We start from the raw sequence: 108,202 nt of genomic DNA on the forward strand, positions 1-108,202 counted from the left end.
TGAGCCACTAAGCAGCTCAATAGATTCCTCTTCAGACAGTACAATGTTCTGCCGCATTTCCACCAAGGATAAAAGATGACGCGCCCATAACAGAGACCTGGCATATAATTTCCTAAAGGACGACTATGATATCCTGTAATGATCCCTCCCCGGACCCAGTGTGCAGGCTCCCCGCCCGCTCACACATGCTCCAACCTGCCATTTTAGTTAGACGTTAAAACACACAGGCTCGCACATAATGAGCAGGTTCCGAGTAGCGTTCACATGAGCGTGGTCAGCACGCAGTGTCCAGTGATGTGAACGAGGCCATTTTAGTGAAGCACACGGTGTTTGGTTGTGCTGTACTGCTGTTACCACAATAAATGACAGATTCCAGTCAAATGTGAAAAAAAACAAAGCTATGAATATCCCAAGACAATCATAGAAGTTAAGGATGTATGCACAGACACACACACAGACATAAACACAGACACACAGACGCTAAACACCTTAGCCTCCAGCCGGAGGCGGTCGATAGTGTTCTCAGCTTCTGCGTATTTGGTGAGCAGCCTGTTGTAATCCTCCTGTGGGAGACAGAAGGGAACAGGCAGAAATATAAGGCTGGCGTGACCTGATTGAAAGCTTGGTGTCAGTTGTGTCAGCAGTAAGCAGTTTCTATGAAATATTACAGGCTGCATTAGTCAGAGCAGACAGCATGTCATCCTTTGTGCGAAGCATGTTATTGTCTTAGAGTGAAGTATGACTGTTAGTCAGTCATTCAGTCAGTCAACATCAAAAATGCTGTCAGTCAGTCAATCTCAGCCAAAGCATGCAAGTGTCAGTCGATCAATCTGTCTTAGTATGAAGAATGCTCACTTCAATGTTATGTCAGTCCTGGTGTTCCAGAGTGGAATATGTTGAAATATGGCTTTCCAGTCTGTGATGCGATACTATGTCGCTGTTCCAAAGTCTCTGCGTGTCAGAATTTAAAAGCAGCGTCTCAGTGTGCAGTGTGTCAGTGTTTAAAATCACAGGGTCAGTGTCTCAGTGTTTAAAATCACAGGGTCAGTGTCTCAGTGTGTCAGTGTTTAATATCACAGGGTCAGTGTCTCAGTGTGACATGTGTCAGTGTTTAAAATCACAGGGTCAGTGTCTCAGTGTGCAATGTGTCAGTGTATAAAATCACACGGTCAGCGTCTCAGTGTGAAATGTGTCAGTGTTTAAAATCACAGGTTCAGTGTCTGTGTGCAGTGTGTCAGTGTTTAAAATCACAGGGTCAGTGTCTCAGCGTGCAATGTGTCAGTGTTTAAAATCACAGTGTCAGTGTCTCAGTGTGACATGTGTCAGTGTTTAAAATCAGTGTCAGTGTCTCAGTGCGCAATGTGCAGTGTTCCAGAATCTCAGTAAGTCAGACGCAGTGAGTGCTGCAGCAGCGAGCCGCCCACCTGCAGCTGATGCACGAGTGCGCTGGCCTGCCGCGGGGAGCGGAACTCCTGCGGCATGGTTGTGTCGAGGGGCCTCCGGGGCCCGCATGGGGTCAGGGGGGCCCGAGAGAGCGGAGGGGCGCCGGGGCTGCTCAGAACCTCTCTCACGATGTCAGCAGGGGACTTAAAGACCAGGGGTTTCTCACTGGCCAGACTCTGCTTTCGGAGGCCCCCCTTGCTTTTGGGTGGCGTGTAGCCCGCTTTGGGGAAGTGGACCCTGGGCTGCACTTTGGACAAATCTGGCAGAGGGTGATTCAGCTGTCCTTGACCATAGCTATCCAGAAAAACACAGGTAACTTTTAAAGCTTAAAGCATAATTTATCATCATTATGAAATAATTTTGTTGTCTAGCTCAGACAGAGAAATAACACTCCAAATGCATAAGAGTTTTAGCCAGTTCAGGTCACCGAGGGGAAACTCTTAATGATAATGCTAGCCAGCTCACAGTAGGACCTGGACAGATTCAAGCTGCTATGCATTAGGAGAGGCATTTACATGTATGTAGGTAGAGACAACATAACCTCATCCACAGCATGCTTATGTAAAATAGCAACTGTGTATTTTACATATAAAACATGGGATGTGTAGCCAAGCCTTCAGGTACCGGAAATCAAACTCACCGACTGCTGTCCTGGCTGCACCTTCGTCTTGGAGACTCCCCAGCTGATGTCCTGAGCGCCTTGGGGACCCTCAAACAGGGGGCGTGGTCTGAGGGTGACTGCCAAACCTTGCGGGTACGCTGCGACCCAGAAGGTGACGGGACCTGTGGTATACCATGCATCGGCTTAGGCGACCGTGGTAACGGGGAAGCGGGAAGAGGGCAGTCGGGTCCCTCTGGTCTCCCATCCGCCTCCTCGTCTTCCGCCTCCAACTCCGCCAGTCCGGTTCCCTGCGCGAGCACCCGTCTGGACTGCAAGGAGCAGGATGCAGGAGAGAAGTCCCTCCTATCCTGGGACTCCACCCGCTCAAAATCGGGGGAGTTCCCTCCTCTTGGGCCATGGATCCATTGACCATGATGTGACTCCGCCTGGGTCTCTAAGACACACTCGGTAACGGCATCGCTCTCGAACCCAGGGCTGTCGATAAAACGCGGATGGACAGGGGTGCTACTGAAACTTTCCGGGAAATGCCAGGGTCCTCCAGCAGGGGGCAATGTGGATAGAGGCGGATATGAGCTCTGTAGAGGAAGGGTGTTCCTGAGCAGACCCCCCTCATGGCTCTCCTCCAGGGAGTCCCTGCTGACCTGCACTGCTGCCACTTCCTCTTCGCTGTGATCGCCGTGACAACGACCCACCGGACTGAGGTCCCTTTCCTCTGCCCGTCCGGGTTCAGGGGCCTCCATCCGGTGCTGTCTGTCCCTGGGACCAACTGCGCCCCAAAAAAGGGAGGAGTCGGAGAATCCCTTGTGGTCGTTGGTGTCCTCCTCCTCCTCTTCTTCATTGTCAGTCATGCGGAGCTCTCTGTCTCTCTCTGGCAGCCTGCGGATCAGCCAGCTACCCTCGTCTTCCTCACTTGCTTGGCTTTCTGAACCCAGCTCGTCCAGGTCACCTGAGAGAGAGAGAAAGTGAGAGAGGCGGAGGGAACGAGAGAGAGAATGATCGAGAGAAATATGAAACACAAGTAAAGAACAAACCATCGTGTTTTCGACATCAGTTTGACTTGAGCTCCAGATAATTTGTCTCGTCATATCGTCAGATTCTCCCTGCTACGGCATTACCTGCTTGCTAAGCGACGTTCTCCCTGTAATACCACCGTATGTGAGTGACAAACTCCAGCTCGGAACCGGGCCTGAGGAGACCTGCTCTGAGCGCTAAGCTAACCCGTGTAAAGCTGCAGTGAGAGGAAGTCAGAAGAAACTGTCAACTTCCCCTTTGAAAGCGAAACGTAAGGAACAAGCAGCTCTTCACTGCTTCACGGCTGGGGACTGGGAGATCTGCTCAGCTGAGCATTTCATCACACGTCTAATAAACACCGCATCACGGCAGAATCTGCAGAGAAAACTCCCAGCAACTCAAAACAATAGTGCCTGGTGAGTGGTGTAGTGGCAAATGAAAGACTAGGCTACAGCCTCAGACAGAGGCTTATACAAAAGCACACAAATGCTAAGTGCTACACAGCATATAGAAAAGCACACTGCCAGTTGCAGACTTAATCATAACAATTTGACAGCATAGAGCTGTTTGGGACCTGGATTTATGGCCCGAAGGCTTTAGGTTAAAATACAAGGTTGCCAGCCTATTGTATTCTTGACAGAGTCATTAAAATGAACAGCTATGTTACACATCCAGCTGTACTCGCTGAGTAATGTGTCAAATGTGCACTATGCAGGGTATGCACCCTTGGATAAATGTGCAAGGTAGCCAAACAGTGCAGACTATTACTGTACAAAAAAAATGAATTATGAAATCTAATAGAATCTTGAAGCACTTCCATTTTCGGCTTCATCCAAACAGAACCCTGGAGAAGCTGGAAGATAAACCTGAATCTTCAGCAAGACACAATATTAGGAGCAGTCAGGGTGTTGTATCAGAGTAGCAAGGCAGAGATTTGAACCCTGGCCTGAACGGCAGTGCGTTCGATCCCCATGGGGAGGGGCGATGTAGCAGAGTTCCTGACTGAAGGCCCAGCGAAGGTCAGGAATGCTGCTACAGTATCCTGAGGTCCTGAAGGGCATGCCCGGCCTGTTCCCCAGTATAGTCCCAAACTTTTAAGCCAAACCATGACTGTGACAGCGGTGACAGTGGGTGGGACCTCCTCAGCGAGGTGCGCGATTGGCTGGTCGCCCCGGGAAAGGGCGCTTATTGGCAAAAGGAGCTGCAGGGGGGACTGCAAACGCTTCAGAAGACAACAGCGGACGCTGCAATGGTGGGGGTGGGCCAACGAATGCAACAGGCAGGGAAAAAACGGAATGAAACGGGTCAAAATAAACAAGTAAAAAATGTTGGGGCCGTTAGCAGCAGTATGACCGACGTCACACAAATTCGCTCCCCGAGCGCGCGGACGCTTTCGTTCCTCCTGCGGATAAACACAGCAGGGCCGCGCTTCTTCACCGCTCGTAATTAGCTCACCCGGGACTCCGTTTCAGCTACAATAGGAGCCGGGATATGACAGGCCTGCCGTTAAAAAGGAGGGCTACCACAGAGACGGAAAGAGCCTGAATTCTGCCACGCGTTTAGAACGCACACAGGAGAAAACTCCCAGTTTGCCTTCAGAATTCAATTTTGATCTTTTTCGAAGTCTGTACAATTCTGGCAGATAAGGGTTCATGTTCCTTGCGTTATCATCTTGACCAAAATGCACTCGCCTAAAAAAGCCTTTTTGCGTAGAATGAGATGGTAATGAGTGAATGGTAGCAAGTGAAGTGTCCTATGCGAGTGGTAAGATGTTAAAAGTCTGTTCAAAATCATGGTAGACATTTAGCAGAAGGCCAATGTTAACATCACATACAGTGCGAATACAGACGCGATCACCAGGCACACAGGCACGCAAGTGCAAACACACAAACGTTCCATTTTTTTGTTATCAGATGTGCGTTTCTCAGCTGTGATGGATCTGGCCTGACAAAAGCTCAGGTGACAACCGTGCTCCAAACTGAGGCAATGTATGCACAAAAGCTGACCAATCACAAGCAGCAGGTGATTTACCAGCCCAAACAGCATGCAGTAGGCCATTCTCATTATGGGATAAGTGGGCAACAAGCAGTGCTCCTCCTTCTCATAAGGCCCGGTCTGTGAATACTTACCTCAGCTAAGCGCACGGCAGTCACCTGACATATGTGTGATTGGCTGAACGAGGCCGCTGAGGCTGGACCAATAAGCAGGCCAGGGTGGATGAAGGGTGTGGTTTTTGCGACGCACTCACAGAGCGACAGGGCATGGCTGTCCCCTCCAGGTGACTTGGAGTCCTGCAGGTCACTCAGGTGAAAGCTCTGAACCTGCAGGGGGTCCTGGTAAAAGACAGCGTCGCCCTCCCCCTCCTCGGCCCCGCCCACCTCCAGACCCGCCTCCTCCGCCGCCTGGCTCAGACCGATGATTCCATTTTCGTCCATCTGGCTGCAGAAGTCTTCGTCCCACCCCCTCTGCCAGCTGGCGCCGGACCCCCCCGAGCTGGCTGAGGAGGACTCCCCCGAGTCCCCGGCCCGGCCGCGGTCCCCCGCCATGCCGCCGCCTGCTCTCAGAGCCGCCGTTGCCGTGGCGACTCAATCCCGCCGTCCAGGGTCAGATACATTCCTTTGAAGATGAGGTTCCACACTTCCATGGCCCCGTCCTTCGCCCAGTTAAAAACGATACTTCTCACCATTTCAGTTCGTTATTCCTCTGTTTCATTTCTCGCACTGCTGCTTGAGTGCACTCATTCTGGGCTCAGACCCCGCTGCACCCAGACTGTTGGCCCTCTCTCCACCTGCCCTGGGCCCGAAGCCACAGCACAGCGCCCCCTAGCTTTCGGGCGGGGGCCGGGAATGAGGAGGTCGACCGCGGCGAAAGATGGGCTGATGTCTCCGCGGATTCACTGCAGGACTTGGAGGGGCCACACCAGACCCTGTAAACACAAGGGGGGTGCAAAATGAGTTACACAGTGACTAAGGGGAACAGAATTCAGAACGGTTTCAGAATTCACAGGAACACACACAGTCTGAGATGCATGTGCACAGCACTGCAGGAATACCGCAAGGAGAACAGGCGAAATGTTACAGACGTAACAGAGCTACAGATAAACGGGATGGACAGCAGTGGCTGCCGGTACGGAGTAGTCAGAGGTCAGGGAGGACTGCGTTGGGCCACAGTTGACCGGGACGCCCAGTCAATGGCCCACGACCTGCTCACATACGTTTCTATGCATACGCGTTTCTGTCAGCGCGTCTTCTACTGACACACTCTCAGGCTGGGACGCGCTTACTGATACGCTCTCCTACCGATGCTAGCCTGCCGCGCGCCGCGGACGCGCGTTCGACCGGAAGCCGCGTGCGCAAAACGAAGTTGCTTTAGCCCTGCCGTCAGTCGTTACTGATGAGGCGTCACTCGCGCGGACGGTAATCAAAAAAACCTTTAATTACACGACTGGTGTTGTGCTGACTGCAGTGGTTGCCCTTGTGGCTAGTGAAGAAAGAGCAGGAGCTCCGATGTTGCCGTGGGTGACGGAGCAGCTGGTCGTAATCCTGGAGTTCCACAGAGTCAGCCACGGGAGCAGGGGAGAGGGTGGAGCACCGAGGCACTAAAAAAGCAATAAACCTCCAGCTTCCGCTGAGATACTACACTACTCCCACTACAGCTGAGAGGAGGGAGGAGCGGAGTGAGTGAGAAAAGGGAAAAGAGAGAACAAGGGAAAAGAGGGAAAGTGGCAAATAGAACTTCAGTTCCATTTATTTCCTCTCTTCGTGTGTTCTGTGATTGCAGGAAACACCACAATGACTGCTTAGTGGCCCAGGGATCACAGCATGCATACAGCACGCACACACACACACACAGTTAAACAAACCCCTTCTATCAGCTATAGGAAGGGTTACCAAAGGACCTCTCTGTCTATTCATTCAACTCAGACTTGTTGTCTAACACTGTGTACTTGTTAAAAGCCACGTTGTGACAAAGCGTGCTGCAAAGAGGCTTCTAAATCTGTCCTGTTGCTTTAGAAACCCACACGTGAACACTAACATTATTTAGGCTAACTGCTTCCGCATTCATTACAAAATGGCATGCTACGTACATCTGCTGAGAAGTCTGGAACGTATACTTTAAGATTAGTCATAAATGCACCAGTGACACTGACGTTCCTTACACCACACTTACTGCAGAAGGCCGTCTTCAAGAGGGACACGGAGCACTTTGTATCTGATTAAGAGAATTGAGGGCGCGTTTGTCTATCTGATAGCTGGTTCTCCAAAGCGCCCATGCCCTGGCAAAGGGACTCCCTTCAAGACTGAGCTGTGGCCGAACGTAACCATGACAACTCCCCCCACCACAACAAGGCCGCCCCAGCCAGGAAAGGGCGCAAGTAGAATTTCAAGAATGGCTCTTCTCACAAAAGACAAATATATGCAACAGTCAGTCTTTGTGTGGGAAAGGATTAGGCCTACATCAAAACTGTTCAGATTCAAACACATTGGTTCTTCTATAGTGCAGTCAATGGGCGAGCACTGTGATTTACTAGAAAATAGGCCTAACTGACAGTAAAATTACATGTTATCCTTGTTTTTTTTCAATGATTTTTATACACACGGCTCAGTGTAAAGATAACACCTCAAATACGATTTCAATAGCTTACGTAACTCTTTAATATTTCCATTCGGCATTCAGAGGTTTTGCATATTTGGGCTGGTAGGCTATAGCTAAAACCTACATAAATTCTAGGACCACACAATCTTTAGTGGTCAGAAACACCAGTCAAGGGTCTCATTTGGGCTCCCTGTGATCTATGGGACAAGCTGTACTCAGCCCTTTGAACAGCATGTTTTTTGGAACGTTCTTTTTTAAATTTAAGTCAGTGTTCTAGAACCCCATTGCTTTCAAATACAAGTTACTTAGCCTACTTCTGATCTCATAACATAGAGGGTTAGGAAGCTTGATCTTCCTCAAAAATAACCCCACAGGACAATGTGACGAAATCACCCATTTATTCTGAATAAGGAAAGTCAAAAACAACATATGAACCTCCCCAAGGCTTCAACCAATGAACTGCTTTAAACTGTGGCTGTACTGAGGATGAGGAAGAGTTCAACATAATGCATCTCCATTGTACTCTTATAGGGTTTAGTCTTGGCTCCACAGACACCGGTTGCTCTCATTATGGTCACATGACCCCTGCATCCTGCACCAAGGGCAAAGTGGTGTCTGAGATATCCCTCTGAATACTGGCCCTTCTCATAGACCTCCATTCAGAAACACAAGGCAAACAGGCATGCACACACAGAGACACGTGGCAGTTGGTACGGCTAAAATTCTTCCAAACTAAAACCAGAGACCGCATTATACCCATATTGCATTAGTTTGCTTAAACGTGGTATTCTATATATAGTGTGGGCTATAAATAGAGCTGGTTTGTGTTTTATAGCCTTAATGTTCCACTTCAAAGCAGGGGTAGGCGATATAAAATTTACAGTCACAATTTCTGCTATGATAGGCCTTTTCACAAAAATCGTAGATATGTTCCACATGTACAGCTTCTCTGAAAAACTACCCAAATATGACTGAAAACCAGCTACAGTACCAAGCAAACCAGTGTTGCATTCTCTTAAAATCCTTGAGCAGGAGTAATGATATGACAACCAACGATGATGGATTTCATCACTATACTGAAGCAGAACTATTAATACTGTACTTCACTCCATTCATCGGCATTCACATTAACCAAGCTAAATGCTGCATTGGTTAGCGTACGTGCTGGTGTACATGTTCCATATCTGGATGGATGTTAGGTCACATTTTACTTGTAACTGGGTCACAGAGAATGTCATTCACCCCTAAAGTGGGCTGTGGGAAGGTAAAACTTCAGAATCTCTGTTAAGATTATCAGACTCTCAAACTTTTTAATATATTTATTTATGAAAGACAGGACCAGGTGTCATCTGACACAGAAGCTGGCCCCAGTCCATCCTCACCCAAAACATCCCAGATTACACAAATCATCTTATTGGGAGATACATGACCAAGGAAACCTGTATACGGCAACAGGGTCATGTGACCTCAGATCCATGCTAAGGGTGACAGCGAATGGAAAGAGAAAACTTATTAACAGTATTATTATTGTTATTATTATTACAGGCAGACAGGTTAGAGGGCTGACCATACATCCAGAAGGTTGCAGGTTCAAATCTCTCAGCACAGTACCTCAGCTCCCTCCGCCATTTGTACCTTCTTATTCTTAGAAATCCTGATTATTAGCAAGAGGTGCTGGTGCTCTCTGAATCACTGCACTGTATGTCTTCGAGCATGCCCTCCTTCATGGCTCTTCAAAAAAAAAAAGGTAGGTTTGTGAAAAAGCTGGTGGCTGATAAGCTGGCAGCTGGTACACCAGCACAGCCCAGCCCAGCTCGACCAGGCTGGTTACCGGACTCGTCAAGGTGGGCGGATCTGGCGAATCGACAGGCGAAACGCGTCGTTTTTATCTTTATGATGTAGTGGATTATTAATAGAGCATCTGCCTATATCCAGCTCGAGTGCGCCGGATTTCCACATTTTTAATTACGTTATAGCTATTTGTACATTCGCATTCTCATATACTATTGTGCCAACTACCAAATAATACATTTGTAAAGTTAACTGCAGTGCCAAGGTTTGTTACTTGGAGCTCAGGAAGATACATCGACTTAATATTGGTTTAATCCACGTGTATAATACTCTCTCGAAATAGTTACTTTCATCATTTGGTAGCGAAGTGAGATAACGTTACTCGTCTTACCCCACCTCCATGACCCCACACACTGGCATAACCAAAACAGAGCTAGGGATTCAACTGTCAGCCAACGTCCAATAGCTCCCACCCGACTAAATAGGTCTGCAGTTGTCTTTAAGGAACCCGGATAACACAAATATCTTTTGAAATATTGTTCATACGCGTAAAGTTTGGTCTTTCCAAATTGCTTGCTAGCCAAGCTGTTGCTGAGTGAAAGTTTGAACTAGCTAACAACCTGCATTTTTGGTAACTGCAAGCAGCCGATTAGTTAGCTAGCTCAAGTCCTGACAACTCCCAGGTAGATAACTAGCAAACAACTGATATTTTACCATACCATGACCAACAATCTGTGTAAACATAACGTTAAATATGATACTTGTTCATTTTACTTTTAGTTAGCTGGTGCTCCACCTACCTTTTAACGGTCACGGCGATGATCACGCAGTTTTCTTACAGCTGTCTTCAAACATGTAAGTTAACTTATTTTTAAAGTAAGTTTGTAAAGACAAAACAGATTTGTCACACTAGTTAGCTAACTTATACACACACACAACAAATCATTGGTCTGCTCACTTTTAACTTCCGAAATCGCAATTATTCTTTGTCTATAATGTGATAAATAGCTTTATTAGCTAAACTGCCAAACAATACATTTACAACTCGAAAGAGCATGGACTAGTTATCAAGGCGGGGGAATATTAAAAAAAATTCATACGGACGCCCAGTGCAACACGTTGATTGGTCGCACGTAACTGCGTTGTGGGTGAAGCGAACAACGCTTGTGTCTACCACGGAGCCGACCATAACAGGAAACCAGACTAGCAAATTTTCGCTATTCATTCCACTGTACCTATACAGCTATAATGTGAAAATGAATTACTTTAATCGTCATATATATGATGTGATGGTACAGTCAAGGTTAACTGGCCAGCTAACATTCTAGTTGCAATTGCAAAGCGTCAGGAAAAAAGTAGCGAAAAGCATTGCTTCTTTGTAACATCACCGACGTCCACAGGAGGGAGACTTGTCACTACTACCAAAGATATTACTACGGTATTGCGCAAAACATTTAAATGTCTGAGTTACTGACGCTAGGGGGAGCCAATACATTATCAATACATTATTTATCGGCACATTATTTATGATCCAGCAAAGTTGAATTCATAAAAGAAACATATGGATGTGGCATGACAAGAAAGACATGTGAATTCTAAGAAGTTTGGGAGTTTACCATTTATAGTGGAAGGTGTTTTAAAGCTATTGGTGAAAAGAATATTATTAACCTCAATATGAAACAATGTCATTCACCCCCTGCTCCCCCAGCTCCCCCCGCTCCCCCCCCCCCCCCCCCCCCCCACGCCCCACCTTGTTAGTTTTTCTAAAATTATTTTATCTCTGCCCTAGCAGATTGGAGCATTTTTTATTAGTATTGCCATTAATGCCTGTATAATTCCTGACTCAACCAAATGCTCAGCATTGATTTTCATGTCATTGTTAGAGGCAGAGATTGTCACACCGCATATGGACCAAAACTGAGTCAGCACTGCCAGCATCTAAATCACTCAACCTACTTAGCCCTTAACAGACTGGATTTCTGACCAAGAGGTTGCAGGTCTGCTTTCTCTGCCGGCTATACTCTTGTGCCATTGAAAAAAAATTCATCAGAAAACCTTCAGAGTAATTTGTTTTAAAAGCATCTGCTATGTTTCCACGGTTAAAAGAATTGGCTTAGAAAATGCATATGAATGAATAATGTAATACTGAATGAGATTTAAAAAGCCTTTATGCATTATGTTGTGGCACCATAGACTGAACTCCACCCACCCCACCACAGCCCCTCATAAAAGGTAAATCCATTATGTATTAAAAAAAATATATATATAGACATGGCCAGTTTAGCTGGATTTAATAGATGCCAATTTCATTCATGAAGCTCTGTTATACCAGAAAGTACACCTTTCCCAGACAGCGTTAATCAAGCTTTAGAATCACAAACAAAAGAAGAGATTCTACTCGGCACACCAAGTCTCTCAGAAGTGGTCATTAGTGTGTATGTCTGGGTCTCAAATGAGTCAATCAGTAAAGGTGTTCACCTGTAGCTTAGACCTTGCTGTTTGGAGTCTGAGCAATGTATTCAGCTCACTGTGAACAGGTGACTCCAGTAGTGGGACACTCCAGTAGTCGGTTTCTTTTTACTGGGGTAGGGTGTTCTAACAGGAAGTCAGTCAGGGTGGTAATCGCTGTGGTGAATGGCTCCCGGTGGCTGAGAGAGAACAAATAAGCTGCCGTATGTCTGCTGAGAGCAGGTCCTGCTACTTGGCAGGTAACTCCTGAAATGCTGCTGTTGATTGGACAAAGTTCTTTGGCTTCATGCTGTTAATCGGATGGAGAAATTGTGTTTTTTCATTTGGTGAAAAGCTCTGGAGATCTGCAAACTGTTTAGCTGATTGTGTCAGGAACAGATGTGTGGGACCAGGGTAAACTGACATCAAATTTTAATGTCTTTTCTGAAAAATTGGCAGTATTCTGAAAAACAGGGGACGGTATTTAATAATATAAAAATGCCTTGTTTGATGGAATTGCCTTTGCCTTTGAACTGCCTAAATGCATTTCATTGAATTTTCATTGATGGCAGTGTCTCTCTCAACACTCTTGATGCTCATCAGTGTAAATGGGGCTGTGCGGAAAAGACAGGATTGTCTCTCCCCAGAGCCGCAATGTCTATGGCAGTGAACCAAACTCCACAGGGGAAGAAAAGCATGCCGGTTTCTGACTGGAAGAACTTACCAGACTCAACTTTGGAGCACAGGCCGGTGCTTGGGAAGTTACAGCGTATGTTACTTCCTGTTTTATGATCATCCTCGCATCACCGTCCGAGAAATAATCCCTCAAGGCTAGCTCAAGGATGAATTAAATATCATACCAGTGTATGAGTACGTCTTTCCAGTGCAATCAAACGCCAGCCAAAGGTTGTGGCACAGTGATGTGTTACACTCTAATCTGAGGAGTTGCAGGTTTACATCCCAAATGGAGTTCTGATGTTTTACCTCAGGATTTTACCATAAAAATTTTTTTACACAAGTCTGCAGTATTTACAAGGTGTGTCATTATAAGTCACCCTATGTGTCAACTCTCGCAATAAATGATATTATTATCCTTGTTTTGATTAACTGAATTATTTTGTCTGCTTCCCATACCAGAAAGGATTTCATTTATGTGATTGATTTCCAGGATAATTTAGCTCTGGAGAAGACCATTAATTGAAGGCCTTTTTATGCACAAGGTTGTCTTACCCTGTCCTTGCCAAAGCACTTGGTGCGTGTCCCATAAGCGACCTCCGCCTTCACAAAAAGGCTGTTAATGTCTGGCGTGTAAAATTCATGGCTGATCCTTTTACAAGTGAACCTTTGTGAGACACAAGTGCATGTGGGTTTAAAAGACTTAAAAAGAATACAAAGTGCTGCATTGACCATAATATAAAAGTTTTTTTCAAATAAAAAGAAGAGAGAGTTCACCCTCCTTTCTTAGTTTTTGCTTTATTCAGACAGGTAGAAGTTGGAGGGTAGCAGACTGTGAAAGGATCACAGCTCAAAAGCTGCCATGGCAGGGGCCTGTATACAGGCTGTCACCCTACTGACTGCTATACAGCTTGACAATAAACCAATTTTTCAGTGTGATGTTTTATCACTTGAATTGTTTCTACTTTTTCTAGATCTTGTAGACCTCAAACTGAAAAAACAAGGTGGAATTGCACAGATTCCTTTTTAGGAATTTTAACAACTTTGTCTTTTTTATAATAAGTGAGATGAGAGGGGAAGAGAATGTCAATTCAATATTTTTCTTGGCAGTGTTAAAGAAACTCCCAGGACCAAGCGCTGGAAATGTAGTTTCTGTACAGGAGTTTGTTGTGCAGTTATCTTTACTGGAAAATCAAAGACATTGATTGTGTATAAACAGCATGGTAGCAGGGAGTTTGTGCAATGTATCTTATAGCTTCTTATTAAACAGTATAGTCAGTTTATTTATGAGGCGAAAAATAAAACAACATTGAGTCAAGAAGCAGTTACAGACATACGTCGAGAGGTTCATTAGATTAAGTCCTGGAAAATTTGTTGACTAATGGAGATGACATCCCTAGATGATTATGTGTTATATTGTTTCCAGTAGATAGTGCTGAGTCACTCACTACACAATACAGATGGTCCATGTTATCTTATCTTGGGTCATGGATTTAAAGGGAGCAGGAGTGACACAATACCTCAGCATACCACACAAACAAAATCTGTTCTTCTGATCACAGTGTAGGAAATACATTTCACTGTCCCTTCTGTTTACTGGCATCTGAGATTGGGGCTGCAAAGGAACTGTTTCCAGTCTGCCTGCTGCATGTTTTACAATGCCACCTGCTGTCCCAGACCTGATTTGTTAGCCAGGATAGCAGAAATCTCGCTGGAAATCACATGCTGTGCTCTCGAGCCCATATACCAGGCCAGATTTCAAGTGAGAGAAAATTACACTTTCCTAAATTTAAATCAAGGCTCCACAAGGGCTCGAAAATGTCACCGAGCTTTATGCGGGAGCGTGACGCTAACATGCTTGGGTAAGCGAACGCTGAAGTGAATTTGTGACCTTCAAGATTCACCTCTGCTTACCTGGCATGGCAGCAAGGCCCCTTGAATTACTGTTGACGTGAGGGAGAATGTTTGATTAGGTATGCGAGCACGAGAAAGGGAGAAACGCGGGGTTTTAAGTGCTCGCTAGAGAGACCTTCTGTGCAACTGTGACAGTCACCTCTCACAAGCTGTTATCTGTATTCACTTGTTAAATTACATGAGAGACATCAAAGGCAGCGTTTTGCACACGCTCGTGTAGTCTCTGAGACAAAACAAAACTCCACCACTATTTGCCATAAAACATGGTAAGGTCCCTTGTGGGATTAAAAAAACCCATACACACACACACACACACCGCACAGAATACTGCAATAAACACACTCATTATGGAACACCTAGGCTCAGGTGCGTTCAAAGTTCAGGAAACGATCCAGCTTCAAGGTTTACAGACAGTCCCATATTAAAATTGCACTGTGGAATACGCCATCCGGTGGGCATTGTTTTACACAGCTGCGACGTGACTAAAGGGACAAAACAAAAACACAACAAAGCCATTCGAGGATTTTTTATTTATTTATTGTTTTCTCATTAGCAGGAATGTTCTGCTGTGTATTAAGTCTCCTGTTATTCCCCAGGTAATTCACATGGTGTGGGCTTTTTTGTTACAGATTCATCCTTAGAACACATTCAGCCTCAGGCCAGAAAATTGCACAAATGAAAAAAAAAACGCAGGAAGAGCCAAACCTAAAAGCAAAACTGAATGAGGGGTGGATCATTTACTGTGAAACTGCTGAAGTAGAAAGTTACATTTTTGTCTCTTTATAATGTTATCAAGTTACACTGATATCTCTTTACACATTGGAATCGCTGCTGCAATTGCATTATTATATACAGTATAACACTCCTTTTGGGGCCCAATACGTGCACATCTGCAAAAAACAAACCATGTATATCATATCTTTTCTTAGAAAAATAATGCAAAACCCTTTCTAAACTCATTTTTCATTCAAATCATAAATGCATATTCAAAATATTATTTGTTCAATATTTTATTAGGTCCAAGTTCCTGTTTTGAGAAGGTCACACAGACAAATGAAAACTCTGAGCACACTTCTCTGGCTGGAACTTCTGTCACCATAGTGACAGCTCCATATACCTGTAACAAGCTTACCACTACGGACCCTCTAATCCAAAACTCTTGCCTCTTCATTTTTTCTTACTGAGGAAAACACACACACACACACACACACACACTTGCACATACACATACACACAGACATGCAGTAACGCAAGAAAAAACACATAAATATACATATTATTTAAATTCACATCCAAAAATACACACACAAACACGCACAACAAAAACACAGCATACACACACATGCATACACATACATTTACATACAAAAAACAGTAACTCCAACACACATACACAGTCACACTCCTTTGTTCCCTCAGTAAACAAGTCACCTTTCCGTTGTCCCTCTATTCATCCGCCTCTCCGAAAATAGCCGCCTCCCCCTCCCAGCACACCCTACAATCAACATACACTTTTGGTAATTTCCTCATTTTCTCAATCGCGCCATCTCTCTACCTCTTCATTACAGTCTCATTAAGTCTCCCGCTTTGGATAAAGTGCTCATTTGTTACCGCAGTTCCCTCTGCTGTCCCTCCTGAATCGTAGCGCGTTTCCGAGCTTCTCCGGCGAAAAGGAAAATCGACCCTGTAACACGCGCTCAGGCCCCCGGGCCCGCTTCGGCGGAGCGACCGGTCACGCCACGCTCCGGAAACGTCCGCCGCCGCCGCCGCCGCCGCCAGACTTTTAATTACCGCGGCTCAGCGTAACTATGGAAGCAGGCCGGGGCGCAGAACTCCGCAAGCGAAAGTGAACTCAGCCAATGAGGGAAAGGCAATTAAAGCGGATTGGTTTAAGCGACCCTTATTACTGTAAGAAATAACTGCAATTGGCTAAAGTGATCCTGTTAGCAAAAATAACACCCTCACAGACCTGATTAAGAATCACATCTCTGACCTTCGCATTTTCACATATATATTACTATTTATTTGTACATATATTTTACATATACATATAAGTATATTACAGAGATGTCAGTGCAAATGTGTGTGTGAGGGGCGTACTTATAGAAAATGGCACCCGTAAACACATGTAGAAAACAGTCGATTCTTTGGAGCTGATGAGGTGATGTTATGCGGTGGGGATTCTGGGACGGCGCAAGCTGTTTCTCTGTGGCAGTCCCAGACTGATCCAAAGAAACGCTAAACCCCCATTTAGAGGGAGAGAACGAGAGAGAGGGGCTGTTGCTGAAGCTCTCTCGGCCCATCTGTTGTTGTGATAGTTTTCAGAGTCTCTGTTTCGCTGCTACCTCAGTCCCATGATACTTGGTGTGCTGCGGTAGCTGGGGTTCCGTCAAGATGGGGGGGGCTCACAGTGACAGGAAGTAAGAGGGCACTGCAGTTTGCTCTCCATGATGTCATTGAGTCTTGTGTCCTTTCCCCAGAGCACCCCCCTTCCCTGTTCTTGAATTGGCTGGACATTCATTAATTTGGTCAGCCCAACCTCACAGCCCCTGCTCCCCTCACCTGTGGAGACGAGGACTGAGAGACCTTGGGACACGCCCTGGTGGGCGGGGCCTCTCTGCTGCCCCTCCCCCAGGCCACCCATATTCCTACTTATGGGGAGAAGGATGGGAAGTGTGGTGAAACATCTGCACGAGCCTTGGTCTGTCTTTACCTCGCCTTTCACTGACCCCTCCTTCTCCACACTCCACATCCCCGCCGTCACCGCACCGCACGCAGCGTCTCTCTGGCGCCTCCTACAGGGCCACGTTGAGGTCGGAGACCAGGAAGTCGACGTGGTCCTTCTCTTTGGTCTTGAAGGCCTCGGCGATGAGGCGCGCGGCGTCCCGGTGCTCCCGCCCCCTCAGCGAGATCCCGTTCACCTCCAGGATCACCTGACCCACCTTCAGCTCGCCGCAGTTGTGGGCGGAGCCGCCCCTCTGTACGGAGGAAATGAGGGAGTAAGACACAACGGGCCAGAAAAAAAGCAATAAGAGACGTTCTGGATTTTAGGGATTCTTAATTGTGATGTCTTCTTATTGTTATCATAGGTACCATGTGTCAAGGAAGGTCCAGTGTGGTAACAGTAGCCCATGGTGTGAGTGTCCTCACAAAGCCACTGTAATATAAAATTGTACACACCTCCAGCGGTCTGTGTTCCCTGAAATTTATGGCCACCGCAGTATTGATATGGAAATCTCCTGTCGGCTGAAATGGACATTTGGCATGAAAATCAGGAAGCGCAAAACAAACAAGACGAGCAAAGACAAAGGCTTCATCGCCTCGGCTTCGTCCCCTCTGCATATCTGCGAAAGTGCTGATGAACGATCTCTCTGGTGGAGGGGAAATTAAAGTCCACTAGTCCCAGGGTGTTCGCCACCTCTCCGCCTCTCCTTCTCGCCCCCCCTCCCCCCCGCTCCTTCCCTTAATTATAGAGCGCCTTGTTCCGACAATCCCTCTTTGCTCCTCTCTTTCATTTTGCCGCCCTTGTTTTTCTTTTCCGCCCACCGCACCGCTCAGTCCATCTTTTTCCTTTTGCCCAAAGCAGACGCAGAGCTGGAGCCACCGCCTTTCGCCTTTACAAAGGAGAACAGCCCAGGCACTTGTGTGTTTCGTTGTTACGGAAACAAAATCCAAAAACAAAACAAAAAACTAGCCGAGAGAAAATGAATCACGCGAGCCGCCTGTGAACTCGAACTCGGAAATCAGTCGAGCATGGCCTTGTTCACATAAGCGTTTCCAGAGAATCAGATGAGTCTGTGACATGTACGTGTCACTTTGCGAGCTAACAGGCTGAACAGCAGACACTTCACCAGTGTGATTTGCTTCCAAACCATAGACATTATTTACCATAGATATTTCTCTTCCCCAAGCGATGCTGCAGACAATTGCGTGCTGCCCCGTGAGGTCATTGGTATAGGTCTTTGGGAAGTAAATGGGTGACGTCACAGTCACTTTGTCCATATTTATTAATAGTCCATTGTCTGAACACTGAAACTGTATCTCAAAAGGATGAGCCACCCAGCAGGCCCTTTTCATTGACATACCATCCTGAGACCCCACAGAAAAAAGTAAAAAAAAAAATGTTTTTGGCATAGTACAAATACATGTCTTGGATGATTATTTATTAGTATTAAAATGTAATTGTTTAAATTAATAACATTATTTACACAGAACAATGGGTTTCAGCATAGTAGAATAATGGAATGGGTGAGATTAAGATCTAAACCCATTTGAAACTCATGTCCACTACAGGGGACAAAAATGATATGCTGGGTTTTTGGAGGATATTGCTTGTTAGGTTACGTGGTGCAGGATGCAGCAGAAATGACCCTTGACCCCCATGTGACAGACCTGTATGGTGACGATGCGGGGGAGGGGCTGGCGGGTGTTGGCACCCCCCTCAATGGCGATGCCCAAGGTGCTGGCGCTCTTCACCACGCGGACCAGGGTGGAGGTGGGCTCCAGTAACCCCGGCTACAGTGAGAGAGCAGGGAGGGCACAGTTTGAGACAGAGGGGGGAAAGGAAACACAGTAAGAGAACCCAGGGCTAATAACCCTTTGAAGGGTAGGTTTTTTTTGGAATGTTTTTTTCTAAATTCCAAGTCAGTGTTCTAGTCTAGAACTCCAAAGCATCTAAATTCTAAATCAGTGTTCTAGAACTCCAGGTACCAGTAGTGCTTGTTACATTAGCATTAGAATCTTCAGTAAAGGACATTCTAATCATATATTTGTCATCTCTCACCTTAAAGGGTTAAAGAGCTTCGCCCTTCTAAGCAAACCTCTATGACAGCCTGATAACAGGCTAATCCTTGAGTGTCCATAACTCAATCTCTCAGAGCACCTCTCTCACTCAACATTCCCCTCCACCGTACTGTCCGTCATTTCTGCTTCCTGCTCAGCTTTTGCAATGTTTGCTTTCAAACTTAGTGAGGAAACATCAACCACATTTCTGTTCTTCACAACCTTATATACAACCCTTATATCTCTCCTTTCAGCTATCACTAAATGTTGCACAAACAATGGGGAGTATTCTGTCTGTTTGGCGGTGAGACAATGTTACGCTGAGAATGTTCCCCAGATAGACTTAGGACATATTTATTTTTCCAAAGAACTTTTCTGTCAAAGTCATGAAAAAGTATAGAGGATATGTGTAAACATCAGAGATGATATGTCTCAAATATACTGTAATGCTGCATTTGGAGGCACTGAAACAGCACACTTAAATTAAATTGCTAACATTCATGATGAAATCAATGCAAATGACAATGCACAACTCTAAAAAGAAAAAAACTGAAAAATCTTGACAAAAGTGAATGACATTCAAAGGCCTTCCTGCAATGTTCCTTCAAGCTTCAAGGGGCATCTGGCACACTAGACTAATGTGCACGCTGGGAACGTGTACCAAAACTAAACGTCCTCAAACGAAGCGTTAGATGATTCTCCACTTTGTCCTCCTCTCCTTTCTGTCTCCTCCCTTCTCCTCTCTCACCGGTTTGGTGGAGGGCTCGGCCGATGCGGCTCCCTGTGGCTCCCGCTGTGGGTGCGTCCTGGCAGGACGGGGGCTGCTGTCCTTACTGAGCCCCCCCGACTCGGCGATGTCCACCCCGCTGTCCTCGCTCAGCGTCTGCCCGCTGTCTGACAGCTGCGACAGGGTGGTGCCTGCACGTGTGCAGATGCGCAGTTACACACGGACGCGCAAAAAGCACTAACGCACACACGTGCATAAAGGAACCCACTCACTCATGCACATACACACACACACACACACAAAGGCACGAATACACATACAGTTCAAACAAACATGTGTGTATTTGCACAGAAACAAACACATATGCATGCATGTATGTGTATGTGCATTAATTTAGACACACATAAACACACACACACACACACACACACACACGTGCGTGTGTGTGTGTACACAAACACACAGTACACTTAAACACAAGCACACGCAAACAAGCCTGGCAGTACACTGTAAATACACATGAAATATCTGGAGTATTGCAATTAGAGCTTCTGCGGGTGTCAATCTGCTCATGTTGCCATAGCAGCGTCCACAGGCTTCAGAAATAAATATCACACGCGTTTAACGAGCACCCGATCGATCCTGCTGCGATCAAAGGCTGCCGCGGGATGACAGCGCAGCCTCTGTGGACTGACTGTGTGCATCTGATCCCTCCCCCCTCCCCCCTCACCTCTGGCCTGGGGCAGCGGTCGAACCTCGGTGACATCAGCCTCCGCGCCGGGCCTGTGAATCTCCACCCTGATAAACTGCTGGGCCGAGCCGGGCGAAGAGGGCGGGGCCTTCTCCGGGCTGGGAGGGGCTGGGGTGGGTTCGGGGAGGGAGGGGGCGGGTGAGGGAGGGAGTGAGGGGGCAGGGGGCGGAGGCTGAGGGGCAGGGTGGGCGGGGGTTTTGGGAGATACAGGAGCGGGATTGGCCGTGCTCGGGGACTGCACCCGGGGGGAGGGGCTGACCGGGGGCTGGGGCGAGACGTGGGACGGCTGGGCCACCGCTGATTTGTGTGTGGGAGGGGCAGTGGGAGGGGCGAAGGCTGGGGAGGCGTGGCCACCATTCTGGGGGAGGTTGGAGGCGGAGGGGGTGGTGAAAAGCAGCCCTGACTGGGGCGACCCCGGCGAGGCCTGCTTGGACCGGTCCCTCCTGCTGGGCTGCCTCGAGACCCCCGGGGGAGGAGGGGGTTTGAAGGGGGGCGGGGAGTCGGACGCACACCGCACTTCATCCTGGAAGGAGAAATGCACACACAGCACGCTCTGGTTGTCCTTACCATCAAACTGCACGCCCCCCCCCCCCCCCCATCTCAATTCACCGCTCTCACCTCTGCTCCGGGTCCAGCTGGGCCTTTGGTGTGCTGAGATTAAATGGACTGCATTTATACAGCGCACTTTCAAGCAACTACTGCACAGGGCGCTTTACAATGAATGCCTCTCATTCACCCATTTACGCACACACTCGCACACCAACCGCCAGATTAACTCAGCAAACCAACGTGCTGTTTAAAAACAAAATCAATTTCACTCGCAAAAGGCAGGAGAATGTTGACAGAAGGCTTAGCACCCTGCTGAATACTTTTATGAAGCAAGCCGGATTTAATTTCGTTCAAGTTCAAAACGCAGAGCAAACACTGAAAGCAGTTCAGTTCTCACGCTCCCTCAATTGTCTCTCTCCCTTGCTTTCCTTCTCGCTTGCTTCTCTCAAATCAGTTTTCATGTTTTGGAAAGCTAAACTGAAAACAATTTGTTTCTCTGAAAATACCTAAGTGTGAGCGCTTTTAAGTAGCGTGAGATAAAACACGCAGGTTGTAATGCATCACGTGGCCGGCAGCGCTGCAGCGATTGGCTGAGGCGTGCCGTCGCCCGTGGAAGAAGCAGATTGGTCGGCAGGGTTCTTCCTGCCTCATCACTGAAACGTGACCGTTCCGGCCAACGAGAAACCTGCAGCCTGCCGGCCAAAGCGTAGTCCCTCAGTGCAATGCCGATGACTGCGCAGCTGCTGGACTGCAGAGAGAATATGAGAGGTGGCTGAGAGAACGTGCGGCCTGTGACAAAAAGGAGGGGCCTATGACAAAAACGAGGCATTCCTCGTTCCTAAACTGTAAACAAAACAGGAGAATAAAAGTAGGAATTACTACTCTCCCCTTGAGTTTACGATACCGGTATATGGCTCTCCTTGGAGGAGTTTGAGATTTGACACAGGGTGACCTGGAAATCCGGGGGCGACCCCTGCGCACCTCAGGCAGAAGAACGCGTTTGCTTTTATTGATCTTTTTTATTCCACGAATGGTAAGAAAGTGGCAGGCTGTCTCTAAATCTTTCAGCTGGCAGAGGCAGCACTGCCTGTCCTCTCTCTGCAGCCAGGCTGACTAAGCTGCTCTCTGTGGTCAGCGTTTGGGCTCTCCGTAGGGCGCGCACATTCACTTTGTGCCTTTGTTCCAGTGCCCCCCCCCCCCCCCCCCCCCCACCCACCGACCGCTGGTTTTGTTGCTGTTGCGCTGGCCTGCTGTGAGCTGGGGGGGGCTCTTATTGGCAAAGATTACAGTATTTTAGGGCCTTCTAATGTCCCCCTCCCATTTGCTGGCTCGTCTAGACAAACACACACCCACTATGCCTTTGAGTTTGCAATGAACAGAGAAAAAAACATCATACATATGGTTGATGAAAAAGGACACTTTGTTAAATTTCGTGATGGGGGAGTGGGAGGGGGGGGGGGCTGTGACATCCCCTTTGCTAAAAGCACTATATCAAATAAGATCAATGGATTGATTTAGTAATTGATTCTAAGTTATTCCTATTCTTTGAAAATGTAACTCAGTATTAGCTATAAGTACACTGTAGCATGCAGCCTGCTGTGTAGCTGGTTGGTTGCGTATCATTTATTTAGATGTACGTGCTCTGTTTACTTTCTTATTTTATCCAGCAGAAATGAAAGTGTAGCTGGATGGATGTGAAACGTGCTGAGATTTGCGTGCCCGAACTGCAAATGTTATTTATAACTTTGTTCTATCTAATGTCATAACAGAACATTTCTGTTAATGTTACTATGTACTGAGCAGGCAAATTACCACAGCAGCTTTTCCATAATGCGGACTCTGGCTCTCATTCAAACGCGACCTCTAAATATCAAAGTTCTGCAACTTTTCAGAGTTAGGTTGTCTGTGCAAAAGAGTAACTGGAGTGAAATTAGGTTTGTCTCGTTCCACAGTAACCCATGCAGTTTTCGTTTGACTTTTTAATGGCCTTCGAGGAATATGTCATGGACTCTTTCAAATGAATGGCCTTCTGATGAAGCTGCCAAGTTGTATTTTTGATTGAAAATCTCTGCATGGTTAACCAGTTTATCACATGGATTGTGTTTTCAGGAAAACGAAACAATGGTGACATTGAATTTTGATTCTCACAACGCTGGTTTTCATTTTACAGGATATGTACGGTTCTGAAAAAGGAAAACCAAGCACTTTCAGAACCTTAGATCTTTCACATTTATAATCAAGCTCTTACAGCGTTTACAAGAAAGGGAGCGGAGTCTGTTGATACAAAAAGCTCTGCTCTGAGTTCAGAGCTTCTGAGACTACAGGACTCACCAGAGAGATGTCGGGCAGGGCATTGAAAGCATCTTGTGGCACGTCGATGCTGCCCTCCAACGCGCTGTCATTCTGAAAAAGACGAGAAAGTCAAATAAAAGGAGACAAAAGATGAGTGAAACAATCCAAATCAGTGGTTCTCAAAACATTTACAGAATGCTTTGCAGCAATAAGAAACTAGGAAAACCAAGAAAAGGTGTTATAAACTACTTTCATTTTCATTCATTACTTTAATCGAATGAATCTGTTTATTGGAATGTTGTTTTTTTGTAGCGTAATTGGTGTTCATTTATTTTAATTGTTTAAAGTCTAAACGGTGTGGTGTTAAAAACAGAAGTAAAACGATTTCATTGTCCATAATGCGGTACTGAAATAGAAAACTGTGAGAAAAGGAGCAATATTTTCATGACAATGCAAGAGCAACCACACCTGGACGTGGAATTGCTAGTTTTGTTTCCCACAAATGGAATATTTGTCAGCTGCGTCAGGTTTTGTCTGCAGTAAATCCGTTTGTGTCAACATTGTTTGAATGCCACAATAGGGGGTGTGTCATTAGAAACATTTTGCACTGTGCAAGTTTGGTGGTCAAGAATGTGTTTGTTTTTTTAAAACTGATCCAGACCAGGTTTAAACCTAAACTGCATTTTGCTACAGTATTTTGGTGGCATTATGAATGTACAACAGTGTGTGAACACATACTGTAACACAGATGCCAGAAGCATTTTGTTCATTTCACTCTGACAATTTGATATGCAAGCTATGTTCAGTTATGCAGTCCAAAGTTGGCTATGTGGGCATTGCACCTGTATGGAGTTAATCAATGCAAGTTACTTGAACGAGAGATACAAGGAATTTGGGAGACTGGCTCTACACTTGTCAAATAATGTAAGATACTCATTTGTTACATGCACGTAGGTGCAGTAAATTCTTGTTGTGTCCATTTTTTAGCTGTCACTATGGTAAAATGGAGTACATAATGGGATGCCGTATCAGGCAGTGCAATAGGGAACACTATTTACAGGCAGCAAATTTACAGTGGCTGTTAGGTGACAGTGAATATCCAATAAAATTGACAGTCGCTGTCCAATAAAATTGGCTACTTTCTCCGTACATTCAGCTCAGAACACACCGCCAGGTTTCTTTTATTGGTGAGTTTGACAGGGCTAAGCCAATGACCGAGCTTCGGCATGTGAAAATGCGTTTCAGATGTTTGGACCAGTCAGTGCATCACAATACAGCTCTCAGAAAGTCAGTGCATTCTTGGTTGCATGCTTTATTCTATGCAGCATAGCGGCGGCACTGCAGCACAATGGTTAGGAAACTGGGCTTATAACCTAGGATCGGTTTCTAAGTAGGACACTCTCATTATACCCTTGAGCAAGCTACTTAACCTGACCTGCTTCAACATCTGTATAAACTGTATAAACGGTGCAAATGAGTAAGCAGGGACTGGTTGGCTAAAGAGTTGTTTCTCTAGAGAGAGTACATTCCTCTAATCGAGGTCATGTCTGAAGATATTGAAACTTAGTTGAAGCGATTTTTTTTTGGTTATTTTAAAAAGTGGTATTAAACAAAAACGAACCACAAAGAAACAGGCACTGGCATGTAAATGGAGATAAAATTTGGTAAGGCGGAAATAAATCTATTAAAACTAGTCAACCTTTGTTTTGACATCACAAGTAATGGCTCGTAGAGACGCTGTTAAAAGAGCCTCTCATAACACGTTTGTTCTTTGGCCATGACGAAATTAGCAGTTGGCTGTGGCGCTAATGCACTGTTTTTCAAGGGAAAGAAATGAGCCGATTTGATTGGCAATAATGACACCAAACGTCCATCACACCCACCGTTAATAACTGTTCCTATTGAACCAGCCTCTTTTACAACTACTCCATAGTTGTGCTAAAGCCCAGTGTCACAGAATTACAGAAATTGAGCCGGACACACCCAAATTCGCCAGCGCCTTGTGTTAAGGCTAGCGTATGACAATTGCGCATTGACTCTTAAAATAGGGCTTTTTTCACTCACCCTGCTAGCATCAAAGGGCGGATGTTTATCGTGTAGTTGAGAGCTCAAACTTCTCCAGGCTGCTGCCCTTACATGAAAAGCTATATTTACAATGCCAGCTGTAGAATATTTTTTCCATCACACTGCCTTCTGTTTTAAAACAAAATAAATGTGTAAATTTCCCTTAAGGGTTCTGTACTCAGTTCTGCTGTTGTTCAACTAGGGATGGTGATGAACTTTTGATGACCCAAGACATTTATGATATTAACATTTTAAATTTATTTTTTAAAAATACAAATATCGCCATCCAATGTGGGGCTGTACATGTCCAATTTCCACCCTAATTAGGAAGGTCCAATTGCAAACTTAACCTACTGCCCAATCAGGAGAGGGAACACTGCTGTTCTCTTCCAAAACATGAAACGCGGTGCGGTAACCAAAGTGGCATTACAAAGTAAGCAAGTGAATGAGTGAGTCTTTTCATCAGTAAGGACAGTACCCAAGCAGAACGCAGGATCTGATTAAATTAACCTTAGCCTATCCTTTACTTAGAGAAATAAATGCAAGTGCTGCTTTGGTTCTGATGAGAAAACTTTTAAATTATAGTGATTGCTGAACTTGCCAAAATGTGTTCAAAAAGAGCAAAAGGCTTGCATTTAATTGTAGGTCAAAGTTAAGGGCAAACGCTGAAAAAAAAATGATTGCAGCGATGTTAGTGCGGAAAAACAGGACCTTTAGCCTTTAATACAGCGGTGATTTTAGCCTAGCAGAAGCGAGTTTTGATTACAGCAGTAAAAAGTTAGTGTTAACATTTAAAATAGTTTATACGAGCCCAGAGGGGACGGGATGTGCTCTGCCAGTGTAAATCGCAGAGCTCTGATTCTTGCTGGGAGGGAGGACAGGTCTCCGCTGAGCTGCAGAGAAGCATCAGTGCCCAGCGATCCCTTCATAATCACCGCTCAGTTAATCGCACAGCTCCCGCACACGGGGAGAGAGAACGAGACCGCCGCTCATACGGATTAGCACACAGTACACACAAACACACGCAAACACAAACACACCTGTGTGTGAGGAGGGGTACATACAAAATCAAACACACATACTGTACACACACACTGAAAACACAGACAGATGTGAATGTGCACATAGAGCAGCATTGCAGGGCAATGTTATGTGATAGAAACAGTACATGCAAAGGCCTGTAGAAATAATACCTTCAACAGGGCACACACACACACACACACACACAGACAGACACACACAGACACACACACACACACAATGCAGCATCCCCAGGAGAAGCTCAGAAATCAGGTCCACAGCAAGCTAAATTATAAGGCGGCCTACCTCCATCAAGTCTATCAAGCACAGCAGTCGTTCCTGGAGGGCCGGAGAGGGGATGGTAGCATAAAACAGTACATTTACTCTGATGAATGCAGGATAGTAAAGTCCATCACACTATAGCGCTGATGACATTCAATGCACTTAGATGACCGAGCTCAGACTAGAATGCTTCTGCCCACACTCAAGTTCATCTGAGACACATCTAAAAGTGACTTCTGTGAGAACCCATGGTGTGTCAAAACTGGTACATCTGGTCCCTTCAGACCTTCACTCAGCTAACAAGAACATACATGTCCATATCTGCCCAACCACTACACATACATCCAGAGCTCCACCCAGGGTTATAGACAGAAAGACAGACAGGCAGACAGACAGGATGGCAGGCAGGCAGGCAGGCAGGCAGACAGACAGACAGACAGACAGAAACATAGACAGACAAATAGACAGACAGACAGACAGGCAGGGAGAAACAGACAGACTCATACAAACAGACAGGCAGGCAGACAGACAGACAGACTTGCAGGCAGGCAGAAACAGAGACAGACACAGATAGACAAGCAGAGACAGACAGACAGACAGGCAGGCAGGCAGGCAGGCAGACAGACAGACAGGCAGGCAAACAGACAGACTGGAAGGCAGGCAGACAGACATAGAGAGACTGACAGACAGACAGACAGACAGACTGGAAGGAAGGAGACAGACAGGGAGACGCAGACAGGCAGGCAGGCAAGCAGGCATACAGACTGAAAGGGAGGCAGACAGACAGACAGAGGCAGGCAGACAGACAGACAGACAGGCAGGCAGGCAGGCAGACAGACAGACAGACCGAACGGCAGACAGGCAGGCAGACAGACAGACAGACAGACAGACAGGCAGGCAGACAGACAGACAGACAGACAGACTGAACGGCAGACAGACAGACAGACTGAACGGCAGACAGGCAGACAGACAGACAGACAGGCAGGCAGGCAGGCAGACAGACAGACAGACAGACAGACTGAACGGCAGACAGGCAGACAGACAGACAGACAGGCAGGCAGCCAGACTGGCAGGCCCCTCACCCTCCACCCCAGGTTTGCCACACACCCGTGCCGAGCCCGGCGTGGCGGAGCTCAGGTAGCTGGCGCAGGAGGACGACAGCGTTTCGGGGAAGGAGACGGCGGAGCAGGGGTCGGGGTTCAGCCCTCCGGCCCTCTCCTGCCGGGCCCTCACAGCCTCGACCTCCCGACGCAGGACCAGCCCGTCGTAGCGCTCCAGGTCCTGGGGGGCCACCAGGGCTCGGATTTCAGACAGCAGGGAGAACTGTGGGGAGGGAGGGGAGGGCAGAGATCACTCTGAGCACGTGCCACTCTCAGGGCCCCACGTGGCCCCATTGGCTGGGGAAGTGCGGCCCGCCTCTGCCCCCTGGTAGCTGGGATACCTCCGTCTCCAGGGAGGCAGGGAGAATCGGGCAACACCAGCTGATAGCAATGGGCTCTCAAAGAACATTACACACATGCCCTGAATAAGAAGTGCCTGAACTGCTTAAGTATATACCCAGCTGTATAAATAGACACTATATGTGTAAATGTGCAAAAAAAAAAGGTTGTGTAAGTCAGATAAGATCATCTACTAAATGGCAGTAATGTAATACACACATGGACATTTAAATTTAAATGTCTTAAGCTGAGAGGCGCACATACTCCCTATGACATTTTAAAATAAAGAAAAGAGCAGTGGGCGGGGCTTGTGTACACGCGTCGGCCCTGATTGGGTCCTCACCTTGGCGTGCGTGTTGAGCAGCTCGAACAGCGCCATGACGAGCGCCTCCACGGTGATGTGGGCGTCGCCGTACTCCTTCAGGTAGTAGCCCATGGTCTGCCGCTCCGCCTCCGTCAGCAAGTGGCGCGCCTGCTCCTCCAGCAGGGCCCGGGGCGGGGTCACCAGACTGGACAGGGTCACCTGAGACCCGGCCACGCCCTTATAGAACACTGACTGGAGGTGACACGGACGGGGATGGGGGCGGAGAGGGGTGGACAGAGAGAGAGAGAGAAAGAGAGAGAGAATTTTTTAACATATTTCCTTCACTGACAAATGTGGAAAAGCTGCAAATCCTTCTGGCAGAACAGTCAACAGACACACTCACAGAACAGTATGTTTCAGCCTGTCAAAGCCTCAGGAACAGTGAGTAACCACTGTACAATGTGCTACCTATTCCTATTCAACTTGCAAATATTATAAAACAGTTAATAACTAAATGCGTTCAATAGATTTTTCCCTACTATTTGAAATAGTTTCTTCTCATATGATGCTTTGGCAGTATTTACTGTATGTATTTCATGCCAATGTTGAAATTAATTGACTTGAGAGATGGAGAGAGCGAGAGACAGAACAGTAACAAATAGGCAAATATGTAGATAGAGGGAATGAGAGGGTGATGGGAAAAGTGAAAAGGTGTGAAAGGGAGGAGGAGGCAGACAGTGAGAGACAGATAGATGAAGGAGCAAAATGGATAGTGATGACCGACAGAAAGCAACAATAGTGCAGAGAGAGATGGAATGACAGAATGGATAAGAGGAGAAAAAGATGAAAATTAAGGGGTTGGGGCAGAGGTGGACATAAAGAGAGAGAGAGTAACGATGAGAGAAAACCGATAGAGAAACAGAGATATCGAGGGATTTGCTGGGAGGTTGAGGGGACAGCAATAAAGAAGAGGAGGAACAGGGAAACAGAGCAGAGAGAGGTTGGTGAGAGAGAGAGAGAGAGAGAGAGAGAGAGGGATTGAGGGACATATTTAAAAGTGGAGGAGACAGCAAAGAGAAAAGAAAAAAGAAAGGAAAGAGAAGAAAGGAACAGGAGAGCATGTTTCTTTATTACAGTAAGTGAATCTCTTCACCCTGCCCTAGACTCCTCATTTATTAGTGTGTCGCTGGCCCCTCTAAATCACAGTCCCCTCCACTGTCCTCTGATTAACAGGCCCAGTGAAGGCCAGAGACAGGCTTGTAGCAATAAGCCCTGTTCTGCCATAATCAGATCTGAGTTGAGACCCAGGCTGGAGCGTTCAGTCTTTATGGCCTGCCCTGCTGACCGGGTCCCCACAAGTTACACACGTGTGCACACAGACACACACACACACACGCACGCACCAACAGAATGTACACACACACACTCTCTCTCTCAGTGTGTCTGTGTGTGTGTGCATATGATTGTGTGTGTGTGTGTGTGTGTGTGTGCGTGCATGTGTGTGCAGTGCAAGAGCGTGGGTCCTTGTGCAGGCTGTGCGATGGAATCGATTTGAAGTGCTTTTGCCTGCATGTGCAGTGCCCCATCAGAGAATCAAAACAGAGGTGCATAACTTTCTAGGAAGTAGAAGCAGAGCCATTGTGGTATTCAGGGTCAGGCCTAACACCGCTGGGTACGCTCTAGAGTGGGCAAACGATAAGCCTGGATGGGCTGAGTGCCCCGCAATGAGAGTTCATCAGGCTGCCTGTCCAAGCTGGAGCACTGCAACACAAAGGCTCCAACCCCAACCGGTGTTAGCTTCCAAACCCACACGTTTACAGGCACTGAGAAAACAATGAAACAAGGAAAACAACTGAGATGGGGAGAGCGAATGGTAAGGAACCAACAAGGGATTTACCAGAACAAGGAAAGAGAGAGAGAGAGAGAGAGAGACAGAGAGAGAGAGAGCTCAGCTGCAGGGTGCCGGATTGAAAATCGATTGTTCATAAATGTGGGCAGATTGGAATCCACCTTGGGGGGCTACATCGTGACTTAAGAGTCTGCTGACCGAGCGGAGCCGAAATGGCGACGGGAAAAATCCGTACGGGTTCAGGAACAGTTCAGTTCCCTCTTCCGTTCATAACGTTCCCCAATTTACATAGTGCATCAGAACTGCTGTATCGGTATTACGCAACTTCCCGCGCGTTCTGCTGAAATGTCTGTCGAAGCTAAACTCAACCTTCACTGTGCCAGATGACAGGAGAACTCTCTGAGAAAGAGAAGCATTTGAAGTGAGATTCACTGACAGTTGCAAAAGAGCTCACAATCCATTTTCTTCATGTTAAATGTCTTGTACCTGCCACTGTTGAACCCAGAGTTCATCCTCCAGAACTCCTACCCTATAGGAACTCCATAGCCAACTCAGGAACTCTGTGCTCGTCTCTTCTCTTTTGATTACGATTCATCTTTATGACATTGCAAAAAGCAGCAAGGTTCCACTTGGTGTTTTAACACTGCTTTGAGTTTTGGGGGAAACGACAGTAATGAAACAGGTTTGCCATTGTGTCACACGGGTACTGCCGTACGTGCAACCGTTCTCCAGAGCTCGCTGTCGAAGTGCTGTGCACTGAAGCGGAGAGAGACTCTGCCTCAGAGGTAAAACTTTGCTGGCATGGGATTTTAAAGTAGGCTTGTTTAACTGCTGTCACGGGCTCTCTGGGGTGGAAATCCAATCTAGGCCAGATCAATCGATAAAATACCATAATCACCCTCCATGCGCTGCAACAACAAGCGAGCGCAGTAAATTGGGAGCTCCAAGCTTTCTGTCAATACTCGTGCATTCTGGAGCCAGCGTGACGTCTCTCTAAAGACACCCTGAGTGCTCTCCCAAAGGCCATCAAAGAGACACTCGTACTCACGAGGCTTTGGAGTGAACGTGTGATCACGATCCCAGAGAGCCCTATATTAACCAGATTTGAGAAACCATAAAGGGAGAAACCACACATACCATGAATCTCCTGAAAGTTTGTGTGAGTAAGTTTGTGTATGTAGGGGGTTGCATGTGTCTGTTTGTGCGTGTGCTTGCAGGTGTGCCTCTGCATGTTTGTGTGAGTGCGTGTGTGTGTGCGGGTGTTTGTGTGTAGTTAAAGGTGTGCCTCTGCTTTTTTGTGTGAGTGTGTGTGTGTGTGTGTGTGTGTGTGTTTGTGTGTAGTTAAAGGTGTGCCTCTGCGTGTTTGTGTGAGTGTGTGTGTGTGTGTGTCTTTGTGTGTAGTTAAAGGTGTGCCTCTGCCTGTTTTTGTGAGTGTGTGTGTGTGTCTTTGTGTGTAGTTAAAGGTGTGCTTCTGTGTGTTTGTGTGAGTCTGTGTGTGTGTATGCCATTGCACATACTATATGTAGGTATGCATGTGAAGCTGCAAGAGTGCAAATGTACATGCGCAAGTGCGTATTTGTGTGCAAGCGTGTATGCACGTGAGTGTGTATGTGCAAGTGTGTGTATTTGTGCGTAAGTGTGTGGGCTTGTTTTGCACTGTGTTTGTATTTGTGTGCAAGCGCATGTGCAAGTGGGTGTATATCCGCAGGCGTGTGTATTTGTATATAAGTGCGTGTGCATGTGCATGTGAGCGTGTGGGTGTGTTTGTGCAAGTGTGTGTATTTGTGTGCTAACGCATAAGGTTTTGGTTTGTATGTGCAAGAGCATGTATTTGTGTGCAAGCACATGTGCATGTGCATGTGAGCGTGTGGGTGTGTATGTGCAAGTGTGTGTATCTGCATGCAAGCACACGTGCATTTGCATGCGAGCATGTGGGTGCACATGTGCAAGAGTGCATGTAGGTGTACACTGTGCATGCATTGGAATCAGTGCACACCAGAGCTGAGCCAGATGCTTAATAGCATCGTTAGTGTGGCGGGAACAGAGCGGTTGACTGTAATGATCTATGGGATATGGGAAGTGCCCCCGGCTGCTTTCCCTTGGCCTGTCAGATGTCTGTCCTGTTCATCCATGTGTGCTGACCCTTCAGCCTCTTGCTGACTGCCCCCGGTTGACTCACAGTGTCTTCATACGGCCTATTAAAGACACCAAAACTGATCTCCGACTCTCTGCCTCCTCCGACCACATTTCAGACCAAATCAGACTGCCCTTTCGCTGTCGGCTGAGTGGTGTCTGCAACACCACTTCTGACCAACTGCAGTCCAATGTGCTGCATATATATGCGGTCTGTTGCTGGTACTGCAAACCACAAGTGAAGGAAAAACAAATCAATTAATTCATGCAAGAGATAAAGAGAGAGAGAGAAATAGACTTTGATGGCCCTTTATTAGAACATCACTGTCAATTCATTACACTAGAATAAAGATAAGAATACAATTAAAAACAACCCAAAACATGAATACTCACAGTATGAAACCCAAAATGAACGAAAATAAATAAACCTTAGTCACAAATCATCAACAAAATTTTTTTTTTTTGACTGACCTAGCCCCCTGCCCCCCCCTCCCCCATCATGGCATTGTGATTTCACAACCCTCCTCATCAGCCAGACAAAGAGTGGGAGAGGGAGACAGAGAAAGAGAGAGGCAGAGAGAAAAATAAGAAAACCAGAAACAACAAACCCCCTACTCTTTTCACTGAAAACCCTTAAATGATCCATTCAAAATCAAGGACAGCCCCCTAAGCTCACAACACAAACACCTCATTATATCAAGCCATCTGAGGACAGCACAACTACAGCAACAAGACTGGTGCAAGCAAAGTAACATCACCTGTTGAAAAACTGAAAGTAAAGCCCTAAGCAAATCTGCATGCTGTAATGCCAAGAAAGGGAATTTACCCTGGATTACTGCCTGACTAAAGTGTACAACATTAGAATGAAGAACAGTCAGCGAACGAAGCCTGGGATTGGCTGCCCAGAAGAACACAGTCAGTGAATGCAGCCTGTGATTGGCTGCCCAGAAGAACACAGTCAGCGGACACAGCCTGGGATTGGCTGCCCAGAAGAACACAGATAGTGAACACAGCCTGCGATTGGCTGCCCAGAAGAACACAGATAGTGAACACAGCCTGTGATTGGCTGCCCAGAAGAACACAGTCAGCAAACATAGCCTGGGATTGGCTGCCCAGAAGAACACAGTCAGCAAACACAGCCTGGGATTGGCTGTCCAGAAGAACACAATCAACGAACACAGCCTGGGATTGGCTGCCCAGAAGAGCACAGGTAGTGAACGCTGCCTGGGATTGGCTGCCCAGAAGGACACAGTCAGCGAACACAGCCTGGGACTGGCTGCCCAGAAGAACACAGATAGTGAACGTAGCCTGTGATTGGCTGCCCAGAAGAACACAGATAGTGAACGCAGCCTGTGATTGGCTGCCCAGAAGAACACAGATAGTAAACGTAGCCTGGGATTTGCTGCCCAGAGAGTAGCTAGAGAAGGTAGAGAACTTGTAATTTTGTAAAACACAAATTTGCAGATCTTCTGAGAAGAGGGAAGGAAAGCCAATAAGATGGGCTGAATACTGATCTCACAAAATCAGAAGGAGCAAAATGCATTTATCCTTTATCTGTCATTTTTTATCTTCTTCCAAATTTGGAATGCCCAACAATAATCTGAGGCCCATCTCATCTCCTCCAGAGCACATACTGCCAGTCACAGGTTCTTTTCACTCAGCAGTTATTGCATTGAAGGGGAAGTCATCTTTTTCCCTTTTCATACATCCATCTTTGATTCTGGTGAGCGCTTCTGAGCACCATCAATCTCTAATGTGCTTGCGTAAGGGAAACTGGGAGGCGAATTAGCCTGCGGATATCATTAGCCAATCCGGTCCACTCCCTGCCCTGAGAATCGGTGACTGACGCGCGGGGTCGTTCTCCGATGTGGTCCAAAATCCCCGAGAGCTCAGAAGAGCAGCGGGATAGAGACGGAGCAGCCTCAGCCAAATCAGACTGTCTGCCAGATCTGGACAGCTATAATTAAAATGACAATGACCGATTTGCTGGGGGGGGGGCAAAAAAGGAAAAGAATCCAACCACCGATGTTAGGCTGCAGTTACTGAAATATTTAAATGCAATAATGCTTAAACTATATATATATATATATATATGTGTGTGTGTGTGTGTGTGTGTGCGTATATACACCATGGCAAGGGTGCAGAGTACAAAAAAATAATAAATCAAAGCTCTGCAATGCAATATGGCCGCAGTAACTACACGTGTAATATGACAGAAATAGTTATATAATGGTCCTGACCTTGGAGCTCATTCGCAATTTGCGCTGCACCCAACCTTCCTAAAGACTAATGAAATGCAAATATGGCATTGCCTATCTAAGCAAATACAACCCGGGGGGAAGAGCGCATGACTGGCCGTCGTAAGCGTTTATAAATCTTCCGAGCAGAGGCCGTTTACTTAATGGCAAACCATTCGTTTGCATTACTTGGTGCAGTCGATTAAAGAGACCGGACTCCCGACCTCCCAAAGACCCCATTCGTTTTGTGCGGAGAAGGAGAAAGTTTCAGGGGAACATCTGTTTGGGAAAGTGTACACCTGTGCTCTTCTGGCAGAGTGGTTCGGTCTCTTAATTTCTGCAGGCCTCCTCAATCAAACAGTAATCATGCAGGAATGCGGGTCACTATGCTAAGTCAGCGCAGCGCGGCGGTGCTGTAGACCGACAGTCCCCAAACTATCAGTACGGACTCCAGGCACATGCAAATGACTGACTGTATATATACGATTAAATTTTTATTCAAATAACTAACTGCAAAATGCGCTCAGGCAGCTTGAAAAACGTTTGAACAGCCTCTTTGCAGTTAGGGTTTACCCCCCGTGGAGCGGGAATTAAGCGCTTCGAGTTATTTTTTTTCCCACATACTATTTTGAGACGCAGCGCACGTGCCGCGCAATCGAACGACCTTCCCTCAGTCCGACGCTCTCGCGCTCAGCATCTCGCGCTCAGAAGCCGAGTCGCGACGCTCCGCGACCTCTCTGTTCCGCGAGGCGACGCCCTTCCATCGCTGCAGCGGCTCATTTATCGTGCCACGCAGCTGCTCCGATTAAAATACAGCGCTCTGACACTCGTTTAGTCAGAACGCCCTGCCCGCCAATCACAAATTTAAAAAGCTCATTACTTGAGGCTTTGCCAGATTGCCAGAGGCCGACAAAGGAGAAGTTTGTTTATGAGTTGGTGAGGAGCTTGGATGTGGAGCAGGTTGTGCTGTGCTGTGTGTGTGTGTGGCTGCGGTCCTGCGTGCTTGTAAGCTGTGGTCCTGTCTGGTATACATTAGACATGGGAAGGGCTGGTAGCTGCAGTAGGAAGTTAGGGATTTTTGGAGATCAGTTTATATGTATGTGTGCATTTGGATGCATGCCCATGTGTATATGTCTACATTTACATCAGTGTGTGCGTGTGTCTGTGTGTAGAGCATAGTAAATTTCTAAATGAAATTGTAAAAGCACATAAGGATCACATACGTTTTGCACTGGCCCACAGGCCAGAGGCAGCACTGGCCATGTTTCCACTGCCAGCCACATGCAGGCTTTGACCCAGAGAAAACCACTCAATGGAACTCACAGGAATTAATAGCACAGTTAATATTGATTGGGACAGAGCCTTCTGTTTCTCATGGTCTCCCAGCCCTCTCCACAATGCTAACACTACCATGCCAGAGCTCAGTGTCCCAGTTATCCCACAATGCTAACACTGCCCTGCCAGAACTCAGTGTCCCAGTTATCCCACAATGCTAACACTGCCCTGCCAGAGCTCAGTGTCCCAGTTATCCCACAATGCTAACACTACCCTGCCGGAACTCAGTGTCCCAGTTATCCCACAATGCTAACACTGCCCTGCTAGAGCTGTGTCCCAGTTATCCCACAATGCTAACACTACCCTACCAGAGCTGTGTCCCAGTTATCCCACAATGCTAACACTACCCTACCAGAGCTCAGTGTCCCAGTTATCCCACAATGCTAACACTACCCTACCAGAACTCACTGTCCCAGTTATCCCACAATGCTAACACTGCCCTGCCAGAGCTCAGTGTCCCAGTTATCCCACAATGCTAACACTACCCTGCCGGAACTCAGTGTCCCAGTTATCCCACAATGCTAACACTGCCCTGCTAGAGCTGTGTCCCAGTTATCCCACAATGCTAACACTACCCTACCAGAGCTGTGTCCCAGTTATCCCATAATGCTAACACTACCCTGCCAGAGCTCAGTATGCCAGTTAGCCTGCACTAGTTAACACTAACACCACCCCAACACAGAGAGCAGAGTGGTAGTTATCCCACAAAACTAGCACTGCCTAACCACAGAGATCAGTGTGTCATTTACCTGCTAGATTTTCAGATTTCGTCACAGCATGCAAAAGCAGTCATGAATAAAACTGCCTACTGCATCACAGCCATGAGCAATGCAGTTTGCATAGGGTCAAACATGGCAGACTGCACTGTAGCGGTAGGCATGTGTCTCATGTTTTTATGTTTAGTTTTTCATACTTTATGGTTCCTATTGGATCCTACGGTATTTTAGACTACATTGTGGTGTGGGGTGTGGGCGGGGGGTGGGGGTGGTCAGGATATTTAAGGGGAACTAATAGCACAAAATGAAGGACCAACTAGATATTGGAGGAATATTGAAGAGCATTACAGATGGATCAGTGCAGGTAATAGCAGAAGAGGATTACGGTGTTTTCGCACGGATATTGCATCTCAGGCTGAGAGGCAGATCCTCCACGCCATCCCCTCTTGTGAGGAAAAGAAGTGGATTCTTGCTCTGAGGGCTCTTCTACAGGGCTCTGAGGGCTCTTCTACATCGTCTAAAAGGGTCTGATTGGCCCTTGACCACTTTTTCCTTCCTGGAGTCAGGAGATAATATCCCAGTGCCCCACTTACAATTACACCAGTGTTTTTTTTTTTGTACATCAATACTTTGTGTCTAAAGTTTAATTGTAAACTTAAATGGTAAAAGTGTGCTTTAGAGAAAAAATACGGTTCTCTTTTTTAAAGGAGGATGGGGGGGGGGGGGGTATAGTGGTATAGTACATGATGTTCTCTGGGACTTCTTTCTATAATATCTCCCATCATCACTCTCCCAAACTTGGGTATTCCAGCTGCTCAACTTACTCCCACTGCTTTCCCACCTACTCCCACTGCTGCTCTGCCTACTCCCACCTTTGCCCCGCCCACTCCCACTGCTGCCCTGCCCACTTCCACTGCTGCTCCGTCTACTCCCACTGCCACCCCACCTACTCCCACTGCTGTTATTAGCAATTCAAAATAATTAAAGAAGTCATTTTGTTGGCCGGGGAATCCTTCTAGAAGTAATGGGTGAGTCAAAATACTGATCGTTTTTACCGGCTTACTGTAGTAATGTCTTTCGGCAGATTTGCACCATTGTAGTAGATAATGCAGGCCTGGTTGGTAGCATACTACACTGAACAAAAATATAAACGCAACACTTATCAATTTTGAAGATTTTATTGAGTTCAAAGGTAATAAACGTGAATCAGTCAACTGAAATAAATTCATTAAGCACTTATCTATTGATTTCATGTGATTGGGGATGCAGATATGCATTTGCTACTCACAGATTCCCCATAAAAGAACATACCATGAAATGAGCAGAATACCGATCAGTGTCTTGTGAGGCCACAATTTTCCTCCTTTGCACTGAATTGATCAAATTATTGATTGTAGCCTGTAGAATATTGTCCCACTCCTCTTCAATAGCTGTACGAATTTGCTGGATATTGCTGGGAACTGGAACATGCTGTCGTATGCGCTGGTCCAGAGCATCCCAAACATGCTCAATGGGTGACATGTCTGGTGAGTATGCAGGCCATGGAAGAACTGGGACATTTTCAGCTTCGAGGAATTGTGTACAGATCCTTGCAACAAGGGGCCGTGCATTGTCATGCTGAAACATGATTTGATGGTGGTGGATGAATGGCACAGCAATGGGATCTCATCACGATATCTCTGTGCATTCAAATTGCCATTGATAAAATGCACTTGGGTTTTCTGCCCATAGGATATGCCTGCCCATACCAACACCCCACCACCACCATGGGCCACTCTGTTTACAACGTTGACATCAGCAAATTTCTCACCAACCTGATGCCAAACACGCTGCCTGCCATCTGCCCTGTATAGCTGAAACCGTGATTCATCAGTGAAGAGGACCGTTCTCCAGTGTGCCAGTGGCCATAGAAGGTGAGCTCTCGCCCATTTACATCGATTGTGACTCCAAACTGCAGACAAATCAAGACCCCGGTGAGGACGTCGAGCACACAGATGAGCTTCCCTGAGGCTATTTCTGACAGTTTGTGCAGAAATTCTACAGTTGTGTAAACCAACTGTTTCATCAGCTGTCCGTGTGGCTGGCCTCAGACAATCCCGCAGGTTAAGTCGGATGTGGCGGTCCTGGGCTGGCATGGTTACATGTGGTCTGCGGTTGTGAGGACTGTTGGACGAACTTCCAAAATCTCTGAAACGACGCTGGAAGTGGCTTATGGTGGAGAAATTAACACCCATTACTCTGGCAACAGTTCTACAGGATATTCCTACAGTCAGCATGCCAATTGCATGATCTCTTAACTCTTGAGGCATCTGTGATATGGTGTTGAACAGCAAAAAACTCAACATTTTAGGGTGGCCTTTTATTGACCCCATCATAAGGAACACCTGTGTAGTGATCATGGCTTTTAATCAGAATCTTGATATGCCACATCTGTGCAGGAGATGGATTATCTTGACAAAGGAGAAATGCTAGCTAACAGTGATATAAACAAATTGGTGAGCAAAATTTGAGAGAAATAAAATCTTTGTGCACACAGAACCAATCTTTGAGGTATCATTTAAACACATAAAAAATTGCTGCAAAAATGAAAGTGTTGCATTTATATTTTTGTTCAGTGTACATTTCAGGGTAACCTTTTGGGTGGCAGCAGTAGCCTAGCACAATGAACAATCACCTCTGGCTACGAGGCTACCCCTAGTGTCTGGTGTGTGTTAGGTGGCATTTGGCCAGCTGACTCTGCTTGGTGTCAAGCAGTGAATGTGTGGCAGCAGAATCGGAGAAAATGAGCTCTTAACTCAAGATTATTTATTTCATGTCATGTTATTTATTATTTATTTTATTTTGGATTTCAGAGTGTGCGGCAACTTTGGTTGTTCAAAATTCCATACAAAATTGTTCTCGAGTACAATTTTGGGGTCTATATACCTTAGGATAGCAGAAAAACCGGGAAGCACTAGTACCGCCTTGGTTATGCACATACCAAGGCAGAAACGCTGCTAAAAACAGAAAGAAAAATAGCCAGCCTCTTCATTTCCAGGGTTCACAAGCCACTACTGATATACTGTATATATATATATATATATATAACAACACATATACAATCATATAAATATGGTCACTTACACCAATACACATGAATACACCTCTGCTACACATACACACATTCAGTAACACAAACGCATGTGTTAAATGCTTCTATGTTATTTCTGGAAGAATGACTTGGCACCTAATGAGGATCCTCATAAAATCAAATCAAGCATATAGGCAAGTATGCACATGCCACATGCATTAATTCCAGCTAAACACATACATTCTACATTGTTTTGCAGTTGTCATACATTGAAGTAGCTGACCATTCAAGCAGAGAGCACGCAGACCAGCTGGTCTCCCAGATTGCTTGAGCTTGATCCGATCTTTCACAGGGGACATGCATATGGAAGTCAGAAAGCACTAACAGGAGGTGATGTTTTGACCTGTGATATCTGACTGGACTGCTGGCTGCTATAAATGCCTCAGTTTTGATTCCAGTGATCAAAGTGTATCTGAGTGCTTCTGTAGGGTAGCTCCTTCGGTTCAGTGAAACAGAGTGAAGGGACTGAAGCAGAAGGACAGGAGACAAATCTTTAATGCTACCTTACAAGGCCTGATTGTACTGCACAACCCCCCTCCACACACACACACAAACACAAACACACGCCACACACACACGCACACGCACACACACACACACACACACACAAACACAAACACACGCCACACATACAGGCACACACGCACACGCCACACACACACGCACACACACACCTAAGCAAGGTGACCATGAACTGAATTTTCCTTATATACAGAAATTATTAACAGTAAACATCTACTTTGTTTTTTTTTTTTCAATTTTACATGTACCAGATGTTCATATACTGTAGTATCTCTATAACACCCCAATTCTACAGACCAAATTGCTAGATAAAGCATGTGCTCAAACCAACTTGTGTAAATGCACTTAAAATATAAATGCTACAAAGATAGTGTATTGCAGTTTAAAATGACAGTCTCTGCATCTCTTGCCAATTTAAATGGAGGGAGATGGGTCCTCTTACCTTCCCTGATGCTGTGGCACCACGGTCCATTGGCAGCCTGCAGGACATAGAGGAGAGATACAAAGGGAAATTTAATGAGAGGAATTATCGTGAAGATAATGGTTTCTGAAATGCCCCCGATTACATCACGAGCCAAACAAAACAGAACCAAACACAGTTTCAGTGCCGACTGTGGCTGGCAGTCTTGCAGATCAATGTGTAACTGGCCTCTCCTATTGGCCACGGCTGGCAGGCTATCCCCTATCTTATCACATAATAACAGCTCAGTGAATGAGTATGCACGTTCTTTCAGTCACAGCTAAAAAGAACACTTATGACGGGCACAGAAATCAGCTAAAAAAACTGCTAAAGGCAAACCCATACACGCACAGGCATACACACATGCACACATAACAGTGTGCTGTAGTTCATTCTACTTGAGCTGGGTGTGAGTTTGATAAACTGTGGGACTAAATGCCACCTTGAATGTTTAGAGAACGTGTGCCCAGGGATTTTATATCTCCCAGGGCTCTCCATCAACCCAACCCACCTACAGGAGTTCTACCGACAGAGAGCTGGAGGTGAAGAGAGGAGAGAGAGGAAGAGAGCATGAGGAAGAACTTGCTATACTGGTAGAAAAAAAAGGCCAAAGACCATGTAGACACTCAACGTGCTAACACGCGCTAGTCAAATAAAGCAAACTTGACATGATGGACCTGCATATGCCTGACTAAAAGCGCTGCTGATTGCAGTGAATAATAAATGCAGAAGGTCACTTTGATGACTTCACTCCGCGGTTTAATCTACAGCATAACCGTGGCCTTGCTGGAAGTGTTCCACAGAGTATGCTTTCTCTTTCATGAACAAATCCCTTTTATTTTCATATTACGGATGTGGTTAACCTTAGAGTACCCCCAGAACCATGAACGAGGCTGAACCAAAACTAATTAAGAGCAGCTTGACAGTTTGGCCTTCTCCATTAGGAGGCTAGGGTGGCTAAAGGTAATCCTTGTGTTGTCTTAATATTATGTATGCAGTGCACCCTATATCCAGAAGGTCAAAAATGGCTCACCCTCACTGGAACATAAGTGAGATAGCCTCTTCATTGAATTTTGAACCCTAAATCAATATTTTTCATGTAGGAACAACCTGTCACTCATCAGTAAATTAGCGAATAACTTACTTTCTTACTTCACAGTCCAGATGGACTGTATTTCTTCAGCATATACCATTCATTTTTACAAAAAAACATTTGATTTTATAATTGATTTTTTTTGCTGTAATGAATGTGCACTTCATTTTGATTATGACATCTGATTTAATAACTGCAGGGTGAAAAAAGACTCATAAGATAATCTCTGCACCCTGATGGTGAACCACTTTTATTCAAGTACAACGTTGAACGTTTTCTAATGATACCATCACCCCAGGAAAAGTCATCAAACTTCATGCTGAAAAATGATTATTTTCACTGCTGCTAATTTAGGATTGGGTCATTTTTGACCGTAATGGACAACAAGATGGGTAAGTATAAGATGATTATTGCTCATACTCATGTGTAAATTCAGAATAAAGTGCCAGAGAAGACCTTGTTGGTTATAAACATGTTTCCCCCTTAAACATTCCCCCCATGTTTCCCCCTAACCCATGTTAGTTTTCGGTGCCTAAGCAGTTCTGAATGGGACTCCTTAATTCACAGTGGAGAGAAGTGGAAAGGGCAGCCCAGCTGAACCTGGAGTTGATGAGTGGGGGGGTGGGGGGTGTTTTAAGGTGGACGCTCACCCCGCGACGCTGCCTCCCGCCGAGCTCTCGGCGATCTGGGCGCTGCTGATCCACTTGGTCTCGTCCACCACGGTGCGCGCGTGGGGGAGCCGCCCCACGTCCTTCACCGTCATCATCAGGTGGCGCGAGGACCTCAGCACCTGCACCGCCTCGTCGTGCGGGATGCTGAGGAAGCTCCGCCCGTTCACCTCCAGGATCTGATCGCCCACCTGCGGGGAGGGGCGCGGGGCGGGCACAGAGAGGAGAGGGCGTGTGGGCCGGAGCGCGGGAGCGGCAAAGAGATGCAGCGTGGGTAGAGGGTGGCACAGTGCGGGTAGAGTTGACACAGGGACAGTTTCTGCAGCACAGAGCTGAACACAGGCTGGAAACCGCAGTGCATGGACACACAGGGTGGTTGTTACGAAACAGATTTGTTAGAGTGAAAGTGAAAGAAAAGGCTTGGTACAGGACGAAGGGTGAAAAGGGTGGTGCAGGAACACAGGGAGTTCAGGCTGACACAGGAAGCACAAGCTGGTTAGAACGTGCTAGAATGCATTAACATCCCCACCCAGGGTTGTTGTCCAGATAAAATCTGCAATATTTATACTGCAAAACTGATGATGCTTTGAACATGGGACCACAGCTAATGTTATGGAAGTTATGGAATAAATATGTAAGTCAAAACCAAAAGAAAACCAGCCAAGATTTACCTTCTCTAAATTTTTCAATGACCAAAATTGTTCAACCCATTGCTGTTTTGCAACTCTATACATACACTTGAGTTCCTTGTGTCTCTAGTTGTTACTAAATTCTGCTCTCTGTAATGGACTTCCTTATAACCCCCTTTCCACCAACCTATATCTAAAGCGTCGACATGCATGCACAGTTATTGTAGCTTGATTGAACAAGCCTGCCTTGAACCAGTCTGGTATATTTAGCTTCAATCCTCATTGCTAGCCAGAATGAAACCAGCTTGTCTTATTGTGTTAATTTAAGCCAGACACCTTAACGTAAGGCAAAATTTGTCCATCAAACTTCATTAAAGAACTGCCCCGGGTGTGTCTAGGTGACATCGTAAATCAAGCTGGCTAGCTGCTGAGGCTCTGCACCATTGGTTCTTCATCCTTTTATGAGTCATTACGGTGAGTCCTGCAGCCTTCACCCAAGAAGATTGCTGTAGGCGATTATGTGGCCCGAACAACAACAAAAAAAAAAACCCTGGGATCAATATCTTTAAAATGTAATCGCCGTGTGACAGCAGCCGGTGATGTAATTAAGCGGAAAGCACAACAATGGTCACATTGCCGATGTGAACCGAATCAATATTTAACAAATCTTAAAAGATTTGTTCTCCGGGCGAATGGCGTGGTTAAGAGCAAAGATGATTTCGGGCAGAAGTGCAGGATAGCAGACCTTCCTGTTTTTCCAACCAGCTGGAAAGCTTTGCTGTATTTTAATGTTACAGGCAAGGTCATGTGAGAGTTCAGTTCTATTTAGCAGTGGCGACCTGGGAAAACATGGGAAGTAGTAACTGTTATGGATTGATCAATCAACTGCAGGGTGGATGGTTATGTGGCCAGGTATTGACTCGCTAGTTCGTGAATATGACCAGGGCACCAGTGTTAACAGCCCGATGGGATCTTCAATAAACATAGGGAGTCAGGGCCTTGGCTTAACCCTCCTATTATGTTGAAATTTTATGATGCCTTTTATGTTTGGGGTCAAACTGACCTCAATAATTTAAACTGACACAAAATTATTGTGATAGAAAAAAACACTGTGTGTGACATTAATGTCTCTCAGATGAGTAGACTTTTATCCATAAATATTAAAAAAACCCCACACAACACCTTTTTATATAATTTCGGTGCATTACTTTTGAAAACATGCAATTATTTTTATTGCGCATTTACTATTCACTCCCACTAAATTAGGAAAATTCAAACAGCATCAAGATGAAAAAATAAGCTTAACTGTTTTTTAAAAGATGGCAAACACTGAAGGTCAGGTTGACCCCAAACATAAATATGAGAGTTGACTTCACCTGAATAGGGCAACAACTTCTACAGAACAATCCCATGTGACTGGGATGGGCCATTGGTTTTACCCAGGTCAGAGAGAGAAGAATCCCTACTGATCAAACAATACAACTTTTTATTTCTAATGCTATTCCACCCTTGTTTTTCAAAGCTTGTTTGTCCAATTTGGAATGTCCAGTCATGCCCATGCTGCAATGCTCATCGTGCCCTCCACTGTCAAATCAAGAGAGCGGAAAACATGCCTTAGCATGCCTTTTCCTCTAAAGAACATGGCCTTGTTTCCACTTCTATTCACACCGTGGTCAACAAGATGGGCTTGCACAGACATGAGTCTTGGGAAGACACTGAATTCATCGCTGAAAAGATGAACTGTGAGAGCCCAATTGGCCAGTGAAGGTTGCCGGTGCATGATGAGACATCGTCATCCTGGCTCCCTGATCCCCTCACTCCCTCCATAGTCACTGCTGTGAAAATGAGATTCTGAATAGAATAGAAATGCTTCTATAAGCAATTAAATGTATACTTACTGTTTAAGCCTTAATGTTTAAGCAGAAGCACCTTCCCTTTAACTTCTAGTGCCTAACAGGATGAGTCATCATGGTTCAACCTACGCTGTCAGCTGAAATTGACAAGGCTGCCCTGACATATGCTAGTGTCAAGTAGCCATCAAGCTACTTGACACTAGCATCGAATGAGCTGGGAGGACAGGCTACAGACAGCAGATACATACCAATGTACTTTTGCATAAACTTGTACTCGTATTTGTTGAAACGTCCTGTTTTTTACTGGTTTCAGTTCTGAGCAAGTATGGCAGTAGTAATGCACTGTGTATTCATGTGTATATATACCAACATTGACTGTTCTTTTATAATCTAAATCCATTTATTAACATTCATAACCCTATTATCTACTTTGTATGGGCAATAGCAGTCAAAATACATGATTCAACTGTTCACCTATGGCCATTAACTGTTTTTAATGTGCAGATAAATACTGTAACAAGGCTCAATAAAGAAAAATGTAATTAGAAGCTGTGCAATGAGAAAGGTCTTTAACAATGGAAATTGCTATATATGCAAGTTTGCTACATAAGTCTGCCAGAAGCAGAAATATCCAAAGGCCATTTTCAAAGCACATAAACTGAGATATGGGTTCACCAATTGGCCCCCAAATCAGGTAGCTTGTGGGAGACAAATGAGTTAGATTTTTCTGTCATATTGAACCCAGCTTGCTAAAACTGTTACAGAGACATCAATGAACAAAGTCAGGAATTACCTCTCACAATTCCCCACAAACAGTGGCAATTACATTACATATTGTCAACAGAAGCAAGCACAAGCCATCCCATAACTGTTATTTGGCAGTATGGTAACACTGTTGCCAGAATGCACCAGGCTTATTTCTATAGTTAGTTTGTTTTTTAGTATTTTGATGAAATCAAACTAACAGATATACTTGAGATGATAGCTTTGTTGTTGTTGTTTTTTTCAACTGGATTGGATCAGTGTATACATTAAAAGATCAGAACTGTGTAATTCTCATCACAGAAAAGGCCATATTGCAGTGACCCAGGCCCAGTCATAGCCACCATCGTAAAAAAAAGTTTGAATGTCACTGCTGCACGTAGGGTCTTTCCCAGCTGTCAGGATAATATGACATCTGGCCCAGATCTGCTTAGCCGTTAGACAGAAGGACATCAAATAGTGGTACACCTCCATGCAAACAAAATGCCATTGACATATTCTTCCCTGTGGATATTTTTGCTCAATTATGAATAATACCAGCATTCCACATACTGAATCAATGATGAAACTTAAGCATATGTCAACAACAGCATCTTTGAGTGACAGTCATAAATTATACCACGATATGGACAAACAGGAAAGAAGAAGTAACATTTCACCACTGGAAGACACACCTGAGCTGTCGCTCAAAGGAGAAAAAAAAAAGACAGGTGGATTATATATCGACCTCTGCACATCTTTCTTCCTCGTGTGCTACAGTGTTTTTTTTCTCGGTGAATCAGCAGGGGAAATGTCCCATAATTCACTGTGCACAGCCGAAAGGAGAGCGGATGCCGATTTACGCTGACCTGGGGCAGGGAACAACACTTTGCGAACTCAAGAGTCACGCTCACCGGAGCCTGTTACTGTTAGAGCATTATTGCCCTGACAGTGAATCTGGACCATGCCTAATATTAGGGTATTTCACATTTTCAGAATGATAGCCGGGAAATAGGTCCCACTGTATTCACCTGAGGGTAATTCATTAAATAATAATAAAGTGATAATACCTACCTGGCCTAAATTTTATAACACTGACCTTCTTGCTGTCCTACAATGAAACACGTTCCTGAAGATAGTTTGGAAATCTGTGTCTTCCTATAAAACCCTATAAAATGTTGCTAGAGAGTGTTGAAACATGGACCCCTAGCTGACTGCCCTCAGTGATGAAATCACTAATTACGCGTCACCCTACAGTGTTACTGGCCACAGTCGCCATTTGGTATGGTCTGGATTTGTTGAGAGACCGGGGTTCATCCATGCACCACAGCAAGGTGCCTTAACCAAACTAGCCACCCGGCAGCCCATAAACTCTATAACTCAAACCTTTTACTCCAACTGTTCCTTTATTTCTGGTTACCTGTCCTTCATTATTATTTGTTTTTAAGGTTACTTCCTTTGTTTGTTTTGTTAATATTGAATTAATTTAAATATTATATTAATGGTTGGTTTTGTTAATTGTTTCTGTATTTGTGCCTTTCCCCATACACTTGCCTTTTTAATCATATTTATTCACAGATTCTGGAAGGTGCTTTGCAAACCTGCAATAAAAGTGCCATACAAAGAGTCCACTACATAATGTATGGCCCAAGGCTGACAATTTTAATAAAACTCCACTATTCAGGTTTAGAAAAAAAGAAACATACTAGCAGCAAAAATCAAACAAAAAGATCGGTATTTGTTTATCAGCAAAATTAAATTGCGCGATAAATCAAAAATGATATCTGGGCCAAGTTCAATCTAGCAGGATATTTAGCCAGGACCCAAGGACCCATCAACACAGAGAAACCCCAGCCAGATACAGACTGATTATGCTCAATGCCACTTGAAAGGCACAGAGTGTGGTAGTTGGATGAGATAACAAAACAAAAGTCCAGTCTCACAGAGTACACTGTGGGAGGACAGAGCAAGACTAGGCAGCTAAGTGTTTAAGCAGCAAACAAAACAAGGGCTTTGAGGGAGCAGAGAGCAAATAAGCTAATAAAAAATGCAAATATTCTTCTAAATCTCAGAGAATCAGTTATTGTACTGACTTCCAACAAAACAGACTTAAAAGCTGTTCCATACTGTACTCGTGTTAAATGGTAACACCATATGCTTGTTAGTGCTTTATGTGAGACATCTGATGTGAATACTTCACGAGCGAGCTGAACTGTGAAATGCAGCGTGTATGCATCAGACGGAGAGCCCTAAATGAGCTGGTGTAACTGAGCCGTGTTCTGAGTGATCCCAAGGGAGGGAGGAAAGGCTATTTTCAGCCTCAGAAACACTCAAACGCTTCCAGTTTATTTGAAACACGGGCACAGTTAATGGTGCCGATTTAGAGGATAGAGGAACGAGACGAGGAAGAAGTCACAGAGAATCTGATACATGAGTGCAACGTAAGTGAGAAAATAAAAAAAATTACTCGTGCGCAGACACGCCAAACTGTGAAGCACTAACGATCCGCGCTTTCAATTTTTTTCAGAGGCCCGTCTCCCTCCGAACGCTCGGATCGTTTCAGACAGTATTGCTGTCTGCGGATTAATAGTGACAGGCAAATCTGTCTGCCGAACTTTCGGGTTCCGCAAGCCAGCGAAGGCTGTCTGCCCCGGGGGGAGAGATGCGATAATTAAAACCCCTGTCTGGAGAAGCTGATGGAATCACTGTGAGGCCATCCTTCACCGATGGCGACAGCTGGATTTTCATTGGTTGAGGAGACCGTTTAAAACCTTATCTACGCCCAGACACAATGCGAAGCTACTCTGGAAAAAAGTTTGCGGCCTTTAAAAAAACTTTATTGAAAGATATGTCTTACTAGCTTGACAGTATCCAATGCTGGAAATGGATTTGCTTCCACTTGATGATTTCAGTTTCCTAGAAAGGAATGTTGCCCCTAAATGAAATGCATTAAAAGAAAATTTATTTAAGTTTACTGACAGGCTTATCTAATGGAAGTGATTTCTCAAAGGCTTGTAAGTTATTTGTGGCTGAACATTATCTGCTGAAAAAGCTTTTCACCATTACTGAAAAACTGAAAGGCAACACTGTTGATACCTGATAAAGAATTTATAACATAATTATTTTTCTTCTTGCGCAAAAAGGTTACAGAATGGTTGCTATGTTATACGTGTGATCATACAGCTATACTGTATACGATGTCCACAGGCATGTTGTCACCTTGCAAGGAGCTTTTGATCTAATCATCCCTGGCTTTTTTAAATAACCAATTTATTAACATTTATTCATCCCGAATAACCATCAGCAATTGCATTTATAACTGCATCATATCTGAAAAGTTACCTTCAGTTTTTTTGCAGTGAAAACTGAAGAGGTTTCCTGGTTGATTAAAAAATCTTGGATGAGCAAGCAGTAAAATACAGAGCCCCTCTAGGCAACCTAGGTGAACGAAAATATTTCAATGTGGAAATCCGTACTCTCGATTTTTGCAATTCATGAGTTTGGTTGGCTAAATTTGTAGGCTCAGTTTTGCAATCTTTGCACACAATTTTGTAATAGGACCTGGCCAGTATTCAACTGAACAGCTTAACATAGTTTGTATGTAGTCAGTTAAAGTTAGGCCAAACAAGAAACCATTGCTTATAACTTAATGAATTCAGCAGAATGACACACCAAGCAATTTATTAAAACATTATTTTTGTTGTTGTGTTGTTTTTCTTTGGTGAATTATTGAATAGGTGTATAGACATTTTATAAAAGTGATACGCCACTCAAACCCCTAATGCACCATGAACATAACCACGGCTAGGTTGTTTGCCGGGGATCTCTGCTTCGAGTTGTCCCTGACATCAGCCCCTAGCCGTGCCAATATCCATTATACAGGATACCACGGGTACCTGTACAATATTGCTTTAATAATATTCCTGTTTTCTCATGTGTGAATTGTAGCCATGATGCTTTCTTGCAAGGAACTCTTTATTTACAAGTGGAATTAACATTGCAAACCTGAGTGATCTCACTCAAACCGTATGCACGGACTGCAAAACAGAGGCTATGGATTTTTAATTTGAGTGTACAAACTGCAGAACTGAGGGCACTGATTTTTAAACTGAGCACACAGATTGCAGAACTGAGGGTACTGATTTTCAAAACCGAGAGTACAGAAAAAAATATTTTTCACTGAGAGTACTAGGGGGCTCCGTAGTAAAAGGATTAATGATTGGCATTAATTGACATTAATGATTGAACAAGATGGTGACTGAAAGGCATGTCTACATTTGTGAAAGAACAATGACAGAATGAATGCATGAATGAACAAACAAACCTCACCTTGGCTTTTTGTCCTTACACTCAGAACACAGTTGTAATACAATAAACTCCCCACCTAGCTGTGCAAAAACCGTACAATATGCTTTTCAATCATTTTAAGTAAATGAATTAAATTATAAAACAATTCTTGAAAAAAAAAAAAAACGTGAAAGGCGTAAAAAGTTTTAGGTTCGGGATGTCCTTGGCTGGACAATCCACTTCATTTTCATTTTCATATCGCACATTATGCTTTTATCATCATGCATATCCTTCCTGACTGTGATATTTTTTCAGAAATCCAATAAATGTTCTGCTATTTATTTGCCATGGACCAGGAAGTTCAACTCCTCCTCAAAAACAATAAAGCATGAGGAAGAAGGACTTTCATTAAAAAGTCTTCCAGATTTCACTCTGGCAAACAGCCGTCCTCCCAGACTCTCAGATAAACTGTCTGACATTTCAGTGCCGCCCGTAGTTAAAGGAATAGTTCACTTTCTCGAGTTTGTGATATTATTTCAGTTTCAGTGCTTTCAGTTTCAGTTTCACTGATTTTGATTGGCCCAGACAGTTTTTGTTTCACAAAGGACACTTTAAGATGGCAGAAGTTTCTCACAGCTTGCTAGCTTCACAATGGCTGTGGTGGCATTAACGGGCTTGTGGTTTATATAGCACAAAGAAAATAAACTTCAAGGAACTTCAAAGCAGTCACACAGCGATGCTATACCTCCAGAGGTTGTACCTTTTATATATTTCATTTTAGATAACATATCTTTTAAAAAGCCCAGAGAATGTTTAAGCAGAGCGTTTTATGAATGACGTCCAAATGAATTGAAGAATTTCCAGCGGACGGACCATTGGATAAGGGGTGAGGCTGCATGTATTTTCCAGCCATGAAAGGGCCATCCCTGCCAGATAACAGCAAATTAAGTGTTTAAGCTCTTCCTGCATTGTGGCGTTATCTGCCTCAGAAGCACTCCAGTGGAAATATGATGCTGAATTCTCAGCCCCAGCCACCATCTGAAACCAGTTATCTATAAAAATGTTCACACTGTTTCGTCAGCTCGACAACCAATGGCGAAAACAAGTTACCAATGACAGTTCAGATGGGCTTTTATCAAAGATTTATGATGGCTTTTGGTAAGGACAGCCAAGATTCTTTTTTGTTGGCAAGTTCTGGGACGGTGCCTGTAATTAATGGGGTAATTAATGTTATTGGGCAATTAAGCCAAAGTACACATACAGTCACTTCAATAGATTCTAACACCAGGATGGTGCAGCGGGGTATTTGTGAATGCATGCATGTGTGCTACTTCATGGGTCTGCACATGTACAGTAGGCCTATGTATGTATGTTTGAGTACATGCAAGCGCATGCAAATGTTCTCTGTTAGTGCGTTAGTAATTTAGTGCGTGTGTGTACAGTATGTTCAAGTGAGCATGGATCAGTGTGTATGGATGCGTGTGTTAATGTATGCTTATGTTTGTATGAATCAGTCTACATATGAGTATTTGTGTGTATGCATGAATGTATTCACGTGTGTATCTGTGTGTGTGTGTATGTGTGTTTGTGTGTGGGCATGTATTACTATCTTTGTGAGAACCAAATGTTCCCACAAGGATAGAAAGATGAGGAAAATTACGCAAGGTGGGGACCTTTTGCTGGTCCCCACAAGTTCAAGAGGCTGTTTTAGGGTTAGGACTTAGGGTTAGGGTTAGGTTACAATTAGGTTAAGGTTAGGGTTAAGGTTAGGCTGCATTCACACATTCACTACATGGCCCATTTGTGTGACGTCGTGTTGTGAACTTTAACCTCCCCCCTCCATTTCCTGTCCGCTAACTCAAAAAAAAAAAAAAAAAGGACAAAAACGCAAACCGAAGGAAGCTATTTTGCAGCGTAGACTGCCAGCCAGAGGCAGACGTCGAAGCTGGGTACACAAAATAAACCAAGCCAGGACACAACTGGGAGAGTATCATCGTTTGGTCCATGAACTCCATAGTACTAGGTACAATAAACTAACATGCAAGAACGGCTAAATAGCGAATCTTTTATACAGCTTAATTCCGACGTTCGGAATTGATATTTAGCTAGTAATTATTGTTTCGGTACTCGTCCCATTACCCGGTACTGTTAAATCACGATGACGTGATAATAAAATCAAATCTTAGGAAATGAATCGCATCAGTAATTCATCTGACAGCTGCTCGTTAAACAGCGGACTGCTACATGGTAATTTAAACAACTTACGTGATTGGCCACTGCAGCGTGACATCGGGTTGCGTTCTGGCAAAAGTTGAATCTGGTTTTTTTTCGGCACCCCATGCGGTCCCCCACTGCCGCAGCCTAAACGCACTACCCCCATTCAAATGAATGGGAAGACTGCCATTTTTGCTGCACAACCCTGCGGCAAGCTGATCTGGTGTGAATGCAGCCTTAGGCATGTAGTGGTTGGGGTTAGGGTTAGGGTTAGAGGTTACGGAATGAATGTAAGTCAATGGGAAGTCCTCACAAGTATAGCAATACAAACGTGTGTGTGTGTGTGTGTGTGTGTGTGCATGTGTGTGTGCGTGTATGCGTGTGTGTATGTGTCTGTTAAACAGATGAGGTCACAGCACATGTGGGCATATGCACAGTGCCACAGCCCTGAGCTGACAGTGTTTAGGCTAGTGTATCAGGTCAGATACCACCCAGGCTATGTATGCTACCAAGAGTGAAACACATCCCATCGCAGCCACAGAGGTATCCAGACCTGAATAACAAGGTGCTGAAGAATGACATGGAATACTAAACAAGGGAGGACATTACTGCGGCTGGCAGCTAACAAGAGTGTTGAGTAGGTCTGATTCAAACTGGCCCGTTCTGCCCCCGAGGAGAGGAGTATCTGTTCTACTTCACAAAGCTGTGTCCTTTTTTATTTCCCTTGATGACAGATCTTAACACTTACTGTACCATTAAAAAAAAGCCTACTTCAGTAAGGCTAACAGCCTACTTTCCAAAGCCCAACTTCAAGAGGAAGAAAAACCGCCTGCAAGTACAATCCATCGACCTATCTGCTGAACTCAAAGCAATGGAGAGTGGGAGGATTTAATTACCTTTCCTGTCAATGTATTTGTCACTGACAATCCCATTTTAAATGCATTTTTAAGCAATCCACTTTAATAGATCTGAATTCCGAAATGCCATACTTTGGGTCGTTTTCCTTATGTGCAAGCTGCCTAAACCCTTGCCTTTGTTTTTGGGGTATGAGGAAAGCAACTGTGTCTCTGAAAAGACAACAGGGTTGTTGCTTACTGGGAGTTCTGCATGTCCTCCTGGGTGAAACTGATGAGCTTTTCACCTTTCGCAAGCTCTCTAATGATGCCATTACTCATGTCCACCTATTGCCCAAATCCGGCACCTGCTTCATACCGCTTTTAAGAAAGGGAGTAATATATATCGGCACACTGTAGGCAGGAGAGCGGCCGTTTTCTGAGTGCTATTGTAACCTGAATATTGAAAAAAGAGTACATCTGAACCCCCCTCCTTAAGAAAATCACTCGTTTTGTGTATTTTTAACCCTTCTATTGCCTGTGTCGGTCTGTTCGGCGCTGGTGCTGGGTCTTGCAGCTGGCACAAAGCACTCGGAGAACGTCGATATCACGTTTGGCCTTCTGCCACGCCAGGAAGCGTAAACATCCTTCTTCTTTCCATTCGAGGAAATGTCAGCAGGGCTCAATCTTTCCTCTGACTGTATTTTGATTATGTTTGCACTTGCTTTTTTCCCTTTGGCTCTTGGCTCTGACAGAAAAAAAAATTATGCACTGTGTCAATATAGATGCTTTAGTTCAGCCATGCATATCCTATCCAATACGGGTGTTTTAATCCGTAGGTTACAAAAGAAAAATGCAATTAGTTAATTATATTGTGCACAACTCCATCTGAAATGATGAGTGGACCCCATAAGATATTATGAACAAAATAAATTCTAGAAAACTCGTAGTTTTCACGCATATAAATCCGACAAGCTATTAATTGTGGAACAGGCCTGGTGAAAATATAACTACCAATCAATCATGCTAATTACTGAAGTCAAACAAGCAGCTCTGGTCTCGTAAAATTTAGGAGGTTGTAAAATGCAATACACGCCACTTAATCCATAATGGGAAAACGGCTGGATAGCAAATCCACATGCTTGTAATGAGGATAGCGATTTTAACAAGTGTTTTTAGCTAAGGAATAAGAGCTTAAATGCTATGGTTAGTGCATCAGGGACACGCATGTAGCATGCAGTCAGACAGACAGGTGTCACAGGTCACTAACAGAATCAAATGAACAAATGCCAAACTCGAATCTGTCCGCATCTGTAAGAGTGGCCCAGAAATCCCACAATTAAACAATTAAACTCCCATTTAAACATAGACACACGTTCACAGAATAAATGCTCAACTATACACCAACTAAGGTGTGAAGAGCATTCTGGAGGTAAAACCCCATGATTGATAACTTCTGGACTGCAAGCTTTAGATTTTTGACTAGTCCTTCTGGTCATGGCCACACATCTCAAAGGCTTATCTTCCAATACGTGATCATACCATATCCTAGGTAAATTTTGACAGAGTATTAACTTGCTCTTGCTGTTAACCACTATGAGGATACCAGTCAGTGTGATCATAAAGTAGTTCTGTATTGATTATTGCTGGACGCTGGGGCTGGTCAAGAACAGTGAACATCTCTTACTGAGGGGCTGGCTGACTCGCTGACTCCTCATTGGTGAAACTAGTTTATATATTATAGTTCAATGGCTAGTTACAAGTAGCTAACATTAATAAATTTGCTGAAAGCTTACTGATGCTAGCTACTTAGCCAATGCCCATTTAATAGTGAAGCTAGCTTAGTTCACTATCGATAGCCCGAGATATGATAAGGTGCTCACTATAGCTTGAATTCATATACTATTTTGTTGTTGATTGAAAAATGAATAAAAAGTCATATAATTTTGACTTTAAATAAACAAGAAGTATCTTCTGGAGCCTGTGTGAAAACAGGGTCCAGTAGCATTAAAAAGTTATGGGTCAAAGGTTCCTGTTTCTAAGAGAAAATGTTCCCCACAGGCTGTATCCAGGGTCTGGCTGAACTAGGCTTCCCTAGTCTTCCCTAATTTTTAGGTGCTATGTTTATGCTGTTAGGAAAATGCTGTAAATGCTGTATGCCTAAAGCTCAGCACAGTTTTTTCAGTGATTGCTGATGGATTACTTGCTATATTGCACATATGCCGTTCTTCTTCTGACAAGAAATTCATGTATCTCGCCATGATGACCTTTTAAACTCTACTGGATAAGCGAGCGCATCTGCCAAATGAAAAACTAAATAAATAAGTAAAAGAGGCAAACTCATTTGTATGAGTGCTCCAGTCTCCTGTGTGTCCCATAAGCCAGTGTAATAGCTATGCTACCATGCCTAAACTTATGAAAGAGCAACCCTGACAGACACCTCACAGAATGACAAAACTTTCAGACTCATGGATAAGAGAAAATGAGAAACTGAAAGGACATGAAAGCATAAAGAGCATGCAGAAAGTGCTAATATTCTGGATGCATCTAAAACCCAGCAGAAAAGACCCTGTAAATCAAACAAACCAAAGAACTGACCCCTGGAGGATCCCAACAGTCCTCTATGACAGCTAGTGCTCAGGCTTACCAAGTCTAGTCTGAACCACTCAGTCATTGTCCATCTTCCGCCATGGTCTGAAGACTCATCTCTTCAGACTATACCTGGACTATCTAACTATCACAACTCTGCAGGGCACTCCCAATCTGGGATCATTTTTGCCACTTAAATCCCCCACTGCCATGCTACACTTGTACCTCCTGTGCCACTTTAATGTTGCGTGTACCTCCATCCAGCACTTATTGTACTTTGTACCATTATCTTGATGTTGTAGCTTGACATGCCTCCTCGTTTGACTTAACATAGGTTAGGACAGAGTAATGTTTACTGTGTGAATTGTTCATGGCTATGAATAACTGTTATAAAATGAGTATTGCACCTTCGGTATGCACTTGTTGCACGCTGCTTTGAATAATAGTGTCTGCCAAATGAATGTAATGTAATGTTTATAAATGAAACTAATTTAGACTCTGCTAATGCCAACACTGTTGACCAGTCACTTACTGTAATCATTGTCATTGTGATTACTTGGTGTTTACCAATCCAGCATGGCAACATTTGTATTCATGATTACATTTATTCCTGTATGAAGCAGAACGGAAATGCAGGGTGAGAAATCAACCATGGACAAATCCCTCATATTATCTACAGTTTTAATCTGGTGCACTTCACCTGCTGAATCTCCGAAAGCAACAGCGTCGATCTATTCTTTTGTCAGTACACTCTAACGATCACGTCAATAAATCAATTGCAGAACTGAGTGCTCTTGACAGATTTAAGTTTGCTTCAGATGTTGAAGAATTACAAAGACATTCCCTGAAAGATAATACAGAGACACTGGCCAGTAATTCAATAAACCAATACAAACCTTCTCAGATGAATATAAATGAGGTCAGGCTTTCTTGCTATAGCGAGATGTGGCACGGCCGCAGACAACTTTTCACTCGCTGGTTCGCACCGTGGGTTGTCTGATTGGTCAGGCTGGTGTAAACAAGCCTGCTTCTTTGTGATAAAAGCAGATTTTTGGGCTACCATTTTATACTTTATCATAACTATAGCATACAAATATCATAGGTGTTCATTATACGTAATATTTGTATAGTACTGTAAATAGATTTTTTCTTGTAAAAATAATACACTCTGAGAATATGTTCTCCTTTTGCTACTTGCAGTGTTATTGCTCATGGGATTTAGAAAGGAACAAGTATAATCAGGCCAGTGAAACTGTTTGGTACAAAGAACATTTTGTTTTGCCAGAACCCAGTCAACCCTATTGTCCGTGTTGGTTGTAACTGTAATTTTTAAATCTACTATGGTTAAAAAATGATTTATTCACCTTGTTTAATGCATCTGTTTTTCATTGCTACTTGTTCATTTTTATTTATTTAACGTACTATCCCCCATAAATTAATGCAATACGTCTCATAATGCAATAACTGAAATAATATGAAATATAACAAATAGTAAAAACAATAGTAAAACAGTAATTGCATCTTTGTTAGTATCAGAGCAAGTGATGAGCGTTGTAAGGGGAAAAGTGAATGAAACATGATTTCAGTTCAATATGTCAGTTTCTATGGGGAGTACTTAGATTATTGCGTCAGAGTGGGTTAGAGTGGCAGTTTTGGAGGGTGTGTGTGTGCGTTTGTGTATGTGTGTGTGTGTGTGTGTGTTTGCATGTGTGTCTGTGTGTGTGTGTGTGTATGTGCGTTGGTGTATGTGTGTGTGTGGACCAAATTCCATTGAATTTTGGCTTCTCAGAGAGGTTGTCGTAGTTTTTCTAATGAGATGTAGATTTAACCTTTGTCCAGTGGAGAGTTTATCTGTGCCTCTACTCTTCCAATTAAGGAATATTGTTTTCTTGGCAATCGTCAGAGTAAAAATGAGATTTCAGTTTGGCTGGAGGGGCAAGTATTGAGAGATTTCCAAGTGAGCACAATGATGGAGTTCTGTTTATTTGACTTCAGGTTATCTTGGCAGCAGCAATGGCATTTTTCAAAAGTGTCCCATTGCTGCAGTATTATCAGGAAACAATAAAATATATATGAAGTCCTAGCGTACTTTTATGGCCAGCTTTACTGTACTGCTATACCGAAATGGAAAAAGGCCAACCAGTTCTTTGTCACAGGAGTGTCAGGAGTCTTCACCACAACATTTGAGAATCTATTTAAGGTTCTTTTTAAGGTGAAAAACCGAATGTGTGTGTGTATGTGTGTGTGTGTGTGGGGAGGATGGGGGGGGGGGTGGTTGTTTGTCAGAGATTGAGAAGGCAGGCAGCTAATGAGGGACAGAGAGACAGTGCAAGACAGAGACTGGTGTTAGCCTTACCTTCAGGCCCCCACTCTCAGCAGCGGAGTCCGGGTCGACCCCGGTGATATAGATGCCCAGATTGTACTCCGCCCCTCCCCGCACCATCAGCCCCAGGGAGCGGCTTCCGTCCAAGACCAGATTCACCTGAGGAAAGCACACGGAGGTCACGGCACTGCTGCCTGGGAGGGAAATCATCAACATTGCCAACCCCCACCCCCACTCCCCAACCCCAACAACTTAAGGACTGATCCCCCTTGGTCATGGGCAGTTAGCGCAGGTGTTGTGCAGACCCACTCATTACCCGGCCATCTGGACAGGCTGGACACAGGCACAGGTGATTAGATTAACATATCCTCATTTAATAGGGGGCTCTGAGTGTCTAAGGAAGGTTTCACTGATTTCAATTATTTTTCAGGGTCTTTGCTTAACCCTTGCTTAAGGCAGCCGGTAGCCACATCTCTCTCTCTCTCCTGGATGTCCAAGTATAAAAGTATTAAGAAAATAATAGGATTACTGAATGACTAATTCGCTGAGTGTGTTCTGACGTACCACATGGTCAGGATTAGAACTCTGATTGGGCGGCCCTTAAGGCCACAAGATGGGAATACCTGGCCATAGCACTGCCCAGGGAGGGAGGTTTTCAGTCTGTGTGGCAGCATCTCATCACACGACAGCAACTGCTCATATGAGTTGGCCATCCAGTCTCCCCATTCCTAATTGTGACCTGCTCCTCTGTCACCACAAATCTCTCAGCTCAGTGTGCATTCAGCTCTAAACATTAGGAGTTAAAAACTGATAAAACGTACTCTATCAAGAGTAAAAGAAACTCCACAGAGTTCATTTATCACTGACAATCTGTCTGTGTGGAAACTGCGCTTCAAAGCAGATGCTTGTTTAGATGCTTCCGGAATGTGGTACAAATACATCTGGAATAAAAACTGCTTAAAATATCGGAGGCGCAAAGCACCTAGTCTAAACAAAATAGAGCCACAGAATAATCGTGAATAATTGACAATGTACCTTGGACTGTGACAATTATTCTTTTTTAAAAGAAGCGAATGACTTTATTATTTCAGCCTACGGATTAAAAATAGGAGTGTGAAGCAGAGAGGAAGTAATTACATCCATTAAAAATATTCACTTTGATTAAGGCTAAAGATTAAAACCTTTTCTGGCATGCTGCTTCATCAGCCAAACAGTTTTATTCAGTAGGAAGCCTTATATACAAAATCATAAAACATGCCCACAGGCGTGAGGGTAATTACAGAGAAAAATCCAAAAAAGGAATTAGGCTGAGTTAGAGTTAGAGTTGTTTTATTATTCATGTTAAAAACAAAATTTGCTTTCCTAGTGCAACAAACAATGAATTAACGGCGAAATAACCCCATTGCATTTCCAACACAAAATCAAGGACAAATCATATCACAAAGATCAATTGTTAAATGGCAATCACATACATCAAATAGAGGCTGAAATTGTGCACTTGGAATGAGTTGTGTTTGGGGCAGGATTTCTAAATGAAGTGTTTTATCTTTTGTGGCTTTCATTAAAAAGACAAATTGCACTGTCATTTTAATAGATGGAGATTGTGCTCTTTAAATATAGAGGTGCTCATATGAAGAAAAAAAAAAGCTTCCTTCTTGTCTGGTAGATGCAGGAAAAATGACAAGTGGGAATTGAGTGAAAGGTCTGTTCTCATCAGTGAAAGGTTCCCCTGACCGTACACTCTTGATACTGTGAGCTGCTGGAGATTACACAGGCTTACCTCCATTTGACGCAGAAAAGAGGATGACTATGCATGTGTGTGTGTGCTTGCACACTGGAGAGTGAGTGGCTGGGTATATTGGTACCTATACCTCCCTGCATCTCACCCACACACTCCTGACAGATCAACAGCATTGCATCTTAGTGCTACTGTACTTCCAGTATTCTATACTCTTGTCACCAAATAAGTAACATGCAAAACTCAAGAGTTAAGGGCCAACTCTCAGTAAGAAATTAAGCTGTACTCACTTATAAAGTGAACTAGCCAATATTTGCCTGGCCATATTGGCTAATGCCAATACCTCCTTGTTTTATATTATAGTAATAATGTAAACTGCTATCACATTTCATAGAAGTGTTAAAGTACAGCTGTGAACTTACAAAGGAAAAATGTAACAAATCATTTTTTGTATAACAATATTTCAGCTTTCTCAGTTTATTACTGAGCAGGAAGCATGAGTCTAGGGAGCTACTAAGTGTATAGCTTTGCTTCTGAGTTGTAAAAATGAGAAATGATAAATAAAAAATAACAGCAGCTCAGATTACTATGATTAGACTTTACATTAGATTGGAACAGTTTGACTTAATTTGCAGCATCAGAAGGGCACCAAACACATTGCCTCTGGAGCAAGACTGGTGCTTCATCATATCAGCCATAAACTGATGATACTGATATTGGTATTATCCAATATTATTACCCAGACATTATCAAGCATCCCTAATTATACCTAATATGGGAGTTCACTGCTGTTGAATATAGCTATCAAAACATGCAGAGTAAAACGATAATGCGCTTTTCACCCCTCTTGACTTCCTGGTCTAGTTTAGCACTTCCTGTCTGGCAGACTAATCTTCCTGCCTGCCTCAGGCAGTGGGAGGAGCCAGCGGAGAGGGACCCACCTTCTTCTCGTCGCCCTCCTGCAGCAGCTGCAGGTGGCTCCGCCTCTGGCCGTCGGAGCGCCTGGCGGTGGCGCTGCGGTGCTCGGGCAGGTCCGGGGGCGGGGACACGCTCCGGCCCAGCGGGTCCACCCAGGTGTAGACGTGATTGGTGATGTAGCCCCCCGGGATTCGGCCGACGGAGCGAACGGACATGGAGAGCTTTTTACTGCCCTTCAGCACCTGGTGAGGGAGGGGAGGGGAGGGGGGACACGGGCCGGAGAAGAGGGGTCAGGGGCAGGGAAGAGATGGATGGGGGGAGAAATGAATAATTGACGGACGGGTGGACGGGATAGCATAGATAGCAGCAATTACCTTGAGAACAAAATTATACACAACACCTTCGGCAATAGAAATGTGGTCATTTCTATGGAGCATTTTTCACTGCTTCACACAAACACAAACACACGCAACGCACACCCATACACACATAGCAGTCAGGGTAAAATGCGCTGCCAGGTGTACCCGAGGCAATGGCGTGCAGTGTAGTGACTCAGAAATCACCAGAAGGTGATAGGTTTGAACCCCAGGAGAGGCTATTGTTCTCTTGAAGAACGCAATTTTACTTGAATTCCTGCAGTGAGCATTCAGCACTGAACAAAAAGCACACAGAATAAATAAGTCCACGTGCTACTCTGGATGAGCCAAACTCATCTGGCCATAAACAGTAACAGCAGCAAATGTCAATAATTATTCGTACTATCCCCAATAACAATATCTGGAGTGGTTGAGAGGGGTTATGCAAGAGCATGGATTCAACGCGTGTCTTGGCATTCAGCTCCGCAAATGAGCCCGTTGGCCGAAGCGATGCCTACGTTGAGTGCTTCAGACGCTTGGTTCCAAGCACCATCTCGGAGTTTGCAGAGCAACAGCCTTGATGAACGGCCTCTGCCTGTTTCTGTTACGGACCCGTTTGGCAGAAACATCGAAACAATACACTCGCGCGACACGCGGGTAGACGAGGACCAGCGGAGGCCCGGGGACTGCTCGTACGCAGAATCACGTCTGCCGATCTAATGGAAACGCCACTGTCTCTGCGCCGGTGATGAGAAATAACGCCGTGCGCGGAACACTGAGGCGAAGAACCAGGAAAACCACTCACGAACACGAGAGGATTTCGGCGGCAGTGAGGACGTCGAAGGTGTAGCCCCCCCCCCCCCCCGCCCAGGAGGTGGCGCAACTGTGGATGACCGCGACCCGAACAGAAACCCTCACTGTCAGGGTCACAACCAGGGTGTGGCAGTGGGGAGGACAGGTGTATGCCATTACACTCTATAAGGACCTTGTAACATTTTAAATAGAATTAGAATGACTTTTCTTCAGGCTTTAGGATAAAAAACAGAAGCGATTAGATAAAACAAACTAATAGAAAGGAGGAGAGGACACAGGGAACAGCCAGGGGCAGTCCTCTGACCCCTCTTAATGTCTTTGCAGCAAATGCACTTTACAACATAGTTCCATTCTGCTCACACCACAGAAAACAAATTCACAACAGTTGGTGGGACAGTTTTTCAATTGTGCATGCTTGTTCAGAGGGCCTTAGAGCGCTTTGGGGATAGAGTCCCTCTCCCAGCTAGGTTTGTGCTAATGGTTCCAGCGAATTAGGAGCGACTAACTGTTTTAGCGCCATCGGGGGACACAAGTACAGGATGGGGGGAGAGGCCCCCTGAAACTCATCCGGGCACGGGGGCGAGAGCACAGAGCGAGAGAGAGAGAGAGAGCGAGAGCACAGAGAGAGAGAAAGAGAGACAGAGAGAGCGAAAGGAGAGAGAGAAGCAGGGGGGGAGGGCGCGGAGCCGGGAACGTCAGCAGGGGACGAATAAAAGCAAAGGCTGGCGCACGCAAACAGGCATCAGCATTTATTTGTTCACATTACCGTAATGAAGAAGGGCCCATTACACGACCCGTAGCGGGTTCCATCTGGCAGGCTCTCGCCTGGGTCTCTAATCACAGCCTGATTGAGCTCTGCAGAGGAAAGCTCGGGGACTGCGCAGGGCACACGGCAGAGGTTACCTCCCTGCTCTCATTTCTCGGGCTCAGCGAAGCGTGGGTTCTAACCGGCCTTCTCTCCCCAAGCACGTTTGGCGAGGACTGCGGCTTTACAAATATCACCCACGACTAAGCAGTTTATGTTCAAAAGGAACACAAGCACATTATTTCTTCGCATTTGTCATATCCTCTGTGCCACAGGCATGGGGATAGCTACTGGTCTGATCTCAGGTAGAACATCAATGCTGTCCGGTCGGGTAAGATACTAAACCTGGACTGTCCCAGGCTTTAAATGTTGTAAAATATATGAGGGATACTGCCCAGAGAGGGCCTTGTAAATCCAACTTCCTCTTAAGCTCTCCAGAAAGAACATCTGCTACGCAAGCGAGAGCCATGTAACGTGTCTGCATCAGGATTATTAGAGTCAGAGGATCTGCGAGCGCCACACAGCAGAGACCTTCACAGCAACTGCATTTCCATTAGGGTGAAACTCGAAAGCTTTACAAAAGAAGATTCACAATTCGGACTAAAAGAAACAGAAAATGAAAATCAGTAGAAAATGATAGACCTTAGCATTTTTAAAAGTTTGGGAACACTTTGGGAAAGGCTAAGTAACTGGGCTACATGGGCATTACGGCAAATGGCTAATTCGCAAATTAATTAGCAACAAAAAAAAAAAAACTGACCACTTTTCCTGAGAAAAACTACGTAGAAACATAAATAAATGTGATTGTTTGTAGCACCACTAGGTTCATTCACTGTGACAAGCTAATGGGCACGTAGCTAGTGATGGCACAGCAATTAGACACGACCTACATGACCCTACAAAACACATTAACCTGAGTGCTACCAGACACATTAGCCTGTGTCTACACGCTTTATTTTTCAGTGGGGTAATTTAAGAGTAAAGATTGCTAATTTCACACACACACACACACACACACACACAACAAATACTATTTTTAAGTAGAGATGTACATATTAAAATGCAAATCGTACCTTCGTGATGTGTCCATGTGTGTGTGATACATGGGGGATGGGCAGAAATTCTAATACATGTAATTGTGTATTTTGCCATTTGTAACACACAAACTTGGAAACATTTTCATGCAACTTTCATCATGCGATACTTCAAAAAGAGGTATTTCAGTATTTTCAAAATATTCAAAATATATCCTGGTGTCCCTGCTATCTATTAAAGAAGTGAAGTAAAGCCTTTGCATTCCCTTCCCTCTGTTCCATCTACAATCACCTCCCGTACTTGCATTTTGTAATCTGGCTATTGGATTATTTTATCTGCTTCTCATATGCCATATTATGAATCATTCAGAAATGAGGCAGACTCACAAAGTTTTTACTTTTCGGATGTGAAAACACGGATCTTATCAGAAGATTAGGATGTTATTTCAAAATCTGACGTTCAACTTTTTGCTTGCTCAGCTGTTTTACTGTGTGTCGACCCTTTTCGATGCTGACAGAAAAATGACCAAGTCCTGCCTGCAGTGCAAACTGAACATCTGACACGAAAACTGGGTACCATGAATCTAGCTAGCAAGTGTTGACCTGCTCGCTAGATACTGTTACAAAGTGGCTAACTAGCTACCTAGCTAAGTAGCTGACAATGTCTACCTGACTGGCCAAATTCAAGAGTGGGTGAATACACACAGCTCTTTTCAAATGATTTCTTATAATTTCATTACATTTTTGTGTAGTAAAAATAAATGTTTCAAAAAATGAAACAAGAATGATGTTTGTCACTTGAGTCATTGCTAATCATAGCCTAGTTTCTCCAAACCGTAGTAACAAATATTATCTTGCACAATTTATTTTCTATGGTTCTAAGATTATCTAGAGCTAAAAAGGTTATGGGAAATTAGGCCATTATAAATATTATTTCTCTTCCAAGACAATGAACTATTGTATGCTTCATTGCAGTCAAGAGATTTGTGCTGGTAGGCAATTGTATGTCTAAGCTTTACAAAATATGGTATGCCATTAATGGAGATAATGAGGTACTGCATACCTTTGTCATGCTTTTAGCAAAGCCTCTCCCATTTGACCAGGATGGGAAATATATATGCAGAAAAGTAATGGGAAGTTATCGATCAAAAATTTACATGAAAAATTATGTGGTTCCTAGGTATTTTACAACTACACATAATGCTTTCAAGAAATGCATTTTTATATGTTCAAGATAGAAAATACTGTAGTTTATTGTTATATTTATTAGAACAAGTATTTTTTGGATGCATTTACTTCTGGGGTATTTTGTGTTTTATATACATTAAGACTTTTGCCCATTGTGTTTGTGCTCATGTTTGTGTCTGCGTATGTGTGTAGGTTTGTACTATATATGTGTGTTCACTGTTTGTGTGTGTGTGTGTGTGTGTGTGTGCGTATGCATGCATTATTTGCGAGAATGTCACACCAGCTGATGCTGCATCTTGGTGAGCCGTACAGATCAATGCCTCTCTGACTAATGGACCAGGACCCTGAGTCTTAATGGATTTTTATCATTTATTACCAGATTAATCTGCATACTCTCCAACCGAAAGCTGAGAGCCAGAGCAGGGGGAGTTTACAGAAAGGAAGCATCACAACAGCCCCCCACCCCAATCCAGCCCCTCCGCCCACCGAGCAAGCACACTAAGATTTTGGTTGGGAAAGAGATGCCAATAGCCCTCTGATCTCCCCTCCCGCCCCCTGCGACGGTGCAGGTATCTCTCCGGCCCGGGCGTTTGAATGGTCCGAGGCGCAACGCCTGCGCCTTTCATTTCCCTGCGGAAGGGACGAAAGAGAGGCAGAGCCGAAATGGCTGCTCCCTGGCTCCTCCGGAGTCTGTGGATCTGTAAGATAATACATAGCCATAGTTGCACAGGGAACAATGTTGAGGGTGACCATTTATGGCCTAATGGGTCCTCCTCTCATTTCCTGGTGGCCCGCTGGGTTTCAGCAGGAGCACTGCACGCTGGCGTTGCTTTGTCTCCTATCAACGGAACGGCTCATCAACTGAAACGCTCGCACTCCTGGGACGGGGCGATGTGTAAACACTGGCAAAATAATAGCGCGGCAGACCAAAATGTCCAATTTAATGTGCATCGCATTGCTTACTGTTCAATGTATGCTTATTTTTTACAGATCAACGCAAGCTATGAAAATGAGGAGCAGTTGGAGGCACCAGACCATCCAGAACACTCCCATCTCCCATTGAGCACATGAGCATCTCCACACGAACTGAAATAAACACAAAGCCGAGCAGGCGTTCACACAGAGGCTACAATGGCCCTGCAATAAACTTCATAGCCCATATCATGCCATAGAGTCCCGTCGTCAGTCTATCCCTGAGCTCATAAAATGAAGGGGAATAGATGGCATCCATCAATTCCACACACACACACCTCTCTGCCCTTCTGTATGCATCCCTTATACTCTTGTATACCACACACACACACAGAAATGTCCTCCCACACACACACACATACACAAACGCAAACTCATATGCACTCACACAAACACACGCAAACATACACATCCAAATATATATGCACACACACAAACAGACATGTGTAGCTCGGCTAGTTCGCTAGTGAAGCACAGTAGGGTGCGGTGAAGTAAAGGTGTGGTTACCGTGACAACACTCTCTGGTGACGCAACCCTCAAATTCCAAAATAACGGTGTTGCCCATGCCTAGGGGCAATTTTGCCTTTAGCCAATGGAATCCTGGGATAAGTGAGAGGCCCAGGCTAAAATTCCACTTTAGACACAGGCAACTCTTACACTACTGCCGTGACCCCAATCAGAATCGTAAAGGAAAAGCGGTTGCTGCAGGGTTTCAAAGGGAGGAGAAGGCAGAGGAGGGCCAATGTAGTGGGTGTAGCTGGGCTAGTTTGCTAATGAAGCACAGTAACGTGCGGTAAAGCGAAGGTCTCAGGCAAATCTCTAACTTATTACACATGCATAATGTGCACACGCACTTATGCACGCTCACACATACACAAACACAGACGCACACATGCACAGCTGGTAGGAGAAATATCCTTCAGGTACGCAAGTCTTCTGGAAAAAGGTTATCTGCTCCACCCACACACAACAGACACTGAGTCTGAAGACTGAATAATGATGGATGTTTTTTTTTGTTTCCATCTCTTATTATTATCTGTGCGGTGTACATTTAGTGGCAGTGACACAAAAGCCCACAGTGAAAAGAGCTTTTAGGCTGTTCCTACAGGCCCTGTGATCCGGGCTGATATGGATAAATACGCTGGGGAGGGGGAGGACGCAACTCCGGCAGGACCACCCGTCTCCCCAAGACATTCCACGAATAAGGCTTTTCGGATTACAGCGCGCACCGTACCAACCCCTCCACCGCACATCCCATTTCTGAAGGTGGGTGTGCGTCAGCAGCCACAGCCCTGATAGGAGCGCCCCTTTCCTCCAGCCCCAAACCATTTTCCACGTCACCTCTTTCCTCTTTCTGTCGATTTGCAATTTAGCGTTCGGGCAGACGCTTTTATCCAAAGCGACTTACGACAAGTGCATTTAAAATGGTAACCGAATGCCACTAGAGATTGGCTGTTACAATCAAATCAGTGCCACCGTCGCGATGCACGCATTAACACTTGACACATAAGCTGTGCTTCTGCTGCTGCTATCTGGCTGCGACGTGTCCAAGGCATTCAAACTACAGTACGTGTGGTGTCTGTTATAGATTCCTCCTGTTTTTACCCTAATAGTTCCTCAGTGACTCTCAATCTGAGTGGTGCTGTATGATAAGTGCTGATGGCCGTCAGTTAAAGACTACATGGGTTGAATGTGCCAAAACAATACCGACTTGGAATTCACCTTAAAAGCACACTATTGTAATCTGCATGTGGACTGTAACCCTGGGTAAACACTGCACCACTTTGGACTTCACCAGAAGCACCCGCAAGGCCTTATTATGACATCACACAGACTCATGCGGTAATTTGATTGGACGCACCGCTGGGGCATATGAATGTGGAGGAGGCTGATAACAGCAGAAGCAAGACTGCATAAATATGATGGAGCTGAGACTAGCAGTACACATTGCATGCTATAAACAAGTTATTAAAAGTTTTTAAAAATAATTTGTTAAATGAAAATCTGGTAAATGTCATTTGACCACAAAATGAGTCTGGGGTGCTACTGCAGCACAAAATGGTACAGAACAGTACATGTCTGCACTGATATACTTACTTAAAATTATGCAGTGGCCTTTTTAATCCATGATGGCTGCTTCTGGCTTTAGAATGGGGTGCAATGGGTGAGCTGCACCTCCCTTTTTTCCCCAGTTAAGCCAATTAAAAAGCTTTTTGATCCAGACAGACTGCCCTTTCTCAGCTTCAGTATTGATCCACAGATCTTGGGGCGCCCATAGCCAATACGCTTAACTATTTGTCTGGAAGCCACACAGCTCATCTAACTCTCGTGGACACACCCCACTCTGAAAAAACAGCACACACACACACGCACACACACACACACATGCACACACACACACACACACACACACATGCACATGCACACACACACACACACACACTCACAGGTAAAATGGACACACGTGTACATACAAACACACAAGACTATAGATAAGTACACAGGCACACACAAAAACTCACCACACACATTCAAAACTTAGTTCCACATAATGATTTTGCTAAAAAAAAAACAAACAAAAAAAAGCAAAACCAAAACAGCCATCTCATTGTCCTGAATATCTCTTTCAGATTCTCCTTCCTCTTCAAGTCAACGATGACTGATGAACGGGGTGCCGTGGTTATTTACGATCGCGTCCCCCCCCCTAACACTGATGGATGTGTCCCTGTAAGCACTATGTGGAGCGTGGGGGGAGTGATGGGGGGGTCCTCGCCGTCAGCAGCTGAATAATTCAAAGTGATTTTCGGCTCACAGCCCTACGCGCGGCTGTAAAAAAGCTCCGGGCGTTTAGATGGCGACGGCTTGGCCCTCGCGGCTTCGCTGAGGGCGTGCCGGCCCGTCGCTGAGAGGCGCGGACGGCGGCGCATCTCCAGCCGAGCCCGCCGCCGTCGGACGCCCTGCCGAGCGCTGGAACGCGAGGGGTTACGGATCGTCAGAGGGGGGACGGTTCGGCAAAACGAAGTCACAGCCCCAGGCCTCCGCCTGGTCTCCTATCTTTCTTAGTTTCAGAGCTCGCCTGTCTGGAAAACGAACTGAATCCGAGACGCCTCCCGGGTGCAGGGGTTATCAGCGACCCGAAAAATGTTTTCGTGGGGATCGCTCACATCCAGTGGTGTCTTTCACACACTTCTGGGGTTCTTCTGTAGGCTTTGGGCCCTCCTGTGGCTCTGTTAGTGTGTGGCTATTCATTAATTACATGCTTAGCAGACAGTCTTATCCACAGGAACTTACTCACAAGGCAAGCCTTTTTAACATACTAACAATTTATATTTATCATTTATTTAACTAGAGTAATCTCAGTGAGATTTAAAACACTTTAACAAACACAGTCCTAGCCCAGGGGATAGCTTGCAAAAACTGAAACAAAAGGACATAAGACAATTTCACATAAATTGAAAACATTGACAAAAATACAGTAAATGTCATTAAGCACAAAAGCAATAGAATTTATCTAGCGTGATAAAAGGTTTAATTTATTCCATGAAGATATTTTAGCCGAAAGCAATACTTCATTTTAAAGCATTCTTCCCAAAATCTTTGTGAACTTGGAATACTAAAAAGAATGCCAACTATTTTAGTACTGTACTGAAGAAAGTCAAAGTACATTTCTCTAGGGTATAACTAGCAGTCAATCTAAGATTTGAAAATGCAGCATACAAGTAACAAGACCAAGTCCTTCACAACTACACTGAACATGCCAGACTACAAGGACAACTGCAAATGTAATAACAATGTATTAATTATTATAATTATTTAATAACAAAAATGCAAAAAAACATTTTTATTCAGAATGTATATGCATGACTGACTGTTCCCAAACTACCTGTATGTCCTGTATGCATACAACTGGATCCTCTTGTCATCCAAAACTGAAATATGTCACCGTGTCCCTCAATGGTAGCTCTCTCAATTATGATGATGATGATGATTATGAGGAAATTGTTTTGATACAGAGAAACCATGCTCTTTTAGCACAACACCCTGCTATGAAAGGATCTCAGAGTCATTTTAGCGTTTGATGCAGTCATAAACAAAGTAATCACCACTATGCAAGACCACACACTAGTAAACTTAGCTTATCTTTGAAGGCATACTATGCAGGATTTTTTAGTCTGTGTTTAGTATCAAAGAAGTCTTCTCCTCCATCTTCAATCCCACCCACTCCCCTCCAAGTACTCAACCGAGTGACACAGGAATTCATTGGACACTGCCAGTAAATTTCTTCCATCAACTCAGACATTACCTACATTTTTTATCCAGATGGGACAACAAACCAGAACAGTACAAATAATTTGAACACCTGATATTCTGTTAAAAAAAATGAACATCTGGCAACCCTAGCTGGATAGCTAGAGGTATCCTAACGTTACTTACAGGTCCAACAGTAAACAAGCCAACTCCTCATTGCTTTTCATTCCCTTGATGAACTGCCACAGAGCAAAATCAATTCCAATGTTAACTCGATATTGAACGAGCCCTGCTGGCTTGTTTGTTTGCTTCGCTGTATCTGGGCCATTGCAGTGGCTAGACAACTAGCAACAAACCACAAATATGATCCCAAACCATGGGTTCTATAGCCAAACCCACCCCTCCCCACACAGAGAAACATCCCAAACACATTTCAGAAAAACAAATACAGGTAAAGGTGCACAAATTTTGCGGAAGTGCTTAAAGACAGAAATTGTCAGTGAATCATAGATATGCCTTAGCATGGTTATTTTCTAATATTTGCATAGTATGCCTTTAATGTTTTATTAAGTGATCAAAAGAGATATAAAAAAGATTATTTTTATTTATCTGATCCCTCTAATCAAATGGCTTAATGTCTTTGGAGGACTTTCCTGTAGCATTCACCAAATCACTACAGTTGGTGACTGACAAATTTTACATATAAGTGGCTAATAAGTAACGTATTGACCACCGCAGAGTTTTTTTTGTACCTCAATTGCTCGCTTTTTGAGGATTCAGACCTGGTTTTAAGCCTAGTTTTCTTTTGTGATTCCACTATAAAGCACATTTGTGACAGTGTCTCTGTAAAAAGCGCTATACAAATGAAATTGAACTGAATGCCTCCGCTTGATTGAGCAATGACTGAGTTATGAAGGACAGCCAGATTGGCCAAGCTGCAGTCCACCCCACCCCCTACCGATTTTTACATTCTGTTCTACTTTCTGTCTTGCTTCTCATCCCAGAAAAAAAATAACTTGTTTTCACTTTGAGTAGACAATTCCAGAACACTCTATACCCTGATGGCTATCTCCCTGCAGATTACCCATAAGATACCAGGCCCAGAAACACACTTTAACAATGGAGAAAGTAGGTCTGGTGCCTGTCTTTCTACAAAAAAAGAAGATCACGGTTCATCCCTCTTTAATGTAGAATTTTTTTCCCCTCAAATGTAAAAACTAGTAGCAACAAAAAAAAACTATTTTATTCTAAAAATGTGACTCATTACTCCAGGGCAGAGATATTGGAGTGTGCGCTCACCATACACTAATTGAAATATGCATTGTTCCCTGCATTTAAGTTCACTTTGTGATTGGACCATTCTCATGACAAAGAAGACAGGTCTCGCTTTAATAAAGAAACACTCAGGAAGTGCTTTTAATGCAATTGAAAAGCACAATTAAAGTCATGACTATTTCTTTTGGTTTCTGAGTGCTGTGAAATAAGGAGCTGGTGAAAGGGAGATCGGCCATTGTTCGCCAAACTATAAGCATGAAAGAGAATTTGATTCGCACAGAATAAATTGCATGCTCTCATTTAAAGGCTTCTCGGATACAAAAACTTGTCACGTTCAAAGGTCAGATCTGAGTATGATTTACGTTTCGGTATGCATTCCCCCTTGATCCACAAGTGTGGTTTGACCCACTGTAAGATGAGTGCCCTGAATAGGGGAGTTAGCCTGAGAGATGTGTTGGCAATTCACCCTCTACTTTACTGCACTGCCATTTAGCAGATGCACATATTCAGGGTTACAAAGGAAATACAGGCACAAAGGGCAGTGATCAAAGTGCAATAATTCTCTAGTTGGGGAAAATATACTCCCGGAAGAGACAGCAATAGAAACCGGCTTAGCAGGAACGTGCTCATCCGTGTGGCCTGGATCTAGATATGAGCAATCAAAGGGTTAATCTCTGCTCAGGGTTTGGTGAAGAATGCCCCAGGCTTTCTGAGTACAAAGTAATGATGTATTTGGCTATGGAGTAAATATACAGATTAACCCAGAGTATGGCGATTCCCATCACAGGGCATGTCGGCCATTTCCCCATTGCTCTGTGCTGCAGGAACATATCAAATTGATGTTTTGGTCCAAATGACCCCTTTCAAACCCCAATCTTCACTTGGTGCATCAATCATGCTTTCTGGTGCCACCTGACCCACAGCACCTGCCTGTCAGACGAGTCCACTGGATACTGCATCATTTGGTACGTCCCATGTCACAACTGAAGTATGTAATAACAGAGGAGGCTGTGATTTATTTTCCTTTCTTTCCTTCCTACTTTTTTCCTTTCTTTCTTTACAGGGTACATCCAAGTGTAGTTTGCAAACATTCTCAGCTGCCTCATTACTATATTTATTAAACAGCGGTACGCTACCTCACATTACTGCAACTACCAAACATAAATGATTCCATAACATAATGTCCATGCTGTAATTAGTAGCCATTACTAACTAGCAAATATTAGTGATAAAATAATGTACTGTAACTTGCAAGCATTGAGATGATTTCTTGACAATAATCTCACTCAATGTAAGCAAAACCAAAGAAATTATTGTTGACTTTAGGAAACACAAACACAACCATAGTCCCATTACCATTGATGCCATTAAAATAGTCAAAGACCCCAGTCTCCTCAGTTGCAAATCGTCTTCAGTCATTCTGTATAACATATGACATTAGCCTTAAAACTCAAGGCAAGACAAGCAGGTTCAGGAATGGTTTTTGAACAAACATTACTGTCACATTACTGTAGCTAACCAACCTTACAAATTACCTTCAATCACTGTAACAAGGTCATATTTATATAACAAGCAAATGCCACTGTGAATATCTAACAATCAAATAACTATTGAATATTACTATATCTACCTAATATCATTGAAACAAGATGATCTTGCTTGTTGCTAAATTAAAAAACTTTCAATCAAAAAGTACAACAGAAGCCAACTTTATGCTTATTATTTGCCAAGTTTTCAGAAGCCTCTTAACATCTTCTCTGGGAATGAGCCTGAACCAAAGATAGATTAAATTAATTTTATTCAAAGCAGCCCTCGGGTCTGTATTCTGTATGTTCTCGCAAGATGGAAGCAAGGCTGAAGCTGAAATGTGTCTGAAGCAAAGCAACCCAGATCTCAAGTGGGAATGTATTCTGGCCATGGGTCAGATTCTTACCAACATAACTGTGCTGCTTTGATGTAGGCAGGCAGGCATCAGCATGAAAAGCACACTTCTGGTAAAAAAAATAATATGCTGCATACTTCTACATGTAATGTACATCTGTTCTTACAGTTAAATACTTGTAGCAAATTGTAACATAAATGTAACATAAATAGATATAGCATAAATACTGGATCATAACTGACATGTTACATATTACTATTCAACATATCTTGGGATAAATTTCACCAACCATAGGTTTTATCAGAATGAATGAAAGTTACCCTACCCTCACTGAAAATAATACAATATTTGTGTGGTTTTTGTATTATTAGTATTCCTAGGTAAGTTTTTTTCAATTGACATTTAAACTCTACATTCCTCATAACTGGCCTTCCTGTCCAGAAAATCCAATCAAAGTTTTGTCTGATGAATACATTCAAGGAATTTCTTCATAATGGCCTGTCTGTAAGCCAGCAACCTAGCAGCACTGGATTTAAATCAAACAGCAAGCCATCCAAGGTAATAGCAAGCAAAATACTAATGGCCAAGCCAAGAGGGTGCAGACACATTGAGTGGTGTGTCGAGTGTAACACAGCCTTCCTTCATGCTCTATTTGTTCTGACGTGACCTCAGGTTGGCAAACTCTTCCACTAGTCCCCATTCCAGCTTCAAAGTGTGTTTGAAGTGCATGCCTCCAAGCAGATTTACAGAACATCAAGGCCTTTGTCAAGTAGGAGTGAATGCAATCCTCCCTGGCACAGTGAATTCCTTCTGTCTCTCTCCCTCTCTCCCCCTCAATTTCAATTGCACTTTCAATTTGCATAATTGGCAGGACAACTACAGTCATATTGCCAAAGCAACACGTGTAAGACACTGAAACACGGAAACCACATAAACAACATGTAACAAGTATGACCCACAACAGTATAATAATAATAATAATAATAATAATAATAATAATAAACTCATTCACATAGTGTAAAAAAGAAACTAATATCATCAATTAAGGTGTGAAGAACATAGCAAAAATTATATTACTTTTATTCTAATATAAACATGTATGTATGGTAAAGGTTTTTAAAAAAGACTAATTATGGCAAATTACCTTTTTTAAAATGTATTAGCTGAATATATATATATATATATATATATATATGATGCAGAAAGTGTTCTCTTTATGTCCCCCATCTTATGGCATGTGGCTACATATCTGGCTGCTTGTGGGGCTGTAGGCCCTTCTCCTAATATTGCTGATAATTTTTCATAGTCACTCATATTTTGGATGTTGGGGAAAATAACGTTTACAGTTTTATAGAATTCCTCCCTTTGTGGATAATGTGTACAATACAAAAAGAAATGATTATCTGTTTCTACCTGATTGCTTGTACATTGATCGCACAGCCTGTCCTCCCTGGCTAGTCAGGTTTTCCAGTGGTGGCCCTTTTCAATGACCAGGCTGCGGTCTCTGACACAATATTTGGTCAGGATCTCCCTCTGGTTTGAATTTCTAATTGTGATTCGATATTCTGGCAATTTCTATCTTTCTCTCATTCTCAGCACCACTCCCTCCATTGTTGTGCCCCCAAAACATGAAATGTTCAGGTTTTAGCGATGAGTCAACAAGGTCAGTACGAAAAGCACAGCTGGTCTGGAAAAAGGCGCGGAGTCAATTAAAATGAATAGACTGGACTCGCATGGATTGGACTGGAACAGACGGACATGACGGTGGAGACGATGAGAGGGACCAATCAGTCCTGGTGCAGTTGTGAAAGTAGTCACATGACAGGAAGTGAAGTCAGAACCAGTCCAAATCCCTGAAGTCAGACTGAGTTCTCATAGAGACGTATCTCTAGGAAACTGATCGTTGCTATAACTACCAAACCTGAAATAGCATCTGTAAGTGCTTTTGGCGTACTGTCGAGTGAATCATATATCGAGGCTCTTGTGGTTGCACTTGTGTTAGCTGTGTCATTCTCCTTTTCACTTGTTTTGCGAAACCTCACTCCAGATGAAGGTAACATAAAAAGAGCAGAAACTTACTGGGTGTGCCTGTGGCTCATGCAGGAACTACAGGCTCATAACATTCACAGTTCTCAATCTACTCCATCTTTACATGAGTTCATCTAGACCAGTGGCTCTCAACACTGGTCCTGAAGTAGCTGTGTATGCTGGTTTTTGTTCAAGCCTTTATCGCAATTCCTGAAGCATCAAGAGTTTTAATCGTTTTTAATTAAAAACTTCTAATTAGAGTCTTTTTGAGGGATGATTGCTCTCCCAATGGCACATATCAGAAAGACATTCATGTTGAAAAGAATTAATATCCCATAATCATTTAAAGACATTCAGCCAGTCAGGTCAGTTTTTAGACAGCTAATGATTTCACTTTCTGCTACGTGCCACAGTCAATGATAGAATTTGAAAGAGGTCACATTTTGTATTGATTAACTGATAGACCTACAGCTGAAATCAAATAAGTCTTAAATGCTGGATGTGTTCACCTGGTCATTGACACTAAACCACATCTGGAAAATGAAGAGTTCAAGAACAAAGCAAATGGTAGTGAGCCAAACCAGCATTGTGTTAAAGTCTGTTTAATATGAAATCATTACTAAAGTGCAGGGTATAGCTACTTCCATTTGTCCTATATGAACTCTCCTTGATTTAATTATTGAGGTTAATTAGTCCAAATGACTGCATTTCCAAGTGTGGCTATGATTAACGATTTAAATTTAAATGAAGTCTGATGGATTATGGCTTTTGAAGAGTTCAATTGGTCCTTGCAGCTATTAAACATTATTAAATGTTTCATTTAAAAAAATTTGAGAGGACATGATGATAAGGATAAAGACATTGAAAATGACAGTCGTGGCCATGATATTACTAGTAATAGTTGTGAAAAAGATGATTGTGATGATAACAATGATGATATCATTAGTGATATTTGTGATATTCATGATTATCCTGATGATGGTGATATCTTTGATTATGGTGATATGATACGATGATGATGATGATAATATCAATAGTCAAGATTCCCTCTGCCAACACAGTCTCTGCTATCCATTACATTACATTACATTACAGGCATTTAGCAGACGCTCTTATCCAGAGCGACTTACACAGCTTTTACATAGCATTTTACATTGTATCCATTTATACAGTTGGATATATACTGAAGCAATTTCGGTTAAGTACCTTGCTCAAGGGTACAACGGCAGTGTCCTTTCCCGGGAATCGAACCTACGACCTTTCGGTTACAAGCCCAGTTCCTTACCCACTGTGCTATCACTGCCGCCTATCCTGCATGTCGGGGGGAAAGACATTACCGTCTGCGGAATTTGTGGCCTGAAATGTTGTCCTCCTTTTGTCAATCAAATATTTACCACCATAATGCCAGCAACAGCTCACCGCAGTAAAAACAGCACTTAGCATTAAATGTCATCCCTGGGAACGACAAGCTTGTTTATCGCTGCATTCCTCCCAGCACATCAGCCACAGCTCGCTCTGAAAGAACAAGCGCAGAGACGGCCTCCCACGGCTTCTGGTGTAGATGAACCCTAAAGGCTTTTTCCCCTCTCCAAACGCATTTTGTTTGCTGCCTGTTTGCAGAGACTCGGCAATCGATCGCGAGCGTAGCACAGAGAGCGAGCGAGGTTACAGAGACAAAGAGAAGCTAGTTTCATTGACTGTTCAAAAACTACAAAGCATACGGTACTATCACGGAGCAATATATTACAGCTGACAAATGAAGCTTTTCATCTTGTGTTCTGCTGCAGGTATGAACTGCTGAGTATCTTTACCCCCCCCCCCCCCCCCCTCCTCCCTCTGCCCTTCACGGTGCATCAACACCAAAAAAAAAAAAAAACATGGCCAGAGAGAAACGACAAAATGAAGTTCAAGTGGCACTCTGCTATGAATGCAACATAAAAGTGCACTATTGATGTCAGCGTGAATGAAGGGCGCTCACAAATCGAGCCCTTGACGTTTGGAGAGGAAGAGGGAGGAGGAGGGGGGAGGAGCGGGGTCAGTCGGAGGACTGGAAGGGGCGGGCAAGAGGGAGTATTTTTAGGCTGCGTGAGAGGGGGACGGAGAAGGCAGGGGCGCTGCAGACGTCAGCACAGGTCGGCTCGACTCTCCAAAGGCTCTCCAGCGCGGTCATCTCCCTGCTCTGACAGAGCAGATGCGCTCCACTGAAAAGCATCTCGGGTTGTTATGTGTCCAAATGCAGGGCTCTGCGCTAGAATATTTTAAAAGGCGCACATCCGCTTCTAAGCTGAATACGGAGCACACTAATGCATCCCAATTAGTAGATGCACTTCTAAATTATTTTTCCAGTAATCGCACATCAATTTTCAAGAGCAAATTCTCCTAGAACAGGAGCACTGTAGAGCTCTGAAATGAGTGTATACAGTATGTGGTAAGCAAATTAATAAAAAGCTAGCATTGCTTTGAAACTAAATCACCCGGCGAAGTACAGTGTAGTACGGCCCAGGGAGGGAGGGTTTCAGCTGGCAGGCCAGGCCCTGCCTCATCACGCTCTGGCGACTCGACCGAGCCTCCCGGCAGCACCGCAGGCCGCCCACGGCCGTTTTCGTTCGCGGCCCAGAGATACTTTCCCCCGCGCTTCGTTTTCTAACGCCGTCACAGTCTTCCTTTGTTCCGCAAAGCGTGCGATTCAAAAAGCACGGCGCAAAGTTCAAACTCCACTTGCACGGGTGAACTACAGTCAAAAGGCAAAATGCAGAGAGCTCCGGGACCACCCCTGAGCGCCCTTTAAGCTCTCTCTCTCCCATTCTCGCCGCCGCTCTTGTGCTGGCGCCGTTAGCGGCAACATTTTTGATGGAGCGTTGCTTTTTTCTCCCACAATGCCATAGAAACGGAGTTCTTTTCAAAGGGATTTGAATAACTCTTTGAAAAGCGTATTTGATCAATTGGGGTACTCTTTCATCAAACCGTGGAGGGCCTGAATATTGAAATGGCTTGCGCTGTACAGTAGCTGTGCCTCACAGTGAGGTACTGACTGTGGGGCTCTACTCATTATAATGCTGCCCTTTGTAAAGGGAGATCTCCATTACATGGTGAGATGACAGCTCCAGTTTTCTCATTTAAAACCTTTATAAGAGCCTTCCTTTTGCAGATGAATGACAGAAAGCACTGGATCCTATTTATTAGTTCTGCTAATCTCGTAAGGAGAGAGGTGAAGCATCGTGAGATGGATCTACACAGAACCAGTGCATTACAGATGAAGAGTGAGATGTTTCACACTGGCAGAATGCCATTTGGTCATATTGTCCTTCTTTTGAAGTATGATTCTGAAGTGTTAACAGGTCTGAAAATAACAGGCATGAGTTTTCACCCCCCCCCCCCCCCCCCCACACACACACACACACACACAGTACCTTAAAACAGCAGTGAGTCAGAAAGCAATAAGCCAGCCAACAGAGCTAATACATAACCTTGTAACATTATTTCTAAAAATGCCTCCCATCATGAAATGCCCAAAGAAAAAGATGACAGATTGTGTGGGATGCTGTTTCAAGAAGCCCTTCAACCCCATGGGCCATTCTGCAGCAGTGACACAGAGCACCTGGCCATGCTATAGAGGACCTATATTCTGAAGCAGAGCTTCAGAGCACCTGCCCTTGCAGTAGATGATCCCTATTCTGAAGCAGGGCTTCAGAGCACCTTGCCTTGCTGTAAAGGAACCATATTCTGAAGCATCATTTGAAAGCACCTTGCCTTGCTGTAGAGGAGCCATATTCTGAAGCATCAATTCAAAGCACCAGACTTTGCTGCAGAAGAGGTCCCATATTTCTAAGCAGGGATTCAGAGCACCTGGCCTTGTTGTAGATAGCCCATATTCAGAGCACCTGGCTTTCCCTTCCTCCCCGCACTCAATTCAAAGAGCTAGCCAACTTTATTAGCATGCAGCTGTATTGTATAACAGATGGCAACTCAATCTGACAATGCATAGAGCGGTTTCACAATGCATTGCTCCTACCATGCCAAACTGGCTGCTTGATTTGTGTGCCGCTCGATGCAATGCCATGGGCCTGTTGTCAGTTCCTCCTAGTCCACACTCACCCAGTCAGCAGCGCCCCAGCCAATGACCGAAAGTAAGATTTACACTCCAGAAAAGTCCAGCAAGGTAGTGATTGGACAGTGTGGCTTCATGTCGAGAGCTTAGAACCAGAGGGGAGTAAGTGACATTTTGGGCGAAAATGAGTTATATGAAAGCTCTCGATGAGATCTTTCTAGTGCCAAAAGGGCACATGAATTCTAAACCAATCCAGAGTAATTCATCAAAAACTGAAAGACCTAACACTGAACACACTGAAATATTTGGAGCGAAAAAGGCGTATGTGCACTTACGCCCTTTTGGCCTTGAGAAATGTACCGTGGGTAAAGCTTGTGGACAGCACATGAGTCAAAATGGCTGATACGACATGTAAGTCAGCCAGGTCAACCGTGAGGAGAAGACAGCGTTTTACTGTTGAAGGCGTTTTATTGGGCTTATTTCAAGATGGTGGAGACAATGTATCAATCCAGGATTCAAAGTCAGCCTTGAGTAACAAAGGCAAACTAAACTAAATTGGTCTTAGCATGGTTAAAGCTAGCATTCTAGCTAGCAACTAGCTGGACAGCTGCATGTGTGAAAGGTAGCCAGATGGAATGCAACAGTGTCCATGCTGCAATTGAGACAGCCAGGAGAAACATGCCTGTATTACAGCCCAGAGGGTTATTATACTCTATGGACTTGTTCATTGTTTTTACACATACGCCCGTTTTTTATATTTTATATGAGATAAAATGTTGGTTCCAAAAAGGCGTATGTGACTTTTTTCCACATTTTTAAAAATATATTTTAAAAAATCTTCAATAAATTTCATACTATTGTTCATTAAGTATATTTTCATCCAAATATGTATGCAGTTTTAATGTGGAAGATGAATCTTAATAAACACAGTCAGGACAAAGTATGATGTCTTCTGTGATGGGTGGAGTTACCTTGTGCTGTCAGTCATTGACTGGGAGAAAAAAAACCACTACTTACAGGGACTCTCACGACAAAACACCTCGATAGGGTCAAATCAGTGAGCCATCAATCATGTGATAGCTCCACCTGTTGCTCAGTAGTCCAGAAGACTCTCTTAACTGTGCGTGTGTGTGTGTGTGCATGCACATGTACGTGTGTTTGCGTGCATGGATATGGATCTGATGTACCTGTGTGTGGGAGGTCGATACAGGTGAATGAGGAATTATTAATGCTGTTTTCAGTAGCAGATAACGCAGGGATGTTTCTACAACTGTCAGGGCCACTCAGTGCCGCCATTGCACAGATGTTTCCTCTCACCGCCATTTCACCGTTTAGATGGAGATTAATATGAGTGCTTCATTCAGAAATAAACATTTGTCATTATAAACTGAAAGGAAAAGCTCTGCTGAACCAATGAAGATAGTGCTTATCTCTGCGTATCCTTCAAAAACAAAGCAATAAAGGCACAAAGACATAGTCCACATTAACGAGGAACATAAATCTATTTTTTATGGAGGTAAATGCATGTTATTCTGATTTAAATATGCCAGAAAGCACCAACAGCAGAGTGGGCCTATGTATGTGGTGCTAACATGGTTCACTGATTCAACAATCATAGCATTTTGCTGTAAAGAGGAAATCATTTTGATCGGTTCAAATAACTTGGCAATTATTATTGAAAGGTTTGCTCCGTCCAGTCTGGGGTTAAGACCTCCTTCCATCAGTCCTGCTACAACAGAAAAACAGGCCACTGCCCGCTCCTGCTTTGTATTAAATGCTGTACCAGGGACTCCTGCTGCCATCCCCTGCCATGTGGAGAGAGGGTTCTCAGCTTGTGTTCTGTTCCATGTACACTGTTCCCTCAAGGCGTCAACATATTCCACAGTCCAAACGGAGCCCCGGCGCAGCCAAACGGGATCAAACTTAATTCAACAGAACACAATGGAATCTGACGGAAACGCACAGAACCCAACAGAAGCTCCTGAGAGCCCAGCGGGAGCAGACAGAGCACGTCTCGGAAAGCTCCGCCCCAGGCTAGGACCGCAGCGCATGCATAAAACATGGAGGATTCGGGGCACAAATGCAGGTTTCACGCAGCCAATCACATCTTACGGCGCGACAGAGAAACAAATGAACAAAGTAACGGGGCAACGTTTTAAATTACGGCGGGTGTAATTTCACAGGAAGCTGTTTACAGCCCTGCTGGTTGACCACGGAGCGGTGGCGGGGAGAGAGCCGTGTTTAACAGGCTCCTGTGGTGTTATCGGAGAAAATGAGAGCCCCGGGGGCTGCACTCGGCACGTATACGCCACGGAATTACAAACGAGCCGAGGCGCAGTCGCTCGGAGCGAGCGTGTGCATGCCTGGCGCGTAGACAACCGATGGCTATCCTCGGCAGTTCATTTTTAAATGCTTATTGACCCCTTAAGAGAAAACTCTGAGGTAAACCTCTAATCATTAATCAAAGAGCAGCACCGCTGGAGGTCAGACAGAGGTCACCCTGCATTCAGTAAATGAGTCAACAGGACTCCATCCAGACACACGGACACTTGCCCCGACAAACTCGCCCTGACTACGCCAAGGGGGGATTTTTTTTTTGTGTGAGTTCTACGTCGCCGAAATGGCACGGGAAAGAATTTGGTGGCGCTCCAGCATAACGGCAAGTGACAGCCCGCTGGCGGCGTCCCTTGTCAAACAGCTCGAAGATAACCAGATGAGATCCAGCGAAAAAAAGGAAGCAGGCCGGGACTCCGAGAGCAACGAAGCCTGAAAATCTGACTGCGAAGAATACAAAATGGCCCCAGAGACCGCGGGGCCTCACCAGGCAGAAAAAAAAAAACAGGGAAAAACGAAAAGAGGAAGCCGCGGACGACGCCGCGGCAATGAGCGTAAATTAAAAGAAGACAAAAACTCAGTTAGCTAGATTAATTACGACTAAGGTCGATCGGAAAACGCTCTGTGAAACGTAAACGCGCGACGCTCTAATCGGGGCTCGAGGCTGATTGGCTGACGTAAGGTGCTGACGCAAGACCCGGGACACGGAGGGAATGAAGATCCGCAAAATGAGGGAAACGCCACCGCGGCTCAAAGGGGGCGCAGCGGCTCCCTGCGCTACTTTGAAATTAAGGCGGGAACGACCGCTCATGCTTACGCAGTAAAATGTCCAATGTGTTAATTCAACTCAGACAGTGTTAATTCAACTCTAACAGACAACATTTTGTCCCACCGAATAACCCACCCAATGAGTGGGCCGAAATGCTATCTGTTATTAACAACGGACATTTTACTGTGTGTTTGTGTGCCATTATGTGCCATTATGTGAGGAATTATTATTTATAATGTTTTCATCAACCTGCCTAGGGACTACAGATGAAAATTAGCCCTAATGGCTAAGTCTGGCACATTTTAACATTATGTTTTTTAATGTGCATGCTCCCTTTTTAAAACAAATTGTTCAATAAACTTGATGGCTACCAGGCCCACTTTACCCACAGTTCCCCTGGGCCTGGTCGAACACAGCGAAACCCCTGGCGCCGCTGTCCCCCATATCTACACAATTATCTTTCTGTGCTCATCGCTGAAGCACCCCCCCAGGGTTTGTTCTGAATTGAATTGTCACCACACGCTGACCGGCAGCCCCGGAACCAGAGCCAGAATATGGAAACATTAATAAGCATCTTCGTCACGCTAAATAAATCAGATGAGATTCGCTGCCCCTACCGACCCCCCCCCCCCACCCCCAGCCCTCCACCCCACCTCAATCAATGGAGACCTTCTAAATATATAAAGCGAATATTGCTGCCGGCGGTCTCTGTACCCTGAGCCCTGTTCCGATACCGGAGCGGAATTTCAGATACGTCTCTCCGGTTGGGGAGGGAGCGGCTTAGCATTCTGAACGAGCGCGGGGGCAAAACAAACTCTGGTCTTCCCCGAATTCAGACGGGGAGGAGGAGGAAGAAGAAGGGACGGGAGCAGGCGGGGAGCGAGCAGGGGAGAGAGAGGAGCGGAGGGAGAGACGGTGAGACTGAGCGAGAGAGACGTGAAGTTAATTGAAGGACGCGAGAGTGAAGATCTAGCGGCGCGCTACCGCGCACGGACAGCTTTCCCAGCGAGGTGAACCTGTCTGTTCAATAATTCCGTCGCAGACCAAATCCCCGGTTAGGCTCGGGGGCCGACCGGAAGGTAGGAGTCGCTGGGGCTGTTCGCTTGGCGAGGTCACAGTTTGTCATTGTCAAGAAAACACGGGCAGAAATCAATACCTCATAGTTGTTTCTAATACTATGCTGAAAGGAACAATTATTTTTGCGCACCTATTAATATGGGTCATCACCATACGGCAAGGGGAGGCGGCACAGGAAAACAAACAGTGTTCTCTTTCATGCACTGTCTGTACCGACGTGTCGAACATTTCGCAGCAGGGAACTGCCGCATTGTCCTCCTTTTTCCCAGACCTGCACCTGGATTGTGATGTCACAGTTTGCCATTTGTGATGTCACCCCCCCCCCCCACCACTGTGTTTTGTGGAGTCATATCCTCTCTGTTAGTATAATATTATGGGTCTCCTGGCATCCGCGGGCCCCTGAAGCAACATAAAGGAAAATATGCCTTGATATGATATTTATAGAAATGAATTAAACAGCAAAGCACTTAAATTCCATATTTTGGATGGCAAACTTGCCAATGAAGACTTCAGGTATAATCAGATTCATTAGTCAGTACTGAAACTGAATGGGAGACTTTATGAATGTCATTAAATAATAAGAAGTGTGAACTACAGCAGATGCTCCGAACTCTGTACGTTATTACTGTGGGGACCTGGACTCTCAGAGGCACTGTATGTGCTGAACTCCTGCCCTCTGCACATACTGAGCTGGGATGCAGTGATCCACAGCTGTGGATCTGGACCATATGTAGTAAGGCCTGTGGGCACTGTGTGATTTTGTGAGCACTGTGCATTTGTGTGTGCTTGTGCAAGCGCATGTACATGGCAAACAGATGCCACGTACAGCTAAATGCAGTTGGATCTACTTTTTCATAAATGATTGCCCAGCTCTTCGTTCCAGTGGCTACCAACTGCATGGATTACTGCAGTGGATCACAAAAATTCCATTCTAAAAAGCCTTCGCTCCAAGTCATCTCGCCCCAACCTACACTATCCAGCGAGAAACGCCTCTCTGACGAATCAGGCCCTTTTGCTTTCCTGCAAATGGCATCTAAAGCTTCCTGCAGTTCAGTCAGATGATACTAAAAGCACTAAAGGAAAGGGATCCAATCTATAATGGTTGTCTCATCATTCAAACTCTTACGCAACCTTTCATCGTCCTGGAAATCATTTTCCCCGCTATTTTGCTCCTTGTATGGATTCTCATTTATATGAATCATGCATCATCTGGAAAAAAATTGTGGGGGGGTGGGGGGTGGGAGGTGGGGGGGGGTCTGTTTGTTCCCAGAATGAGGATTTGGCCACGGTGTGACACGCTCCAGTGCGCCAGTCACGTGACCCTAGCCTGAAGGGAGATTGTTATTTTCATGGCAAGAATGGCTCTTCTCCTTCTGGAAAGCGCTCTGGAGGACACGGTGGGTGTGAGGGGGACAGGAAGTGACGGGGTGAATGCGAACTCGCTCAGGGAGGTGATCGGGGGGGTCAGGTGGTCACTCGAACCCGGAGCGTGGCGCTTTGAGGAAGGCGCTCCCACGATCGGCACGGTTTCTTTTTAACAATGTGCTTGTTTTTCTGTTTGTCTATAGGTGCTTTTAGGAACCTCGCTGTATGTTTTCATTCACTAACATCTTTGTATGTTTTTTTTTGTATGTGGAATGTTTGTCTTTTACGGCTGTAGCACGGGTGAAAGCCCAAGCCAAATTTTCCACTTTGTGGGACAATAAAGTTAATCTTGAATCTTGAATTGGCGATCCCCTGTCCGTGTTCGCCACACAGCCCCCCACACGAACCCAGAGAGCAACCATCTCCATGCATAACGCATGGGCCAGCCATGCAGATATTAAGCAGCCCATGCTAATCACCAATCGGGGCCTAATTACTCGCCAGAAGGTACCCCGCGTGACACACACCTCAGTTAAGCAAAGAGAACAGACTGTGGAGGAACACATTAAAACTACTGTGCTATAAAAGGGGTAGTTGCAAAGGGGTGGCCGCAAAGGGTTCGGGATGCACTGGTCTCAAAAAACCACTGACGATGCAAACAGGGAGGTGGCTTGTGATTGTCTGTTTATGGACAGATGGGATGGTGAAAATACACATTGGTGCAACGGACTGTGGATGCGGGGAGACTCCAATAAACATCCAATGTTTGCTCACAATAACTGTAAATTCTGTTCATTTATGTTTTTTATCACAAACGCAGTTAGGCGAGTCCAGTTAATGTGTTTGTGAATACACTGTTTTATTAGCATTTTCTTGTTACTCAAAGACTGTTCAGAATAAACATTATGAGTATGAAAGGAATATTTATTAAGCATCCTTTTTTACAGAATGGCCAAATAAATTTGAGCCCTGTTCAAAATGTTCAATTTATAAATTACAAATGGAAAACATTTCTACGCTGCTCTGTTCATTACATCTTGCCCTTTTGTTCGCACAACAGAAACAAATGAATCTGTTTCCCTCTCTCTGTCTTTGAATAATTCACAAACCCATCGCCCCCCCCCTTTCCACTGCCCCCCCCCCCCCACCCCGCAAAAAAATCACCGAATTTATGAGAAAATGTCTCCGTTTCCTTGCAGCAGGGGTGACGGACAGCGGAGCTCTACACATTTCATAGTGTGACAGTCCCGACAGTTCGGCGCGCGGGCGGAGTTACTCACGGAGCACGCAGCCCCGCTGTAAAACAACGGGGCAATTAAAGTGGAATGTAAATTTGGCCTGGAGCTGGCGCGGGAAGCCGGCGGAGATATTTAATTAATGTAAGCTGTCCCTTTTATGTGGGCGGTGAGTGAGGGCCATTGACACGGAGCCCAGAGAGAGAGAGAGAGCGCCGCGCCGAGACGAACGCGAAACAATAACCCTCCGAGAAAACAGAACCCCGGCGCTTTTAAACCTCCGACCGCCAGCCACGCTCGTAAAAAAAAAGGGAAGCTGGGAAGGGGCTGCCTGGCGGCTCGTCCCGTTAAAGCGCCGGTCCGGCGCGGCGATGGCGTCCGGGCGGGGGTCGGCGTCGGCCGAGGCCAGCGGCCAGTGGCCATGCGGAGCAGGGCGGGGCGCGAATGGCCCGAGAACCTCGCAGCGAAAGGACGGGGTTACGTTCCGCGGGATTTTCCCCGTCTCGTAACGAGCAGGCGGCTCCTCCGGGCGAAGCGGCAAGTCGCGCGCGGAGCGTGCTGCCCTGACGCGAAAACCCGCCGGGCTTGTCCGACAGGACCGTGGCGGTAAAAGAAGCAGCGGCTGGGAGTGTGCGGCGAACTAGCCTGCGCTCTGCCCGTAATGAAAGACACTGCAGCAACTACACTGACCCACTAATAAGACCGGATGCTCCAAATTACGAGAAAAAAAAATTGAGGATAAGAAATGGTTTTAAAAAAGCACACAGGGAGGAGGAGAGGAGGGGAGGATGACAGAGGGAGGGGCTGCAGGTGCAGAGAGAGGAGGGCGGGTTTATCACACAGCAGAAACGGGGCTCCGCGTACTCTACTTTCTCTACTTATAGCCCTCCTCCCCCAGAATCGCTCTCCCTCCAAATCCACTCTGATCTGATCCGAGCGCAGAGGGAAGATGAATATCGGGAAGGCCAGGCTTTCTGGTACCCCGCCGTAAACTCCGTCGGCTTAATTAAAAGCTTTTATGAATTATTCAGCTCATAATAAGGAAGGGAATGGAACCCATGAATAACTGAGAGGCCTGGTCCCTTTCGGCAAGGCAAGGAGCTAGGGCTCCGTTTGTTTAGTGAACACAAGGGGGTATTATCTGAACGTGCATGGAACACAACGTGTTTGGGGGGGGGGGGAGTGAATGGTGCTCTGTGGCTGGTGTTCAGTCACTTGTCACTGTACTCTTTAGACAGGGCAGATTGAACAGGCAAACAGATAAAGGAGAGATAAAGACAAAAAAGATAAAGATAAAATGAGTGAGAATAAGACTGAGCTTACATGGTCTGTTCAGCATGTACTCGTCAATGAGTGAATGCGGATTTCTGCGCATGCGTGTGCTTGCATGTGCATGGGAGCACCAACATGTCTGCATGTGTGAAAGACAGACGGATAGAGCCCGTGCGTGAGAAAGAGGGTGAAGATCGGCCCAGTCAAGTAAGACTGCCTATCAAAAGGATGGAGAGACAGGCACGTGTTATCTACTCATTACACATACAGAAAAACTGGATCTGCCTCCCCACACACACAAAAAAAAAAACAGTTTCGAGAACCGGTCCACAACCCCCTACCCACCCCCCCAAAATGGAGCCGTAATGGAGGACGCGAGTTAGCCCGAGAGCAGAGCGCACTCCTCCGCACTGCAGGCACATCGGAACTTATGGGCGAGACTGGTGAGACCGCACACCCCCCCCCCCCCTTCCCAACGGACCCGCCATTTAAACCCCGGTCTCCAGCGGGGCCCGGCGCTCCGACGGCAGAAGCTTCCGGGGCCCGCGACCGCGCGCGGGGGACGGACGCAAACGCAGCTGCTCGGCAGCCAGAAGGACCCGCGGACACTCAGCCCGATTGCGGAAACGTCAGGCGTTCGCTCGAAAGGGCGGAATCCTGGCTCTGTTTAAATAACGCTGGCCCCTCCACTTCAGACCCGCCCACAGCTCTCATTCCAGGCTCTGTTAGCGGATCTGCGTCTGGCCTTGCCAGCGGAAGCACGGCCAAATGCTTTTTCAATTTTTCATAATCCTCTGCTCGGGACCAGGCAAACAAACAGACGCCTCAAAGCGCTCGGCAGTGCGGAAAAACAGCCGTTTTCAGCCAGGAAGAAAGAGATGTGTCTGAGAGTGAACCCACCGGGTTCTCTTTGTTTCATAAGAGCTTCTTAGGCAAGGACACATCGTACCGAGGGGTATGTTACTGGTTTTTCAAGCTCCGTCCCTTGAAGGTAAGACAGGACTAGAAGCAACCTGCTGTGCCTCACCCCTGCCCATACCCCTGCCCCCCCCCCCAACAACGCCCCCATGCCCCCCCCCCACCCCCCACCCCTCTATCCAGCGGCTCACAGTCTCCTTTCTACAGTTCGACTGCGAGGAGGACGCAGACTCAGAGAACATCCCACGGCAGATTCTGGAACGGCAGAGCGACTTCACAAGATCAGAAACAAAAAACGCTCACCAGAAACTCCGAGCCCAGCCTCCGAATCTCATCAGGCAACCTCCACGTGTCCAGCATTCGTCCCTGCCGTACAACACTGCACTAACCAAAGACATGTTCCTCTTTCTTCTCCTCTTTCCTTCTCGCAGGTAATTTTTTAAAAATTCCCTCCAGCCCCCATTGGCCCCTCTCTCGCTGTCTGTGAGCCTGTACGGCGTAGCCGACGAGCATCCCCTCATGCGTCCCGTATCACATGACCTAGGCTTTCATCTCTTTTATGATGCAATTATGGAGTCTGTGATGCTGGACGGAAGCACGAGTGTCCCCGATAGCACACGGCTGGTACGGCTGCTGCCAGAGCAATCCTCTGCATGAACTCAAACTAGCGCTGGGGTCTACACCACCATACAAAGGTATAAAACTCTCACTGCCCAGGCAAAATCACTTTCAAACAGTGAAAACCTTTGGGGGAAATGCCAGTAGGCTCTACATCAATGGTCTGCAACAGGAGACCCACTCTGCCATGTGTTAAAATATCATGTTAAAACAAACAAGATTGGTGTATTGTGGATTAATGTCATCATGGTCAGTGCATTGATATTTGCTGACTTCATTGAATACGGTGTGAAGTATAGGCCTAGAGCATAAACTTTTATATAGGCTTTAAACAGTTTAGTGAATTGCTGAAAGACAACAGTGCTCCCTCCTTGACCAGTATATTCATTTTCAATATGGTTTTGCTGACTTGCAAATAGAAAGCATCAGTAGGATTTTAGCAGTGTTTTGTCCATGGCTATGTTTTGTACATGAACAGGACAGACAGTATCCCGATTAGGTCATGACTATGGACACCAGTTCATCAAGGGAAGTTTTCTCTCATGCACTTCACTTCATCCTCAGCAAGAGGTCGATCCATCTGTCTTGTCAGTCAATTATCAAATTGCCCCTCCCCGGCTATTTATATCACTTGCCATTAACTTGCCACACAGACAATGACTGACAGCAATGGCCCACACGGTCACATGCTGCTTTCAGTATATAGAACAGCAGACACGCAGCACGGTGTTTTACAGAGTGGAGCAGTAATGCTTTTCTTGATTTATAAATAAATTATACTATTATCATACCTGGATAAAAATGGTTAAATACTCACCATAGCAATTAAACAGTTTGTAGTGGTGTGTAGTTTTAAAAAAGAAAGCTTAAAATAGATGAACTCAAAGGAAATATGAATGCAAATTGAACTTCATGATTTTATCATAGTCAGTTGTTTTGTTTCCTCTGTCATTCTTTGGCAGTGCTTAGTATAAACTTGCCAACAGGAAGAGACACATTTTTCTGCAACAATGGAGTTGGTTGGAAGGAACAAGTATCATTTTCCCTTCTGCACAATATCTGGAATGATGTTTTCGTCTCTGTTCCAGAACTCCTCGAGTATCAATGCAGTGCCATGTTAGTGTGCCCATAATTTAGTCGAAAGAACCATTGTTTCTTTTGGAATGCATATCATCACTTCCTCAGTAACTTCTTTGGGTATTCTGATGCAATGGGTATTAGTTCATTTGACTGCACTGGGCTGTCTGTTGAACCATGCTTTTGATATTACTTTAACACAAAAACGGCCATGTTTTTTTTTTATTACCTTAAACCACCAAGCCAGATGCCCAGTGGCATCAGGCTCATCCAGCATTACAGCATCGATTCCAGCACCCACAGTGACCTAATTTCATAAAGATCATGAAAATTATGTTGCAAAACCATTTTCTTGATATAAAGTACACGGCTGTATCATCTTCAACATTTTTATTTCTAATTTATATCGGTTTTGTTATATAGGTAAGAGAACATGCGCCATGGCGTATTACAGGCACAAAGAGAAAAGCGCAAAAATGTGCAAAACCAGCAAAACGCAAAATGGAGAAAGTAGTTAAAGAAATACAATTTGCAATAAAAGTGCAATATTTAAGAAAGTCATTTCTTCAGTCATAATGAATTCTGCTCGCTTCTCCCTTCTCTTGCTAACACGATTTCAATTGAGCTTTTACACATGTGCAGTCTCTCCCCTTTTACTCATCAATTCCATAAGGAAAGCACAACTCTGGTTGTTTGTGTGAGCAGGGACCGCACACAAATCAATAGCATTCCAATAGCATTTAGCCTTATTCTGACTGCATTTGCTGACCTGGCACTGCCTTTTCTTCCCAGGAGAGATGGGTGTGTGAGGTGATGCTGCAACATAGGGCCACTCTGGCGGCTGCTGCTTCTGTCTCCGACTTCATGTAATTTTCATGCAGCTCGCATGACAGGTCCATGATGAAGTCATTCATCAGTGATTCCAGTGCTTCCTCTGGTCCCATTCGCCTGCATGATTTTGCCATCCTGTAGTCTATTCAGAGTTTATCCAAAGTCTGCGTTTCAGTGAAAAACTGAAAGTATGGAGGTTTTATTTTTGCGGAGTTATAAACCCATCATTTCTATGCCTATAATTACTGATCCCCATGCTGAAGTCAATAATCAAAATAAATCATCTTCGTCAAATGATTGCAGTGAATTCATTTTGTGGTCATTCAGTTGCTGAATAGCGAGCCAGAGGAGAGAGCAGCCCATTCACACCTGGGTATCAGCACCTGTTACCTATTGTCTGGCAAGGGGGTTTTGTGAAGAAAATGGCACAAAATGCCTGTTTTTCTGTAATGAGAAAACTTTTTAGAATTCGAACAACACAGTTATTTTAAGCCCAGATATTTCGGAAAAGTCGTGGAAGGAGGAGAGTATTGCATTTTTGGTGTTGGAGTAATTTACATTTTAAAGTCCAAACGCCCGATGGCGTTGGCTCTGGCCTTTATAGTGTTAAAGCGTCAATCCTTAATTTTTAAAAAATGCCATATTTGACACCTTCTCACGATGGCATTATTGTAGCAATATCGATTCAATGTGTTCACGTTCCTAAATTGCTCCTTTATGCAGTATGCTATTTTCCACTGGTGGTGACGCACACACAGGAACTTGCATCTAGAAATCCAAAAAGGGCCCTTAAAATTAGGTTATGTTAATAACACCTCAGATTTACGTTACTCAATATCACAAGGCCACAAGACATTGTTGTCTCTGTGTGGTCTTCCTTCTCCAAAATACACTACCACTGGATTATCTTCAGAGAAAAATAAGCACTCAGCGTACTCCTAGTAATAGCTTCTTTTCAATTGGATGCCATATTCTGTAAACTCTTCATGACCATCAAGGTTGCCACAGAGCAGTGTAATGTCAATTTCCAGATCCACAAATCTGGAGTATAAACTGAAGTACTGCATGGTAAAGTACAGCAGAATACTAAATGCTCTTTTTTGAATGGTTTTACAGTAAAGTCTGAACTTTGCTCTACCACACTTTTACTTTTTACAGTAAAGTCTGAACCTTGCTCTATCGTGCATTTACGTTTTACGGTAAAGCCTAAACGTTGCTCAATCACTCTTTCACTATTTACAGTAAAAGTCTGAACCTTGCTTTACCGCTCTTTTCCTTTTTACAGTAAAGTCTGAACCATGCTCTATCACGCTTTTACTTTTTACAGTAAAGTCTGAACTTTGCTCTATCACGCTTTTAGTTTTTACAGTAAAGTCTGAACCTTGCTCTATCACGCTTTTACTTTGTACCTGTAAAGTCTGAACCTTGCTCTATCACGCTTTTACTTTTTACAGTAAAGACTGAACTTTGCTCTATCACGCATTTACTTTTTATAGTAAAGTCTGAACTTTTCTCTATCACGCTTTTATTTTTTACAGTAAAGTCTGAACCTTGCTCTATCACGCTTTTACTTTGTACCTGTAAAGTCTGAACCTTGCTCTATCACGCATTCACTTTTTAATGTAAAGTCTGAACCTTGCTCAATCGCTCTCCTTAGAAGTGCCGTACAGCACAACTTTCTGCATGCTTGGACATGCCTGTTATTTATTATGATGAGGAATTTATCAACTCTAGGGATACTGCCAACCCAAATGCCACTTGCGAGTGCACAATATGAGCATTACAAGACAAATGAACTGCATTTGGCATCAAACCTTGAGGGTTTTCTTGTGTGATATCAACCAGTTACTTGCATTCTCTGAAACAAATGCAGTTATATTGTTGAAATCAACTTAAAAGTTAAACAGGAATTGTCTGATGCTATCTGTGGCTGAGCTGCAATTTACAGCATGAAAGCACACGGTGACAGCATGGATAGCATTTAAATTGGATGCAACTGATTTTCGTTGCACAACAAATAGATTGCGCAAAACATAATAGTCCATTTCAATTGCTGACTTGTCTGTGACCACAGACATGCTGTCAACTGATTAGACCAGCTCTGTCATTTCTTACATGCATTATTTAAAAATGCACACAATTTGAGATTTTCCAACATGTTCAAGTGGTATCAAAAATGTATCCCTCAAATTATGGATGACTGTTGCTCAATTAACTTTTTTTTTCCATTGACAGAAGAATCCCCATTATTGTCTATTTCAGGCTGTGCCTTTGATGCTTTTTGTCAAATGGCAGTCTATTGTCCTTTGTTGCACGTATATAGATTTGTTGAAAACTGTGCAAAAATAAGCCGACTCTGTCATTGTGCAGTGTACCGGGAAGACACTGTTGTTGCAGACGGTCACTCAAAGACTTTTTTGCGTTTGACATTCTATCCACGTCACATTCCTTCCTTTCGCTCGGTATATCATGTTAACTAAATGCTTTTATCAGGGTCACAATTGATCACTAATTGTACAATTAGTCAGATGATAGGGACAATCCAAAGTGTACCGTGACCCTGGGGGGATTTAGACTAAATGGCAATGCGGGATCAAATCATTTTGGTTCACATGCCCCAGAAAAAAATTGTGTCCCTAGGTCATGAGACAAGCAACCAAGGATAGATGGAGCGTCTATCTTTCAAAGCCTTGGACAACTCATTTGATTTGTTCTCAGTACAGCTGTGATCCTGAGAATGAAAGCATCTCAGAATCTCCAGCATTCCTGCCATCACAAGTGGTTTGGGGAGACCAGATGCACTAAGCTTTGGTTTAAACTGAAAAAAATTCCCTGTGCAGCTGCAGCTAAAACAGATAAGCAATTTCTGATAGCGTAAAAGGGTAAGAAATTGCAAAAGAAGCATTTACCATTACACATAAATCAGAGTACTGTATGTACCACAAACATGTAAACTAGTGAAGAGAAAATCACAATTTATGGTTCAGATTTAAACACGGGTCAACGGAGAGCTATATAGCTCAGAGATAACTAAAGAAAGGGGTTATTTTAGATGAGATACAAGAAGTAACACCACTAAATCAGTCTGTTCACAGAAGAGGCCCCACTGAATGAATTAATCAGTATTCATTGAACAGAAACATGTCAGGGTGTTCTGCTCACAACCACAACTGCCACAGAAAAAATGCAAACATAGTGAGCTCATGATTACAGTTCACAGAAAAATTAGCTGAGCTCAAGGGATGAATAATCAGGGTTGACTAATTTTGTTCAATCTTAAACTGCCTAACGTAACCTCCTTTCACTTCAACGGAAAGGCATTATGACACAGGAATCATTTTAAACATGCATTATGTCATTTTAAATCAATCTAGGGAACTTACAGTACATTACACATGATTCATATTCGCTCAATGAATTTTTATGCAGAGCAATTCATACAGCTGTATGTTACATTTCAGGTTTGTTCCCTCACTACACTTCACTACCACAGAAGTCACAAATAAGTAGTTATTTAACTACCATGCTTCAATGACACTGATGTTACATTGCAGTGCACTGCTCTATACAGCACAGTTCACTATTAGCAATGCATATTTGAATTATTATGCATGACCTGCTTGTAATAAACAAGCAAACAGCAAATAAACACACAAAAGCTGAAAGCCAGTTTTACCTACATCAGTTTTAGGGTTAGGCATTCTAATCAATGCTGTGTCAAGATACATGGTGAAGTTCAACTGAGCGTAGGGAGTCAATCTGATTGAAACAACGCCCAAGCCTTTGCCAGTGATTTTCACATAAGCTTTGGTGGATGTATAAAGAAGACTGCATGTCATGCTACACACTGGATCAATGTGAGTTTGGCCCTGAGTGTACTGTATATCCATACAAGAGTGAACCTCTAGTACACACACGAGGGAGCTCATACAAGTGCTATGACAGGGCATTCTATATAATATTTAATATAACACTTTGCACTACAGAAGCAATTACAATGATGACTACATCTCTTCTGGGAACAGACACAAAATATCTTGAGACAACAATCCAGAAATTATACATCAGTCAGTACTGAAATGAAAAGAACCGAAATTAAGATGCCCCACACTCCAGGATTGATAGTGGGAAAAAATTAATGTACTAAGAATGTACCAAATAACCTGGGGTCCAACCTTTCAAAGATAAAACTGTGGTCATACTACAGAGATAATTCAGAGCAAGCACAAAAGCACAATGTGGTACACAGTCACAAACGCACACATACCCACATGCGTACAAATATGTGCATACACACGCACAAGTACACACATGCAAACATTCACACAAACACACACACACACACACCCACAGACTCACCTTCACTGCCTCTGCATGAGTAGCTCTGTCCAAAACCTTGTCGTTGACTTTCAATATCTGATCCCCGACTCTCAGGCCCTCTTTCTCGGCAAAGGACCCGGGCTCCACCAAGGACACATAGATGCCAATGCCGTGCTCGGAGCCGCCGCGTATGCTGAACCCCAAACCCTCGTTGCTCTTATTGCGCTTCAGAATAACCTGTCGGATCTCGCCTGGTACTTCCTGGAGGAGCGATCTCCCTGCAAGCGGCGCGAAGGGAACTGTCCCTTCGCTGATGGTGCTGAAAGTATCCGAAGAGGCTCCGAGTGGCGCAGGATAGGACTGAGTCTGTTCTGGCTGAGATGAGATGTGGCCAGCGGATACTGGGACACTGTTTGAATTATGCACTTCAACCAGGCTTTCTGGGTTGCCATTGCTGGGCACCAGATCAGATTTCAAATAAAGGCCTTCCGACGTATACTGGTCGAACAAGAGCTGGTCTGAGCGCGGAATGACCAGGCGCAGCATAGGCAACAGCTGTCGTTTGCTCGGCGTATTGAGGATAACTTTTAGAGTTTGGACCAAGTCGAACACGTTGCGCTTTGAGTGATAAACGTTGAGACAGTGTATGAACTGCTCCCGCTCAAAATCGTTGAGCAGCACGGTGAGCGCAGCGTGAAGTTTCTTAACATTGGAGGAGAGCGAACGCCCGGCGGAGCCCACGGAGTTCGCCGAGTTGAGCGAAACGCGCTCCAGATCTGCGCTCATTCTAGAAACTCCCCCGAAAACGCCAAGCCGCGCGGAGAGAACCAGAGACCTCACATCAGAGAACAGCTCGTCTTAGCGCGGCGGCTGCTGAGCGACAGAGAGCTGCATCGCGATTCTTGGGGGCAGTCCTGCTTTTAAAAAGACCACGTTTGCGCTGATTGGTGTGTGCGTATAATCACGCATCTGATTAAACTTAATATCACAACGCAGCCTTGAAGCAACAACAACATGCAGGATTAATCCAGAGCAGCAGCCGCATTTTGATTGGTGAATAAAAACATCACAACATAATTATCTGTGAGTGAAGCGTTTCGTATATACAATCTTGAGGGAGATGGTCACTGAAATATACGCGTTCAAAAAGTTAAGTGCGATAATATAGAGAATACACATCTCGTATTCCACTACATCCCAAACCAACTAAAACGAATTCCTCAGGTCTATAAAGAACACACAAGGCATGGCAGCTAAGTGGCCATCTGTATTGAATGTGCGGTATCAACTACGTAGTTCAGTTCTTGGAGTACACACACAGAACATTTACAGTATATTTTGTAGCGCCTTCTCCTCGAGCATAGTGGCGAGGTACACAGCAGATTCTATATAAATGTGTCACCTCGGCAGCGGCAACGAACTGAAAACTTAAACTTCTAGCATTCCGGCAAAATAAGCGAAAAAAGAACGTCGAATGATAATCCGTCCAGTCATCACACCTTTCAAAACACAAATACAACGCCCAAGGCGACGAGAACCAGCATTATATTTTTCGGTTCCTTTCGGCTCTCATGACGCAGGGTAAGGAGCATGTAGTATGAAGTCGTCGCATTTCTTTTTTCAGCCTCTTTCTGAAAACGCAAAAACTGTCAATAGAAAGCTAAATAATTAACAGACCCATCACTTACGAAAAGTTATTAGAAGTTATTCTCTTCTCTTTTCCAAGTGAATTCTTTCCTATTTTAATTTCGTCGGAGAGGACGACAACTTCAACCTTCACGACTCCTCTGTCCTGTAGATTTCACCAGCTGTAGCGTCTTGTTGAAGACCTTCTCTGTATAGGAAGTGACGCAGCGTGTAGCGTGAATTGGTTGCTAAGTAACCAACAGCAGCTTACTTAGGGACGCTTCTGAGCGACTCTATTATTGTTTTAAAATATATTGTGTTAATTTGAATAAGCGAAATAAACTAATTTAATAAATTCTCTACAGCACTTGATTTAGTTCCCAACAAACTACAGATTTGGCAAGAGACAGTAAACCAAGAGCTCGTCCTCGGGCCAATAAAGTTCTACATAATACAATCTAAACCCTAAAGCGAACACATTTCATTTGAGGACAGAAAATTCTATAATGTTATAATTTTTCTGCTATTTGAATTTATAGTTAATCTACTTTACACTGATATAAAAATGCAAACGAGAAAAGCGAGACATAGGAATTATTATTTTTCCATTAGTAATCACTATCATCTGCAGAACATACCCTTAACATTTATTTAACTGCAGATCGTGCAAATAATGAATTGATTTTTAACAGCAAACTTAAGTTGATACCACACATTTGTTCATGTCATCATGCTGGCATGTGTGTAGATACATTGAGGAATTATTTACTAATCTGTACCAAGGGAACAGTGGATATGATGTAACCTTAAAACAACATTCCATACTTAAGCAGCAATATACGTTTGAATGTTGTGGCATTATTATATTATTTTGATACACTGTATTTCAGATGTCATCAAGTGGGAAACAATGTTGTGTTCTGTGACCTACAGTCATAGTATAACACAAGAAAAACACATTTCCCCCCATTTTCTCCTAAATTTGGAATGCTGAATCACACGCAGCCATGATAATGCTACAGAAGAGTGTAGACAAGCAAGCCCTGCTCTCTGAAGCATGTGGTGCCACCAGCTGCTTGCACAGACTGGAGTCTGAAGAAGACACTGCATGTCCAGTGTTAGCATGCAGACCTCGGGCATCCGATAAAACAGCAGGGATTGATAGAGAACGATTAGGTGCACAACATGGCTGACATAACCCTCCCTAATGCTGAGTGATGCTGCCTCCCATTGTGCATCGCCATGCAGGGATAGTGGCCACAGTTCTGGCCAAGCTTAGAATTTGATCCCAAACCATAGGACTAATGTGTATTTTTGAATTTAGGACTATAGGACTTGCTGATATGTGCATGTGTGTATGTACAGATAAAGCTGTAAGACAGAATTTGTGACAGGATCCATGTGTTAATTTAATACAACCAATATCTCAGCAGACCCTTAATCCAGGAAAAATTATGATACATTTCACAAAAATCTTATATCCAACTGGATATTTACCGAAGCACACAAGGGTGCCATTAAGAGCCAATAGCTGCTGGGTCGGCAAACTGCAATCTTTTGCTTGTAGCCAGACCTTGTTAACAACTACACCGCTATGCCTCCTGGCTTAAGTTGCGTATTAATAGTCAAATATGTAAATGAATGAACAAAGTGCCTTGAGCGAATGTGCAGGATGTAATTTAGCCTGTTATTTTATGAACCAGAGGATTTAATGAGGGATTAAATCTGCAAGCCAACCTGTTTGTTTCACCAGCAAGTGAAAATACACATTAACATTTTTTGAAGACACGCAGTGGATGCAGCATATCTCACCAGAATCCTTGGAAAATCAGATCCAGTTCTTTGAGCACTGAATACCAATTTGGTTTGGGGCAGCTGTGGAGCTCAGTGTGAACAAAATGTCACTGCAAGTCATTTAGCATGAAGCCCTCTTATTAGTTACCTGGGTGTGCGGTGCAAAAAGAGCAAGTGCCTTGCACGCTCAGAGCTTTAATACATGTGCCTAGCATGCTCAGAGCTTCATTATATGTGGTTAAATCATGTATTAAAAGCACTTTTTGAAAATGTTCAGCGATAATGCATTGTTTAATCTTCAGTGTTTCTTGGCAAGGATGGATTGAATCAATTTCCACTTTGAGAATTCTCTCCTCTGCGGAATACCTGTACGATTCTCCCCTGTAAGACATAGATATTAATGACTCTTTAGTGAATATTTCAGTACTTGATTAATCTTGAGAATAATGATGACTTGGCAGGCATTCAAGCATGGTTACAAGAAGTCCCATTACCTATTAAACTTATTAAATTGATTTCACTGTTGTAGTACATGGAGTCATATTCATTCTTGCTCAGTATTTAAATATATTATCCTATGGTTACAACTGGACTATGGTTGTCATGGCAATTAACAACACTCATATTCTTTTTTTAGGCCGGAAATTGCATGAATCTTCTGGATTTCTAGACAGCCAGGGTTGCCTTATCGCACACCTGCTTTATTGCGTTACAACAAAGCCATTTTTTCTTACACTAAAATGAGCAGAGACAGCTTCACTCCCTCAAAAAGATAAGTTTTTTCGATTGATTTGTGCCTTTTTATTTTATATTTTATCATTCCCAGGCACTTGCACGACAACACTTGTAACATCACCAAATTAATGGAATAATTCATGCCTGTCTTTTTCCTTCATCATATACTTTCTCCTGATAGAGTCCAGGGAGGTGGCAGGCTCTTCTGTTTTATCTCCGAAATAAATTAGGTTTGCATCCCAGAGGACAAGAGCAAGAGAGCAGAGAGATTCAGTCCTCTGGCAATGACACAAACACCCCTGTAAGCCTATCTTCTATCAACCCGTCTAGCAAAGAACATTTCCATAACATTACATAACATTTTCGATAAGTTCTTACAATGTAACAGCAGAATGTTTTGATGGCAATGTTCTTAGAGCATTTGGAGGACATTGTAGAGGACACAGTACAGTTTTTTTTAAAGAACATCCTTGTAACATTACATTTTAACAAAGTACGTTCTGGCTGCAACATTTTTACAATGTTTTTGCAAAATTGTTCATGGCAGGTTACAAAATGTTTTTTTCCAGGAACATTCCTGTAATGTTACACATCAACAAAGATGGAATGTTCTGACTTCAACATTTTTAGAATGTTGTCAGGTTATTGTTGATGGGAGGTTACAAAATGGTTTCTCAAGAATGTTTCTGTAATGGTACATGTTAACAAAGATGGAACATTCTGACATTTTTAAAATTTTGTTTGGAAGTTGTTGATCGCAGGTAACAAAATAGTTTTCACCAGAACATTCAGGCTAAGATCTGCTTACGATCATTCAAAAATGCCCCAAGTTCTGAATACAATGTAAGTTGGCTTTAATCACAAGAATGAGAGACGTTTACATTACAAGAATGTTATTGATCCAGACAATCAAGAAGTGTTGGTGGTGGTAGTGGATGGACTTAATCCTTGGTTAGCCAAATTCTAGACACATGCTGTACTAATACTTGCTTCAGTATAGTAAGAGAAATAACCCTGGTATAGCATACTACAATGCATTTTTCATACAAACGTCATCATGTGGTGGAATAACTGATGCATAGATGCTTAAGAAAAACTTTAATAGACAAGTCAGCTGCTGTTGTATTAATGCTAGCTAACTTTCTTCCCAACCACTTAAATAATTAGCATCCGGGCCTCTAATTAGCTAGCTCGGCAGCCTTAGCTAATTATGTTTGATTAAAGTAAACTGCCTATCTAGTTCAGGGGTCTGAAGCCCTGGTTCTGAAGAACCATAGGCTCTGCTGGTTAGTGGGCTTGCCCACTCTTGATATCTTTCATATTTATTATCTGTACTTTCCACCCATTTTTCTAGTTTTAACTAGTCCTACAGTTTTTGCTCTACATTCAAACTTTTACACCAAAATGACCGGCTAGTTCCAGACATTGTTGCTTGTATTCAGATTTTTTTAAATATTCAAAACTGTTTTTGTGGTCACTCCATAGAGGGTCACTCATAGACGTTTAGTGCGACGCTTTAGTAGGACGCACTTCCAATCGCACAAGATTTTTAAGCACAGCTTTATCGCCTAACATTACTTTAGCTAACCGTAACCCTAACATGTTAGCGTTTCGCCTACTTTAGTTAACCTAGTTAGCGTATACGGATGCTATCCTGCACACATTAGTAGGAGCTATGGACACACAGCTACAACCCGCGTGCGGATGCTATCCTGCATGAGAAGTAGGAGCTAATGACAGACAGCTACAGCCACCGATACAGATGTATGGACCCACAGACGCTACAACCACCGATACAGATATATGGACACACGGAGGACAACAAATAATGTTACAGAGGTGAGGACATGCCATAGCTAGCTAGCTATATAGTTAGCCAAGTTTTACTCATGACACTTTTAGGATATGACTCATTCCTGGAACATAATCGCTACTTGCTGATCCCCAGCTGTATATGTAACGCTACGGTGCGCCGTGGGTATGGACGGTTTCTTGCTTCTTCTGAGCTATGCACCCTCATTGAAATGCATTGAGGCTTGAGGACAGTGCCAGTTGGAATTTGAAGCAAGCCCACAAAATTCCTTCAGGAATTGTAACCTTTCTAGTTTTAATTGTTACTCTGTACTTATTTAATCAGTTAGAGCAGATGATTACACAGATAATTGCATCACCTGGTTACTTGGGTCTGAATTGGGTTCTGATTTTAAGATGAAAACAAAAACCAGTGGCTCTCCAGGACCAGGCTAACAGTCCTGTGGTCTAGGTAGTTAACATTCGATTATCTGAATAAAGAGTATAGCGCATTTCCCCTATTTTATGACTTAGGGACTCAGTGAACTCAGGAAAAAATTCTATTTGTTGGCAAGCTGTGCACCTGTAAGTGCTAGGCAGCTCACTTTCTATTGTGAAGTAAATTATAATAATGGGTCAGAATGCATCTAAAGATAAGTGCATCTGCAGTGGCCCAAGCTAGCTACCCGCAACCTCTGTTGCACCATCATTTCTTCTGGTTGTCAGGGTCCTAATTCCAATCCATTCATTTTCTGGACCTCAGCTAAATATAATAAATAGTACAAATATTAAATAGTACAAATTATGGCAGCATGAATTTCAGTAGAATAAGAATAAACAGTTCTGAGGTATTTGAGGTAATTTGAGGTCCTTTTACAATACTATTGACTTTTAAAAAGCACCCCCCCACAACCCTGCTCAGGATGAGTAGGTATAGATAATAGATGGGTGGATGGTGAGAAAAAATTACTTCTATGCTAGGTTTGTATCCTTGAACGTGAAAAAAATTCAAATGATTCCGCACACATACTTTAACATCACATCATATACACTGACATTATCTCGGGGGAAGAGTGGCTATCTGGTAATTGCAAAGTTCCTGGTTTGATCTGCGGCTCTCTGGGCAAAAGTGTTGAAGTGTCCTTGAGAAAGACACCTAATGCCTAATTGCTCCCGATCAGCTGGTTAGCGCTTTGCATGGCTGCCTTCACCATTGGTGTAATGGTTGAATAAGAGGCATTCATTGTAAAGCGCTTTACGTAGCCATAGCTGCTGGGAAAGGCAATAAGAATGCTTTGTAAAAACATTCTAAGAATGTTGTGTTGAAACGTTCCAAGAATGTTTTCAATGAACGTTCTCATAACTTTGGAAAAAATGTTCTGGAAATATTTTAAAAAAACATGCCATTGAAAACCTTCTAAGTATATTTTGTACAAACCTAAGAATGTTGTGTCAAAATTTTACCAGAATGTTTTCAAAGAACACATAAATTTGGAAAAAAAAAAAAACATTCAGGGAACATTTAAAAACTTGCTGCAAAAATGCCCACAGAACATTACAAGCTAATGCTGCCATAACCATAACACGAGAATGTTAGGAGAACATTCCTGGAACTTAAAATTGTTACCCTGTACAGGGTATTATGTTCTGTACATACCTGAAAGCATTGGATGGTAAAGACCACCTTGAAAAGCTGAGATACTGGGAGTAGTGAGCTTTTGTTAAAGGATTGCTTGTGGTGGGATATCTTAACCCATGCATGTGTAACTCGGCATTATATAATCATATATAATGAGTCTCTTAATGTAAAATGCCACTGCCATAGTTACCAAGCAAACAAATGAAGAGTTGTTTAATGAGGATGGTTGCCACTGTACAGGCAAGAAAAAGAACATATTTAGTAATACAGTTTAATGATATAAAAGGTCTTTATGGAGCCGGAAGTGTGTTGGCCGTTCACATTCTCCAGAGCATACACTGGAACTGTACTGCATATTATTTATGCATTGCAAATACGTTCATATGACTAGAGGCTTAATTTCAGTGGCAGTAATTATAATGCTGCTGCTTTCCTGGATGTGAGCATGTTCAGCATGCGTGACTGCATGTGTGTGTATGCGTATGCGTATGCGCATGCGCATGTATGTTGGTTTGAATGCCCTTGTATCCGTTTGTGTGCATTTATGTCTCTGTGTATTCTTGCTGGTACATGTGAAGGTCCACATGAAATCTGTAATATTGAATGTTGAAATTGACATTCATGGGATAAAACAGTTTTTTTATTTATTTGTGCATGCACGTGTGTATGTCTGTATGGCCTCCTCTTCCCAAATTTTGCAAGGTGATAAGATGGAGGCTCAGGAAGGCCTCAAGCCCAATGATTTGCTTTTGGAGCAACACTACTGGGGTCTCACAGTTTACCAAATAAGCACATTAGGGGGGAGCTTAGCCCTCTCTTTTGTTATGGAGCTGTTAGAGACAAGCGAACACGATGTATCATTAATTTGCAATTCCAATCCCGGGCAACAGACAGCAAAGGAATACATTTTCAAACGGCTGCTGTAAGAAAACATTGCATTCATTGCTATGCAAAACAACCCGGTGCACTCAATTTAAGTGGTAATATTGAGCTAGTGCTTAGGTAAACAGTCTGCGGTTGGGGGAGAATTTTGGCTCTGGGAGTTTAATGACCCGCACTGACAAACACTCGGCCCTACACAGCTGCCAAAATAGAGCAAGCTGACCTATAATCTTTTCATCTGTAGTTACATGTATTGTTATTTTTTTATTATTTTTGTGTATATTGTATATTGTATATTGCATACAAAACTTATCTGATGGAACAGCAGTATAACCCAACTTCTGAACACACAGGAATCCTAGTTTCATAAAGGTGGGTGCATACTACTCCCCACCCCAGTGATATGGATTCTTTGCATTACCAAACTATTCATATTTAATGCAACACCAGAATATTTTATGAGTGCATTCATTTTTCTTTCTACCAACAGATGAATCTGATCCAGTTAAACCAAGACTGGTCCTTCAGCTGTGTCCAAACTGTAATACACTTTATTGATTCATTTAAATTTTTAAAGATACGTTTCCCTGCAGAGACAAAGGGTGTTACATCCTCTCTTATAACTAATACATTTAGCACACATTGTCCCATACTTTTTATTGTCCACCATTTAATTGAAAATCTCCAAGAGGATCCGCAGCTCTCTTTGTGGATGATTGGCCAGCAGACTAGGAACAGTCCCACATGCTTGGCTGAGGTGTGTTCTGAGAATCACCGCAGCTCAGTAAAGAATCTCATATTCGCAGCCATGGAAACAGGCCACTACCTTTCCAGCATAATTGTTGGGTTGCAACCCTTGCCAAGATTCATGTGTAATGCATGCTGAATGGGTCACAGCAGCAGTGTGGCACAGCAGGAAGGGGACCTGGCTTCTAATCTTGCAGGTTTGCAAACTGAGATCCCAGGTGGAGCAATGCATTGTATCCCTTTAACCAAGGTGCTTCACCTCAATTGCTGAAGTAAAATATCAATTGCTTATGCCACATAGATTGATGATAAATATTGAAATGAAGAGATTAGAAACAAATTGATGATTCAGACAGCTCATAAAATAATTAACACAGGCTCTGTTGGGTAAGACTGCCCAGGAAACTTTAAAAAACGTCAGTTTGCTTCAAGTGTAAATGCAGAAACAAAATGCCTCAATGCACTGTAATTATTTTAGTATATAAATTGCTAATTATGCACGAATGTTTTTACTAAATGACGGTGCACATCAGAATCAACCAGCTGGAGTGTCTGTGTGTGTGTGTGTTTGTGTTTGTGTGTGTGTGTGTACGTGTGTGTTTGTGTTTGTGTTTGTGTGTGTGTGTGTGTGTGCGTGAGCATGTGTGTGTGTGTGTGTGTGTGTGTGCGTGAGCATGTGTGTGTGTGTGTGTGTGTGTGTTTTTGGGAGCTTGCGAAGCAGCCCATATCCTCTGAGGCTTGATTAATCCTTTCACTCCTGACTTCATAGTCAAGCTCCAGCACCTCTCACTCTCCCTGTCCATCACCCTAATACCTGATGATGGCTCTGTAATACCTCTCCTTCCAGCTCATTACACATGGACAGGAAGATGAGAGACAAAGTGTGTAAGAGAGAGAGAGAGAGAGAGAGAGAGAGAGAGAGAGAGTTTATTTTATTCAGTGTTTGTGTTGTACCATTTGTAGTTCAGCTGGTCAAAATACATGTTATTCACTGTTGCCCTTGGAGAGCAGCAGGGTATTCAGGTTCTCATTGCTACTCAGCATTAATTAATAAATTAAAGCAGCTGATTATACAGTTAACACATATCAGCTGTTTTCTTGGGTTTGACTTAGTTGCTGATTTCAAGGTGAAAAAATAAACCAACTGCTCTGTGGATCCTCCAGGATAACTGGGAATACCACCAGATTTGGACGGTAACACGTTTTTAAAATTTATTTTGGCTCTATACCCAAGCACGTTGGATTTCAAATAAAACAATGATCATGAGGTTAAGACTTTGAGGGTATTTAAATGTAAGGGTATCCATATTGGATAATCTGTGTGGGTCCTTTTTAAACATTTTATGTAAGCAAAAGTAATTGGACAGTTGGCTGCTTGGGTGTTTCTTAGTCAGCTGCGTGTCTTTGCACCATTAGTTCATGCACAAGAAAGCTAACCAAAGGTCAGGAGTTGATTCTAGGTGTGGAATTTTCATTTGGAATCTGTTGCTGATGCCTGTCAACATGAGCAATTAGAATAAATCAATCAGAGACATACCCATAATGGATTTTTCAAAATTAACTATATGATATATTGTTAAGAAGCAGGAATGCCCTGGTGAGCTCAGCAATAGCAATCAACCTGGTGGACCACAGAAGACCATTGTAGTGGATGACAGAAAAGAATATTCAGTTGTGATGAAATACTCCTTTTCAACCGTCAAATAGATCAAGAACCCTCTCCAGGACATAGGTGCAGATGTGTCAAAGGCATCCAAAAAGACAAGACTACAACAGCATAATGTCAGAGGGTTCACTGCAGGATACAAACTTCTGGTAGGCCTCAAGAACAGAACGGCCAGGTTAGAGTTTCTGGAACACAGTGTTATGGACAAGACAAGTTATTAACCTGTAGCAAAGTGATAGAAAGAGGTGTGTGGAGAAAAAAAGGAACTGCTCATAGTCCAAATCACCCCCTCCTCATCTGTGAAACATGGTGACGGTAATGTTATGGCTTGGGCTTGTATGGCTACCTCTGGAACTGGCTCACTTGTATTCATTGATGATGTGACAACAGGATGAATCCTGAAGTGTACATAAACATCTTACCTACTCAGATCCAATCAAATGCCTTAAAACTCATTGAAAATTACTTCACCTTGCAGCAGGACAATGCCTCCAAATGTACCATTAAAGTAACCAAGGAGTTTTTCAGGGCCAAAAAGTTCTTGATTCTTGAAAAGGAATGGGTCTCTGTTCAGAAAGGGCCGTAATTCCTACACAGACCACCTGATATGGATGTAAATACCCTCAGATTAATGCTGACAGTCTGCATTGTCTCAAAACGTTTGCATTTATTGTATATTCATAGATTTACTTGGATTTCTTTACAGCAAATTTTAGCCATGTTTACAAGATGTTTTTTTCCATAGAAATAAGGCATACAATTAATTTACAATGTGAATGGATGAGAGAGCCTTTCTCTTCCTGCTTTCTCCTTGGAACCCCTTCTTCCATTCAGTGCTAGCAATCTTACGTTTTTAACGAGAGACTGACTGAGGCACTTAACGTAGCCTCCCTGCCAGATGTACACACAATACAGAAGGCCGCCAAAAACACTAATGTTACACTTCCATGCATTTTAAACCTTTTCACACTGAATGCAGGCTGTGAGATCCAGATATAGGACTCGAATTCAAATTTCAAATTCAAATGCTTTATTGGCATGACACATTTAAAAATACATATTGCCAAAGCGTCTGTGCACCGCTGTTCAACTGTATTAGGCTCACCCTGTTGAATTTCAGTTGAAAATGGGGCACGCAATAATGTGAAAATTATTGAGGAAAAAAACATTACAGCTGAACACTTTCAACTGTTTTGTAGCTGTGATTTGAACCTGATGGTGGTTCGATTGCCAAAAAAAACATTTATTGAGACCCCCAGGGAAAAGAAACCTGTTTTGATTAATACCAGAGAGTTTAATGTAAGTAGAAAAAATGAGTCACACAAGACCCTGCCAAGGAGTAATTGCAGTAAAATCAGAACCTCGCATGACCACCCCCCCCCCCCCCCCCCTCCCTCCCACGCTTGCAAACCAATACACAGACACGCATGGGCACACATTCACAACACACAAACCCATTCACACACATGCACACACACATGCACACTGATCTCCAAGCGGAGGTTTTTAGAAATTCAGAGCAAGAGACGAGATTCTGTGAAACAGCATGCTTCTGTCTGCTCTGATGAACAATTATGCAGCATCTAATGCCCGTCTTCTAGGAGGGATTAAGTAAAAGTGAGTTCCTTGCACTACCTAGGTTACAAAATATATTTAACAAATCTTTCAAGTCAACAAGTTACTTTGTAGTCAAGTGACAGCAAAGCTCATTTGAAGCATGGGAAGGCATTCATCTTTAATTACTCAGTGCTCATAAATTCCTTCTATACTTCCTGTGGCCCATGGCCTATGAATGGTACTGCATGGGATTAATGTGTTATTGCCAAAATGCTTTTCTCTTAAAAGTACTTGCCCATTTGTGACTCCGAGACAGTGTGCA

The 108,202-nt window shown here is 44.0% G+C and overlaps 2 protein-coding genes across 8 annotated transcripts in view; both read right to left on the reverse strand.

The window, feature by feature from the left end:
- Positions 1-10,568, reverse strand: part of LOC118237493 (microtubule organization protein AKNA-like) — a 23,451-nt gene extending 12,883 nt beyond the window's left edge. For 3 of the 6 annotated variants that reach the window (XM_035436243.1, XM_035436240.1, XM_035436241.1), the window contains exons 1-5: positions 10,264-10,567; positions 5,325-6,002; positions 2,084-3,011; positions 1,425-1,737; positions 489-563 (exon numbers count right to left, since the gene is read on the reverse strand). In XM_035436243.1, coding sequence (XP_035292134.1) covers positions 489-563; positions 1,425-1,737; positions 2,084-3,011; positions 5,325-5,622 — 1,614 coding nt within the window. In that variant the 5' untranslated portion in view covers positions 5,623-6,002; positions 10,264-10,567. Of the gene's footprint in view, positions 1-488; positions 564-1,424; positions 1,738-2,083; positions 3,012-3,096; positions 3,336-5,324; positions 6,003-10,263 lie in introns of those variants that run through there. The other 3 variants (XM_035436242.1, XM_035436244.1, XM_035436245.1) reach the window with 3 other exon arrangements.
- Positions 10,569-15,021: 4,453 nt separating this feature from the next.
- On the reverse strand, positions 15,022-96,229 carry whrnb (whirlin b). Of its 2 annotated transcripts, XM_035435574.1 has the most exons (13): positions 95,483-96,229; positions 61,002-61,220; positions 58,356-58,481; positions 42,836-43,044; positions 41,075-41,111; positions 28,750-28,962; positions 28,075-28,290; positions 26,992-27,024; positions 23,641-23,712; positions 20,740-21,283; positions 20,031-20,200; positions 18,893-19,015; positions 15,022-17,478 (listed from the first exon to the last, which is right to left on the reverse strand). In XM_035435574.1, the coding sequence occupies exons 1-13, from the start codon at positions 96,227-96,229 to the stop codon at positions 17,296-17,298; spliced, it is 2,892 nt and encodes a 963-aa protein (XP_035291465.1). In that variant the 3' UTR covers positions 15,022-17,295. The 2 variants fall into 2 exon arrangements, with proteins under 2 accessions (XP_035291465.1, XP_035291466.1); XM_035435575.1 differs by lacking the exon at positions 26,992-27,024 and having other exon boundaries at positions 17,296-17,478.
- Between the last annotated feature and the right edge of the window lie 11,973 nt (positions 96,230-108,202).

The sequence above is a fragment of the Anguilla anguilla genome, chromosome 10, assembly GCF_013347855.1.
Source record: "Anguilla anguilla isolate fAngAng1 chromosome 10, fAngAng1.pri, whole genome shotgun sequence".
Classification (NCBI taxonomy): domain Eukaryota; kingdom Metazoa; phylum Chordata; class Actinopteri; order Anguilliformes; family Anguillidae; genus Anguilla; species Anguilla anguilla.

What these genes read in the sequence shown, in the direction of transcription:
- whrnb (XM_035435574.1), bottom strand. Translation starts at nt 96,229, where the DNA reads ATGAGCGCAGATCTGGAGCGCGTTTCGCTCAACTCGGCGAACTCCGTG. An exon ending in GCGGGAGGCAGCGTCGCGGG is followed by an intron (nt 41,112 to 42,835) that starts GTGAGCGTCCAC and finishes TATGTCCTGCAG; the next exon opens with GCTGCCAATGGACCGTGGTG. An exon ending in GTGCCACAGCATCAGGGAAG is followed by an intron (nt 28,963 to 41,074) that starts GTAAGAGGACCC and finishes TGTCACCTCCAG; the next exon opens with TCAGTGTTCTATAAGGGCGT.